At 43.7% G+C, this 144179-nt stretch overlaps 1 long non-coding RNA gene across 2 annotated transcripts; it reads left to right on the top strand.

The window, feature by feature from the left end:
- The first annotated feature begins 61908 nt into the window (after positions 1–61908).
- LOC122442098 lies at positions 61909–132972 on the top strand. Of its 2 annotated transcripts, none has more exons than XR_006269547.1 (3): positions 61909–62246; positions 96168–96380; positions 132856–132972. It is a non-coding gene; the product is annotated as an uncharacterized LOC122442098 (long non-coding RNA). The 2 variants fall into 2 exon arrangements; XR_006269548.1 differs by lacking the exon at positions 61909–62246 and adding an exon at positions 90916–91097.
- The last annotated feature ends 11207 nt before the right edge of the window (positions 132973–144179 follow it).

Genomic DNA, 144179 nt, shown 5'->3' with positions numbered 1-144179 from the left:
AATGAAACCTCATTTCTTTTTCTGTACAATGAGGACAAACACAGCACCTAACTCATGGGTTCACAGGGTCTAAGTGGGGATGAAACAGAGTAATACTTTGTCAACATTTAGTACAATGTCTACATGGTAAACAATCACTGAACGTGTGTTGTTGTTTATGTGCCTCATATTGCTGGAATTATTATCTCATTATAGCCAAATTGTTGTTCTTGTTAATCCTCAAATACTGGGGGAGCGATTTTTCTCTTGTCTACACTCCCTTGCACCTTTCCATAGGTGTCTTCTGCAGTTGTCTGTATGATGACATGGAATTCCATCATCTTCAGAATTTCTAAGCACTTTGGTAACACTTCTTCCATGAGTACTTATGCCTCACAGTTCCTTGTACAAATATATTTTTCTCTCTCGTTCCTGTGCTGCCTGAGAGAAAGACCAGAATACTAGTCATCTTTCTTTCTTTCCAGTATCCAGTTCCCAGGCCAAAACAAAATAGGTGCTCAAAAAGTGTTTGTTGAGCATTTCCTATTCTTCTTTTCTCTTCCTAAAACCCTTATTTAAAAAATTTATTTGTAACCTTATAAAACCATCACCCGCACTATCAATCTAATTGCTGCCCCTTCCAGTTCCCCCTCCACAATACACTCTCTGAACCCGTCTTTCCCCACATCTCCACTTCCCCAAACCACTCAAGGTACAGAGCCCTTGAGAGCTGGGTTTTTATTCTGTCTGATTGTTTCTCTAGAAGGAATGCTCCCAGCCATCGTGTTTTCTTCCTTTAAAATTCCAGTGAGAGAAGCGAGTGGGGCAGATAAGCCCTTGACTCTCAAGTCAGAGTTGGAGAAGGGGGGAGGGGAGAAGTAAAGCAGAGAATCCCACCGTATCAGTATTTTGAGTCAGTCAAAAAGTTCATTTGGGTTTTTTTTAGAACATTTTATGAAAAACCCTAATGAACTTTTTGATCAACCCAACATAGACCTTTACAGTGTTTTGCAGCATTATCATTCATCCAGATTATGCCCAGGGATAGACCCCATGCATAAATATAAACGATTCCACACATCTAACTTTAACGTCTTTAAGGATTACTTCTCCCATCACTCTTCTCCTGGTCTGAGACAAGTCGTGTAATGCAAAGTGTCATGTTCTGTCTTGTGTCACTCACAATCACCATCACTAGATTATTCTGATTAATTCCATAAGATGGCACAGTCAATTCAATGAGCAATGCTTAGAGTCAAGGTCCAGGGTACAACTCAGAACTGACATCCTTCTGCAGCGTCTGCTCAGATGTCATGGAGCTGAGATGCTTCAGCCGGGCTGAGAAGGGTGTTCCTCAGAATCTCAGCTACATGCTCTATTTACTCTCATATGCCAAATGATATGTGTCACAGGGGGGAAATCAGACATCATATATTATCTATTTTTAAAAATCTATTATGTTAAGGGTAAAAAGAAGAGACAAGATGATGTAAAAGAGGGTAACTCTATGCAAATGAGGTCACAATTATGTGCATAATTACTGGAGCTCATTACTCAGGAGTTTCAATCTGCCTCTGCTCTGTGACTGTGGGTGTCAGGATCCAGTGCAGGAAAGAGAAACTACTCCAGGTATTTGGAACAAAAACATTAATACAAGGAATTGGGTGCTTAGCATTGAGCAGACCAGAGAGGGATAGAAAGCCCTCTCAAATCTCACACCTGTGTTCAATATTTTATTATCATGTCATAACTTTCTGCATGGATCCTGTGCTAAGGTTAAGAACTGTATCTGTTTTCTTTTTATTATTTTTTCTCATCAGGCATATATACATATGTATATGAAAGCAAAAGTACAACAGCTCTAAAATATTATGAGGAAATGTTATTTTGCTCCTTATGGTAAACATGGTTTGTCACAGCACTGCAGTAAATAGGGGGCAAAATCTAATATCAGTGGTTCTTTCCTGGGACTACAGGCTCATCGTGTCTACCCTCTGCCAACACTCCCCACTCAGCAATAATAGGAATACCTAGGGATGTGGCAATAGCAAGCAAACATGCCATGCAAAGAGGTTAGCCAGCTAAGAGCCTTTCTTTCCTTTTGAAGAGGCAAGACTCACAGCAGGCAACGTTCATACAGTCAAGTTGAGGAAAGCTAGGAGACTCATCTCTGTGGTGGAAAATAAATGTAAGCCTTTCTGAACTCTCCCAGTACTTTAGTCAGGAGGAAGAAAATCTAGCATCCCGGCTCTTTCTGATACTGAGAAATCTTGTAGGCAGCTCAGCTGTCCCCCTGGGACAGAAGAGAAATGAGTTTCAGGTGCCACTCCCTTCTCACCTATGGGTAGTTGATCCTGAAAGCTCCCCAGGCTGGGTAGGTTTATCAGAGAAGGGTCTGTCTAGGGCCACTCTGCCCCAGACACAGACATCAATACTCCAGTCAACATCCCCCATGTGGACAAGGGTATGCCAACCCCTGCTGCTGATGTAGCCTTCTTAGATGTTATGTCCAAGTGTAAAATCCACCCCTTCAAAAGGGAATGAAAGCCTCTAGCATAACTCCTTCCATTCAGACTGCCTAAAACATATCATCTGGATTGTCCTGGAGAGGTTGTCTGCCTGGTGGGATTCGTGGACATTGGGGCTGGAGGAAGAAGCGTCACACCAAGACTCATGTGGACACTGAAAGAAAGGAGTGGGAGTGAGCAGAGCTGAGAACTGAGGTCCACAGGAGAAGCTTAGCCACAAAAGAGGAGGGTCTTAATTTGTTGTTCAAACTGAGAGACTAAAGGCAGTTATGAAGCCAGAGACTTCAGCTGGCAATAATTTGCAGCAATAAGACAATTTACAACAGAGGGGCTTGAACTCCACTAGGTCCCCTGGTCATAGGTCCCCATGCCTCTGTAGCAGCCTTGTTGTTGTTGTTTTTGAGTCATTAAGTCATGCCCCACGCTTTGTGACCCCGTGGACTAGCGCACACCAAGCTTCTTTGTCCTTCTCTATCTCTTGGAGTTTGCTCAAATTCATGTCCATTGAGTCAGTGATGTCATTCAACCATCTCATCCTCTGGTGCGCCTTTCTCCTTTTGCCTTCCATCTTTCCCAGCATCAGAGTCACAGCCTGCAGGGCCCCAAGTATTGCTGCAGCTTTGGAATGAGCACTATGGGCCTCTGTTATGTTCTATTTTAGCTTCCCTATCAATGCAAGAAATAAAAACCAGACATACACAAATGCAGAGGCAGTTAGTTTCTCTGGTGATGGTGGAGCCATTGTTCCTTATCCTCACCATCATCCATTGAGCTGAATAAGAAATTCAGGTTTTAGCATAACTTTTCTTTCATCCTTTCTTCTCCCTTAGCTCCTACAACACCAAATTGGCTCCCAAGTCTCTCAACTCTAACTCCTTAACTTCTCTCAAATTGCATTCCCCTTCCCCAGCACGACTATGACTGCCTGGGGTCAGACACTCCTCATTCTAACCAGATTTACTGTAAACACGTCTCCTACACTCTCAGCATGGATGCTCACTCCCCTCCATCTAAATTCCACATTGAGCCACTGGTCATGTAACCCACAGATCTGGTCATTCTCCCAGCTTAAAACTTCCCAGTGGCTCCCCACTGCTTCTAAGATTTGCTTAAACTACTGTTCTGGACCACAGTCTTCATCATGAACTCCTAGGATCATTTCTTATCTCAGCTCTTATTACATGCCAACAGCACCCTTTGGTTGAGTCACATTAGCCAACTTGGAATTTCTCAATGGACCATGTGTCTCATGCATCAGAACTTGGGGCAAACAGTTCCTATAGCCCCAAATACCCCTCCACCTCTTCACTCCCTTCTTGAGACTATTTATCCTGTCCTTCACATTGCCACTCAAGGGTTACCTCCTTCTGGAAGCATTCTCAGTGTAGGATAGGAACCTGGATCAAAATAATTCCTCAACAACATGAAAGTACTTATTACTTGAACAGTCATTATGAATCTTCTAGGTTAAACTAGACCCCTTTCCTTTTGGGGGCAGAAATGGTATCACATTAATTTGTGAGTCCTCAGAATTTAATTCAGTGCCTGGCTCAGCAAATGATTATTGAATGCATGAATGAACAGAGAAAGTAAAAGATGACTACATGAATGAATAAATAAGTAACTGGGAAAGGAATAAGTTAAAATGAGGAACAATGCAGCATAACCTTTTTGACCAAATCTGCAGTTGATTATCTGTTGCATATAAATGCTGTAACCATTTTCTTCTTTTAACTGTCTGCCTTTTCCCTGGGAAGCTTCATCTACTTCCTTGGTTTCCTTTCTTCTATATATGTTTTCCTCTAAAAGCTCCTGTATAAAGATGATAGAGATGCACCTGTTTTGACAAAAAAGGAAAATTAAGCTTGGAGAAGTTAAGTAAATTTCCCAAGAACTTACTAAAGTAGCAAGACTAGGACCACTTTTTTTTAATTGGGATATAGTACTTTACAGTGTCACATTAGTTTCTGCTGTATAACAAAGTAAATCAGCTACATGTATACAGATATCTTCTCCTTCTTGGACCTCCCTCCCAGCCTTGTACATATGTACCACAGCTTTCTTATCCATTCATCTGTCAATGGACATTTAGGCTGCTTCCATGACCTGGCTATTGTACATAGTGCTGCAATGAACACTGGGCCTAAAATCTTAATCCCAACTTGTTTGGCCCCAAACCTTTCCCTTTCCTACAGTGTGACAGGGTGAGTCTGGATGTGTGGGTGCCATGTGGAATAAGAGTGGGAATTAGCCTGGCGTAATCACTTTGGCTACCCACCGAGAGTCCCCAGTTCTCTATTATTTCCATTTTACCCTACCAGAATTTCATTTCTACTTTTATGGTTTGAAAACACATATGAGTCCTCTGAAAGGCAACAATTAAACCATTCATCACATTAAAGATCACAATAGTTAATTCCAAGAACCAGGCTTCTTAGATTACCATGCCTCTGTGGGATTTTTAGGAATTTGTCTATGTGAACTGGTTCCCAGGTAATACACATAAAGCATTAAACAGTTGTATTACACCTGACCTTCTCTGCTCTTAAAAGGAAGCTGTGAGAATGACTGGATTTGAATCACTGGATTCAAAAGCCAAAACTCCAAAGCAAAAGGTTTACATAATAGTCTCTGTATGTATTGTTGGTGTTCTTCACAGTCTTTGGGAAGCTTACTATATATCATGTCCAACAGATAAGGTATTTGCTGAACATTCTAAACTGTGTTCATGGAACTTGTCTTGAGATGTGCTTCAACTATGACAATACTTTCACCTCTCTTCTAATATAAAATACTATAGTTTTCCCCTTAAGATGTTGTAATTATGCTTTTCCTAAGACAAATCATGCCAATAAATATTTTCACATATTGCTGGTAGGCGTATAAGTGGATTCAGCTCTTATGGAAAACAATTTGGAAATATGTTTCCTGGTGGCTCAGCAGTAAAGAATCTACCGGCCAATGCAGGAGACGTGGGTTTGATCCCTGGGTTGGGAAGATCCTCTGGAGAAGAAAATGACAACCCACTCCAGCATTCTTGCCTGGAGAATCCCATTGTCAGAGGAGACTGGTGGGCTACAGTCTATGGGGTTGCAAAGAGTTGGACATGACTTTGGGACTAAACAACATCATTAGAGACCTTAAAAATGCCCTCTTGGTACAATGATAGCACTTCTTTGACTTTATCTTGAGAAAATTACCCAAGAGATATAGAGGGAAAACCTTGATATCAAAGACAATCCTCATGACTTTATTTATAAAAAATATCAACAATAATCAACAAAAGAGTCAACTACATGGTGATATTTATTTTGATGTTTATATAATGACATGAAACAGGGAACTAATAAGCTAAGTAAAAAGGGATACTAAATTATAGTTAAGAGGTGATGACAACTGTGAAAAATAAATGTGCACTGAGAAAGATTTAATTAAACTAAATCAAAATGTAGTAGTGTTTGGGTAGCATAATCAATTTTTCAGCATTTTTATGTTTAGTAGATTTTACACTATGGCCATACTTGTTTTCACAATTGAGAAAAAAAAATCTTTATTTTTTTAAAGAGCTTTTTCTTCTCAGTGTTAGAGTCAAAAAAAAAAAAAAGATGGTAGAAATGTAGGGAAACTAGGGATATTCTTATAAATAAGAATCAAGAAAAAGTCTTTGAGATACATTTGGTTGGCAAAAAAGTTCATTTGTGGTTTTTGTAATCTCTCATGGAAAATCCCTAATGAAAATTTTGTCTAGCTCAATATTTTGAAAGTGTTTCCCAGGTGGCAGAGTGGATAAAGAACCTGCCTGAAAGGCAGGAGACGCCAGAGACATGGGTTCAATTCCTGGGTTGGAAAGATCCCCTGGAGGAGGGCATGGCAACCCACTCCAGTATTCTTGCCTGGAGAATCCCCATGGACAGAGGAGCCTGGTGGGCTACAATCACAAAGAGTCGGACATGACTGAGGCAACTTGGCATGCACACAGGCAATATTTCAAAAGAGACATTAAGGTAAGAAAGTAGAGTAGCATGTGAACATGGAGAAGTAGCCAGATGTTGGAAAGTCCTAGAATGACTGCCAAGATACTTTTGACATGACCAGGAAAGGGAGGAATCTAGACAGTGATCCCTCCCTACAGAAATCTTAAAGAACAATTTACACTGACTTCTAAAATAGAGAGCCTGTGGAGTAGAATAAAGTTGCAGAGAACAGGGGTATGTCTAACAAATAGATAATTAGGCTCTTCTAAGGAGAAGGAAGGTGTGATAGTCACAACTAGCTTTAAAAATAGTGATCTTTATGTCCCTGGGACTGTCAGAGTCACAGGAGACTAGGTGGTACCTTGGCAGCCGTATTAGACGGGTAAATATAGAGCAAGCCTCTAAAAGCTGTGATCCAGTAAATGTGTGTTTCAAGATACAATTCCCGAGCATGTCTAGTCTACCCTGGTGTGAAGTCAGAGCTGCAGGGTGTGTGAAAAGACCTGCATGTCAGCCCCACAGAGCCTCAGGACTCCAGAGTCCAAGAGGCTAGAGATGCTGCTATTCAAGGGTGAGATCAGCCATTTCACACAGCCAGTGCAGACCAGGCATGCTCCCAAGACAACAGTGACTAAGGCAGCAGTAATGCTGAAATCATGCTGGCACCCCGGTAGAAGGCAAGATGCCCCTTGGCCAAGCTGAAGGCTGGATCATAGGGGGGATATAATAGATTTGGGATATTTTATAAGTGCACCAAAAACCTCTCTGGCATCACTCAACAACACATCACTTTAAATGCATTTGCTTGTAAAGAATGTCACAGCTCATTTCTTCTGCTATATAGTGGGTTCTTATTAGTTACCCATTTTAGACATAATAGTGTATATTATACATAGACCCTGATGTATACATATATGTGTGTATGTATGTACACATCATACATATATACATATGTATACAAATATACATGTATATACATGTATACATAATACATCGTACATATATACATATGATATATACATTTATGTATACATAGACCCTATACGTATACATAGACCCTGATGCTAGGAAAGATTGACGGCAGGAGGAGAAGGGGACGACAGAGGATGAGATGGTTGGATGGCATCACCAACTCAATGGACATGAGTTTGGGTAAGCTCCTGGAGTTGGTGATGGACAGGGAAGCCTGTCATGCTACAGTCCATGGGGTCACAAAGAGTCAGACACGACGTAGTGACTGAACTGAACTGAGTATATATTTGTTAATCCCAATTTCCCAATTCCTTAATAAAAACAAGGTTGCTGATTTTGTACGTAACCCAATTGTTATCAATGTTTTTTTAATCTATTGTTGGATGAAGACAGACTAGAATATTTCACGACTTTGAAATCTTCAGATGACACTAGGTGGAGGGAGATCACCAAGACATTGTTGGATAAGGATTTTAAAAGGCTCTGGCCTTCCCAGGAAATATGAGTCAAAGTTAACCAGATGAAAATAACTATGTGTACAGAACCAGTCTTGTTTTTGAGTCAGTAAGTAACATGCCCAAGGATGAAAGAATCTAGTTCAGTGGGGAAACAAGGCTCAGAGGTTAGAGATGAGCTCACCTGGGCAGACACAATCAGATGCCAATGCTTAGTGCTTGTGGCAGAGGGAATATTGGGCAAATATTCCCAAGACATCACATTGGGCAAACGACATCTGGAGCTGGATTCTGCGTTGGGACCCATGTTTTAGAAAGAAATTTAAAACTTGAAGCATATCCAGTAGAGAAAACTGTGATGGTAAAGATCTTGGAAACCATTCCATATGAAGAGAAAGTGAAGGAATAAGGAATGTTCCCTTTGGAAAACTCAAGATTTGGGATCGGTATTAGCACTATCGTCAAACCTACGAAAAGCTCTAATGGAAAGAATCATTCAGTTCATTCTTTGCCGTTCCAGAGAGTAAAACCAAGGTCAAGGGGAATAAAAAAACAAATAAGCTATATGAAAACTCTTAAGAATCCCTTGGACAGCAAGGAGATCAAACCAGTCAATCCTAAAAGAAATCCACCCTGAACGTTCATTGAAGGACTGATGTTGAAGCGGAGCCCCAGTACTTTGGCCACCTGATGCCAAGAGCTGACTCACTGGGAAAAAATCCTGGTGCTGGGAAAGATTGAAGGCAAAGGGCAAACAGAGTGGCAGAGACTGAGATGGTTAAATAGAATCACCAACTCAGTGGACACGAATCTGAGCACACTCCAGGAGGTAGAGTAGGACAGAGGAGCACAGCTTGCTGCAGTTCACGAGTTGCCAAGAGTCAGACAAGACTGAGTGACTGAACAGTAACATAGTGCCTCCAATAGGGCATTTATCTATTATTATCTCCAGCCCACCTCCACCATGGAGCCCGCCTACATATGCCCAGTTCTAGTCTTAAGGGCTAAGCCCTCTGCCACTCCTCTGGGCCTAGGTCATTATGGCCCTTCCCAGAATGACCTCTCTTGTCTACCTGATAACTTCTATTTATTATTGTGGACTCTGTTATCTCCTCCTCTGTGGAATCTTGGCTCTAACATCTCCTGGACTGCAAAGGCTTGGCCATCTGGGCCCCATGTACTTCTCAGTCTCTTGTGTTCTCCATCAGAGCAACCTCGCTGGTGGATTAACACTATATATCTCTGCTCATTCACTGGGCTATGAGTAGGTGTTACTGATCTTTTATCTCCAGCAACAGAGTCTTCTGCTCAATATTCTGTAATAACCTAAACGGGAAAAGAATTTGAAAAAGAATAGAGGCACTTTTAGGTATAACTGAATCACTTTACTGCACACCAGAAACTAACACAGCATTGTTAATCAACTATACTTCAACAAAAAAATAAAAATTAAAAGAAATGCAAGGAAAGACAGAGAAAAATAGTTAGTCTAGGATCCAAAACTAATTTACTTACACTTTCCAGGTGTGAACTAAATCAGGAATGAGACCCAAACTAGAAGCTTCACTCTTAGAAAAGGTTTTTAAGGCATGACTGATGGAATGCTTTTACAAGAAATAGATCTAGAGATGAGAAGTCAGTCTAATGCACTGCCGTGAACTCTGTCTATATGAAAACCACATGGTAAATTGGCAGTGAACTCTTGGTAGGCTATCCAAAGAGAAAAAATAAAAATTTGTTCCTTAGAGTTCAGCAGTGGCCCTTGTAGCAGAAGAAACATAATAGTGATCATTTTTTTTTCTTTAATTCTCTTATTTGATTGCTGGTATTTCTTAGATAAACTAGGAACTTTGTACTTAAAGTTGATTTGTCCTGGACCAGTAGTATTTCATCATATATAAAAACAATATTATGAAAGCTGAAATTATCCTAATCAGGTACATAAAATGAAGACATTAAAGTTGAGCGCTGAATTGTATCATGTTTCACTGGGAATGTGTAATGACAAATAATACTTTCTCATAAAAGTAGTTATGTAATACTTATTTTTTAAAAACGAGTCATGGAATAATAAAACTGAAGTGTCATTAAACATACTATGTTGTGGTTTTGCAAATCTTCAGACTTGAAGTTATTTGCCAATTGCCCTATCCTGCAAGGCCACCAGACAGCAGAAGACAAATGGAAATGTACTTGTATCCCAACAGAACATACTTAAAAAATAGTCATATTTCTCCAAAGAAGACACACAAAGGGCCAGTGATCACATGAAAATATACTCAACATCATTAGTCATTAGGATAATAAAAATCAAAATCTCAATTAAATATCACTTTGTACCCCACTAGGATGCCTATTATCAAAAAGATAGATTAACAATTGTTGGCAAGGATGCGGAGAAACTAGAACCCTCACACACTCCTGGGCTTCCCTGGTAGCTCAGTCAGTAAAGAATTGCCTGCAATGCAGGAGACCCCGGTTTGATTCCTAGGTCAGGAAGATCCACTGGAGAAGAGAAAGGCTACCCACTCCAGTATTCTTGGGCTTCCCTGGTGGATCAGACGGTAAAGAATCTGCCTGCAATGCAGGAGACCTGGGTTCGATTCCTGGGTTGGGAAGATCGCCTGGATAAGGGAACGGCTATCCACTGCAGTATTCTGGCCTGGAGAATTCCATGGACTGTATAGTCCATGGGGTCACAAAGAGTCGGACAGGACCACGCAACTTTCACTTTCAGACATCCCTGGTGGGAACGTCATGGTGCTGTATCCTGCTTTAGGAGGCCGTCCGGAAGTTCCCCAAATGATTACACAGAGAGCGACCGTTTGAGCCAGCAATTCCACCCCTAGGTATATACCCGAGAGAAATGAAAATGTAAACCACAAAATCCTCATATACCAATGTTCATAGCAACTTTATTTATGACAGCTCAAAGATGGAAAGAATCCAACTGACCATCAACTGATGAATGGATAAACAAAATGTGGTCTATCCATATGATGAAACATTATTCAATCATAAAAATAAATTAAGTATTGGTGCATCTGTAATACGAATGAACATTGAAAATATTATGCTCAGTGAAAGAAGACAGTCACAAAAGACCACATATTATATGATTCCGTTTATATGAAATTTCCAGAATAGGTGAATCAAAAAGGACAGAAAGTAGATCAGTGGTTGGCTTGAGTCGAACACAGGAATGGAATGACGTGGGGAGAGATAGCTAAAGGGAAAGAGTTTCTTTCAGGTTTAATGAAAATGTTCTAATATTGGTTTGGGTGATAGTTCCATAACTGTGAACATATTAGAGATCATTTAACTGTATTCTTTAAATGGGTGAATTATATGGTGTGTGAATATATCTCAATAAAAGTATAACAAAAAGATCTCCAGAAAGCTACAGCAAGAATAAACTTAAGAAGGTATTTTAAAGTATTACAACTTGTGGGTTTTTAGAAGATAAGATACAGGAGAGATCAGGCCTACAGTGAAGGCCCTAAACAACTTTTCTGAAAGTATAATCTTAATGTCTAAGAAATTGGGCAAGGGTTTCCACTGGAAAATGTCCAGCTCATCTATTTCCTTATATCTGTCTTTTAGGAAGAGAAATGCTTTCTTAGTTGAGAGAATAATGATTAGTCATCAACAATGTTTTGGTGGCAACTCCTGTGGTATAAAGAGGATGCACCGCCCTTAGTTTCAAAGTCCGAAGTAGATGAAAACTCCCCCAGACTACACTCCTGAATTTTTCCAATTTTGTCATTCGTCTTTGAAGAATACTTCTTTAAAGTAGCGGTGTAACTATAAAAGACTATGCTTTGATTGATACTGTTAAGGCAGACCAATAATTCACTTAAAGTATCAATTATCATTAATATCTAAGATTCTTGTGTCCCTGCTGTTTCCCCACCTAATCCTCCTGAGCTGAGAATATAAGACTATCAGAGCTGCCTCTCCAGTCCCTCAAGATGGCCTCTATTCTTGGCAGTGGCTACATGGGGTAGCTCTCAGTTCATTTCATGCATTTACTTGTTTAATCCCCCAAAGGACCCAACCTTTCGAAAGAAGAACACACACACACTTTAGTATGTTTCAGGGCATCGTTCTCTCCTCAGCTTCTCAGAATACACACCTGCACATAGCCTAGTGTATCCGACATCTGTCTGTCATCTTTCACCCTAAGAAAAATGTTTTCTGTGCACACCAGATTGTAGAATGAAACAAGTTTCAGATCTAACTCCCTTCTCATTACCAACAAGAAATCTTATCTAAGGTTCTTGATAAACAAGGAGGCATGAGAGATTTAGAGATGAATAAAGTTTGCAGAAAGTGAATAACTTCAAAGACCCAGATGGTAGCTTCCTCCACCCACACTCACATCCCTTGTTGACTGAGCTGACAGAGCCTACACATCTATAGGTGGGCTTCCCAGATGATTCAGTGGTAAAGAATCTACCTGCCAATGCAGGAGATGCAAGAGATGTGGGTCTGATCCCTAGGTCAGGAAGATCCCCTGGAGGAGGAAACGGCAACTCACTTAAGTATTCTTGCCTAGAAAATTCCATGAACAGAGAAGCCTGGCAGGCTACAGTCCATGGGGTTGCGAAGAGTTGGACACGACCGAGTACACACACATACACACAATCTGTACGTAAATAAAGAAAATTATGGTAGCAAATTCGGGATCATGGATTATGTTTATTCTTTTGACATAAAGATCGCTCATATGTGAATTTTAAATAGGATACTACATCTTGATGACAATACCACAATAAGAAAACACTAGGTTTTTTTCTGAATCTCGAGCCTAATTAAGAGAATGTGTGAATATCTAACAACCTTTACTAAAATTCAAACATATTTGCTTATGCATGACCACCAATCATTGAACTCAAAGAAAATCCTGCTTAAACATATTATTAAAATGGGCACTTAACCAGATACACAGGTTGTAAATGAATTCCTTATTCTCCCCTGTTGAGAACGTTAGCAAACATCCCATTGTTAGGCTGGTCTGGGTGGGTTAAAACACACCACAATCTGTTTGGCGTAACTAGCTAGTCTAATTATAGTCTAAATTTGCAAGAGGTCAGCCATTATTTAGAACTCTGACACACACAAGAGTATATAGTATAGATTTAAGCAGAGATCATTTCAACTGCAGAATTTGTTAGTTGGACTTTGCATAATTGGCCAAATACTGACAGAATTTGGCCAGTTATGCAAAATTCCTAAACTTTGTCTATTTCTATATCAGATTTCAGCTTTCCTGGGTACAACCGTTTGTACACTGACTTTTTTTTTTTATTACTGTTAATGATGCCAAAAGGATTTTGCTGTTTCAAACTTTGCACACAAACCTAGCAGGCAAAATCTTCCATAAATGTATTCTAAGCTCTTGGCAAACTTTCCCTAGGAGCAAATATTAACTCTAGATAGTGTTTATTAGCTTTTATAAAATAATCACTGTAATAGTGGCATATAATTGCTAGAGGTAAATGCTTATCTAGGTCACAGATTAATCAAGTTTGAGCTCTTTAATAGAACCCGGTCAGAAATAATTTATTTCTCGCACAGTTTACATTTTGAAATAACCACCTGATTTTCCTCTGATTTTGCTTTGCACTCCAACAGTGAATTCATGGATACACATTGCATCCTGCTTGTGCTGTCAACAGAGAAACATGGAGAAGTGGATTCTGTGTTGTATAACACAGATAAAGCTGTGGGAGATGGCTCCATCCAGCTTCTTACCCTACATCTCTGAGCATGCAAGTGAGCTACCCCATAGAGTAGCTCACCAGGTTCGTCTGTCCATGGGATTCTCCAGGCAGAAATTCTGGAGTGAGCTGCCATTTCCTCCTCCAAGAATCTTCCTGATCCAGGGATCAAACCCACGTCTCCTGCACTGGCAGGCGGATTCTTTACCATTGAACCACCTTGGGGAACCCACCCTACATCCCCAGGACTGATCTAAAACAAAGTTTCCCAATTTAAACAGTGCTACATCTCTGCATTATTGAAGTATTATTGCTACCTCCCTAAATATTAGGAAGTACATCCTGCTATGAGATAACTGCTGCCAACAAGGGAATCCTGCTAGAAATACCATGTGCGGGTTTATGTATGGATGTGTTTTCAGTTCTTTCAGGTAAATACCAAGGAGCATGACAGCTGGATCATATGGTAAGAGTACATTTTGCTTTGTAGAAAAGAACCAACCAAACTGTGCTTCAGAGTGGCTATACCATTTGCATTCCTGCCAATAATGATTAAGGGTTCCCACTGCTCTACGTCCTCACCAGTGTTTAGCGTTGTCAGTGTTCCAGATTGGGGCCATTTTAACAGTCGTGTGGTGGTATCTCACTGCTGTTTTAATTTGCATTTCCTGATGACCTTTGATGTGGAGTATCTTTCCACATGCTTATTTACCATCTGTGTATCTTCTTCGGTGAGGTGTTTGTTAAAAATCTTTGGCACACTTTAAAATCACATTGTTTGATATTTTACTGTTAAGTTTTAAGAATTCTTTGTATATTTTGGATAATGGTCCTCTATCAGATATGCCTTTTGCAAATATTTTCTCATCACCAGCCAGTTGTGGTTTGTCTTCTAATCCTCTTGATCTTGTCTTCCACAGAGGAGAGGTTTTTTATTTTAATGCAATCCAGCTTGTCTTCCATAGAGGAGAGGTTTTTTATTTTAATGCAATCCCATTATTTATTTCAAGGATTGTGCCTTTGGCATTGTGTCTAAAGAGGCATAACCATACCTGAAGATTATCTAGGTTTTCACCTATGTTATCTTGTAGGATGTTTCTAGTTTTGCATTTAATGTTTAGATTCATGATCCATTTTGAGTTAATATTTGTGCTGAGCATAAGGTCTTCATCTAGATCCATTTTTATCTTGCATGTGAGGAGTTCCATTTTTCCAGCACCACTTATCGAAAGAGACTATCTTGGCCCTGTTGTTTTCCTTTGCTTCGTTGTCAAAGACCATTTGATGGCTTGTATTTATGTAAGTCTCTTTCTGGACTCGCTCTTCTGTTGCGTTGATCTACTTTCTTCTTTGGCTATAACAACTTGTCCTGATTACTGTAGCTTCCTGGTAATTCTTGAAATTAGTGGTATTAGTCCTCCAGCTTCTTTCTTCTTCAACATCATGTTGACTATTCTGGGCCTTTTACCTCTACATATAATCTTTAGATTCATGTTGATCTCCATGAAATAACTTGCTGGGACTTTTACTGGAATTGCACTGAATTTATAGATCAAATTGGGAAATGCTGACATCTTGACCATATTGAGTCTTCTTCCTTGTGAACAAGGACTATGTCTTCATTTATTTAGCTCTTCATCAAAGTTTTTTAGTTTTATAGAGTTCTTGTACATATTTTTTAGATTTATACCTAATCACTTTAGTTCTGAGGGTGCTAATATAAATGGTATTATGTTTAACTTAATTTTAAATTTAATTTCAAATTCCATGTTCATTGTTAGTCAGGTCCAAGTCTGTAGCTTTAGCATAAACAGTGAATACATCTATATGTTGAGTTGCATGTTTAAGCATTCCAACTATCAATAATTAAATCAAGTGTGCTATAAGAAGACTGAGTTATTCTTCTCACCTCTTTATAGAAAATATTATAAATTATTGTCCAATGTAGAAACACTCCAGAGAATATGCAGCCAAAATGTAGGAATTAAAATATTGCAGAGATGTGTCAAGCAGGTAATTAATGAAAATATTATGCTTTTTAAGATTTTGTGATACTTTTCAGATTCCTAAAATTTGCTTTCTCATTCTAAATAAATACTCCCTTTCATTTTGCATCTATAATTTTTATTCTCTTTCTTAAAGACAGCCTGAAAAATTTGGACATGCTTCAGGCCCCAAAACCTGATCCTGCCCTTGGCCTCCATTATTCTACCTAAGAAAGTTTTACTGTCATCTAAATTGAAACTAATGAAGTTGAATGTACAAATGTGCAAGGAATTACTACCTTTTCTTCAGATTTTTCAGCAATTCATTTTCTAGATGGTTCTGCTATCATCTTTAATGTCAGGATTGAGTCAGAGAAAATAAAGTAATAAAATACTCTGCAGCCCCAGCCAATGCAAGCAGGGTCTGGGCGCCACCTTACTGCCTCTCATCAGCCTCATTAAGCCATTGGTGAGTCTAGGGGAGGGACAGGGTGGTGGCCAAGTCTCGAGATCTACCTGGTAATGCTAACACGCATACTCTGATCACTTATCATCTAAGCAGGAACAAAGATGCCCCTTGCATGGCTTCAGCTTATACACAAGGGGAGGCTGTGTTTTAACCCCATTCTATGACTGCTTGATCTTCTTCGCCTGTGATTTGAGATGCTGGCCTTCTCTGGAGCACTCTGGTCAGCTGGGCCAAGTAGGAGTTGGTGAAGAGCAAAAAGGGCTGTTCCCAGGCCTGCATCCCACTGCCCTAACTCTGCTGTCAAATAGACCCTGCATTCATTAGGATTCTCCTGAGACACAGAACCAACAGAATGTGTGTGCGTGCATGTGTGTTTATACATATACACATATAGAGAAAAAGAGAGAGAAGAGAAAGTGCTTTATATGAGGAATTATGGAGGCTGAGAAGCCCCAAATTTGCATTCGACAAGTTGAAGACCCAGGAGGGTGGTAATGTAATTCCATTCTGAGTCTGAAGGTCTGAGAACCAGAAGAGCGGATGGTATAGTCCCAATCTGAAAAGGCCAACAGGCTGGAGACCCAAGAAGGGCCAGTGCTTCCATTCAAGTCCAAAGGTCAGAGGAAACTAGGTGCAAGTTCAGTGCAGCCAGACAGGAGGAGTCCCCCTGACTCAGTCATTTTGTTCTCAGAGTCTTCAGCTGGTGAATGAGCCCCCCTTCCTCCATTCACCTGCAGGGCAATCTGCTTTTTCATTCTACTGATTAGAATACTAATCTCATCCAGAATCACCCCCACAGAACTCCTAGAATAATGTTTGAGCAAGTGCCTGGGCACTTCATAGCCCAGTCAAGTTGATATTAAATTAACCAAACCAAACACTGAAGCAGCATGAAATCTAACACTCCTTGTCTGATGCTCTGAATGAGTTCTCCCTTCTCCACCATCACTTCCACCTTTGGATTGACTTCTAGATAAATGGCACTGCTCTATTTATCCACACAATCAAAAACCATCCACAGAGTTCTGGAAAGATGCTCAAGCCCTGTTTTTCTCATGTCACTTTGAGGACCTTGCAATTCTTTCTTTGAGCAAAACAGAGCCTGTCCTAGTCAGCACAGGCTGCCATAAGATGATCACAGACGGAAGGTTTAAGGGGGTGCTTAAACTGCAGAACGTCTAATTCTCAAGGTTCTAGAGGTTGGAAGTCCAAGATCCAGGTACCAGCATGATCAGACTCTGGCCGCATCCTTCTTCTTTGCTTGAGAAAGACCACCTCATTGCTGTGTCTCCTTCACCTGTGGAGAGAGAAAGAGCAAGCTTGCTAGTAAGGGCACTAATCCTGTCATGGGGGCCCCATCTAAAGGCTCCATCTTCAAATCACATCACACTGGGGGTTAGGGCTTCATCATATTAATTTGGAAGAGGACAGTTCACTCCACATCAGAACCCATGGAGGATTTAAGCTGAGAAATGGGCATGAACAGGCTGTTTCATAAAAGTCACTGTGGTGTCACTGGGGATGAATTTTGAAGAGAAACTCTGGGGGAAAGGGGCTCAGGATGGGGAGTTGAGGAGTTGGAGGGGGATCACAGAGATATTTAGATATTTATAGTATTCCACAGAATTTAACAGGATGCAAATTAAGAGCTTGTTTCACTGGTTTGGGGGGTTTGTTTGGTTTTTCTTTTCAGTTTCACAGTAGTCAATTAACCCAAAGTACAGATCCTGATTCAGGAGAATGGGCTGGAGCCTGAGGGTCTTATGACAAACTCCTAGATGATGTCAGGATGCTGGTACACAGACTCACTACTTTGAGCAGCAGAGACAAGTGAGGTGGGGGAGAGGAGAACCAACCAGAATGTCTTCAGGGAGCCTGTGTGCTCCATGTGGCTGTAACATACCTAGTTGTTCTGTGTGTCATGAAACAAGATGTGAACCTTCTTTGAGCCTTGGTTCCTTAATTTGCATGGTTGCTTACCAGTCTATGATCGCACAACCCCAGATCTAATAGCACTTGTTCTGGGAAGAAAGCAATGAAAAGTTGGTTGTAGTCAGCTCTCAAGAGCATGTTATGCATTATCAAGCTTATTAAATGACTTCTTAAAGGGAGATTGGTATTTAAAAAACAGCTTTAAAATGGTCCAATGATAGCTTGTTACAATTAAGTTAATTTCAAAATCAAACTTTGCTTTGAAGTCTTTCTTCTTTGTACTTCCTTAATGCAGGCAGAAGAGAAGTGGGAACAGGGAAGTAGGTCATTAAGGGCTACATATAATCACTGCCTCTTTGGGGAAATGCTTTAGGGCTTTGCACTGGGGAGGCGAGACCTTGTACTGCTCATATTAGGTGAGTTTCTGAGTCTGAAAGGACCTCTAGGAATTACAAAACCCTTTGGTTCACAAAAGCTCTTTTGATTCTTCACTTCTTCAGAATAATTTGCCTCCAGAGTCTGTATCATGGGGTCCTCATCACCCACTAAATTAGTTGCCATTCTAATCAATTCTCTTAATGTTAATCAATGATCCACAGATGAGGTGGTGTAAATGTAGGCCAAGTTCACTGTGTATAATTTATCTGGTGTCAAGAAAATAAATCATCACATATAATTTATACAAAGTGCATGATTCATACCCTCAAACTTCTACTTTTAATTGGAAATGCACTTTTGGCTATGCAGAATACGGGAAGCTGGATTTCTGGATTTCTAGTGCTACTTTCCAACCTGGGCAGGAAGGCAGAGTTAACTTTAAGGGACACAAAACACCCACTCAAGTGACATCCCTGGGTCACAAGGCACCAGGTCTAGGTTATGCTCAAACCCCATGGCCAGGAGGAGTAAACAGGTGCAGTGCAATGTGTTGTAAGTTTACATGAATCCAGATAATCCCCTTCTATCCCATTCTTTTCTGATGTGGCTTCTTTCTCAGAGTAAGGTTACAAATTACTCTCATGAGCAATGTAGCTGCAGCGTTCCAGGAAGCATTCTCAGATTAAGTTGGTCCAGGTGAGCCTTTCAGAAGGCTGTGGAAGCCATTGGGAATGGAATCTTGAAGTTGACATTGCAGATGGTGCTGGCAAGTCTGTGGAAAACACCCTTCCAAGAGGCAGGGGGCAGCAGATGGGGTTGGATTCTTGCAAAACAGTGTCCCCCTCTCAGACAGGCTCTGGCCACTCCAGGTCACCAGATTCCCTCCCAGATAAAAATTATCACTGTAGTAGATGTCATGTGAGCACTACCAGGTCCTGTTGTCAGGAGGTTTTGTAGAAGTTTCCTCATCTAACTTAATCCTGACAACACTCTTCAGAGGTGACTTGCACTGTATTCTTGTCTAAATGAAGGACCCTCGATTCAAACGCATGAAATGGCTCATCCAAAGGTTAGAAAGAGGTAGAAAGGGAACTCAAAGCAGGTCTGTTGGACTCGAAACCCTGGGTTATTCCCGCCAGGTTGCACTGCCCCTTCCATCCTACCTGGCTCAGGCTCTTCTCTGTTAGGCTTGTCCCAGGTTGCACATCCCGTGGTCACCTTCCTTCTTAAGGCATGTCCATGCCCTGGCTCAGCTCTGTGGACTGATCTGACTGGTCAGGGAATGAGACCATGTAGACCTGGGCAGACTTCCCCTCACTTCTGGTTCAGCTTGTCCTCAAAGGGTAAGAAACAGTAACAAAAAAGGAATTCATGAAAAGCAATGAACTTAGCAGCCCCATGTGGCAGGTGTCTTGGGGTGTTTTATGTGAATCATGTGACATATCCTGGTATTCCCTCAGAGGCAAGCATCTCAAAACAACCCCTACTTGAAAAATACAATAGTTATGAACCGTGATTTGTAATAACACAAATCACACAAAATATCACAGGCCCAGGAGAACTGAAAAGAGCTAAGGAAATTGTACTGTGTTTTTGAAAAACAGCCTGAGAAGTAGTGTCTCTCTGATGTTACAGGCTGCAGCCCCAACTCTCATCAGAGGATAAATCAATTTGCTGCAGCTGTGGGCTGCTAGTGAGGTCCAGGGCACGTGGCCAGACTCACGCTAAGAAAAGACAAAGCTGGGGTGAAGAGTAGCTGAGGTTCTGTGATACCCTTACTGGCCGCCTGTGGGGAGTCTGCAGCCTGCCTCTCCTGACTCCAGTTCTTGTTTTCAAATTATTGGAAGACGATATCTGTGTAAAAGGAGGTCACCTCCAGCTCACCATGCCCCACAGGGAGAAGAGCGGCTTCAAGTATCTTCCACTCCAACCTGGAGGAGAACTCAGCAAGAAACAGAGTGGAGACCTGGACCCAGCAAATCTTTTCCTCCAGGGGGCCTTTGCTCCAGATTTATTTTGTAAGATTTGGTCAAAGCAGGGAACATTTTATGACACGTTTGAGATTTGCCTCCTTGCTTCCCTGGTAGCTCAGCTAGTAAAGAATCTGCCTGTGGGAGACGTGGGTTCAATCTCTGGATGGGAAAAATCCCTGAAGAAGAGACTGGCAACCCACTCCAGTATTCTGGCCTGGAGAATTTCATGGACAGAGGAGACTAGCAAGCTACACACTCTCCATGGGGTCACAATGAGTCAGACATGACTGAACGACTTTCACGTCACTGGATCAGTTCAGGCAAACCTTCAGGGTCTCTCTGAGGCTATCCTGCAGTGCTTTCTTGCCCTACAAGTGCAGGGCAGCTGGTCTCCTGCTCCAGGGCCTGGGGAAGCCCCGCCTCCATGAAGCCCCGCCTCTTATGAAGCCCCGCCTCCTATGAAGCCCCGCCTCCTGCCACCCATCCTCATCGCTTCCCCTGTACCCCCCCCACCCCCCACCCTAAAGAACATCTGTTGACTGCCCATCCTTCCCCAAGCCTGCCAGTCCTGGGAGCGACAGCAAACCACCTCTGACTTTCTTCCCCTGCAGGTTCAGGCAGAGGCACAAGGACGCCTTCCAGACAGGAGAGCTGGAGAGCTGGGACAGAGGGCCTGAAAGACTAACTCTGCTCAGGGCAGCCAGGGAGGGGCGGGGAGGGAGGGGTGCTTCACCCAGAGGGTGCTATCCCCACTGAGCCCAGAGTGACCCAGAAACAGCACAGCAGAGGAGACAGAGCCCAGGAGAAATGCTATGAAAGGACAGACCAGCAAGCAAGCAATACTCATGCCCTTGGGATCTGAGGTTCCATGGACGGCAGTGGGCGAGAAGCCAGGAGCCCAGGGAGAGAAGGGAGCCAGCTTCCACCACACCCCCACCCACCCCCATCATCTTCCTGCTCTGTGTCCATACACCAGACTTCATGCTCTTCATGCTGTGTGCCTATTACCTTATTTAACCCTCTGGATAACCCTCACCTGCACTTGCATGATGGCTCAGCAGTAAAGAATCTGCATGCAATGCAGGAGATGTTTGATCCCTGGGTTGGGAAGATCCCCTGGAGAAGGGAACGACTGACTACCCACTCCTTTACACTGAATTTCCTTGGGTATTTTCTTGCCTGGGAAATCCCATGAACAGAGGAGCCTGGCAAGCTACAGTTCATGGGGTTGCAAAAGAGTCACACACGACTTAGCGACTAAACCATCACCACCATAACCTTCATGTAACAAACCAGGAGGATGAGCATTATCCCTGATTCATAGATGAGGAAATCAGAATTCAGGAGGCTGAACAGTTGAGCCAAGGTTATAGAGTTACTATGGTTGTAGAGTCATTATGTGTCCACCGGGTGGAAGAGCCACCTGGTGACCCAACTATGTGTCAGGCCTCTGTGCCTCTTTTCTAGGCTTTTTTGGGTAGAATATCTTTCCTGCCCATGCACACCCAGTAGATCTTTCAAGCCCCACAGTATTTCCCTGTCTGCCTCCCACCAACCCAAGAAGGACTGCTCATACCCTCCAAGCCCCAGCAAACATCCATCACTGCTCTTCTTCAGACATTTTCAAGCTCTGGCTTGTGTGCAAGGCTGTCCCCCACTTCACCCTTGAGCTGTTGGAGGGCAGAGGCTCTGCGTGTGTTCACGTCTCCGCACCAGCAGAGTTTCTGGAAGCATGGATGAGTATCCTTTTCACTAGCCCATTTCTCTCCCTAACGTGAGACAACAGAAAATGACACCGTGCAAAACAGGGCCACATGAAAGGCTCCTTAGAAAGCAGGCCAAACAGGTTTTCAGATCTGCTGAAAGACAGTCGCCAAATGAGATTTTCCAACACCTCTTTCAGCAGCGGAGGGCTTGGTTTCTGTGCCCGGCTTCCTGCTTCTCAAACCTTTGTGAATTTCCTTGGGTGTGTTGAATGGGATGAAATCAAATTGAGTCCTTCCCTGATTCAGAGAAATTCGGAAATTTCTTTGATCAATAATGAGAATGACACTGTTTGGCTGGGTTTTTACTGGTTGAAAACATTTTGCCCAGATTAGCTGTAAAGATTTCAACACCAACAGCATCATCTCTCAGAGAAGGGAAATCTAAGGTCTGCAGATCAGCCAGCCTTTGCAAGTTGGAGAGAACTTTGATTAAACAAAGGGAATGTCGTGATGTTTCCTGAGCCGGAGACCAAAACGCCATTGTCTGGGTAAAAACCGAATTCAGCCCAGCCCTGATCTTCACCTTCAGACGTGGCTTTCCAGTGACGTTGTTCTGACCGTGAACTTAAAGAGAGCCCCACGACTGTGACTAATTGTTTTCAGTTCTCATTGATTGTCAAGACTCCTGACAAAATTCTCAGAAATAGAAACAGAATCTGCTGCATGGGCAAGACATCCACCATGTGTATGAGAACACCCCCGATACAAGCCCTCTCTCCATCTGCTTGGAGAGCTCCTTAGAGAGCAGGCGAGGCCCTTGAGAGTGCCAGCATAAGAGCAGGAATGATTTCCTCCAGGATTAAAGGTTTTCTTGGTTGAGGGGGAGCCGGGGGTGACGATGTGGCCAGTATGTATGTATGTAGGAAACCTGGAGTCAAGCAGGTAAAGCTGGGTTTTGAATGGATATCATTCACTGGTCCAGCTGCAAAATGCATCTAACAACATGAATACACCATTCCAAAACTATTAAAGTTCAAATTGGCAGACTTCAGCTTCTTATTGGGGGAAAAAAAGGGAGCCAAGTTTTAGACAATGACAGTTTATCACTTTAAAAGGCATGCAGGTTGCAGGGAAAGTACTGGTGTGCCTTCCGGTAGAAACATCCCCCTTGTGTGCCTTCCGAAGCTCTCCACGCTCTGTTTAGAAGCCAGCCACAGGCAGGCATGAATGAAGACTGAATAGAAATCAGCTTGCCCTTTCAGGAGTCAAATTCGCCTTCATTGATCAAGGGGCAATCCTACTCTATTACAGAAGCTAAGCAGAAGATTGAACCCCAGCCCTTACAAGAGCAACTGATTCAGACATTAAGATTCCCGAACATTGCATCACCTTTTGAATTCACAACCAGGCCCTGGTGTCAGTTCTGAAAACACCTGGGACCCCAGATTTCTCACTGTTGGTGGCCAGTAGTAAAAACAAAAAAAAGTACACATACCCATACGTATATGTACATAAACATATATGTATCTACCATATATACACACACACACACACACACACATACATATCCATATAGTCACAGAAACTCACAGATAATCTATTCATTCTTTTTTATGTAAACATATTCACGGAAAAAAGAAATAAATGAAAGTAAAACTGTTAGTCTCTCAGTTGTGTCTAACTCTGCGACCCCATGGACTGTAGCCCACCAGGCTCCTCTATCCATGGAATTCTCCAGGCAAGAATATTGGAGTGGGTAGTCATTCCCTTCTCCGGGGGATCTTCCTGACCCAGGGATCAAACCTGGGTCTCCTACATTGCAGGTCAATTCTTTACCATCTGACCAAACAGAGGAGGGAAATACTAGGAGACTGATCCTGACACTGTCTCTGTTGTACCAGGAGAGGAGAAGGTAAGTGAATTGGCAAGAAATAGACTTTAATTCCTGCTGATTGCTGGTTGGAGTTCAACTAGAGCATTTCACAATTATTTGGGAATTTTCATGTATGGGCCAGGGACTGGATTTGCAAAATGTGTGCTGAAAATGGATACTTGGAATTCTACAAAGATGTTTGTGGGTGATACGTTTCACTAAAACACACTTGATGCTATAAATCATTTCTTCAGGATGTTCATTCTCACCAGATGGGTAATGGGTGGGTGGTCCCTTTGGCTGTGGGATGTTCCTGGATGACAACACTCAAGGGGACCCTCAGCGGCCTCGAGGGAGGCCCGCCACTCACGCAGAGTCAAGGGCAGAAGCTGAGGAGTGGGTGTCTAAAAGGCTGACTCAAGAGAGGATAGTGGCTGGGAGTCCACTGCCTTCTACAATCCCTGGGGAAGACATACATTTATTGACTTAACATAACTGGCTTTCCAATGGCAAGTCTTTTTAAAAAAAGTTTCACAGTTTATCTAAGTGGGAGGAATTTTGAAATCCACTGGACTAGGTAGTTTTGTAAGCATTCAAGCTTAAATCTCTCTTACTGGTTCCATCTTAGTGTTTCTACTAGTTAGTCTGGCTTTCTAAAACCATCTTAATAATAACAATAATAATGTACGTGCTCAGTCATGTCCCACTCTTTGTAACCCCATGGACTGTAGACTGTCCTATGTCCATGGGATTTTTCAGGCAAGAAGACTGAAGAGGGCTGCCATTTCCTACTCAGAGGGATCTTCCCAACCCAGAGATCAAACCCAAGTCTCTTGTGTCTCCTGTATTGGCAGGCAGATTCTTTACCACTAGTGTCAGCTTGGAAAATAATAGTAACAATAATAATAAAAAGAGGCCCTTTTAACTATGAGAGTCACAAAGGCTGGAGTTTTAAAAAACATTTTAATGTCTTTTGAGAAGGAATGTCCTGGCTGGTGTTGAATGCTCTCATCCAGAAGAGCTGCTATCATGCTGATGAAATATTTTGGAACCTGTTGACCTGTATCAACACACAGGTAGAGGATATATCTGTCATTTGTAGGGTCCCCTTTCTGATCTTCACTTGTCAGAAATTCCTAGCATCATTTTTTTTTTTTTTTTGAATGCCAAGTTGCATTGTTTTCTCCCCAGACTACCCTATGTTTTTAATGGTCATTTTGACAAGTTGTACATTTCCACTGTTAACTTTACAGTTTATGAAATGTATTTAAAAGCATTGTCTCATTTAACCTGCCATCCTATGGTGGCACTAGTGGTAAAGAGTCTGCCTGGCAATGCAGGAGATGCAAAAGATGCAGGTTCAATCCCTGGGTAGGGAAGATCCCCTAGAGTAGGAAATGGCAACCTAAGTATTCTTGCCTGGAGAATCCCCTGGACAGAGAGGCCTGGTGGGTTACAGCCCATAGGGTCTCAAAGAGTTGGACATGACTGAGCAGAGTCGTCACAGCCCATCAAAAGAAGTATCAACCACACTTACCATTTCTTCTCCAAGATTATTTTCTTAAGTATGAAGACATTAAATCAAGAGAGAAGAAAATTTGCTGGAGCAGATATTAGACTTTTTTCCATTGCAAATTATCTTTATTAACCGGCTGTCTGGGAACTGCTCCAACCTGCCGTGAGGTTCTCATTGATAACGCCCTGTTTCTAAGCAACACCACTGGGCAAGCCCCCATGCCGGAGTGGTCAGCTGCCCCTCTGTGACTTCAGCCAACACAGTTCTTTAGCTGGATGTGCCTCTGTTTAGTTTGATATCCATTTTTACAGTAGACTTTTTTCAACTTACAGCTGAAAATGAGGCACCCTGAGCTCATGCCCCATCCAGAGCAAGCCTGGAGGGTCCGCAGTCCAAAGATTTTGTGTAATATCAATGCTACTACCTGTAATAATGCTGTTTTAAAACATGGTCAGCTACTCATCTCTCCTGCCAGCGCAGGACCCACACGGGGATGTCTGTGGGCAAGAGTGAGAGCGAGTACTCCCAGAACTGTCCACGTCTGCACCCTCTGCAGCCCAGCAAACACCCATCACTGCTCTTATTCAGACTTTTTCAAGCTCTGGCTTGTCTGCTAGGCCATACCCCCTCTCACCCTTGAGCTGTTAGCAGAGGATCTGCGTGTGTTCACGTCTCCGCACCAGCAGAGTTTCTGGAAGCATGTATGAGTACCCTTTTCACTACACCATTCCTCTCCCTGACGTGAGACAACAACAACAACAAAAATGACACCACACAAAACAAGGGCCACACGAAAGGCTCGCCGTGCCTGCCATTCTTCATCTTCGTCTCTAAAATCATGTCGTAATAGTACCTCATTGCCGGCTATTTGTGAGGATGGAAGGAGGTAACCCTGTACCTGCTCGGGGCTCACAGACAGAAACGGCTCAGGAAACATTGGCTCCTCTTGTGAATGTCGTTCTGACCCTGTGCCTTCGAAACAACACTTCTCGCAGGCAGGAGTCTGCAGGCACAATGAGAAGGAAGGGATAGAACTCTGGAGTCAGGACAACCTGCTCTGAAATGCTGCCATGACCACTTCCTTCTCGGTAAGCTTGGCCAGGTGGCTTCAGCTGTCTGCAGCTTACCACCTTATTCATTAATAAATTAGCAAAGTGAATGCCTAACCTTAGGTGGTTTTAGGGAGGGTTCTGTGAAATAAGTTCACATTAGAAAGCAATACACACATACACACCCCACTCAATAAATACTGATCTCCATCCTTCCTTTGAATAATGAGTATTTAACAAAGCATTGACACCTGGTAGGTGTTCAAGAAGTAAATATTCTTGCCTGAAACTTCTAAATTGCTCATCTATTATTCTTACCATAATGTGTAGGTTATTATTACAAGTGGAGCGTGAAGAGGCACCAAAAACGTAAAACATAGCAGACAAGAGTCATCCTATCCTGTGTGGTAAGATTTAGAACATCTGAACTTTGGAATTCCTCTTTCTGTTGTACTGATCGCCTTGGCAGCTCAGGCTCTACGGTTTCAAAGAAAACTTTGTCTTCTTCTCATAGAGCATGTAACCAAGCTGCATGATGCCTGACCTGCAGGAGCCACTGGCCCAGGCCCACTCTGAGGACACCCTCCCATCTCAAGGTAGCTGATCTGGAGATTTCAGCTGACCTGAGGAATCAGCAGGAGGCACAAGTGACCCATTCAGCAGTGCTGGTCATTGTTGATAGTTTAGCTCTCAGAAATGCCCCTAACACGCACAGAGTAAGAACAAAGCCCTTGCTGGGGTTCGGGCTCCCTCCCCCTCTCAAAGCTCTGGTGGCACCTTGGTCCTGGCCTCCTTGCCCTCTGTGTCCACACGACACACTCTTTCCTATCCTTCTGCTTCTCCAGGAGTGCCCATCCCACTTCTCAGCCTTGTGAACACCTTGGTGCCCTTCGGTAGACTAAACATTTCCTCATTTCATTTGCAAAATTAGCATCATGGCTCTTGTGAACCCAGAGCAGCCATTCTCATCCTTCTTATAAATGCCACACTGCCCTGCAACTCTTGCTGCCCGTGTCTGTCTTCTTCACTGAGCTGGGACCTCCGAGAGCAGAGGACCGTGTCGGCTTTGTTCAACACTCTGGTCCCAGTTCACTAAAGTTACTTTACTTTACTTTAGTTACTTGCCCATTGCCATCTCTGCTAGACTGTGAGCTCCATCAAAGCCAAAGTCAAATCTTCTGTGTTTCCCTGAAGGGCATACAGCCTAATAAGTATTAATCAACTCTATGACTAATGTGTGGTAAAGAACCTACTTGTCAATGCAGGAGACAAGAAACACTGGTTTGATCCCTGGGTTGGGAAGATGCCCTGGAGGAGGAAATGGCAACCCCCTCCAGTATTTTTTCCTGGAGAATCCCATGGATAGAGGAGCCTGGTGGGCTACTGACCATGGGGTCGCAAAGAGTCAGACACAACAGAAGTGACAGCAAGCAGGCATGAATAACATGAGTTTCTAGAGGGTGGAAGAAAGTCTCGATTGATGTGTATCCACCAGCACTCAGTACAGCGCCTAGCCTGTGATTGGTGTCTGTAACTGCCTGAAGCAGCACATTGAAGGAAGGTGGTAGCCCTCTGTTATAATCCCGGCTCAATCCTAGCTGAACTTTGTCTACCTTGGCCAGATCTGGCCTTTCAAGTACTCCTCACTAAATAAAGAATCCAGGCATATTGGCGGCCTTGGAGCACAACAAACAGCCCAGCTTGGCTTGACTCATGCTCTGGTCTGTCAAGAATCTCTTCTGTGCAAACATCCCAGGGTGAACCTCAGAGACTGATGGAGCCGGCAGCAGATCAACAGCCTGGTTTCTAGAACACATTCAAGGCACTTGCCGGGGACAAAACCATCTTCTCATCTTTATTTCGCTCCTATCATGCAAAGTAAAAATATTAACTCTTCCATGAAAACGAAAGTCATTTGGGGACATCTCACTTTCTCCAGCTTTCTCCCTTGAATGAACTCTACCAGAACTGACATCTTTAAAAGCAAACTGTCTCTCATTTGTGACTTTGCCTGCATTTTTTCTCTTTGACTTTAATGGATGGAGATCCCTTTGTACTAAGATTCTTCCATCAGCATTTCTTAAAATACTGCCTTGGTACGTGTCCTTAAAGCAATAAATAGAGGTGGACCTCCTAGGTCAAATGAATTTGTGGACTTACATGCTAATCCTGCAGCACAGTTCTCTGCTTGACTCTACTCAGCCCAGTGTTTCCCAGACTCCCTGTTCTAATACCCATGTCTGTAACTCTCACTTCCCTGGTGGCTCAGATGGTGAAAAAAAACCTGCCTGTGATGCAGAAGACCAGGGTTCAGTCCCTGGATTGGGAAGATCCACTGGAGAAGGGAATGGCAATCCACTCCAGTATTCTTGCCTGGAGAATCTCATGGACAGAGGAATCTGGCAGGTTACAGTCCATGGAGTCACATAGAGTTGGACAGGTCTGAGCAACTAACACTTTGGTTGGACATGTAGGATCTCTCTCATAGTCTTCTTTTGTATGGATTTTTTTTTTTCCACAATGCTTTAAAGATGTGGAAACCATTCTCAGCTCATGGTTTGTAGAAAAATAGGCAAGGGCTGTGTTTGGCCAAAGACAGCATTTTGCCAATCCCTACTCTAGAGTATTTTTCCCTGACAAACAGTTGGCAGGCTGAACAAGAGTCCAGTAATCTCCTAAGTTCAGAGATAGAGTTACCCTTGATGATCTTTCACATTCTGCCATTTGGACAACTACCGAAATTGTCAGTTCTTATAAAAGCATTTTCTTGGCCCTCTGAGGGCAGAAGGTAAATACCGCAAGTTTTATTATAAGACTATGAATGGCATTTGGATCACTCCTGGGTGACCAGCGCTGTCACAGGGACTCTGCCTGTGTCATCGCAACAACCGTGCTGGCAGAAGCTGATGAAGAAATGGTTCAGATCTGGCTCCCCAGCTGCACACCCTGCCGACTGCGCAGTTCGGGCCCATGACTACCAGGCTAACTAGCCATAGACCGTGACCAGCTCTACCCGATTTCAAAGGAACCCTGGAGCACAGGGCAGTGGGCCACATGCTGAGGTCACCTGGTCACAGCACCCTCCCTGGCGGCTCACCCACGGCTCCCACCCATCCTGACTGTGAGTTTTGTCCATGGAGTTCTGTCCAATCAAAGGTTCTGGGTTCAAAAAAACACCTGGATAGCTATTCTGAACGGCATGAGATGGTACCTCATTGTGGTTTTGATTTGCATTTCTCTGATAATGAGCGATGTTGAGCATCTTTTCATGTGTTTGTTAGCCATCTGTATGTCTTCTTTGGAGAAATGTCTGTTTAGTTCTTTGGCCCACTTTTTGATTGGGTCTTTTATTTTTCTGGAATTGAGCAGCAGGAGTTGCTTGTATATTTTTGAGATTAATTCTTTGTCCATTGCTTCGTTTGCTATGATTTTCTCCCATTCTGAAGACTGTCTTTTCACCTTGCTTATAGTTTCCTTTGTTGTGCAGAAGCTTTCAATTTTAATTAGGTCCCATTTGTTTATTTTTGCTTTTATTTCCAATATTTTGGGAGATGGGTCATAGAGGATCCTGCTGTGGTTTATGTCAGAGAGTATTTTGCCTATGTTTTCCTCTAGGAGTTTAATAGTTTCTGATCTTACGTTTAGATCTTTAATCCATTTTGAGTTTATTTTTGTGTATGGTGTTAGAAAGTGTTCTAATTTCATTCTTTTACAAGTGGCTGACCAGTTTTCCCAGCACCAGTTGTTAAAGAGATTGTCTTTTCTCCATTGTATATTCTTGCCTCCTTTTAATCAAACAAACAAACAAACAAACAAACCCCTGGGTTCAAATCTTACATTCATCATCGCACAATTTGTATGATCTCAAACATGTTCATGCACTTCTCAGGCAGCTCAGTGGTCAAGAATCTGCCTGCCAATGCAGGAGACTCGGGTTCCATCCCTGGGTGGAGAAGATCCCCTGGAGAAGGGAATGGCAACCCACTCCAGTATTCTTGTCTGAAGAATCCCATGGACAGAAGAGCCTGGCAGGCTACAGTTCATGGCATCACAAAGAGTTGGACACGACTGAGCCACTGAGCACATACACACAAACATGTTCATAAATCTCTTTAAATCTCAGTGTCTTGACCCCGAATGTGGCACCACCATTGCTGGGAAGGGCCAGTGAAGCCAGGAGGGAAAGGGACGTGCCTTCTGGACACAGAAAGGGCAATGGAGGGCCCTTTCCCTCCCCCGTGACAGCTGCTGGGATAACCTCGTTGCTGCCAAGGATGCAGAGCAGAATGAGGCTCTGCCCCATCTTCCAAGACAGCTGCATTTAAAAAGGACATTTTTTTAATGCATGTGTAGGGACTTCCCTGGTGGTTTGGGGGTTAAGATGTAAGAGACTCAAGTTCAAGCCCAGAGACCACGGGGCAAATATGCCCACACCACCCCAGCTCTGATCCCATACCCCACAGCTAGAGTCCACGATTGCACATGACGGAACAATGATCCAGCATACTGCAACTAAGACCCAATGCAGCCAAATATGTAAATAAGTAATTTTGAATTAAAAAAAAATAAAGTGTATGTGCAAGGCTAGGGCAGCCCAGGATAGGAGTGACTGGTTCAAGCCAAGAGGTTGGGGAAGACTTCACAGAAGACTTTGAGCCAGAACCCTGCAGGAAAAGTAAGATGGAGAAGGGAGGAAAATTGATTCTGACAGCAGGATCAGAGGTGTGGATGGCTGAGAGAGGCTGGGTTGGCAGTGGCTGGGATGGGAGGCAGGATTGTACTGGAACACGAGGCTGTGGTGATGAAGAGGCAGAAATGGAGGCCATGCATGTGCTGGGAAGGCACATTCCCTCCCAGGCTCCAGGGTGATTCTTTCTGAAAATTGTATCTGGAGGTTTCTTCTATGCTTCTTCCTAGGAAGACAGGGCTGATCCCTGACCAAGATGCCACCGAGAGCCAGGAATCCTGTCTTAACAGCCTCTTCAGATCCATGAGCCTATTCCTCACTCACCACTGGCACCACTGAAGGCCCTGAACAAAGCTCCTTCCACCAAGAAGTATATCACCAGTGACGGCCACATGCTGTCTCCTCTTTAGATTGTAACGCAGTGAGAACAGGTCTTGATTTTTTCATCTCGGGGCCCCATAATGTGTGCAACACTCACTTGCACACCTGCCAGGCATGCTAAGACTTCCAGCTTGTTTGACACGCGTGCATGTGTGCATGTCTGTGTTCTCAGTTGTGTTTGATACTTTGTGACCCCTATGGACTGTAGCATGCCAGGCTCCTTTGTCTATGGGATTCTCCAGGCAAGAATACTGGGGTGGGTTGCCATTTCCTCCCCCGGGGGATATTCCTGACCCAGGGATAGAACCCACATCTCCTGTGATGTTTGTTGAAAATAGATCTAATTACAAGAGGAATTCTTAGAGTATTTTGAATTGTCTCATCAAATACCTCTTGGATAGAGCCTTCTTCCATATTCTACATTTCTGAACTGTAGAAAGAATAATTTGCCTAGCACTCTGCTAGGCTCTTTCATAAAAATTATTTTATTTACAGCTCAAGGTAACCCTATTTTCCTCATTTTACAGGTGAAAGAAATCAACTTTGTGTTGATGAATATGCCCAAAGGTACACAGCTAGTTCGGGGAAGAATGAATGATACTGTAGCGACTTTCAATGAATCAATGTTTATACATAGACCTCAGTGAACACGTAAAGCTGAGACTGAATTTCAAAGCAACAAAACAAATAGAATTTGGACTTTTTTCTCCCTATTATATCATCCGTAGGTTGGTGTGTATCTGCCCTCTCTTCAGGCACACACACGAGTCAAAATAGTAAAAATGTATCCAATTAAAATGGGTTTTTTTGTTATGAGGAAGCAGAAGGGAAAGCAAGATAATCTCCAGTGTTTGTTTTCTGTCATTAACACAGAGGAATAGACCCATTTGTGCTAATAATGCCTCACACAGTTCATTTCCTACTTCTAAAGGCACTAGGGAGAAAACGGGCTCCCTCTAGACCCAGTCATTCCATTTCTGTCCCTAAACCTTCGGCTCATCTGTCGTTCCTAATCATTTCCTTGGAACTGTCCTGTCCAACCCTTTCTAATTACAAATCACTGTGCAGACCTGTGGCATCCAGGAATCCCTTGGTCGCCTCCACTCTTTAGTGCCTTGAATTGCCCTGTTGGGGAAACTGGAGGGCAGTTGGTGATTCTTGGTTTTGCCCAATAATCTTTCTCCTGAAAATCTTTGTGAGATTCACACTCGCCTGGATGAGACAAGTCTCAACTGAGAAGCAAGGTCGCAGACGGGCGGGCTCTCTCTCAAAGACAAGGGTACCGTCCGGGTGAGGGGACGTGGGGCACAGATTATTAATAGCCCCGTCCTGTGGGCCCATACATCGTAATAAATGCCCCTGTCATATGTTTACCCACGCTAGACAGTAACCAACGTTCAGATAAATGAAGTTGGCGCCTGTAAGATTTACGATACACTTCTGTGCTTAGCACTGTTTAATCAGGAAGTTAACATATTATGGTGTAAAATCCTTTACAAGCATGTACAAACAGAGAGCACCATTAGTGCTTTGCAGGCCCAGGGGTCAAATAGCCCAGCCTTTCATGAAACACAGCAATAAACGGGCACAGGGAGCCTCTCATGGGCTGGCAAAGAGCATTTGCAAACACAATCAGGGTTCACTTTTTTCCCCCTGTTTTATTTCCCTTCCCTTTCTGGGTGGGTTGTTTTTTTTTTTTTTTTTTTCTTTTCATGTATTTATTTTTCTGTTCTGGGGTCCTCATTTTCATGAAAAGCCAAGGTGATAAGCAAGAACACGTGACCCCGATTCTAGGATTCGCTTCTCCTGGCAGAAAGTTAGGCCTCAGGGAACGTAAATTAGGGTCTGGGGGTGGGGGTGGAGGCCAGTCCGGAGTCGGGAGTGTTTGGACAAGGCCAGAAGCATGTGGGGGACCAGCATGAGGCATCGCACCTGGAGGAGGAGACCCGCGCTCAGCCCCAGTGCCATAAGCCTGGCTCCAGAAAGTCTAGCCAGCATCTGGAATGGATATCAGGAGACACGGGCGGCCCTCGCTGGCTCGCAGCTCTACCTTTGTACTTCTCGTCGCAAATTGAAAAGCAAAACAGACATCAAGGATATATTTATATAACTGTCTTCAAGTTGCATTTTCTACTCCCATCTGCTTTACATGATAAGTTTCAAGTGTTTTCTAATAAAAAAAAAAAAAAGCGAGGAGGTGGGGGAGTGGAAGGGAGGGCTGGGCGTGCTTATGTGCGTGCCTGAATGCAGGCTCCTTATTTGGTACAGAGACAATCTTGATCAGGCTTCGTTCAAGAGAAGACGTTAAAACACGCTATCTCTGAAGGTATCGCTGTTTTAAGATGTGCTGATATTTTGCTTGTCACACATCTTTGAACATTTGCATGAATCACTTTAAAGGGAAAGGACATATATTTCTCTTCTTTCACTCATTGTTCGGGTGGAGAACATTTTGGGGGAGGGGGAGGCACATATTTTTGTTGTTAAGTCTTCAGAGAAAAGAGCAACGTGGAGGCGTGAGATGGTGGGGCGAGATATTTAGGGAAAGAAATACAGCATCAGATGGAAATACATCAGGCAGATCCGAGACAACTGGGGTTTGTCTACATTTAGGTAAATACGTGAATCCAGATGTGACTGCTGATCATTCATGAACAAAGCTGGAACCACCATCGGCCAAGCTCAGTGCAGAGTTGGACAGTTCGGTCACCAGCTAGAACTGAAACCAGCCTTTTCCATTTCTTTTTCCACTGTGGGGAACAGAAGAAAAGTATAGAATAGTGGGATTCTCCATTTTCTCTTCACCCCTGGACCATGCCTACACATGAAAAGCAGAGTGATGAATCACAAGTCAGCTACCCTGGTAATTCAGGATTTATTGAAACAAACCTGTAAAAATGGGCCCCTGGATATACATTCAGTAAAAGTAAGGTGTTTTCCATGTCCCCATGAACCCCAGTTTGTTACGCTAAAGAGGACTGTCCATGCCAAATATTGTCAGAGGGAAGGCAGAATGTCCAGTTCATCGAGTGTTCCTTTATCCACATTTCTCCTGGAGATTTTCTCTAGGTCCAAACTAAGACGAGCCTCTGCTGATGAGGAAACACCCCAGATCAGTACCTGGACAGAAAGCCGTCAGGAGCATGAGTGCCTGTCAGCAGGAATGACAGCTGATTGCCGAGGGCAGCCAGCAGGGAGAGGCGGGGAGAGACAGACAGACGTGAGGTCAAACCAGGCTCTGCCACTGAACCGCCCTATGACCTTGGATCAGTTACTTAATCAGTTTCCTACTCAGTGAGGTCATCTGGAAAAGAGCCTAATAACAAGTATCTCATTGGGCTGTTGTTGTTAAGTCGTGTCAGTTAAATCATGTCTGACGCTTTGAGACCCCATCAACTGCACCAGGCTTCCCTGTCCATCACCAGCTCCCAGAGACTGCTCAAACTCATGTCCATTGAGTCAGTGATGCCATCCAACCATCTCATCCTCTGTCGCCCCCTTCCCCTCTTGCCTTCAATCTTTCCCAGCATCAGAGTCTTTTCCAAGGAGTCAGCTCTTCAAGCACTGTGGCTTCAGCTTCAGCACCTGTCCTTCCAATGAATATACATGGTTTATTTCCTTTAGGATTGACAGATTTGATCTCCTTGCTGTCCAAGGGACTTACAAGAGTCTTCTCCAGCACCACAATTCAAAACTATCAATTCTTCTGTGCTCAGCCTTCTTTATGGGCCAACTCTCATATCTCATTGGGTGATTAGAAGAATTATGGGTTAGCATTTGTGTGAAATGTCTGGTGGGCACTTTTAGTAGGACTTAATAAATGATAAAATTTGTCCTGTCTTCCATTACCTGGCCACAGGTACAATGTGCACAAGCCCCTGCTGACCCACAGCCAGCATTCTGAACCATCCCTGCATGCTTCCCACTGGCATCTCAGCCTTAAAATCTTTTTCATCCAAGTTTTCCATACACCCACTATCAACAGGCGAGACGTGCATCAAGCTAAATCTATTTGTTACCTTGGTCTTACCTGGATCAAACTAGAACACTTTATATTCTACTGGCCTGCATGTCTCTTCTATTGACCATGTGGGAGGAACTGGATCCCTGGGCTCTTTCTTTTACTGTCCCTTCTCCCTGCATTTCTTCTATTTCACTTCCTTGTGTCAGAGCTCTAACATGGGCATAACACCTGCTTGCAGGGCTGAAGACGACAGACAGAAGTGTGGATGAGAATTTGCATGGTCAAGCTAGTCCGCACCCCCGAGGACACCAAGCCATGCATTTGTACAGGCTATTTACACTGAGAGACTCTTGCTGTTAGGCCACATATAACACTTACCTAAAAACCGTGCGCTCATACTAAAAATACATGCCTCCATTCCTTTGAGATAGTATAGAATTCTATTGCCCCTCTGTGAAAATAGTGAAACCCAGAGTGAAAAGAAAAACCCAAAGTCATAAAAATAGGATTAACCATGTCCCTTGCTCTGTAAGGTGAAAACCAACATCAACAAGAAGCTGATGGTTTTACAGGGTCATCTATAGCCCCGTGCCTCTCTGAGGCCCAGACCCCACTCTGTCTTCTATAGGTTCCAAGACCACCATGGGCAGAACAGGTACCCTGGGCAGATGGAAAAACAAAGGACCTCTCTCAGTTCTGTCTATGGGGACTAGACAGAACATTTAGCAGTAAAGAATGTATTTGTTTCCCTTGTTTCATTTGTCTAAACAGAAGGAAGCTGAGTGGGAAAGATGGAGAACACCCATGTTCCTGGTGGTGGCAATGAAACCAGAACATGCTTACCACGCCCCTGCCTGCACACTGGTCTTCAGCTTCCTCCTCTGTGATGCAGGGGTGACCACAGCACCCACTTCATGGCTTTGTTGTGAGGATTTAGGGAGATAAGACACGGTAGAGGCACTTAGGGATTACTCAAACCCTGCAAGCTCGCCCTCTGATGACCACTGATACCATTCCACGGGTCTTAAGTAGGAGTGTGGGCCAGAAACTCAAGGTCACCAGAGGTCCCACGTGCACATGTGGCAGGACACAGCCCCAGTGCTCACCCGCCGATCCCTCGTAAGCAAACTCCAGACAAAATCCCAACCCCACTCGTGACTGGGATGATCTGCACCAACTCTACAGGTCATTTTCAAAGCTACCTTTGCTTTCTGAGAACAAAAATTGTTCATATTGGAGAAATCACTAAAAATGGTAACTCCTGTAACTCTGAAAGTTGAGAGGAACCAGGTCTATGTATTTATCAGAAGCATGTATCTGTATTTACAATAAAATAAAAACATATTAACTAGATGTATATCTATATGCACACATATCGAATGTTTTCCCATCTTCAGCCCTGGGTCCTACACAGTTGCCTTTTTAGTTGGAGGAAAGTTTACAATGACATCAAATTCTATAACTGAAAAAAAAAAAACCTTTTTCCCCCACGGTTAAGCAAACACATTACTATTTGGCCAGGAACTTTGATTGTTTCTCACAAAATTTCCAGATTTGCTCAATTGCCAGAAGAATGTTGTAAAGTCTTTGGACTCTTACCTAAACCCTGTTTGTCCAAAGAGGTTAGTCTAAAGCCTGAAAGACGTCTTGATCTAGAAAATAGCAGTCGCATCTTTGGTCATCCTGAGATGGTCATGGAAAATTACAACACAGATGTTGACACTGGATCTTTCTTCTGTTGCCCAAAGCCATGAAGCCACAAAACAAAGTCAGAAGGAGGAGAATTGAAAGGCTCATGTGGTCAGTGAGAAAGGAAGGCAGCTCTGTGGGCAGCAGGAAGAGACGGGTCATCCAGGAGCCGACCACAAAGGACCACCAGCTAAGCGTGTAAGAGTGAGTGACGTACTCTCAGGCCCGGCATAGTCACTTACGAGCTGCATGACAGTTACCCAGTCACCACACTACTCTCTGCCTCTTTCTCCTCACCTGTCAAGTAGGAAGAAACATAATAATTGCTTTATAGTGTTGCGTCCAGGATTAAATGAGTGCATGTATATTAGACCTTCAGTGCAAGTCGTTGTTCAGTCACTCTTTGCGACCCCATGGACTGCAGCACACCAGCCTTCCCTGGCCTTCACTGTCTCCCAGAATTTGCTCAAGCTCAGGTCCATTGAGTCAGTGAAGCCATCCAACTACCTACCTCATCCTCTGTCACCCCCTTCTCCTCTGGCCTTCAATCTTTCCCAGCATCAGAGTCTTTTCCAACAAGTCAGCTCTTCACATCAGGTGGCCAAAGCATTGGAGCTTTCAGCTTCAACATCAGTCCTTCCAATGAATATTCAAGATTAATTTCCTTTAGGATTGACAGGTGTGATCTCCTTGCTGTCCAAGGGACTCTCAAGAGTCTTCTCCTTTTGCCTGGCACAAGATGTGTTAATGCATTTGTTTCAAGTAAAATAAAATAAAAGGGCTGAGAGGACTTCTTTCTAAAACACACCGTGTTAAGAGGCAAATGCTAACAGTAGAATGAGAACACTTGCCAAGGGGTGGGGGAGTGGGGGTAACTGATGACTGGGAACGAGTTTCCTTCTGGGGTCCTGAGAATGTTCTGGAACTTATAGAGGTGTGGTTGTACAGTGCTGTGAATGGACTGAGTGTTGCTGGATTGCACACTTTGAAATGGTTAATGGCTGATTTTATGTTTTATGAATTTCCCCTTAATTAAAAAAAAAGAAGAAAAACGCTAATGGTAGCCATGGATTTAAATGGACCAAGAAAAGCACCACTTACCAGAGGAGCCCAAGCACTTAAGGGTGACCCTAAACTGACTTCACGATCAAAGCCAGAAGCCTGGCTACTGCTGGGTTTCCCTGGCCCTTTCTCAGACTGGAGCTGGCATGGGGCCTGGCCGACCAGTTCAAGGCTTCTTCAGAGCAGCTCACGTGGGTCCCCTTGAGGCAGGAGGCAGATCCTCCCTCCACCGGAGTAAAGCAATTGGAGATTCTTTCTCTGCTGATAGAAACTCCAAGACAAGAATAGCAGGGCAGTTAAGGGAGGAGGCAGGGCCCTTTTCAGACCACATATTTCTCTTCCCTGAAGTCAGGAGACCTCCTGGACCACACTTGCACAGAAAGGCTCATTGGAGGCCAAAGGGAAGTGATGCTAACTAATGCCAGGCTACCTAGATGCCTGGTCAATAGAATCCACCTTGGCTAAGACAGATGCATGCGCACTCATAGGAGGATCCTGAGATATACCAAATAAACAGACTCTGAATCAAGCAAATGAGAATGATTGGCCAAAGGAAAACTGGAAGTACCCCACATGAGTGATTTAAACTGCCATGAGGACACAACTCAGTGACCCTCCATCGGAATCGGCCCATGAGCCTATCCACAAGTACTGTGCTCTTTTTCCTTTTAATAAACACTTAATAGTTTCAATACTTTCTGTCTTTGTGGGAATTCTTTACTGCAAAGCTGAAGGCCAGGCCCTTGTCACTGACCACTGGTCCAGTGGCCAGGATCTGGTGCTCTCACTTCCGCAACCCAGCCCAGCTTCTGGCTGAGAACCCAGGCCTTGCTCCAAGCTGTTGCAGACCAAGGCCACCTAAGATTGCCCTCAGAATTATAAAACCTTCAGTCTGGAGAAAAGATACTCAGGGGCCTCATGTCTCTGCCTCAGGGGAAGACTTAGGGCCCAGGACATGCAGGAGGACATGGGCGCCTCCTTCAGCTGGAGAACAGAACTCCTACAGGTCCCTTCCTACTGGGAAGGTCTCTTCATATTCAAGTGGAATAACCAAGGAGGGGACTGAAAGCTGCTCCTTCTAGTCCTGTTGTTTGAAGACAGGACAGCGGTCACCAACTCAGGTTCAGAAAAGGTGCGGCACCCCCGCCCCCTGACACACCTTGTCTCAAAAGGAGACCCAGGAGCAGCGCATCCTGGTGCATCTGGGGGGACAGGGAGGAGAGATCTTCAGGCAGCCAGCAAAGTTGGACTTTCAGCACAGAGCCTGCTGCTGAGCCTATAGCAACGCTCCCCAAGAGCAGCGCCTTCAGCTGACCTCCGAGAATCACACCCTCAAGGCACAGGGCCCACCATGCTCTAGGTCCCCAGCCAGGCAGGACTGAGGCAAGACTGATCTGGGGAGCTGGGCCAGGCAGCACGTGAGCAGGGGACATCTCCAAACCCAACATACTCACTAAAGCATTCTTGCCTCTTACAAACACTGTTCGAAGGCCCTCCCTTTATTTTGGTACTACTTCCCCAAATCTACACATTCATCCATTTGATTAAAAATGTGCGGAAAACCATCTCTGCATCAGTCACCAGCATGCTGGGACTTAGAATGTGAAAATGAAAATGGTCGCTAACTGGTCTGGAAGGGAGGAGTTATGTACAGATATGTATTGATAGTACAGCATGACAATGTCATGACAGAGCTGGTCCGGGCTGTGGAAGAGGGTCCCCCCGACTCTGGGTGAGAGGGGTTTACTCTGAGTCTTGAGTTTTTCTGGAAAGACAATACATAGGAAAGGCATTTCCTAAAGTCATTTCTAGTAGAGGTGGTCACCCAAATGTTGTGAATTGAAAAGGATCCACTTTAGAATATTTAAATTATTTCCTCACTGTCAAATTTCATTCATCTTTTATTTAAAGCAAGTTGGTGTGTCCAGCACAGTGAGGCCAAATAAACCGAAACCTCAGAGTTTGGAGCAGAGTACGGTTTATTGCAGGGCCCTCCCAGGACACAAAAAGCCCTGTGAAGCCCCAGCTCCCCAAAGGGTTTCAGGAAAGCATTTTTAAAAGCCAGGTTGGCGGGTGGAGGCATCACAGAGTATATGATGAGCTTCTGCACTGTTTTCTGATTGGCTGATGACAAGAAAACTAGGTAGTGTCATAGACGTTAATATTATCAGTCCTGGGGCTACAGGAGGCCCCGGGGCTATGCTAGCTCCTGGTCATCAAGTAGTTAACATCTTCCATTTGGAGTGGGGGTGGTTCATATCTGCAAAACAACTCAGGAAATTTGCATCAAATACTATTATCTAGGTACTTCAGTTCAGTTAAGTTCAGTCACTCAGTCGTGTCCGACTATTTTCGAACCCAAAGACTGCAGCACGCCAGGCCTCCCTGTCCATCACCAACTCCCGGAGCTTGCTCAAACTCATTACCATCAAGTCGGTGATGCCATCCAACCATCTCATCCTCTATTGTCCCCTTCTCCTCCTGCCTTTCATCTTTCCCAGCATCAGGGTTTTTCCAATGAGTCAGTTCTTCACATCAGATGGCCAGAGTATTGGAGCTTCAGCTTCATTCAGAGAGGAACTAAAGCAGAGGATATGGGGGAAGGTCTATCCTGGGAAAGCACCCCCTAAGGTCTTGCTTGGTTACATTTTAAATGGGCTTAAATCACTCCTGGAAAAAAAATAAGGAGAGTGTGAAAGAGTGAAGAAGAGGGGAGAGGGAAAGAGGAGGAAAAAGAGACTAAGTTACCACTCTGTTCAAATATCATCTACAGAGGGCTCAGCAAGCAAAAAAAATGTGGGAATGACTGATGATTGATATAAGTGAGTTAAACAGGGATAGAAAAATTATTAATAACTTGAAGAATTGAAGTTAATAGATTCAGGTCAGTTAATGGCTGAAACTTTTAGACTGTGAGTGTGTGAGTGTGTGTGTGTGAATAGAATTGACTATGACTCACATGATGATCTCTTTCCAAAATGTGTCTTCTCATCCCATTTTGCAGCCACATAGGGTTCTAGAAATTATTTTTCTGAAGCAGCAAAGAGTGTTAAGGAGTCTAAAACCAAAGCTATAACAAGATCATTGAAGAAATCAATGAGATTAGGATGGAGAAGGGAACACCCTACCCAAAAAAAGTGCCGAGGAAATAGTGAACTACAACAATGAGAGTGGATATTGTAAACGAATGCCTCTTGGAAGACTAGGCTCTATGTCCACTCAAAGGGGATCAAAAAGAGGTCAGGGATCATCTGCCTCAGAAGGGAATAATAATAGAAAATAGAAATCCAGCTCTAAGATTGCTTTTAATACTTCATGCTATAATTCTTTGATTATATTCCCATCTATATCTTTGAGTCATCTAAGCAGAAATCGCACAGCCTCCAACTTCCCCAGAAATAAAAGGCTACAATAACACAGTTTCATTGGGGCTGCCTGTCTTTGCAGGTGGGTGTCAGGACGCTGCAGATGGGGTTGGGGCCCTCGCTGTCGGAAGGGAGTCTATGATGAAAGGCAGTATCTTCAGGTGCTTTATAAAAATCCTGTTAAGGTTTGGAAACACTTACACTATGCTGATCAGGTGGAGAACCCACCTTCCCTCACCTCTTAATTTCAACAAACCTCATTCCAGCTGCCCAGAGATCCCTCTGCTAACATTTCCAGCCTCCATCAAGATGCCATACAGACCGTACCATGGAAAAAGTTCTCACTTCAGAACAACAATTGTCTGCTGCAGAAATAAAGTAATGCCATTCCTATGAAATCTATAAACTCAAAACAGGGACACAGAACTAGTGGTTGCCAATAACTTTAACTTCATTTATCTATATTTGGCAAAAATTGTGCTGCAGCTGGAGATGAAATGCTGAGCTCAATAACTGCAGAGACGTGAGCTCCAAAACAGCAATTACTAAGCTGTGCTGCCTTGTGTAAGATTTCACTTTTATTTATTATATTTAAAGCAACTCTCTAACTCTGTACAGTACCGACTGCATTGTCTATTCAAGCCAGAGCTGCTCAGAAGAGCGTCTCCACCTGGCTATTGTCCACGGAAGTGCTTCCCGGGAGGCAAAAGCCGCATTAACGCAGCCTCGACGGCAGCCCCCACTACCAAATGCACCTCTCTTTTGTCCATAATTGGAAGAAACTATTCTCGTTTTCGACTCAAACTTGGCTTACCGCGTACGGCGCGCAACTCAGATGATGCCTCTTTTTTTATCAGTGGAGATATTGATAATTATAATTGGCATGCTGCGGAAGAGGACTATAAATATCCCATCAGCTGCCACAGAGCAAAGAAGAGGGGGGAGAGGTGGCAACCTACGCCTCTGAGAGGGGCTGAGGGAGGAAGACGGAGCCTCACGGCCATTGTCACCAGCCAACATCTGTTTCTTATCCTGGGTGATGATTTTCATAGAATCATAGAAATTAGAGATAGAAAGGGCCTATTAGGTCATCCAGTACAGCTCTCTGCCAGTGTAGAATTATTCTGTACAAGAAAGACTCACTTCTTTGTTCTCATAAAAAGTGCTGATCTTCACATATGGTTTCCCAACACTGCTACATATAAAATAGACAACCCACAAGGACCTACTGTGTAGCCCATGCTCAACATTCTGTAACAGCTTAAATGGGAAAAGCACTTGAAAAAGAATAGGTACATGTATATGCATGTTGTTGTTTAGTTTCTAAGTGAGATCCAGCTCTTTTGCAACTCCATGGACTGCAGCACGCCAGGCTTCCCTGTCCTTCACTAACTCCCAGAGTTTGCTCAAACTCATGTCCGTTGAGTGGATGATGCCATCCCATCATCTCATCCTCTGCTGCCCCCTTCTCCTCCTGGCCTCAATCTTTCCCAACATCAGGGTCTTTACCAATGAGTCAGCTCTTCAAATCAGGTGGCCAAAGTATTGGAGCTTCAGCTTCAGCATCAGTCCTTCCAGTGAATATTCAGGATTGCATAACTGAATCATTTTCCTATCCACCTTAAACTAACACAACATTGTTAATCAACTATATTCCAATATAAAATAAATTTTAAAACATAAATGAGTATCTGGAAGAGTGTATACAAAAAGCAAAGAAACAAAATCAAGAGGGTAACTGAATGGATTCCTGAGGTAAAAGAGTTGAACAGTGATTAAAAACCTAAATGTGCAACAACAAAATAACTCTGTATATGTTTATAAGACATGACAAAATAGAACATCAGCAATCTTGGACAAATTCCCTTCCAGAAATGCTCAAAGTAGATTCAGAGGAAACTTGGATTTTTTCTTTTTTTCTTCAGAAACGAAAAGGAGGAATAAAGGATTGGCAAGACGGTGATTGAAGTTACTTTTAAATCCAGTTCTAAAAGTATTGCCAAAGTTGTGTTCCCTGGCATTAAACACATTTGTAGTGATCATCTTTCATTTTTTTATGTAGTGACAGCCTCCCTCATCTTTTGACTTACGGAACAAATTAATTTCTATTTTTAAAACAAATCTTCCATCTGATATGTCCAATGCTGCTTTTACTCTGAAACTTCATTTACAAATGAACATTTGCTTATCTTTCCTTTATTGGGCTTGGTTTATCAACACCAGCAAAAAATACATTTGTCTGTCTGTTGACTTGATTTCTCACTTTGATGCACACTCCTCTATCTGATGCCAGCTTTACCTTGAGAAAGTCTCCAGCGTTTAGCCTATAACCCATTCCAGTATTATTTTTCACTTTATTTTTAATTGAAGGATAATTACTTTACAATATTGTGAGGATTTCTGCCATACATCAACATGAATCAACATCAGCATACCCATTTTTCCTTCCTCTTAAACTTCCCTCCTGCCTCCTTCCCTACCCAACCCCTCTAGGTTATCACAGAGCACTGGCTTTGCATCATACAGAAAATTCCCACTGGCTGTCTAGGTTTGGTTTTTCCAAAGCTATGGTTTTTCCAGTAGTCAAGTATGGATGTGAGAGTTGGACTATAAGAAAGCTGAGCACTGAAATTGATGCTTTTGAACTGTGGTATTGGAGAAGACTCTTGAGAGTCCCTTGAACTGCAAGGAGATGCAACCAGTCCATCCTAAAGGAAATCAGTCTATTCATTGGAAGGACTGATGCTGAAGCTGAATCTCCAAAACTTTGGCCACCTGATGCGAAGAACTGACTCGTTGGAAAAGACCCTGATGCTGGGAAAGATTGAAAGCAGGAGGAGAAGGGGATGAGAGAGGATAAGATGGTTGGACACCACCAACTCAATGGACATGAGTTTGAGCAACTCAAGGAGTTGGTGATGGAATGGGAGCCTGGCATGCTGCAGTTCATGGAGCCACAAAGAGTTGGACACAACTGAGTGACAGAACTGAACTGAACTGATCTGTTTTACATATGGTAATATATATGTTTCAACACTAGTCTCTCAAGTCATCCCACCCTCTCCTTCCCCCACTGTGACCAAAAGGCTCTTCTTTATGTCTGTGTCTCCTTTGCTGTCCTGCAAATGGGTTCTTCAGTACCATCTTTCTAGATTCCATATATATGTATTAATATATGATATTTGTCTTTCTTTTTCTGACTTACTTCACTCTGTATAATAGGCTGTAGGTTCATCCACCTCATTAGAACTGACTCATATGCCTTCCTTTTTCTAGCTGAGAAATAGTCTATTGCACATATGTACCACAACTTCTTTATCCATTCATCCATTGATGGACATCTAGGTTTCTTCCATGTCCTAGCTATTGTAAATAGTGCTTCAGTGAACACTGGGGTACATGCATTTTCTTGTCTGGAAATTCCCACAAACAGAGGAGCCTGGCAGACTACAGTCCACAGGGTCACAAAGAGCCGGACACGACTGAGCATACGTACATACAAACTTGCTTTCTAAGCAACACCCTGAGCTTACTTTTCCTCTCATTGTCCCCTTTCTCTAATATTAGGCAGTAAATAATGCCACCAACTTCAGACACGTCCTGCTGACCAGCTAGGACTCAAGAACCACCAACCCAAAAAGTGGGGTTTAGTCTTTCAGAAGTGTGTAGTCCAAAACAGTGAGCAAAAGAACATGCTTTTGTGAGCAAAAGTCTGAATCCACATGGGAACACTTGTCAACTGGGATGTGAATTATTTTTTTTTTCCAACTTTAAACTTTTTCTTTTGTATTGGGGTATGTCTGATTAACAGCACTGTAATCGTTTCAGGTGAACATCAAAGGGACTCACGCCTACAAATACATGCAAGACATGTGAGTTATTAACCTCACTTATTCCATCCATCAAACCATACACTGTCATTGTCCTATTCTCAGTGATTAAGCCATACTAGGGTCCGAAATATTTTATGACAGAAGGGAAGACTTCTTTGTAGTTTCCGAAGGAACAGCTTCTTTCCTACAATTATGTAATCTTTTGTTTGAAAGCGTGGCAGTAACACAAGAATTTTTGGCATTATTATTTGTTGTTGTTACCACCAACAAAAGGCCTTTAATTGGAATCTATTTTCTATGGGACAGACAAAGGCAGTGCAATGGTCAGAGTTCCTCCACAGTAAGCAGTTTTTGAGCACCTATTATGCACAGAGCACAGAGCTGAGAGAGGGTGTAGAAAGTTGGTTCCAACACAGCCTCCGTCTTTGAGATCCTAATAACTACAAGAGATGCAGAGGATGCAGGAAGGAGAGAGGCAAGTTCAGAGCAAGAAGGGCGAACAGAGGAAGGGGAAGGTGACTTGCCTTACCTTCTAGACACGCATGTCCTCTGGGGGACAGTGACGTGTCCTTGTGGGGGAATGCCTGGGGAATGAGGATGAACAAGAGCACACGCACATTGCGTGATAGCCTTCATCTGCAGATTCCATAATCAGAGCCCAGAGAGGCAGCGTATTGATCACAGATGCATTCCTGTTTAGTCTTAAGTCAGGAGTGACCTTAAATCAGGGCACTAAATCTGGAGAAGGAAATGGCAACCCACTTCAGTACCCTTGCCTGGAAAACCCCAAGGACAGAGGGAGCCTGATAGGCTACAGTCCATGGGGTCACAAAGAGTTGGATATGACTGAGCGACTTCACTTTCACTTTCAAATCCAGAAAGCAAGTTTTGTCTGTCCTATCACATGCCAGACGAGTCACCTTGGGCAGGTCACTTATTCATTCATTCTAGGTATTTTTTCAAAATAAAGACTTTGCTTTTTCAGAGCAGTTTTAGTTTCATGGAAAAATTAAGAGGCGAGTACAGAGATTTCACATGAACATTCTGCCACCATACATGCATGGCCTCCCCCATTACCAACACCCCCACTAGTGGGCACATTTGTTACAATCCATGACCTGTATGTTTTTTCACAATCATACACGGCAGTCACTGGAATACTTGAATGTCACTAAGTACCTGCGAGGTGACCCTGCACAAATCCCATTGCCTTCCCACCATCTATCTGGTGGGTTATGAGCTGGTGAGCAGTGCCGTCCTTCACCAAGGACAGATGTGGCCAACTCACCTGTAGTGGAACTGCACGAACCATCTCTACTGGAGTGGGTTGTCATTCCCTTCTCCAGGGACCTTCCCAACCCAGGAATCAGACCCAGGTCTCCCGCATTGCATGCGGATTATTTACCACTGAGCCACCAGCGAAGCCCTGTGTTATTAGTGCCTCTCTCTTAATAACAGAAATGACTGGTCACAAATAAATGAACAAATGAGTAAACCATATCTGAAGATTTGTGCCATTTCAGGGGATTTGCATCATCACTCTGATTCTTAGGCTATAAAGCTTCTATCTGACAAGTCACGCTACTTGGTGCACTGGGGCAAATGACTTATCTTGAGCCCTCAACACCTCCATCTCTATAGTGAGATGAGTGAATAGCCGATATCAAAGGGTCCTTTTTGATCTGCAAATATTTTCTTATATTTCCGTCAACAATCACTAAACACTGAATTGATCAAATGAGCTGAAAAGCGAAGGTTTACCATTTGATTCCTTTCTGTAAACATGTTTTCAAGTACATTTTCTGTAAGTCACTGAGCTGGCTGCTAGAGGAGCTCTCAGACAGAGCATGACAATACTTCTGTCTCCAAGGACTTGGTGTTCCTTCTCTTGGCGGTGTCATAGAATTAGCTTCAAGTAAAAGAAGTGAGGAGGAAATGGCAACCCACTCCAGTACTCTTGACTGGAGAATCCCATGGACAGAGGAGCCTGGTGGGCTACAGTCCGTGGGGTCACAAAGAGTCACACATGACTTAAGAGACTCAGCATGTGGCACCCAACAGAAATAGACTAGAGTAAACACAGTTTTTAGCAACAAACCTCTTTCTCATAATTAACATGAATGATACACAATCGCAAGCAAGTTTGTCCCTGAGGCTGGTCGGGTCTCAGTCCCCTCCTCCTCTCCACCAAGGACACAGAGACCCCCCTGTGCTTCCTCCTCTGCTCAGGCTGCACCTTTTTTCTGAGGGACATCCTTCCCCTGCTTCTCACAGGACACTCTTTAACCATAGACTCTCCATTGCCTTCCTCACTCCCCACTGGCCCTGGTGCTCCAACCTTGGTGCTCCCAGCACCCTGGCCCTGACCTCCACTACTGCAAGGTCATGGCCAGGATTTGGTTTCAGGCGAGTATTTCCCTCCCAGGCTCTGGGTTTCCCCAAGGACAGGAGCTGCCTGTCTAGTTCACCTGTTCCTGGGCTCACCTTACCATAGATGAGCATACAGATGGCCCTGAAAACATGAGTTCTTTACCTGCCGCGTGGCCAAGGGTTGCAGATTCATTTGTAGCTTTGACCTTTGCAACCTTGTTCCTGAATGAGAAGCAGCATCCCTGTGCAAAACGCCAGTCTTGCATTTGGGTGGATGACATCACTTGAAACTCACCCCTTCTTGTGACAATGGAAGGACCCAGATCAAGGCAGAGACCTTGAGCGGCAGGACAAGCAGTCCAACAGAACTTGGGGTAGTCAGCCTGTTGTCAGGACCTCTGCTTTCCTCCGTCTTTCTCCACAGCGTGTTTTACCTGCCTGTCCTGGTCGCTTCCACCCCTCACCCCACCCGTCACCCCTCTACCTACACGTGTTTGTGCGCGGATCAAATTAGCACTGGATTCAGCTTAACTCTGACTTCCCTGGTGGCTCAGAGAGTAAAGCGTCTGCCGACAATGAGGGAGACCCGGGCTTGATCCCTGGATCGAGAAGGAAATGGCAACCCACTCCAGTATTCTTGCCTGGAAAATCCCATGGACGGAGGAGCTTGGTAGGCTACAGTCTCTGGGGTCGCAGAGAGACGAACACAACTGAGTGACTTCACTTTTTCCCTTTCAGCATAACTGCTCACACACTGGCCTCTTACTCCATGCCAGGCACTAGTCTCTGAGCTTCGTGTGTAATGACTCAGTTAATCCTCAGAATGACCCAGTGAGTAAGTGTAGCAGTGTGGTTATCAGGCTACTCCAGAGAAACAGAACCAATAGAATATTATACATCCTATTGAGGGAGACAGAGAGAAAGGAACTGGCCCCACAATGGTGGGGACTGGCAAGGCCAATTTCTGCAGGGTAAGCCCACAGGCTAGAGACCCAGGGAATATTTGACACTGCAGATTGAGCCTGAAGGCCCTCTGCTGGCAGAGGCCCCTCTTCCTGAAGGAAATTAGTCTGTCAAGGTCTTCCCCTGCTTAGAAGAGGCCCACCCACATTATGAAGCATATGATCTGTCTCATTCAAAGTCTACTGAGTTACTTGTTAATCTCACCTGGCAAAATACCTTCCCAGCAACATCCAGACTGATATTTGACCAAATATCCGGGTATTGTGATCTACTCAAGACAACACTGACAATTAACCATCATGGGAAGATGTTCTCATCACCCTCATTCCACAGAAGAGGATTGTTGAGATTGTTGAGATTATTGAGACAACTAGTCCAAGTCACATGGTGACAAGTAGCACAACTGGGATTTGAACAGGACAGTTGTCCCAAGAGCTTGGGTTCTTAAGTCCTGAGCCAATCCGCCTCCCTGTGAATCACAGCACTGTGTTCCATACTTTGTCATGACATTTATTACAAGGGGAGGAGTTGAAAAGGAACCACCCCCTTCTGATCATTGTCAAAGCGGTAATGCCATAAGTCCAGGGTAGCACTGAGCCGGAAATGCATCAGCCAAGAGGGTGATTGCATATTAAGTCTGCTCAATGGCAACCCACTCCAGTATTCTTGCCTGGAGAATCCCAGGGACAGAGGAGCCTAGTGGGCTGCCGTCTATGGGGTCGCACAGAGTCAGTCACAACCGAAGCGACTTAGCAGCAGCAGCGGCAGCACATGATTCCAAATCCACCATCAACCTGAACCAACTCACTCAATCCCACAGTAGGGCTGACAGGGAGGTGCTTACCCTTGGAGGCTCCTGGGCCGTCTGCTTGGCTTTGTTTTTTGTGTGTGTGGACCTGTGCATGAGTCTGGAGTTCCTTGGGGACACTGCTGATGAATTTCCCTATTTCATCACCTATAACTACTCCCTGCTGCGTAGGACTGAATCCTAAGTGGGTCCTGCCCTCGTCCCAAACCTCCAACATGATGTCAACTTGCTGTAAAATTTAAAAGTACTGGCTGTGAATTCAAAGTAAACTGGTCACAATGCCGCTTCAGCCCTTCTTAGCTAAATACTCTTGGAGACATTGTTTAATCAATCTCCCAAGTTCTTGTTCCTTAGGTACCACGGGCTAATCAGGACTCCCTCTTGGGAGGTCATTGTGGGGACTTAGCAATAATGATGCAAGTAAGGCACACAGCCCGGTGCCCGGCATGGAGGCATGTTTAAATGGGTGTGAGCCATCATTTTGAAGGGTAATTAATGCTTTATTGTCAATTTTTCCTCATTAAAAATCTTTTTAATAGAAAGAATGCCTAACCAAAGCAAACTCTTGATTAAGTCTTTCCATATGCCTCGTGGGCAGCGAAATACTCAGAATGATCCGAAGGTTGCTCTAGCCAAGAACCTGTCCAGCTGGCCCCCATCACCCTTCCCACCGCCAGCTTTCGGTGACCGATCACTCCAGGCCACTGGTCTGGGCACAGCCCTCCACAGCCTCTCCCGGCGTGCGGTCATCCACCTGCAGGGACTCATTCTTGCAATAGGAGAGGGCGTCCCAGCTGTTGCCACCACCTGCAGCCCTACAGGGACCCTGCAGAGTGTGGTCCCCATGGCTGTTTTCCTGGTTGAGGCACCTGTACCCCAGTTGCCCCCGATGTGTCCCAGGAGGAAAATGCTGTGAGTGATCTTTCATGGGCACTGGCTTTGCTCAGTCTCTGCAGGAGATTAAGTGACTGGGCCTCCAAGGCTCTGATGTCATGTCAAATGTATGAACGTCTGGCCCAAAGCTTAATGTATTTCAGCCATCCTACATTCTCAGCTTTGCTGGGGCTGCAGATCCTCTGCTTAACAGAAAACAGTCACGGACCAGATGAAAGCAATCTTCCCGGACAGCACTTTCCTCATCTTTTCCCAGTCTCGAGAAAAAGTCCGCACCTCTCACCTTCACATCTCCAGCAGAACCAGGGGAACCGGGCTGTCTACTCGGGCCTCACAGGGAATGATGCCCATTCCCTGAATTCTTCACCGGACAAAGAGGCCTCCCTGTTTCTGCCACAGGCTGTGCAAACACAGGAAGTGTGCAACAGCCGGGGGTGAGGGGAGCAGAGGCTGTTAAATGGGTTGGAGTTGCTGGGGGTCAGACACCCTGGACATTTGACAAATTAAAGCTGAGCTCTTACTCGGTGGCAGGAAACGTGCTATGTGCTGGATTTAGAGCTGTGCCCGAGACACCCAGTACCATACCTTGGGGGGTCTTAGCCCTCTCAGGGAGAGGCAGCTCACCACGGACATAGCAAGGGGGCTGCACGCTGCCAAGGAGAAGGGCAGAGTGTGAGAGAATACAAAATACGGGGCCGTTTGGGGGTGGCTGGATGCAGCCTGGCAGGTTGTTAGAAGCTGCCCTAGATAGTGAGATTTAGTCACACTCTGAAGGGTGATTAGGAGGGAGCTTGGTAAAGAAACGCGCGGGAGAGCTTTATAGGCTGAGCTGGAAAACCACGGGACCGAGGGGAGCGGGTAGAAGCCTGCTGGATTCCAGGAACTGGGAGAAGTGCTAGGTGGCCGGCATGCCAAGGCAGTGGGCAAACACCAGAGCACACGTCGGCCTGCAGGTCATATACACAGTCTTCAAGACTATCCTTCAAGGCAGGGAGGCCACCGAGGTTTACGAAAGGGGTGAGAAGGTCAGATTTATCTTCCAGAAGATTATTTTGGCCAAATGGAGAATGGAATAGGGGCAGGCACGATCAGACCAGATTTAAACAAAAAGCTTCATGGCCACAGCACTATACAAGACTGCCCAAAGGTAGGAAAAACCCATGTGTCCATCGACTGATGAACAGAGAGATGATATGTGGCAGTCACACCCACACGAAGGAATATTACTCAGACGTCAAAAAGGAGTGGCGTGGGGGTACATGCTGCAATGTGGATGAAGGTCAGGATCGCTACGCTCCGTGAAAGGCGCCAGACACAAAAGGCTACAGACGGTGGTGATTCCACCTGCAGGAAATATTCAGCATGGGCAAATCCATGGAGACAGTTGCCAGGACCAGGGGAGAGGGAGGCTTGCAGAGTATCTCCAAAGCAGGTATGAGTTTTCCACACTTAACAAGAGTGGTGATAGAAAATTCTGGAACCAGAAATGGCTATGGCTGTACAACATTTTGTATAGTGATACAACTAAACTCCACACTTCCCCACCTTCAGGACCAGTTTTCCCTGGGGCTTCACCAACAATGTTTCAGGCACACCGACTCTCAGTCCCCTAGTTCAGGCCTCGCCACTCACTGGGGGCAGAAATGGGGACACCGAGCAGATCTCCTCTTTCCTTGCCTGACATCACCCCCACGTGTGGACATTCACCCTAGTCACGTTGAGAGCCCTCTTAGCATCACAGCATCTGAATGAATACAGTGCCTTGGTGTTTACAGGACATGCTCCCTTCTATCACAGCATATCTTCTCCACTCAGCACTCCTTAAAGGAGACGTTGTTAACTGCATCTTACAGATCAGCAAATTGGGTTCAGAGAGGTTAATTAACTTGTTTAAAAATCCCACTGTGAGCAAATATCAGAACGAAAATTGGACTGCAATCTTTGGCCTCCAAGCCCAATGCTCTTCCCACGATATTACCACTTCCATTCTAGAAAAGCAGTCCTCCACATTTCCATCTCACCTGCTCCCCAATAAGGTGAAAATTTTGTCTCCCTCATGCAGCAAGATGAAGTGGCCCCAATTATTCACAAAAAGCAGCGCTTTTGCCTGACACACAGCGTTCAGCATTAAAGCAGCCTACACATTCCATTGGGTTCTTAATTGGAAAACATGCGAATATTTTCCAATTATTTTCTTTGTAAGGTCTCCAAGCTAGAGGCAAATCTCCCTAAGTTCATTGTAAGACATTGTGTGTGTGCGTGCACGTGGGTGAGTGTGTGTGTTCTGATGCTCTTAATCCTGAAAAGATCTGTCCTATTCCTGAGCACATCACAGGCCTATGATAAATGCTTGCTGACATGAAAATAAAATTCACATAAATTCACTTACATTTTACAAATAACACTTGTTTAGGTCATGTAACACTTTGGAGAGAACTAACTATCCAAATTTGAATCCAAAATGAATCAATAGGGACTTCCCTGGTGGTCCAGTGGTTAAGACTCCACGCTTCCACTGCAGGGGGCCCAGGTTTGATCCCTAGTCAGGGAACTAAGATCCCGTATGCCACGTGACACAGCCTAAAATAATAATAATAATGTGTGAGTGCTAAGTTGTTTCAGTCATGTCCAACTCTGTGTGACCCTATGGCCTGTAGCCTGCAAGGATCCTCTGTCCATGGGATTCTTCAGGCAAGAAAACTAGGGTGGGTTGCCATGCCCTCTTCCAGGGGATCTTCTGGACCCAGGGTTTCCTGGGTCTTTGGCATTGGCAGGCAGGTTCTTTGCCACTAGCTCCGCTTGGGAAGCCATAATAATACTAATAAATAGATATGAATTCTAAGAAAACCAAAATGAATGAATATCTGTAAGCTCACCACCAACCTCAGGAAAGGTTCTTATTTACCTAGGGAAATTACTGGTCTCCACCCTAGACAGTGCTCAGTTCATCTCAGACTGCCATATGGGACAGGGCTGCACACAGTACTGAAATCAGTGAAAGTGAAAGTCGTTCTGCCATGTGACCCCATGGACTATAGAGTCCATGGAATTCTCCAGGCCAGAAAACTGGAGTGGGTAGCCATTCCTTTCTCCAGGGGATCTTTCTAACTCAGGGATCGAACCCAGGTCTCCCACTTTGCAGGCGGATTCTTTACCAGCTGAGCCACAAGGGAAGCCCAAGAATACTGGAGTAGGTAGCCTATCCCTTCTCCAGAAGAGCTTCCTGACCCAGGAATAGAACCTGGGTCTCCTGTATTGCAGGTGGATTCTTTACCAACTGAGCTATGAGATCAAGCTGGACTCAGTTTTCTATTTTATATAAATGGCTCCTGCCCCAGCTTCAAAAATGATGAAGGGGGAAGTGAATGCTTCCAGGAGCAGGGGGTGCAAAATCATTTGCCTCTCTGACCTCAACACCCTCTCTCTGGAAACTTGGCTCTCAGGGACCAGCTACAGGGATGATGCTGAAACATCAAAGACAGACTGATCACCGGAGAAGCTGGACACGACAACTTGCTCAGAGTTATCACAAACAGGGTCACAGTCAGAGAGGGAAAAAAAGCAACATAAACACATAATTAAAAGAAAGATTTAAGGAAACCACAAAAATACTAAAGCTGCTGCTGCTAAGTAGCTTCAGTCATGTCCAACTCTGTGCAACCCCATAGACAGCAGCCCACCAGGCTCTGCCATCCCTGGGATTCTCCAGGCAAGAACACTGGAGTGGGTTGCCATTTCCTTCACCAAAGCTAAGTGAGCAGAAATGTATTGGGTTGCAAAGAAACTCCATGAAGTTCACATGTGCAAGTGATCTTGCCATGCATGCAAGGGGTCTTTCATTGCGAGAGCTGCACTGGCCATTTTGGAAAGAGGAACCAATGGGCATCTTTGGGGGTTTCTACTCTGCTCCACCAACAATGAACTACAAGCGTGGTTGCACTTGCCCTGAGCAAGCCATACTGGTTCTATGATTCCATCTTCTCACCCACACAGGGGGTATAAGTGTTGCATAAGATTTTTGTAAGGATTAAATAAGAAGATACCTGTGAAAGTGCCTAAAATATTAACTGGCTATAAATGTGAACAGACCAAAGTTCAAACCAAAGTGTTAGTCCCTCAGTAGTATCCGACTCTTTGTGACCCCATGGACTGTAGCCCGCCAGGAGCCTCTGTCCCTGGGATTCTCCAGGCAAGAATACTGGAGTGGGTAGTCATTCCTTCTCCAGGGAATCTTCCTGACCCAGGGATCGAACCTGGGTTTCTTGCATTACAGATAGATTCTTTACCATCTGAACCACCATGGAAGCCTTGGTGTGTATGGATAAAAGTGTGGATGTGGCTAAAAGAAGTGTTTTTATTTAATTAAATAATAATTAACATTTTTATACTTCTCTATGTACCCAGCTTGCACAAAAAGCTTTTATGTAATTCATCCTTCACAAAATAACTTTATGAGGAAGGAATGATTATTATGCCTCTTTTGGAAGAGGAAACTGACTTACAGAGAATTTCAGTAACTTGTCAGCTAAGGAGTCCTAAGGATGCAGCCTCAAGAGTCAGTGGGGTTTAATCCATGTTAATAACCACACAGTAATATAAATAATAAGGAAAAGGAGGAGGAGAAGCAGAAGGAAACTTCACATATCGTCTCTTTTGATCCCCATGAAAACCCTATGAGGTAGGTATTGTCAAAGCCCCATTTCACAGATGAGAACATTGAGGAGAGAAAGAAGATGGGGTCTTTGGATACCGCAAACGGTTTACCAGACCTGTTTGAAAAACAGCACAGGCAAGTGACCAGAAAAGTGGACTTTAGAGCCAGACTTTCTGGGTTCAAACCCCAACTCTGACACTTCCTTTCTGCATGACCTCAAGCAAGTCACTTTACATCCTGTGCCTCAGTTTTCCCATCTGAATAACAGGGACAACAATAGCACCAACATCACACGTGGTCGTGAGGATTAAACACATGAATATGTGCTAAGTGCCTGCTTCTTCAAGTGCAATCTGCCCACCATCACTGCTGCCCTCCCAGTGACACCTGAGAGCTTGTTAGAATTCTGGGGTCACCTTAGACCCCAGATTTGAGCCTGATCCTAGGGAATGTTTCTGCACATTGAAGAAAGCTCGGAGTGGTGCAGGGGTTTCCCAGGTGGTGCTAGTGGTAAAGAACCCACCTGTCAATGCAGAAGATGTAAGAGACATGGGTTGGTCCTTGGGTCCAGAAGATCCCCTGGAGGAGGGCGTGGCAACCCACTCCAGTACTCTTGCCTGGAGAATCCCATGGACAGAGGAGCCTGGTCGGCTATACCCCACAGGGCCACAGAGTTGGACACGACTGAAGGACTTAGTTCACATAGGAACAGAGTGAGGCGTGGTAGGGCACTGCTAGCTGATGTCTCTATTCTCGTTGGAGCTGATGACCTGGAACATGAGTGAGGTGGGAGGGGCCAGGGCAACGAGCCTGATGAAGTAAGTGGCGGTAAACTGTGACGGGCCCTACCCTGGGAAACTGGGTGCCATCCTAAAGGTCCCAGAGACACAGATGGAGCTCTGGAGGGCTAGGAGTGAAGCCATGGTCAAGATCAGATTTCAAGGATCTTTTACAAATAAAGACACCAAACTAATGATCAAGCATTACATGAGCAAGTGTTGCTAGATTCTCTGCAAACCAAACTTGTGTGATTGTCTGGATCCTCTGGAGGTCCTTGGGTCTCCCCCGGCACTGGGGAACACAGACTTGCTCAGGCCTCAGACCCATGCTGGCTCACCGAGGGGCCACCAAACAAGTGAAAGTGTCTCCTTTTTAGTCTTCCACATGGGTGGGTCGGGACCTACAATTACGCAGTGAACCAATTCATAAGTTGTGTTATAACTGGGAAACACAGTGCCAAAGTGGAGACTCCTTATTGGAAAATCAATTACTTTCTAAATAGAAAAATCACTAGGCCCTTCCCAGGAAAACCTGGCCCCTAAGATTCAGAACTTATTCCAAAAAATATCTGTGAGATTCTAATTCAATAACTGGGGTGTGTACATGGGGAAAACGGAATATGATAACTGCTAGGAAGAAAGGCCAAAAGTCTGGGGTTTTTTTGTTTGTTTTTGTTTGTTTGTTTGTTTTAAACATGCCTGGATTGTTTTTACTAAGAACTAAAATTGGCAGGGGTGGTTCTCAAACTTGAGTGTGCATCAAAATCTTCTGGTAACTTTCCCGACTTTCAAAGTTCCTGATTCCATGGATCTGGGTGGTACTCCATAACAGGCACCACAAGTGGAATGGCTTTCAGCAACAGAATTTATTCATCCCTCAGATGCCAGAAACCCGACATCAAGGGTTTGCAGTGTTGAGGGGCCCCGGAGAAACTGTTGCATGCCCCTCCCCCAGCTACTGGGCTTTGCTGACACCTCTGATGTTCTGTGTCTTAACGATACACCCACCCACTCTGTCTTCAAGTTCACATGGCATTCATCCTGTCTGCATTTTTGTGTCTAAACGTCCCCTTTTTATAAGGACACCAGCCATGTTGTATTCACCCAATTCACTGATCATCCAGGACGATCTCTTCTTAACCAGTTACACCTGCTGTGACCCTATTTCCAGAGAAGGTCACATCCTGGGACTTAGGGCCCCAACATATGAGTTTTAAACAGACACAGTTCAACCCACTTGTTTTTCAGTTGCTAAGTCATGTCAGACTCTTTGCCACACCATGGACTGCAGCACGCCAGGCTTCCCTGTCCTTCACTATCTCCCAGAGCTTGCTTAAACTCACGTCCATTGAGTCAGTCATGCCATCCAACCATCTCATCCCCTGTTGTCCCCTTCTCCCATAAGAACTACCTTATCCTGTACATAACTCACAGCCCCCAATTTCTAATGAATCCAGATCACTGTAACAAAGAATGACCCATTGCGCATAACTTCCTTTCTTCTCTCTCTATTCAGCTTCCTCTAAATACATATTTCTCCACCATTGTGCCTTCCCTCCTGGACTCCTGCAAGTTCTCTGGGAATAAAGCCCTGGGCCTCCTCAGCAGGACTTTTTGGAGCAGAAGTCCATGAATGCCCATCTTTGTGAAGCCGGCTTTCACAGGCTCAGTGGTGCTTTGTCGCTCAGAGCTCTTGGCCCTCCCAGGACCCCAGTGATCCGCAAAGAGCAACTGCCTCCCCGATGCCTCTATAAAGCTGGAAATCTGCGGTTACCATGGTTAATATTTCTGACTTGATTGGCACCACCAGTAATTGAACTGCAGTCTCTCAAGTGCAACACGCTCTATTCATTAGCTCCTATTGTGTTGGACCATTGCATCAAACCACATTATTTTTTCTGCTTACAGAAAAAAAATAAATAAATAAATATAAAGAAAAATGAGGGAAAAAAAAAAAAAGGAAAGAAAGGAAGGAAGAAAAGGCAGTCATGAATACAGCGCTGCGTTGCCATATGAGACGTTGCAGTTTTGCTTCGAGGGTGAAATCACTCTAGACGGAATTTCATGTTGTACCAGCTCTGGCCCCGTCAAGAATGGTGAGATGTAAAGTGAGAAATCTTAATTTTGGTGGCACTGTCGCAGAGACTCAGAGCTAGGAGTCGGAACTAGCCGAGTCCCAATGTTTGTGCCACGGAGGCAACTGCTCGCTTGTTTACCATCCTGTCAGCGTATAGAACCGTCTCTGAATCCATGTCTCCCGCACATCTATTTATACCCTGCCCCCATCCCCAGGATTCCAGAGAGCTTCTGTGAGCTTGCAGGAGTTTTTTCATGAGGAATTAATGAGAAGTGCATGGATTTGTAACGTTCTTGGATGTCAGGTTTCTATTTTTAATAATCAAGGCCGTGTTTTGTTTGTTTTTAAGTTGGAGACACTTCGGTTTTCTCTTTGGCGTTCCATGTTTTCCTTCTCTTTCTTTTTTTTTTTTTCTCATTTACTTCACCACAGTTCCTGAAGCTATATTGATATCAAACTGTGTGTGTGCGCATGCTTGGTCTCTCAGTCGTGTCCGACTCTTTGCGACCCCATGCACTGTAGCCCGCCAGGCTCCTCTGTGCATGGGATTCTCCAGGTAAGAATCCTGGAGTGGATTGCCATTTCCTCCTCCAGGGGAATCTTCCCAACCCAGGGATCGAACCTGAGTCTCCTGCATTGGTAGAAGCATTCTTACTGCTGAGACACCAGGAAGCCCTTGAGAGAGAGTTTACAACATTAAAATTATATCCCCTCATCTGCAAAATAAAAAGAAAGAAACTTTTAAAATCTCTTTTTAAAGATTTTTTATATGGACCATTTTTTTAAAGTCTTTATTGAATTTGTTACATTATTGCTTCTGTTTTTATGTTGCTTTTTTTGACCTTGAGGTCTCTGGGGTCCTAGTTCCCCAAGCAGGAATCAAAGGCACACCCCCCGCATCGTAAGGTAAAGTCTTAACCCTCCCGAGAGTTGACAGACTTAGCATCAATCGCAGCTACCAGTTTGGTTTGTCCTGCACCAGGTTAAAACCAGAGCTGATGTCAGGAGACCTCCCTGCATTCTCTGTTTGCTGCAGGCCCCACCGTTCCCTGTCGCCTGACAGCTTCTCGGGCTGCTTCTCAGCTGCTCCTCCTGAAGACAGTGCATTTTAACCCACCTACCTGGCCCTTCAGTCAGCTGAACACCAGCACCCTCCCCTCATCCCGCCTCCCTATCAGCCGTGCTACACTTGCTTGATTCCTTTCCACTGATCTCCAAGGCTGCTATTTCCTTTTCACAACCTCTGACACAAAAGCATGTTTCCAGGCTTCTGCTTGCAAGGGAGGCTTTTATTCCTGCCTCCATCCATCTAGACATGATCACTTTGCCATCCCAATCAAGTCTCTGTCCCTCTCTCGAACCCCTCTCTGTCATCTGGTCCATACCAGTTTGCCCAAATCAGCTCCCCGTAGCCTGGGACAGGCTTAGTTGATCTAATGCAAGAGGAAACTTCTGGCTGCCTCTGATCTCTTGGTGTATGTTGCTGCTCTTCACTCGCCCAGTCGTGCCCGACTTCTTTGCAACCCCATGGACTGCATCACGCCAGGCCTCCCTGTCCCTTGTCACCTCCTGGAGTTTGCCTATGTCCAAGTTCAGTGCACTGATAATGCTGTCCAGCCATCTCATCCTCCGTCACCCTCTTCTCCATCTATCCTCCATCTTCCCCAGCATCAGGGACTTTTCCAATGAGTCAGCTGTTCACACCAGATGACCAAAACACTGGTGCTTCAATATGTTAAATAGCACTAAGTAGGAAGTCATTAAGTGCTCAGTAAATGCTTTAAAATAATTCATCTGCATGATGAAGACTATAGATGGGACATAATCTGCTCTATAAAGCACCTCCCACCACGAAATGCAGCTGTCCCTCTCCTTGGCAACCTGGAACTCAGGGCTCTGCCGTGCACAAAGTCCAAGGATGCTTGTGGAGTCTTCCCTGAGTCCCTTTCTGAGCAAGTGTTGGGAACCGGGTAACTGACTGTCCAGGCCCTCCCAGCCAGCGGCATCTGTTGCATCACATCAGAGTGAAGTTACAGGAGGACCCAGGACACTTCTGAGCGCAGTTCACACCCCAGCCCCAGCTCTCACCCCAGCAGGCTTCATCCTGCAGCCCAGACACGCCGTGTCCTGGCCCTGCCTTCACCTGACCTTGACGCCCCCTTTCTCGTCTCTGGACAACCCTGCCTAACTCCTGTCACAGGACTCTCCCCGGTTGCCACATCTCTGAGATGCTTTCCCTCAAGCTCCCTCACCCCAGCTGACCATTGCCACCTCTGTGTGCCCCTCTCCCCTAGCCCCTTGGACTTGTTTCTGGTGGGCACCCTCTCTTTACAGTCAGGATAAGATTCATCACTTTGCCCTCCTCCTAAGAATTCCTCACACGTCACACCCGCTTATTCTTTTTCCTTGAATTCTGAATCACAAACACCCAACTGAGTCTTCAGTGGGAACCTGGGGATGGGTATGAGAACACTGGGGTTCCAGAAAACCCCTGAATCCCCCTGACATAAGCAGTCACCTATTTAAAGTTGCTGAGCCCAAGATCTAAAAAATAGGAGATGTCCACAAAATACTGATTGTAGGGGATATGAACGCTAACCCGATGACTTCCTAAGGATTCTAAATAATCATGAAATATTCCTTCCCAGTGAAGTCACGCAGTCGTGTCTGACTCTTTGCCACCCCATGGACTGTAGCCCACCAGGCTCCTCCATTCATGGGATTTTCCAGGCAAGAGTACTAGAGTGGGTTGCCATTTCCTTCTCCAGGGGATCTTCCTGACCCAGGGATTGAACCCAGGTCTCCTGCACATAGGCAGATGCTTTACCATCTGAATCACCAGGGAAGTCCATTCTTTCCTAGGTAGACATTTAATGAATTTCCCTTTTACTCAAAGTTAAAATTTAAAGCAATGTTCAGTTTGCAGTGAAGACTATAAATCACAATTTGTAATGCATTCTACAATGAATTATTCTTTAATAAGCTATTTCTTTGCTCACATTTGCACTCTGGGAAAGGAAATGAGGCTTGATGGATGGGGACGGAGGGCCGGCTTGGGGGCCAGACCCTGGCAAGGCGCGTCCCTACCCTTTCCACCTTGATCTTGCCATCATTCTGCAGGGCTGCGTGTCACTAGGAAGTCGCTCGGGACCTTGCAGTCTGGAGGCTGGGCTCACTCCTGAACCTTTTTGCAGACATTTCTGGGGCTCTGTGTTTGTCATGTGCTCGGCGAGCGGCCTGGGAGCAGCAAACATGCTGAGAAAACTTGAGCGGCTGGTATTTTCTATTTAAGGGAATCTCAAAGCACACGCCATAAATTATCCTCTCCTCGGTTTCTTACTCACACAAGGAGTCCTGAGCCAACCCTGGCCGTGGCCAGTGGCAGCGCTGATACACAGACGGGGGCGGGACGGCCACTCGCCCAGCCTGGGGCTTGCCAGCGCTCTGCAACCTCCTCCACTAGTGTGGTGGATGGCACGTGGATCCCAAACGCTTTTTTAAAAAGAAAAGCATATTTAGTTTCCAGGATATCACATTTTGCATTTCCCTCCAATCTCCCTGGGTCCAGTTCTCTACAAAGAGCTATTTACCTTTATATCTCTGCCTCTGGACAAGTGCCCACAAACAGTCCTTTAGAGGATTTTATTATTTTTTGAAAGAAAAGAATGCAAACAATTTTTAAGCAAACAGAGAATTCGTCTAGCTCCGACATCTCTCATCTGCACCCTGGAGTGCTGGGGGTTAATATCTCATGAAGCCACAAAACAGCCAGCCCCCTGGGGTGTGCTGACCCTTCCAGATCTCCCCCCTTCCCAGGAAAGACCCTTCCAGAACCCCACAGGGCGCGGGATCCCACAGAGTTCTTTTCCTGACCTTCGGCTTTCTTTCCCATTGGCCAAAGCTCCCCCCACACAAATAGCTGCATCTCAAGAATAGAACAAAATTCTCGTCCTCAGCTCGACACACTAAACTACTGGCAGGGATGTATTCTCGGGGCAGCTTTTTAAAGTCTGTCTGCAAACAGTACCAAGATTAAAGGCGGCTCCGGAGTGGGGATGGAGCGGTTCTGCAGCCTGTGAGGACCACAGCCCGGGCCGCTCACACGTCAGGAGGTCTAGACAGCGGCCCTTCTAATTCTGGAAGTGCAGGCGATCGGCTAAGCCAGCGAACAGGAAGATGGCAGACCCATCTATTGTGGACACAACTGAGTAAGTGAGATATATTTATGAATTCAAGACTGCTTAGTCATTCAGTAAAATCAGAATTAAAAAATCCCAGCCAGAAATAGTCCTATAATTTCTCCTTTTAAGTTACGGGGTTTTATATAATGTATACGAATGAAATCTATCTTACAAAGCGAGAAGAGATTCTATGCATTTAATTAGCAAGTGACAACATTTTGTCATGGAACAGACATGGAGAGAAAGGGGTCTACTTTTGGAGGTCGGTGTCCCGAGGTGCCCCACGCGTGATCCTGTTGCTGATTTCATTAGAACTTAGGAATACTTCTGTCTTGGCCTGACATCATTTCCAGATGCATCCTGGGTGTGATTTAAAAATGGTTAAGGAGAACGGCTTTCCTGCCCACACTTGTGCTTGACAGCACATATGTTAACTCTTTCCAGTTTTAGATGAGAGTAGGTGAACTTGTACTTACTGCTGGCCAGAGTCTGTGGATTCTTTTTAGCAGTTGATCTAAGAATTATCTTCTTAGAGTTGCACGATACTTCTGCAGGTAGGAAGAGTACCAATCTATGATTTTACACCCAAGGGGAATTTTTACCTTAAAAAAAAAATCACCATTGTGAATATACAACGGAATATTATGCAGCCAATAAAATGAGGTTTATAAAAAGAGGTATGTCAATTTATATTTTAAATGCTAAGAAAAAATTGTATATATAAAGCAGTAGGAAAATGCAAAATATTCTATAAATATACACACTTGAGATTATTTTATATATAAAGAACTGTATAATTTTTAAGTGAAATTATATGTGTGTATTTCTAACTGTCTAACTATACATATAAACAATGACTATGTCTATGAGGAAAATCAGGGTTACTTTTACTTTTAAATATGTTTAAAAGTAAAGTTATATGTATAAAAATATGTTCTTATAGTTTCTGAATTTTTATAAGGATATCTTAGTTTTTAAACAAAAATAATCACAGTTCAAATAAAATATATTTACCTCTGCTATCTCATTATCAGTAAAGAAACAAAGCAAAATTGCCCAGTCCTCTAATTCTGAGGATTTTTTTTTTCCAAATAACAATCCACAGGGAACAGAAGAGAGAGCTATTTCCCAAGAGGCTTGTGAAATGCTTTCTTCCCCATGACTTATGATTTTTAAAATTACAGTACAAGATATAGTGCCTGGAGGCAGGGGCAATGGAAGCTTCCATGGCTGTTAAAATTTTCCTTCTCCACATTCTACTATATTTTAGCATATTAAAAGCACCTACTATAAATTAATTGATGTTGAAAAGTGAAGGTTCAGCGAATTCAACATAAAACCAATACTGATAGGTGTCTCTCAGGAGCTCTACACCTGGGAGAGTGAAGGTGTAAGTGTGCAGAAGTGGGCACCCACTTCTAAGGGCCTGTTTGCTACAATACATCATTTTTGCTCTTGATTTTTTTAAAGTCATATTGAAGCTGGAGAAGACTCTTGAGAGTCCCTTGGACAGTAAGGAGATCAAACCAGTCAACCCTAAAGGAAATCAACCCTGACTATTGGGACTGATGCTGAAGCTGAAGCTCCAATACTTTGGCCACCTGACGCAAAGAGCCAACTCATTGGAAAAGATCCTGATGCTGACAAAGTGAAGGCAAAAGGAGAAGGGAACGACAGAGGATGAGATGGTTAGATAGCATCACTGACTGAATAGACATGAGTTTGCGCAAACTCTGGGAGATTGTGGACAGAGGAGCCTGGCATGCTGTAATCCATGCAGTCGTAGAGAGTTGGACATGACAACGACTGAATAGCAATGACATTACTTTACTTTAGAAGGTAGATGTTCCCTAAGGATCTGAACAAATTAACTAGTTGCATCAAATGTGCATATCTTGGCTTAACAACCCCAGCTCCTCTTGCTTGTTTTCCCTGGTTTCTGGATAACAGCCTCAAATCTTTGACCTGCGTGCTTTCTTTCATTTTGCTTTTCATTCTTAGGGAAGTGTCCCAGATACAAAGTGCAGCATAGCTGCACCTGTAGAATCTGACCCACTGTCCACTTGGTCCCCAGCTGTGATGACTTAGGTTGCCACTCTGGCCTCTTCTCTCTGCATCTGTTGTAATTCACCATCAACTGGAAGGAAGGAAATTGGGACAGGGAGAAGGAACAATGAGTACACACTGCAATTTTCACAATACACCAGCAGTAATATTGTAACATACAGCTCAACAGTGGAATTCAGTGGTTCTGAACGCTCAAGTACAGTGAAGAACAAGACCTGTACTTAGTGAAAAGTGAAGTGAAAGTGAAAGTCACTCAGTCGTGTCCATCTCTGTGCGATTCCATGGACTATACAATCCATAGAATTCTCTAGGCCAGAATACTGGAGTGGGTAGTCTTTCCCTTCTCCAGGGGATCTTAGCAACCCAGGGATCGAACCCAGGTCTCCTGCATTACAGGGGGATTCTTTACCAGCTGAGCCACAAGGGAAGCCCAAGAATACTGGAGTGGATAGCCTATCCTTTCTCCAGGAGATCTTCCCAACCCAGGAATCGAACCGGGGTCTCCTGCATTACAGGCTGAGTCTCTACCAACTGAGCTATCAGGAAAGCCCCTGACCTGTACTTAAAGAGCTGGCAAATAGTCAACTTAGTGCACCCATGACCTTGAGCAACCTGGGTTCTCAATACTGATGTGTTGAATGGACAAGCAAATAGAAGAAAAATGTGTGAATGAATGAGAGCAGATAGCATTTGAGAAAAATCCAGGGGATTTTTTTTTTCTCATACATTTTTTGACAAAGTTCTTTATATATCTGTTAGGAAGCTTTTTATTTTTTTTTTAATCAAATGTCTTTTATTTCAAACCATGGGCCATAAAGTAACCTCAAATGGACCACTGAAAACAAGACAGCCATAGAGTATTGAAATCATTATATATAAAGTTTTCCCTCTTTTTAAAAGTATGTTACTTTCATTATAAAAATAATACCCATCTATATAAAAAGTTACTGGAAATGTAAAAAGAGAAAGAAAGAAGAAGAATCATCTTTGGGTACTCTGGTCCTTTTTTCTTCTTTTTTTTTTAATTGGTGTATAATGTTGTGTTGGGCTTCCCAAGTGGCACTAATGGTAAGGAATCTGCCTGCCAATTCAGGAGACACAAGAGATGCCAATTTTGATCCCTGGGTTGGGAAGACCCCCTGGAGAAGGAAAATGGCAATCTATTCCAGTATTCTTGCCTGGAAAATTCCATGAACAGAGGAGCCTAGCAGGCTACAATCCTTGGGGTTGTGAAGAGACAGACATGACCCAGTGACTGAGCACACACACTTGATGTTGTGTTAGTTTGTACTGTGCTATAATGTGTCCATATATCCCCTTCCTCTTGAGCCTCCCTACCATGGTCCTTTCCTTTTAAAACCACACTGGGCGACACTGTCTATAATGTTGTAATTACTCCATCTTTTAATTTAACATTATATCTTTAACAAACCCAGTGACATTCAATGTTCTTCAAGGACACAAGTTGCAATATATTTAACTATTCTCCTGCTGGGCTTCCCTGGTGGCTCAGATGGCAAAACATCTGCCTGCAAAGAAAGAGACTCATGTTCCATCACTTGGTTGGGAAGATTCCCTGGAGAAGGAAATGGCAACTCACTCCAGTATTCTTATCCGGAGAATTCTATGGACAAAGGAGCCTGGCAAGATTTTCCTAGTCTTGGATAGCTCTCCTAGTCTTGGACAGGTGTTTACCAACCTTTTGAGAAAATAAATAACATTGCATTAAGTGATCATAGAAACTTTATATTATGCTATTAAATTAATATAACATATAACTGAACATAATTTAATTTGAATTTAATCTAGTTTATTTTGGATGTTTAGCAAGAATATAATAAATCCTGGTTCCAACCATTCCTTCTTTTATGGAGGGTACAGAGCAAAGAATGAAGGACTTCCCCAGTGGTTCAGTTGGTAAAGAACTTGCCTGCCAACCTAGGAGACATAAGAGATGCAGGTTCAATCCCTGGGTGGGAAAGATCCCTTGAAGAAGGAAATGGAAACCTGCTCCAGTATTCTTGCCTGGAAAATGCCATGGACAGAGGAGCCTGGTGGGCTATAGCCCATGGGGTCCTGAAGAGTTGTACACTACTAACTGACTGAATGCATACCCATAGTTCAAAGAATGAACCAACCCCATGATAGTTCACCAGAGGGTTTGCTCAGATTCATTTTAATACATTAATTAATGTGTTAAAATTCAATCTGACTCTTATAGCACTGAGCTCATACTTTTTCTTCTTGCTCAAGAGACTTTAATAAATATTTTTTCAAAAAGTGTAATGGAAACTAAGTAATGAAATGAGCATTATTGCCCCAGTTTGCTAGTCTAACAGCATAATAAAAACAAACAAACTACAATATATTCATCACATAATGGAATTGTGTATAGTTCCTCTTGTCTCTTTAGTTAGACCTATTCCTTTACAAACCATATAATATCAATCAAGGTAGACTATGCTTCCATACATTAGTAAAAAAGAAAGACGGATGATTATGCTTCAATTTAAAAAAGAAACAAATACAAAAAAAAAAAAAAAAGACCAAAATAACAGTGGATGACAAAGACAAGTTTAGTTCCTCTCCAAGATAGCTGTCCTCCTGGAGTTAGCTGAGAATACCAGAGTACTTTGCCCTCTAGGTAGTCTCATGCCAACATGTACTTCTGCCATGGGGAGCAGAGAGGAGCAGGCTCAGAGCCATGCCCCAGTAATAAGAACTGATCTGTATCACCTCTTTCTGCACACCCACCCTCAACTTCTGGGAAGCAGAGTTCAATCCTCTGACCAGCTGTTGGGAGAACCAGACATCACTGAAAGCTTCTCATGCCGAATTTGGGGACATTCTAGAACCTTGCAGGAATCAACATCACCTCTCAATGTCTATAGGGGATTTCCTTTTTCCTCTTGATACACAGGTCCTCTGCCTTGGCGTGTTCTCAGCTCTGTGTGTGTGTGTGTGTGTGTGTGTGTGCTTAGTCACTCAGAGAGTCTTGGTCTGACTCTTTGTGACTCAATGTATGTAGCTCACCAGGCTCCCCTGTCCATGAGATTCTCCAGGCAAGAATACTGGACTGAACCCAAGCCTCCTGTGTCTCCTGCATTGCAGGAGGATTCTATACCCACTGAGCCATCAGGGAAACCAAGCTCTCAGCTACGCAGCTGCCCAAATACTCCCAAATGTGGCCCAAATCAGACTTTACAGTATTATAGTGTGAACCTCAATTAATAAGTTAATAAATGAAGTCCTAGAAACAGGGAGCTTGTTAATCAGTTCAGTTCTGTGATATCTTGGTTGTGTGGCAATGGGGGTCTAGGAGGAGGTACCATAGTATGATAGGATCCAAATCCTAGTCCTGCATCACAATCAGGTCATAGGCTTGGAAAGTGTGTTCCTCTACCAAGTAGACATGGAACCAAGGTCATCTTACACCTCAAAGTGGAGACAACTATTGACTCCCTGAATATTCATTGGAAGGACTGATGCTGAAGCTGAAGCTCCAATACTTTGGCCACCTGATGCCAAGAGCCCACTCACTGGAAAGACTCTGATGCTGGGAAAGATTGAAGGCAGGTGGAGAAGAGGGTGACAGACGGTGAGATGGTTGGATGGCATCACCGACTCAGTTGGCATGAATTTGAGCAGACTCCTGGAGATGGTAATGGACAGGGAAGCCTGGCGTGCTGCAGTCCATGTGGTGGTAAAGAGTTGGACATGACTGAGGGATTAAACAACAATGACTGGTTCACTCTCAAGAATTCCTTTTTGGCTATGATTCCCAATATTCTCTGTGGACCACAGAGTTCCTCAAGGTGTGATAATAATATATAATATGCTTAATAACAATAATAATACTTACATGTAACATTCTTAAAGTCCAGGTGCTGTTTCACGTATATTACATGCATTATTCATTTACTCTTCACATCAACACTTGAGGTAAGTAATGCTGTTTGCCCCATTCTTTGGGTCATGCCAATGTCTTCCTGCCTTTGACCTCTCTTTGAAGATTTCTCAGTCTCCAGTGAAGTTTTAGCACTGCTCAGGAGGACTAGTTAATTCAGATCCTATCCACTAAAGAAACTTGAACCCCTGAAAGCTGACTCTCAGGTCTCCTGTCACTAACTGGAGTTCATGTTCTAGAAGGGCTAACTTGAACTTGAGGTTTCCTGGCAGACTTATGCGCTGGAGTCTTCCTTTTCCAGGTGGGATCCGCCTTTGGTTTCACCTGAAAATTGAGGAGAACCACATTTTCCCCTCTCTTGGGACTGCTGGACAGTAGGCTTGAATAGAAGGAGCAGCACAAAAGACTGCCTCCCTAGCACAGGGTCTCAGGGCATCCCCGTGTCAGTGGAGGGTGACCACAAAAGTTCCCAGCTGATGGAGGACTCCAATAAGCCTCTCATTCGCTGGTTGACTTTCAACCCAAATTTTGCCAAATGCATTCTTTTCCTCATAGAAATGTGGAGCTATTGCCATCAGTGGCAAATCAACTTTTGATGAAATATGCAGGATAGCTAGAAGCCAAGCAGTGTAATTGAATTCACAACTACTTGCCACAGGACTATAATTTAATGGAAGCATTATAATTTACTAAATACCATTACTGTGGCATCGGAGCCTATTCATCAAAAACGGAAAAGCTGTGTATAGCAATTTTTCTTCACTATTCATAGGGGCTTATTATTGGGTGCTTACCTCTAGAGTAGAATGCATGCTACCTTTTTAGTTTCCACATTAAAGTATACTAAAAATAAGTCAAATCTGAGTCCCTCCAGATTTAGGACTTCCACATCCAGTTGGTTCCTCCACTTTAAAGTCCAGTTTCTAAATGTCTCCTTTAGCGCGTCACCGTCACCATATAGATGGCAGCTCTAAAAGAGCTTCTATTTGTATAAACCAGTAGACAATAAGAATTGGGCTTCCCTTGTGGCTCCATGGTAAAGAATCTTCCTGGAGACCCTGGGTGGATCCCTGGGTGGGGAAGATGCCCTGGAGGAGGGCGTGGCAACCCATTCCAGTATTCTTGCCTGGAGCATCCTATGGACAGAGGAGCCAGGTGGGCTACAGTCCTTGGGGTCTCAAAGAGTCAGACATAACTGAAGCAACTTAACATGCATGCACGCAGACAATAAGAATAGTATATTGAGGTGCAACCATGTACCAAGTGTATAGGGCCGGATGCATTATATACACATAGAGGGGGAAGCAGGAGTCAAGGGTTGGATGTGTGTGTTCTAGACGGAACAGTAGTCCTAAAAGGAAGACATTATCTCTGTTTTAGAAGTACTGAGTTCATTTTTTTTTTCCTTTATTTATTTATTTTTTTTTCAGTGGGTTTTGTCATACATTGATATGAATCAGCCATAGATTTACACGTATTCCCCATCCCGATCCCCCCTCCCACCTCCCTCTCCACCCGATTCCTCTGGGTCTTCCCAGTGCACCAGGCCCGAGCACTTGTCTCATGCATCCCACCTGGGCTGGTGATCTGTTTCACTATAGAAAATATACATGCTGTTCTCTTGAAACATCCCACCCTCGCCTTCTCCCACAGAGTTCAAAAGTCTGTTCTGTACTTCTGTGTCTCTTTTTCTGTTTTGCATATAGGGTTGTCGTTACCATCTTTCTAAATTCCATATATATGTGTTAGTATGCTGTAATGTTCTTTATCTTTCTGGCTTACTTCACTCTGTATAAGGGGCTCCAGTTTCATCCATCTCATTAGGACTGGTTCAAATGAATTCTTTTTAATGGCTGAGTAATATTCCATGGTGTATATGTACCACAGCTTCCTTATCCATTCATCTGCTGATGGGCATCTAGGTTGCTTCCATGTCCTGGCTATTATAAACAGTGCTGCGATGAACACTGGGGTGCACGTGTCTCTTTCAGATCTGGTTTCCTCAGTGTGTATGCCCAGAAGTGGGATTGTTGGGTCACTGAGTTCAGAGCCGTGCAAGGTCATTCAGTTACAGGGACGGTGGAGGTGAGTCTGGGGCCCGGCCATCTCTGACATGGAACTGCCTATTTCGCCTTAGTCTACTCGGGCTGGCAGAGTGAAATGCCCCAACCTGGGGGACTTACAGCTGAGGTCTTCCTAGAAATTCTGCAGATGGAGGAGCCCAGGACCAGGTGCTGGCAGATCCAGGGTCTGCCGAGGGCCTTCTTCTTGGCACCAGATACTAGTGGAGAAGTTTTGGTGCTTTCCCTGTCCTCCTACAGGTACTGATCCCAACACAGTGCTCTACCTCATGGCCTCATTTAAACATACGCATCTCCTAATACCCTCACATTGCTCTTCCCAGGTGACCCAGTGGTAAAGAACCTGCCTGCCAATGCAGGAAACACAAGAGGCCTGGGTTCAATCCCTGGCTCAGGAAGATGCCCTGGAGAAGGGCCTGGCAACCCCCTCCAGTATTCTTGCCTGGAGAATCCCATGCACAGAGGAGTCTGGTGGGCTACAGTCCATAGGGTCACAAAGAGTCGGACACGACTGAGCAACTACACAATGACAACACAATACCCTCACATTAGGTGTCAGGGCTTCAACACACGAATTTTGGGGGAAACAGCCATTCAGTCCACAACAACCTGTTCCTGTGGGGCCTCCCCAACCCCAGGGTAGACAAACATCTAGTGCTTCCCCCAAAACACTGCATGAGAACCTACCCTAATGGGTGACTTCCTGCCTGCCTCCCTGATTGATGGTGCACATGGTGGAAATCCACGAAGAAAACTGGCAACTAGTGAGAGCAGCCGAGCATCTCATCCCTCTAACCGCCTGGGGAGGCACAAGCTTCTGCTTCCTCCGTCCCCAGGGAAGATGCTAAGGTTCCTCCAGGGGAGCCACTTACTATGAGGAGTAACTATTCTGAGTCAGTATCCCCATCTGTTAATATTTACATAGTGATGTACTCTTAAAACAGAACTGCCGAGATTTTGTATTTTAGAATTCGTTTTAGAATTATGAGCATTCTAAGTACCTGCTCCTTGTTTTTGTTACCAGCTGAGCCTGACTTCCCCAGGAATCTTGCTTCCGAGGCCTGTTGAGAAGAATACTCTCCTCTTGCCCACGTTATTATCAAGCTTTCCCACAACTCGCTTCTGCTTCCTCTTCTGACAGGTCTCAGCCTTGAAAAACTGCAGGCCTCATGCTTGGGGGCAAAGGTAGCATATTTTGAATAGTGCTAATCTCGGAACAGTCAGAGCTCCACCAACATACTGGGTGTCCAAGGCAACGTGGGAAAACACACGTAACCCCAGGGTTCCTGGGCCACCTCCACTCGGTATGAAAAAATGAGGTCAAAAAGAAGAAAAATGGGGGGACTTTTGGGCTGCAAAATTTGTGTTGCTCCTCCTCCGTGAAGCAGAAATTATACCCCTTGGAAAAATGTTCTCTGTTATTTCTGGAAGGCCTGAGAATGCCCTCTATGACATTTGAAATAAATCCCATGGGCCACGGCCATTATTTATCCTCATCTTCCTCTCTGGCACTAAGCGGCCTTGGTGATAAACCTGCTGAGGGCTGCCCAGGAAACTGCCCTGGGGTCACCAGGTCCCACAGTCCCTCCCAGCCAAGGCCCAGGTGTCGGGTACCACATGAGAGCCTCAGAAGGGGGTGGGTTCAGAAACCCCTCAAGTGCTGTGTCTGGATCCAGCATTGACCCAGGAGAAGCAGGCATCACTCCCGCTACAGCCAGGAGAAGGTCCACATTTTCCATCCCATATTTTCCTCTTTAAACACCATCCTCCCAGCATTCACAGACACCCGCTTCTTGCCACCTGGTTCACATCGCTGATCTCAGTCACAGACCCCCAGAACACACACACTCTCCCAGCCTCACACTCGTGCCCTGGTTGTGTTCAACTCACAGAGAAGCCAGGTGCTTGTCTTTCAGAAACCTCCCTGCTGTGGGTCTGTTGGGCTTCTGCTGCATTTCCATCACACTCATCACTGGGCACCTGGCCTAGGGCTGCCCCCGCTGCCTCTAGGCTCCGGGCCAGCTGGCATCCCTGATGTCCCACACCAGGGGTGGTAGGACAGCCATGTCCACCTCAAGTCCCACATGATCAGAGAGCTTCCAGAGTCAAGCAGCCCTGACTTCAGGGTCTTCTTACTTCACAGATAGCTCAGGACAAGCCCCACAGGGTATAACATGATAGCATTTTCCACACAGAGAACACACCAACCTCGCTTCTCTCCTCCCCAGCTTCTGCTTTTCCAAGATCACATTAGGAGGTCTGGGTAGCATGCACTGGGGTGGGGAGAAGGGGACCAGCACAGTGAGCAGAGGTAGATTACAAGGACGTGCGACGTGGTAGGAACAAAGGTGAAGGGTAGAAGCAAAGTGTGTAAACATGACTTAAATCCTGGGCCTGGTGATGACTCTCTATCCATCAACAGTCACATTGCTCTGTTTTTATGTCTTTGGTTTCCCCATCCATGCCTTGCTGGGGCTGGCCTCAGATGACTTTGATCCCACCCACATAACTCTGACAGTCTAGGACCTTGAACCCCAATATAATATCTTTAGAATCACCGAGATAAAGTCATGATTGGGAGTGGAGAGTAGAGATAATCTCATTTTTTAACAATGATGCTATGAAGGACACAACTAGCAACATATAAAACACCAAGGTCAGGGAAGAGGAGAGACCCAGATAAGAATTTAATCTTCTTTGTTTAGAAATTTCCTTTTATTTAAAAAAAATTATTGAAGTATAGTTGTGCACAATATTGTGTCAGTTTCTTCTGCACTGCAAAGTGAACCAGTTATCCAAATACATATATCCACTCTTATTTAGATTCTTTTCAAATGTACGTCAGTACAGAGAACTGAGAAGAGTTCCCTGTGCTGTTCAGTAGGTCCTTCTTCACTATATTATATACAGTAGTGTGTATGCTTGAATCCAGAGAAAGACTCAAGCATAAATAGAGACTGAGTATGTGAAAGAAAGATGCCATCTCAATTCAGCAGAGAATAATTCTTTAACATGTAAATGATGTCAGACAAATTCTTTGGCAAGTGGGAGAAGAAGGCAGGGTCTTCAGCTCCTTTCTTTTTTTTTTTTTTTTATTTTTTTTTTTATTTTATTTATTTATTTTTTTTTATTATTTTTTTTTTCCAGTGGGTTTTGTCATACATTGATATGAATCAGCCATGGATTTACATGTATTGTTTCCAATAGAATCAAATATTAAAAAAAAAAAACACACACACAGAAATAAGGCAATACAGTAAGTCCCTTACAGCCAAACCTTCAGGTTTCAGACTTTCAGAGATGGGGTCGTGAGTCCCCTCAGCGTCAGGCGTGAGTGAACCTGCAGCTCGTCCTCCGTCTCCTGTTGCTGACGGCCCTTCAGCTCTACCATCTCCCCCTCCTCTCCCTCCTCCAGTCTGTAACCCCTCCAGTCGAGAGGAGTCAGTAACCCTTCTTGCCTTTTCGCTTGATGCCAGCCTCTGTGTGCCAGCTGGTGCACTGTACTTACTACTGTACTTTTCAAGGAACTGGATCAAAAGATTAAAAACTGTTTTCTTTATTTTTTGTGTTTGTTTTTATGTATTATTTGTGTGAAAAGTATTATAAACCTATTATAGTACAGTTCTATATACTGATTGTGTTAGTTGAACACCTGGGCTGACTTTGTGGGACTTAAGAACAAATTGGACTTATGAACATGCTCCTGGAATGGAACTCACTCAGATGTAAAGAAAATGAAAGGAATTTCTTACTGTGAAAGAAATGCACACACAACAAATGTGAATAATATTTTGTAACTTTTAGGCAGAGAAGGATTTTTTACATAAGCCTGAAAAGTAAATACACCTAAAGGGAAAGCTGTATATTCAACTTCAAATACAGGTTTTATGCAAATAAATATGTTTATACAGCAGGATAAAACAACAAACATTGTAAGACAAATGGCAGATGAGAAAGAGTGTGTTGAAGACATATGTTACCAGTCAAAGAGCTGAAGTCTGTACCACACCCAGGCCTAAGTTCCAGGCAGACAGATCCAGGACTTGTTCACAGCATATTCTATGTGAGACGTACCCCCTGCAGTGTTTCAATGAATAACTCTGAAAACAAAACAAATAAAAGTTCAGAGAGAAAAATGAGACTGTTCTTTAGACAAGGTCTGAACAGGCTGTCATGAGGGGATGGAGCCAGTGTGCTGTGCATGAGAAGTGACTAGGAATTTCAGAGACAGGATTGAAGGAAGGAGGGATGATGAGGTTGAGGAGAGAGGGGTGAGTAACATGGGAGAATGGCTACATGACCATATAACAGCATTCAAAATTCATGGCATCATTAAAAAATTGACCAAAGACCTAACAGATACTTCACCAAAGAAGATGCACAGATGGTATATAAATCTATGAAAAGATGCTCCACATCATATGGCATGAAGAATATAAATCATACAACAATGAGCTATCCCCACCTACCTGTTAGCATGGCCAAAATCCAGAGCACTGACAACACAGAATGCTGGGAAGAATGCGAAGCAAACTGTCTTCCAAATGGGCTGCACAAAATTAGATGTCCTCTTACCATCTGATCCAGCCATTGTGCTCCTTAATGTTTACTCAAAGGAGCTAAAAACATATTCACCAAAAAAACCTGCACACAGATGTTTATAGAAGCTCTATTCATAATTGCCAAAACTTTCCAGTAGTCATGTATGGATGTGAGAGTTGGACTATAAAGAAAGCTGAGCACCAAAGAATTGATGCTTTAGAACCATGGTATTGGAAAAGACTCTTGAGAGTCCCTTGGACTGCAAGGAGATCCAACCAGTCCATCCTAAAGGAAATCAGCCTGAACATTCATTGGAATGACTGATGCTGAAGCTGAAACGCCAATACTTTGGCCACCTGATGCAAAGAATTTACTCATTTGAAAAGACCCTGATGCTAGAAAAGATTGAAGGCAGGAGGAGAAGGGGATGACAGAGGATGAGATGGTTGAATGACATCACTGACCCAATGGACATGAGTTTGAGTAAACTCCAGGAGTTAGTGATGGACAGGGAAGCCTGGCGTGCTGCAGTCCATGGGGTCACAAAGGGTTGGACAGGACTGAGTGACTGAATTGAACTGAACTGAAGCAACCAGAGACATTACTTTGCCAACAAAGGTCTATCTGGTCAAGACTATGGTTTTTCCAGTGGTCATGTATGGATGTGAAAGTTGGACTGTGAAGAAAGCTGAACCCCGAAAAATTGATGCTTTTGAACTATGGTGTTGGAGAAGACTCTTGAGAGTCCCTTGGACTGCAAGGAGATCCAACCTGTCCATCCTGAAGGAGATCAGTCCTGGGTGTTCATTGGAAGGACTGATGCTGCTGAAACTCCAATACTTTGGCCACCTCATGCAAAGAGTTGACTCATTGGAAAAGACCCTGATGCTGGGAGGGATTGGGGGCAGGAGGAGAAGGGGACGACAGAGGATGAGATGGCTGGATGGCATCACTGACTCGATGGACATGAGTTTGAGTAAACTGCGGGAGTTGGTGATGGACAGGGAGGCCTGGCATGCTGAGATTCATGGGGTCGCAAAGAGTCGGACATGACTGAACAACTGAACTGAACTGAACTGAACTGAACTGAACTGAACTAAAGCAACCAGAATGACTTGGTAAGAAGATACACCAACTCTGGCACGTGACAATGGAATGTCATTAATCACTAAAGTGAAACGAGCTATCAAGCCATGAAAACATAAAGAGGAAACTTAATGCATATTACCAGTGGAAAAGGCCTATCTGACAAGGTATATACGATATGATTCCAACTATAATGCAATTGACCCTTGAACAATGTGGGTGGTAGGGATACTGATCCTGCTGGCAATCCATGGATAACCTTATAGTCATCCCTTTTTATCTGAGTCTCTGTATCTGCTGATTCAACCAACTTTGGAGTGTGTAGTACTGTCATGAAAGTGAGTGTTAGTCGCTCACTTGTGTCCAACTCTTTGCAATCCCGTGGACTATAGCCTGCCAGGATCCTTTGTCCCTGGGATTCTCCAGAATTCCGAAGTGAGTTGCCATTCCCTTCTCCAGGGGATCTTCCCAAACCAGAAATTGAGCTCTGTCTCCTGCATTGTAGGTGACAGAGGCCTTTTCCACTGGTAATATGCATTCTTTACCATCTGAGCCATGTATTGTTGTAGTATTTATTGAAAAAGCCAGCCTGTATGTGGATCTATACAGTTCAAATCCACGTTGTTCAAGGGTCAGCTGTATATGACATTCTGGAAAAGGCAAAACTGTGTAGACAAGAAGACTGGTAGCTGTTGGTAAGGGTATGGGAGAGGGCATAGGCACAGCTCAGGATATTTTTAGGGAAGTGAAAATACTCTGTATGATACCAAAATGATCTATAGATTTCATTGTGCATTTGTCTAACCATAGAACGCACAACATCAAAAAGGAATGCTCAAGTAAACTAGGGACTTTGGGTAATCATGATGTATCAATGTAGATTCATCCTTGGTAAAAAACGCACTAGTCTGGTGAGTGTTGTTGATAACAGGGGGGCTATACATGTGTGGGGAGAAGGCAATGGCAGCCCACTCCAGTATTCTTGCCTGGAAAATCCCATGGACGGAGGAGCCTGGTAGGCTGCAGTCCGTGGGGTCGAGAAGAGTTGGACTCGACTAAGTGACTTCACTTGCATGCATTGGAGAAGGAAATGGCAACCCACTCCAGTGTTCTTGCCTGGAGAATCTCAGGGGTGGTGGAGCCTGGTGGCTGCCGTCTATGGGGTCGCACAGAGTCGGACACACCTGAAAAAATGACTTAGCAGCAGCAGCAGCAGCATACATGTGTGGGGACAGTGACTATATGGGCAATTTCTGCACCTTCCTCTCAACTTTGTTATGAATCTAAAACTACTCCCAAAACAGTCTTTTAAGCAAATGAAATGAGAGGTGTCAGTCTACTTAACTTCAAGATTTTCTGTAGCTACAGTGATCAAGACTGTGTGGTATTTGTGGAGAGATAGAGACTCATAGGCAAAAGAAACATAATATAGACTCCAAAAACAACCACACAACTGGTTTTTGAGAAAGATGCAAAAGCAAGTCAATGAAGGAGGGATAGTATTTTCAGCAAATGGTACCAAAAAATTTAACAAACATATATCAAAAGAAAAAAGAACTGAGAACTTAACTTCACATCTTGGAGGCTGTGTTTGTGCTCAATCGTGTCTGACTCTTTGCAACCCCCATGGACAGTAGTGCACCAGGCTCCTCTGTCCATGGGATTTTCCAGGTGAGAATACTGAAGTGGTTGCCATTTCCTATTCTAGGGGATCTTTCCAACCCAGGGATTGAACCCGCATCTCCTGTGTCTCCTGCATTGGTAGGTAAATTCTTTACCACTAACACCACCTGGGAAACCTCAAAGATAACTCAAAGCAGATAATAGAATTAAATGTAAAACACTAAAATTTTAAGAAAAAATAGGGGAGATATTTAGACTCTCAAGATAGGTAAAGAGTTCTTAGACTTGTCTCCAAAAATAAAATCCATAAAAGAAGAAACTGATGATTTTGACTTGATCATAATTAAAAACTTTTGCCCTGCAAAAGACTCTGTTAAAAAGTGAAAAGACAGGCTACAGATAGGGATAAAATATTTGAAAATCACATAGTCACCAAAGGACTGCTTTCTAGAATGTATAAACAACTCTCAAAATTCAACAGTAAAGAAATAAACAGTCTAATTAGAAGATGTATAAGAGACATAAAAAGACATCTCACTGTAGAAGATATACAGATGGCAAATAAAGACATGCAAAGCTATTCAATGTTATTATCTGCTCATGAAATGCAGGATAAAAGCATTCATCAGAATGACTAGATCTTTTTTAAAATGACAGCATCAATATTGGCACAGATGTGGACAAACTGGATTATTCATATGTCACTGGTGGCAATGGAAAATGGTATAGCCACTTTAGAAAAGTCTGGAAGTTTCTCAAAAAACTAAACATTCAACTACCATATAACCAGCAGTTGCATTCCCAGGCATTAATCCCAGAAAAATACGAAAATTTAAGTTCACTTGAAACCCGTACACAAATGTTCATAGCAGTTTTATTCATAGAGCCCAAATCTGGAAACAACCCAGATGCTCTTCAATGGGTTAAATAAACTGTGAAACATCCATACCAGGAAATACTACTCAACAGTAAAAAAGGACAAATTATTGATAGATGTCTCAACCTAGATACATCACTAGAAAATTATGTTGAGTGAAAGGAGAAAATTCCAAGAAGGTATTTACTGTATGATTCCATTTACATAACATTTTGAAATGCTGACATTATACAAATGAAGGGCAGATTCCTATTGTATGGGGTAAGAAAGGGGCATGGTTGGGAGCGAAATGGGTGTCCTGTGAAGGGTCACACAGCTTGGTGGTGCAACCATCTATATCCTGCTGTACCAGTATTAATATTATGATTGTGATACTGTCTTGTGGTTTTGCAAAGTGTTGTCTTTGGGAGAAACTGGGTAGAGACCACATGAAATCCCTTTGCGCTGTTTCTTGTTGCAAGTCAAGCTACAATTATTTCAAAATGAAACAGTTTAATTAGAAAACAAACTGGAAATACAATTTAAGGAACATTTGAGATAAATTTAAATGAAAGATTAAAGAAAATATAGAACTAGTTGCAGTATACATCCGAATACACAAAAAAATATACATGAACTTATAATAAGTCACAAAATAAAATATAGCAGGTTTTCAGGTGGCTTGGTGGTTAAGAATACACCTGCAGTGCAGGAGACACTGGAGACTTGGGTTCAATCCCTGGGTCAGGAAGATCCCTTGAAGGAGGAAATGGCAACCCACTACTGTATTCTTGCCTGAAAAAAAATCCCATGGACAGAGGAGCCTGGTGTGCTGCAGTTCATGGAATCTCAAGAGTCAGATATGTATGAGTGACTGAATATTCCAATATATATAATTGGGGTATATATAAAATATATAACCCCAAAAATATAATATATGATTCCAGTAGAAAAGAGAAACAGCAAGTCTCAAAATGATACCACCTGATACCAACTAACTTCTATGTGTGTTTAGTCACTCCGTCATGTCTGACTCTTCGTGACACCATGGACTGTTGGTAGCCTGCCAGACTCCTCTGTCCATGGGGATTCTCTAGGCAAGAATACTGGAGTGGGTTGCCATGCCCTCCTCTAGGGGATCTTCCTAACCCAGGGGCTGAACCCAGGTCTCCCACATTGCAGGTGGATTCTTTACTGTCTGAGCTACCAGGGAAACCCAAAAATACTGGAGTGGAACCTATCCCTTCTCCAGGGAATCTTCCTGATGCAGGAATGGAAGCAGGGTCTCCTGCATTGCAGGCAGATTCTTTACCAGCTGAACTACTAAGGAAGTCCACCAACTAAATTAATGGCACACAAAAGCAAAAACAGATCACTATAAGCACACATTCAAACACCAAAATACAGCAAACAACAAGACATTCACAATATATGGTATCTATTAAAAATTTACCAGTCTTGTAAAAGAGTATAGTTTTTCTATAACCAGAAGAAAAAAATAGACAGATTCAGACATGACAGATATGAAGGAACTAACAGACTCACAAGTTAAAAAGCTAATATAATTTTATTCCAAGGGCTTACAAAGGTGGAGGAAAGCATGACCATGATGAGAAGGGAAATTATCTAAGATGCAAAAAAATGGACCTAAATAAGACTTTTAGAAATAAAAATTGTAAATTAAAAATAAAAGCACAATATTAAAAGCAGATCAGATGCTACATAAGAAAAGATAACTGAATTTTTAAAAATAGCAGTGGAAACTATCCACAATAAAGGACAATGTAAGTGAGCTATTGAAGGAGAGGAAAGAAAAAGAACAAAAAATATTTTTGTAGAAATATAAAGACTTCTTTTCATCAAATTGCATGGGAATTATAAATTTACAGATCCTAAAAATCTTAACAAACTCAAGCAAAATAAATGAAAAGGGATAACATTCAAAGTCAAAAATTTCTGGAAATAAGCCATGAGAGATATCTTAAAAAAAAAAAAAAAAAGGTAAAAAAGATACAGTAAATAAAAAGGTGCAAAGATACTAAATATAGCAGACTATGCAAGCCAGAAGGCTACAGAGAAACCCATTTAAAATATTGAAAAGTTGTCACCTTAAAATTCTTTATCCAGTATAAAGCCAGGTTTTTTCATTTCAAAAATGAAGACATTTTGAGACAGAATATGAGAAATTAACTACCATCATAACTACTCTATAGGATATTTTTAAAGTTTTTTTTCAAAAAAGGTGGTGTTTCTTTAAAAAGAAGGAGATAACAGCAGAGAATAACAAGGGGAGATAAGAAGTCTTTTTTAAGGGAACAATGCAAAAAAATAGAAGAAAACAACAGAATGGAAAAGACTAGAGATTTCTTCAAGAAAATTGGAGATAACATAGGAACATTTCATGCAAAGATGGGCACAAAAAAGGACAGAAACAGGAAAGACATAACAGAAGCAGAAGAAATTAAGAGGTCGCAAGAACACATAGAAGAACTTTGTAAGAAAGGTCTTAATGACCTGGGTAACCACAATGGTGTGGTCACTTGTGGTCACTCACCTATCCTGAAGTGTGAAGTCAAGTAGGCCTCAGGAAGCATTACTACAAACAAAACTAGTGGAGGTGATGGAATTCCAGCTGAGCTACTCCAAATCTTAAAAGATGATGATGTTAGAGTTCTGCCCTCAATATGCCAGTAAATTTGGAAATCTCAGCAGTGGCCACAGGGCTGAAAAAGGTCAGTTTTCATCCCAATTCCAAAGAAAGGCAATGCCAAAGAGTGTTCAGACTACCATATAGTTGTGTTCATTTCACATGCTAGCAAGGTAATGCTCAAAATCCTTCAAGCTAGGCTTCAACAATACATGAACCAAGAGTTTTCAGATGTTCAAGTTCGGTTTAGAAAAGGCAGAGGAACCAGATATCAAATTACCAACATCCACTGGGTCTTAGAAAAATCATGGGAATTGAAAAAACTTCTTCCATTTCATTGACTACGCTAAAGCCTTTGATTGTGTGGATCACAGCAAACTGGAAAATTCTTAAAGAGATGGGAATACCAGATCACCTTCCCTGCCTCCTGAGAAACCTGTACTCGGGTCAAGAAATAACAGTTAGAACTGGACATGGAACAATGGACTGGTTCAAATTTGGGAAAGAAGTATGTCAAGTATTGTCACCCTGTTTATTTAACTAATATGCAGAGTACATCATGAGAAATGCCCGACTGAATGAATCACAAGCTGGAATCAAGATTGCTAGGAGAAATATCAACAATCTCCGTTATGCAGATGATACCACTTTAATGGCAGAAAGTAAAGAGGAACTAAAGAGCTTCTTGATGAGGGTAAGAGAGTGAAAAACCTGGCTTAAAATTAAACATTCAAAAAACTAAGATCATGGCATCCAGTCCTATCACTTCATGGCAAATAGATGGGGAAACAGTGGAAACAGTGGCAGATTTTATTTTCTTGGGCTCTAAAATCACTGTAGACAGTGTCTGAGGCTATGAAATTAAAAGATACTCTTTGGAAGAAAAGCTATGACCAACCTAGAGAGCTTATTAAAAAACAGAGATACCACTTTGTGCACAAAGGTCTGTATAGTCAAAGCTATGATTTTTCCAGTAGTTATGTACAGATATGAGTTGGACCATAAAGAAGGCTGAGCACTGAAGAGTTGATACTTTTGAACTGTGGTGCTAAGAAGACTCTTCTTAGCTGAGAGTCCCTTGGACTGCAAGGAGATCCAACCAGTTCATCCTGAAGGAGATCAGTCCTGGGTGTTCATTGGAAGGACTGATGCTGAAGCTGAAGCTCGAATACTTTGGCCACCTGTTGAGAAGGGCCAACTCACTGGAAAAAAACCCTGATGCTGGGAAAGATTGAAGGCAGGAGGAGAAGGGGGTGACAGAAGATGAGATGACTGGGTGGCATCATCGACTCAATGGACATGAGTTTGAGCAGGCTCCAGGAATTTTTGAAGGACTGGGAAGGCTGGCATGCTGCAGTCCATAGGGTCCCAAAGAGTTGGACATAACTGAGTGACAACAACAAAAACAACATGCATATAAACATCTTGAGTCATACTTTCATCTCTAAGAACTTAGCATATTCTGCTGACTTTCACATTTAAATGCTGTGAGAAAGCCCGAGGGTCACCTTACCCTTTTCCCCTTAGAAATAACTTGATTTTTCCTCTATGCCACAGAATCATCTCCATTCACTTCATTAAATCATACTAGAATAGTTTTATTCTGAACTTGTTTTTCCTGGGACATACTGTAGTCTCTCAGTCTCTGCATTTCAACCTCTTTTTTTTTTAATTTTTGGAAATCTTAAAACTCACTTAAAATATTTGTCTTATATTCTCCCTTCTTTTTTTTTCCCCCCAGGGGCTATTACATGACCTATCTTCACTACCAATTTCTTCTAGAAAATTTTGTAATGTGTTTCTTTTCCATTTCATCTTGCTTATTTTCTCAGCCTTACTTTTTACATCCCTGAGTGAGCTTTTAGCCACATACAGGTTTTTTTTTTCTTGTAATAAGAGTCTCATTTCCATAATGGCTTTGATTTTCTCACTTTTCTACTCAGAGGCGCTATAGGTCTCCTTGGAGTTTTACTCTCAGAAAGGTCACCCTTTCATTAACATCTTTGCCTTCATGAAGAAATAGTTGCTTATAATTTTTTTAAGCTCCGTGACATTGTTTTTTTCTGGTAAATATTCTATATGAACCTTTTACTTTTCATGTTTTAACTCTGCATTTCTGCTTGGAGTCAATCTGCAAAGATTGTACCTTATTTCAGGACAGTTTTTCAATGAGTCACCTATTTGCAGGATAGTGTTGGAGGCAGCAGAGAATTAAGTTTCAGTAGCTGAGGGTCTGAACTGTAAGGCGATTTCAGCTTTATTCTTCCAAGCCCTCCCAGACCAGAGGGCAGCATTTCCTATCTACCTTTCTACACCAGTCACCTGTTTCTGTCCAAGGTGCGATCACTGTGAAGTTCCCCGCTCACTTCTAATTCTGCTCCGCTTTCATCAAACAGGGAGATAGAAGTCTCCCAAAGGCCAAGGCATGTAAATCTTGTCCTTGAGCATTTTCTACCTGCTTTGGAGAATTCAGGGCTTCCTTGACAGCTCAGATGGTAAAGGAGCTACTGTTCCTCATTTGGTTCTCTTTCTATTCACCTCAGTAAACTATTCATCTCCAGTAAAGGTAGCCCTAAGCTGTTCTTCCGGGGCTTCCCAAGTGGCTCAAATGGAAAAGACTCTGCTTGAAATGCAGGAGACCTGGGTTTGATCTCTGGGTCAGGAAGATCCCATGGAGAAGGGAAGGGCAACCCACAAGACAAGAGCCTGGTGGGCTACAGCCCAGGGAATCCCAAAGATCAGACATGATTGAGCAACTAAACAACCTGAATGGCATTCCAGACAATCCCTGCCTTTCCTTCTGTTCTACTTCCTGGGACATCAGTCTTAAGCCGTCAAGGGCACCTGAGAAACCCGAGAAACTTGCAGGAAGACTTCATTCCTCTGCCCCCAGAGCTCCAGGTAGGTGGAGATGGACCACCCCCACCCCCCGGGTCCTCCCTTGTCCTGAATATGACTCTGTCATTGGTACTTACCTCCCTAAAGAGTTTTTAATGCTGTGGGGGAATGTTTGGGGGCAAAACAGCAAATTATTTAAAAGGATGCAAAAAAAAAAAATCTCTTAATTATAAATGGACAGAAATTATCAAAATAGTAATGACAGTTATTATTTCTGAATAGCAGAATCAAGAATGATTGTCATTTTTTGTAGTTTTGAATTTCCTACAGAAGCTACATAATTACTTGCATAACCAGAAAAATATAATGCATTGAAAAGAAGTGCAGCCTCTTGGCTGAAGCCAGTTCTACATATTTTTACCAAATTCACATGTATATTTTTACCAAATCCAGGCGTATGTTCCTCTCCAGCTCCTGAGCAGACATGCCCCTCACCCTCCATCCCTAATCTACTGAATAGGCATGAGGCTAAACAAGGTTAGCAAGGAGCTCTCCCACAAGCCATGAAAGAGAGAAGAGGAAATGCCTTGAGCTTGCTGAAGGGTCAAGATGCTATCATCATTATGAGAGCCATTTCCAACCATCTTAGATAAACTGCTCATCCCCAGCTTATCCTCTGCTTTTTGCTTAGCTAAACCTCTGAGATGAATTTTCTTTGTTGACAGAAGCAGTGCAAATGGATGTAGAAATCTCCTTCTAGGGAGTGGACCTCACAACAGCCTTTGCTCAAGGCTTTGAGCCTAGATCCTTCCTTGTCTATGTTACCTTTCTCAGGGGAAATGCAAGCCAAAGAGTACGACCCTCACTACTCAGAAACAGGAACAAGAGGCTGAGACTGGAATAGCTGACAGAGACAGAGGCTGAGATAAGAGGCACTTCAAAAGTAAGGGGTCAGCTCAGCTTAGTCACTCAGCTGTGTCCAACTCTTTGTGACCCCTTGGACAGTAGCCTACCTGACTCCTCTGTCCATGGAATTTTTCAAGCAAGAATAATGGAGGGGTTGTTGTTTCCTCCTCCAGAGGATCTTCCTAACCCAGGGATCAAACCCGCATGTCTTGTGTCTCCTGCATTGGCAGGCAGATTCTTTATCACTGTGCCACCTGGGAAGCCCGCTTGCTACGCCTGATCTTAGCCCAAAGGCCAAGAGAAAATAAAAACACAGCAGCTGGCAGAAACTGGGCAATTCGAACTAAATTGAATGTTGAAATATTTTAAATGCCCGAACATGCCACAGTCTTGATACCAGATATATACTTACATGCATGTGCATGCCATTTACAGAAATCCAGGTTTTTTCTTAATACAAGGAATACTTTAACACATAGAGATTCTACTGGTGAACAGTGTGGCTGGCTGATGATGGAGAATGTCAAATGAGTGCACCTACAGGTAAATTTACTGCTCAGAGTTGAGTCAGTGCTGTGTAAATCTTCACAGTAAATTCTGCCTTGACTCATCTGTGTGATAAGATCTCTTTACAAGTTATATTCAGTAATTTTTAACTCCAACAAACCCAACCCCATCACATATTGCCCTTCAACTCAGCCACCAAATCACAGAGCATAGCCAAAGGCAAGGATTATCTCTACATTATCTCTAGAGATTTTTCAGAATCCCTCACTGGAAACAACGAGGAGTCTGAAAATGTTTAGAGGACCATGGATGGCCAAGATTTCCACTGTTGGATCACTTCCTGGAACTTCTGTGCAAAACATTAAGTTTTAAAACGAGAACTACTGTTTATGGATAGCAAGAAAAAAAAAAGACTTTCAACAGGCACCTCATGTCATTGGATTAATTTACCATGCACCTCAGGCAATTCTATTCGTGGCAGAGCTATTCCTCGAGACCTGTCCCCTAGCTGGCACTATAATTAAGGAAGCCTTCCGTCCCCACAGACGCTACCTCTGCAGACTGGAAGGCAGAGCCCATTACGTCTGCCCCGGGCACCTCTGTCTCTCTATCTCTGTGCCACGAACAAGGCAAGCGTGCGCGCTGAACATTAACACAGCCAGGGAGAAAGCATCCCACAGGGCGCATCAATACCCAGCAAAGGATAATGGGATTCCTGTTCAGGCAGCTGTGTCCTGCCCCCTCCCATTAACACCTGTCAGCAGAGCGGTCCACGGGCAGCTCATGTTACAGCTCCACCTCGGACGATCATTAGTGCCAGCCAATGCCGAGGCACCCCACACGGCCAAATAGTGTCCTTTTCTCCTTAAATGCAGACAAACAATGCCTTCTCCTCCAATAGCTGGCACAGACCTTGTTAATCTTTCTTGTTTCACTCCTGTTTTGCCCTGTGTGCAGTGTGTAAGGAGAGATTCTGGGAAGGTAGAAATTAGGTTATTCAAGTTAATTTTAGGACGGGGTCTACTCAGGGGCTTAGAGCCCATCTGAGCTGGCTTGAGTCCCTTAGAGGTAATCGCAGGATGAAAAGAGTGCTCCACTGACTGTGTCAGCTGGTAAACGATCAACATCTACCCTTTGGAGCTTTTTTATAACCATTTGCTAAAAATACAACTGAATGAAGATCCCACGTAGCTAAATATCTCTCTGTCTCTCTTCCCTCTCTTATTTCCCTTCTTCTCTTTCTTCCTTTCCTCCTCCCTCCCCTCTTTCTCCCTTTCTTCCTCATCCTCCTTTTATTCCAAAGTAGAAATGGATAGCCACTGAAAGGAACATTTCTGATCACACACAGAATTAAATGAACTCTGTGACCTAGAACAGAGACCAGAGCCAGGCTGGGCACTGCTCATCTGTCCTTACAAGTGAAACTGCTTTAGAAATATCTGTATGGTAAAAAGTCCAGAAATTCTAACATCTTCCAGATAATGAACTGAGATTTTTACCCAGACATTATTTTTTATTCTATCCAGGAGAATTGGGAAGATACTTCTAGACTCATTCAGCAGAATCCATTCAAAATTTTCCTTGTTATCTTTTTTGACAAACTAGATTTTCCTCTTAGTGCTATGTGTATATGTATGGACTTACAATTCTGCCACATTCTCTCTTAAGGCAATTCAAGTCATTTAGTAATCAGGAGGAAAAAAGCAAAATTTCAGAATGCATTACACATTTATTATTTAATCACTGTCTCCCTCATGTATTTGTGTATTCACTCATTCAGCCACTCACAAAGATTTATTTGGCATCTACTAAATGCCAGAGGTTTGCACATAAAGGATCTAGTTGTGGGTATCTATTTGGGGAAGGGAAGAAAAGGGTAAGTATTTTTACCAAATCTGGTCACTTATAAAGAATTCTGGAAACCAGAGACGCAGAATTTTCAAATCTACTGGCAAACCATGTAGATCAGTTCCAGACCCAGTACCTCTTCACAATGAAGGAGCCTGGAGCAGCTAGAGAAACTTTCTATCTCTCTTTCTCATTCACATTCTTCATAGAAAGTATGAATAAGAAAAAAAAAAATCAAATGCTGATGCTAACCATCCAGAACTTTTGGCAATTATCTTTCATGTGCATGTGTATATGTGTGTTTTCACTTATACCCCAAGTTGTTTGAAATTGCTGATGTCAAACAATTTGACATGCAAAATGGCAATGTGATATGGCTCAACCTAGTACTGAGGATAAGGCTTCCTGAGTGGCTCAGCAGTTAAGAATTCACCTGTAATGCAGGAAATGCGGGTTCGCTCCCTGGTTGGGAAAGATTCCCTGGAGAAGGAAATGGCTACCCATTCCAATATTTTTGCCTGGGAAATCCCATTGACAGAGGATCCTGGTGGGTTACGGTCCACGGGGTCGCAAAGAGTCAGACCCGACTTAGTGACTAAACAACAACTACAGTACTAAGGATAGATTTAAGGAATGGGAGTGTAGCATTCATGCTATTTATATCCTGATTTTTAAAATTTAATTGTGAAGCACACTCTCCTTTTTCTGACATTCAACATTTTAACAGTTTAAAAGTAAACGAACTGAGCATAATAATTTCCAGTAGCTCAACACTTTCCATTTTATAGATAGAAGATGAATGGATAGTCGTAGCAAACTATTAACTTTTTCTGCATTTTAATATTGTTTTGAAAAGCATCCATAGCTCAAGTTTCTTCCAGTCACATCATTGAAACTTTAAGGTTAACTTCAAGATGTACTCATCAGCCTCCAATGAAATAGCACACATGTTCACTTAGAATTTTTATATTCAGCTCAATTTTTGAATAATGCTGATAAATCAAGGACTGTTAGTATGTACACTTCACCCTGATCTCCCACAAAATTAGTTTTTGTAATCAACAGCTTGTCCTGCCTAAACATCTACCTGCCATCATTGCTAATATACACGTTGCCATCTATTTGTTGAAATAGTCTTCCTGATTCATAATAGTGTCTTCCCCTGGGGACACCCCACTGCTACAGGCTTACTGGCTGTGTTCTCTGACCCCTGCCAGCACCACTAAACAGGTAAGTTCAAATACCCATACCTCAGTTACCTGGAAACAGTGGGACCCTTGTGAATAAGACTGGAAAAAGGAGGTGGGACCACACAAAGAGAAAAAAAAAAGATGAAAGCATTCATTTACATTACATTTCTGGGATCATTAAGTTGAAAATCTGAAAGAGAGAAAACGCGTCTATTTCATTTAGGCAAAAGCTTTAGTGGGGTACAGTGGGGGGAATTCTGCATACCCACTGCCTCTCAACCTTCCCTAGGAAATCTTCTTATGGACATGAATCACCCGCTTTCCATCTGCCTTACCATATTTCACCAAGCATGTGATGGAAAACAACTTAGAAAACCCCCAGTGGTGGCACATCAAGCCCTCAATGAGCCCTACCCATTTTGCACATGGTGGAAATGGGAATTCCAATGGTCGATTACACAGCCTTACTATGATACGTTCTTAAATGGTCACAAATAAAACATAAAATTCTTTTAAGCAATTTCAGTTCCCCAAAATTGTAGAGAATGAAGATACTGGAAAATGGTTTTTGTCTCAGATAGTTCTTTAGGTTTAAATTTGAATTAAGTGTCTATTTGCTGAGTTATATTCACCCTGTACAGGCTTCCCTTGTAACTCAGTCGGTAAAGAATCTGCCTGAAATGCAGGAGACCTGGGTTTGATCCCTGGGTTGGGAAGATCCCTTGGAGAAGGAAACGGCAACCCACTCCAGGATCCTTGCCTGGAAAATCTCAAGGACAGAGGAGCCTGGTGGGCTGCAGTCCATGGGGTCACAAAGGGTCAGGTATGACTGAGCGACTAACACTTACTTATTCACCCTATACATCCCTACACATGGAGGAATTTTAGCCAAATAGCCTGACACTTCAGGAGCAGATGTAGCTCACATTTTCTTAGCCTCTGAAAGTAGCACTACCAATGCTTCATGTCTCGACAACATCCATTTCCTTTAGGACCTTTGAGGATGGTTTCGGTGCCCTTCCAATGTCTCATCCAGAAGTGAGAGAAAGAGCCTCAGCTGTTTGTAAAGAAAAGGCAGCAACTGAGACACAGTGACAATGACAGTCATTTGCAAAATGGTTTGAAAATATTTGCATTTGAAATTGTAAACTTACAAGTATTGTTTCCCTTATCTTTCTTAGGAGCAAAACAGAGACAATCCCCCAAGGTAGTAAGCTAGCTGCAAAGTCGCTAGCAGAAGCAATCAGCCCTAAGTCCTCTTTTTCATCTCCCCTGAGTCATGGAGCACAGAGAATGCATCGTTGGGGCCGGTCAGCTGGCAGGACAGCACATACATAAACCTCCTGTGAGCACATGGAAATCATTGCTGGTCTGGGAAAAAGTCTTTTGTTGTCCACGAGATGATTGATCACATGTTCACAGCTGGAGATTAAACAGACCCCAAGATGTAGCAGTCACCACCTTTTGCCATTATTCCAAAAGTGTAATAAATAGGAATGACCAGAAACCACTCCTCCTCCACAAGCCCAGCTGCTTCTCCTACCCACCCCCTACTGAATGCTCAACACTAATTGTGTTTTAAAATGTCAAATGTTATTTATTTCGACATTTTTTTAAAAATGTCTTCTGAGAGTCAAAACAGTATCTTTAAAGATGAAAATCCTGATAGCAAAATTTACAGCTTTAAAGTCAACATATATTTCTCCCTCTGCTCTGCTGGTGGGTTTGGAAGTCTCCTGCAGAAATAAGAAGACATTGGTCTTCTGAGATGATGTTTCAGTACACTAACCAAAAGTTTAACTAACGATCCCATAGAAACCCTGTTTACTCTAGGTATTCATACAAATACAATATAGGGCTTCCTCAGTGGCTCAGAGGATAAAGAATCTACCCGTGATGCAGGAGACCTGGGCTCGATCCCTGGGCCAGGAAGATCCCCTGGAGAAGGGCATGGCAACCCATTCCAATATTCTTGCCTGGAGAATCCCACAGACAGAGAAGCCTCCCTGGCTATAGTTGGTGGGGTCAAAAAGAGCCGGACACAACTGAGCGACTACCACTTCCACTTTCATTCAAACAAATACTCGTGATCACATAAACATCATAGAAAATCAATACATGCTGAATGCATTTTCTGTTTTTCATCAGTGTTTCAAATTAAACACAAAGTGTTTGCACTGTGAGACTATCTAATTTATTGGGACAAACTGGGATTTCTGTGTTTTTGTAAGTAAAGTTTTATTGGCACCCAGCCACATCCATTTATGTATAGACTGTCTATGGACAGCCTTCATGCTACAACAGCAGAGTTAAGTAGTCAGGACAGAGACCCTACACCCCACGAAGCTGAAAATTTATTATCTGACTCACTGCAGAAACATTTTGACAATCCTTGGTTTACTCTACGAAATAAGTTGGCCATAGAACACCCTAGAAAATTATAAGAAGAGAACAAATAGTCACCCATTCAAAATAGATGCACATGTGACTTGATGAAAAGTCAGAGGTGGCTCAGACAGTAAAGCGTCTGCATACAACAAAGGAGACTGAGGTTCAGTCTCTGGGTTGGGAAGATCTCCTGGAGAAGGAAATGGCAACCCACTCCAGTACTCTTGCCTGCAAAATCCTATGGACAGAGGAGCCTGATAGGCTACAGTCCATGGAGTCGCAAAGAATCGGACACAACTGAGTGACTTCACTTTCACTTTTTGCCTTTTCTGACTGGCTGTCATCCATGGCATCTACTTACCTATCTCTGGGACCATCAAATTGTTCACAAGGTGAGCATCTATCACTCAGTCTTTCTCGCTAAAGCATGTACAATCTTGGACCTGGGGGTAAAGACAGCAGCAGAAGTCGTCTGATCTAAACTTGCATGTATAAAGGAGTCGCATCCACAGAAGCCATGTGATGTCATCATGGAATTTCTGCTAGAGCAACACCTGCCACACCGCAGTGCGTCCCATCCCATCCCTGGACAATTCTACCTATTTACAAGGCTTCCCCTAAAGCCCACTTCCACCCTCATAGTAACTTGGCAGATATTGGAAAACCGACAGCTCGACTTCCTGGAAAGGCCCCCCAGCCCCACGGCCTCCCTCCTCCAGGCTGAGGAACCAAGCTCCTCCCTCTGTGGCTCACTGATCACCATCTTGACATGACACACCTCTTGACACTGCTCACTTTTTCCAGCCACAGTCCGAGTCCCCTTTCCTGCATTGCCAGAGCGTCTCTCTTTCTTCTGTTTATTTTCCATTGTCATATAAGTATAGTCGAGCCTTCCCCCAGTGTGGGCTCAACAAAGGAGGAGGAACTCAAGACTTGGAAAGAAACTAAAGCAAGTTGCTTTGCTGTTGTGACCTGAAGTTATGACACTTCCACATCTCATTTTGACCTCAATCTCACTCACTAATGAAGGGCAATGTTAATTGCTCTATGAAATCAGCGCTGGGCTAGGACCCCAAGGACTGAAGGTCTAGTGCAGTATCTGCAACTCCCTGGGCTTGATGAGCTCAGAGAAATTTCCCCATCCATGTGGGTCCCTGTTTCTCGATCTATATAACATTTCCCTCATTAAGAAAGGACAGTAGGTATTCCCCTTTCTTCAGCTAAAGACTAGTTTGAGAATCCAACAGAGTCTTCATTTCCTTCCCCTGAAAAAAAGAAATATAAATCTCCTATGGATTGAGAGATCAGGGAATAAGAGGCAGGTGGTTTTCTGATCACTAAAATCATCCTATAGATTTTACCGAGAAGCTTGCGTTTTGCCCAGAAAGCAGTGAGAGCCTAATTAAAACTTTTTAAATGGGGAAGTGGCATTATCATATTTTTACTTTAAGAGATTAGAAGGTCATCCACATTGAAGAGAATGACCTGCAAAGGCTGGTGGAGGTGTTATGCAGGGCAGAGATCAGGAAGTGTAAGAGGAAGGTGGAGGATGTGAGACAACGAGTTGCTTGTTGGGATCATTGCTCCTTGAGACGTGGGCCTGGAACCCACTGCAGCAGCACCAAGGAGCAGGCTAGCAATGCAGAGTCTCAAACGCCATCACGGAATTTCAAAATCAGGGTCCAAACTTTAACGAGATTGCACCTTAAGGGGAAAAATATCTCATTGGCTACCTCTTAGTTAACAGGTCTTAGAGATGCTAAGGGCAGAACCAAACTTAAGGCAATGCAAATTAAAACAACAACAACAACAAGTTTGAGAGTTATATACAAGGCAAGACTAAACAAAGTTGATAACACTGGATGTGAGAAATGTAACAAAGAAAGAACAAGGAAATACCCATGATTCTAGCTTAGAGGAGGAGGTGGGTGGTCCTGCCATTTGCTGAAATAGGGAACACAACAATAGGGAACAAAACTACTGTTTTGAAGACATTATCAAATTCCCCTTGTGGCATCTCAACTTGAAGTTCCTAGACAATTTGCTGGGTCGTGTCCAACGAGCACTTGGAAGATAAGTTTAGAGCTCAGTACTCAGGTCCTTGGTAAAAGTGAAGCTTTGGGAGTCAAGGCATAGAGACAGCACTTGAAGCTGGGGAAGATGATGTCACACCAACAGTCAAGTGAGATAAGGACTGAAAGTCTCCCAATTTGGGGAATATTTAGACACCTTAATAAAAGCAGGGAGGGTGAAGTAGCCACAGAGTGAGCTGAGGTGAGTGGAAGATGAAAAAGGGAAGATGTTCAGTTTAGAAAGATTCTCCAGGTTTTTGAAAAAAAAAAAAAAAGAAAGAAATGAGAGTGGAGGGTTCCACCTTGAGGAGGAAGCTCATTAATAGGATTTTGTTTTATTCCATTTCATTGAAATATGGTATATACTTAATATGCACATAGGCTGAGAGGAAGGAGTTACAGAGAAGCAGGCGGGAAGAGTCAGGGGAGACAGAGAAGATGTCAGAGTAAGAACTTAAGAGGAGGAAGGAGGAGTGGGGTGAACAGGGCAGGTGGGGAACTCACCTGGAACAAGGGTTACCTGTGGCTGCACGGAGCCCAGGCACCAAGGCTCATTATGAACCATAAAGCAAGTCACGGGCTGGCAAGGCCATCCCCAGGGGAGCCAAGGTACTCACATCCCTTTGGCAAACAATGCATTGATCCAAAGTGGCAATTAGTGCCAAGGTACCTGAATGGCGGGGCTTCCCTGGTGGCTCAGTGGTAAAGAATCCACTTGCCAATGCAGGAGACACAGCTTTGATCCCTGGTCTGGGAAGATCCCCTGGAGTAGGAAATAGCAACCCACTCCAGTATTCTTGCCTGGAAAATCCTATGCTGCAGTCCATGGGGTCTCAAAGAGTCAGACATAAGTGAGCAGCTGAACAACCTGAGTGGCATTCCAGACAATCCCTGCCTTTCCTTCTGTTCTGCTTCCTGGGACATCAGTCTCAAGCCGTCAAGGGCACCTGAGAAACCCAAGTGATCTTTCAAGACACTCTGTACATATTTGCAAAAAAAATCCCATTTGTCTTCTAATTAGACTTTAGCTGTTTAGCTTATAAACATGTGCAGTGCTTTCATATCTGTATTTAGACAAGATATAGAGAAAACATCATGTTTCATAAAAGGTGAAAAGCCTGGAGACCAAGAAAACAATTGAATTGTCAGAGGAGAAAGTACTTTTGGGAGTTGACACCTACTCCCTGTTTACAATGGAGCTTGTTCAGGAAATCTTCCATGACTCGCACAGAAAACAAAATCAAGAAATGACTTTGTCAGAATGTGCAAATTTAATCTCCAGGGATGTGGGGAGGGGGGCAACAGGAGCAGTCCTGTAATTACAAGTCACAGGGAGGATTTCATTCTTGGCAGTGATGAGATTGTGCAAATTGGAAAGTATGTAGTGACAGTTGGTGGCAGAAATCCTAGAGAAAACGCAGCCTGCCAGGTACCAATCCGTGCATGGCAACATCATCACGAATGCATGGATGAGTCACATGTCCCCTCACAATGTAAAGCTAGCTCTGCGGTGTGTGATTTTCAAGATTTCATGCTTATTGCTGGCATCACACAGGGTCTCAGGTGACACCAGCCACTCTCTTGTGCTGTTCCTTCTTCCTCTCTAGTCCAAGATCCGGGACATGAAGAATAATAAAGAATTGAGGAAGTTAAACCATCATTTTTCTTGAGAGTAATGGAAAGAGTTAAACTCATCTGGCTTTGAAATTAACAATGAAAAATTAAATTCAAATATGCAAACAACAAACAAAAGGTGACACGTTAAACATCCTTTTAGCAATAGACAGTGACTGAGCCCTTATTCCACGTGAGGGAAAGGACTGCGTCAATCTCTGCGTGACTTCTTCTTTTTCATATTTAACAGATATTCATTGGGCACTGTAGGCTTCCTAGGTGGCTAAAATGGTGAAGAATCTGCCTGCAATGCAGGAGACCTGGGTTCAATCCCTGGGTCAGGAAGACCCTCTAGAAGGCAGCGGCTGCTCACTCCAGTATTCTTACCTGGAGAATCCCATGGACGGAGGAGCCTGGTGGGACTGTAGCCTGCCAGTCTCCTCCGTCCATGGGGTCACAAGAGTCAGACACAACTTTCTGAGTGACTAACACTTTCACTGTTGGGTACTGTGTTAGCTATCTGCTAAGCTTATAGATCACTGCCTTCATTTTCACATTGTGTTTGTGTGTGTGTGTGTATCCGAAATCCCTCCTTTGACAAGGACAGTAAAAAGGACCACAAACTGGGTGACTTGAACGAGCAACTTATTCCTCTGCAGGCTGGAAGCCTAAGATTGAGGTGTCTGTCATCGGGGTTGACTCCTCCCGAAAATGTTAGGGAGTCTTTTCAGGCCTCTCCACCAGCTCCTGGTGGTTTGCTGACAATTTGAGGGGTTCCTTGACTCACACATTTCTGCCTTCATCTTCACTGAGTGTCCTCACTGTGTGAGTGTCTGTAATCCAATTTCCCCTTTGTATAAGGACACCAGTCATATTGGATCTGGGCCCACCCCTACGACCTCATCTTAACTTGATTCCCTCTGTAAAGACTCATCTCCCAATAAAGTCACGTTCTAAGGCACCGGGGTTTAGTACTCCAGCATATCTTTTTTGGGGGGTAGAGGGGAACACAATTCAACCCATAGCAGGCACTGGTGCTGACCTGGGCACTACATTGGGTACATGTGTGTGTGCTCAGTATCAAAGTCGTGTCCAATACTTTGGGACCCCAAGGACTGCCACCTGATCTGTGGGATTATTCAGGCAAGAATACTGGAGCGGGTTTGCCATTTCCTCCTCCAGGAGAACTTCCCGACCCAAGGATCGAACCTGAGTCCCCTGCATCTCTTGCATTGACAGGTGGATTCTTTACCTCTGAGCCACTTGGAAAGCCCACACTATTGGGTACCAGGTGGATAATAATGAACAAAAGAGAGACTGTTTTTGTCCATGAGGAGCTTAGTATTAGGGCAAAAAGATGGATGTAGAACCAGCGCTTAAATAATTACCCAAATAATTCCAGTTGTGATGAGGTCTCTGAAGGGTTCTGTGAAAACGTATAATGGTGGCAGGAAGACCATCCAGGGGGCTGGCCAGCCACCCCAGGAAGTGACGGTGAGGGTGAGAGCGGCGTGGCCACGGTGGGGCGGGTGTCTCAGGCGGAGGCTGGTGGGTAGAGGAGGTGGATCTTGGCAAGTTCCAAGACCAGGAGGCGGGAGCATATGTCTCAGTGATACAGTCATGAAACGAGAAAAAGAACTCACCATTTCTCACCGACTGCTCCCTTATCTCCCCACACCTACTTACTGTTCCCCGGGTTACTCACTCCCACTCCCTTCCTCCCTCCTTTCCTAATGTTTCATAGTGTTCAGTTTTGTGTTTTCTCTTCTTTTTCAGGAGTACATTCATGAGCTATCCAAAGCTGGTGACCTGTCTCTACAGATGGTGAGTCCCTGGGTACCTATTTATAGGAAGCAAGCCTCAACCATTCCCAGTCTCCAGGCTGGACCAGGGCTTCTTCTGCATGTTCCAGCATCTTCTATGGCACCATCATTAAGAGCCCAGACTCCGGATCAGACTGCCTGGGTTGGAGTCCTCCCTTTGTTTTCTGTGAGTAGTAGATTGCATGCGTCCTGGGCTGTTAGGCCTGAGTGCTGAGAGTTCAGACTCTGAGTGTTATGTCACAATGACTTGTAAGGATCAAATGTCATCCATGGACAACACTCAGAACAACTCCTGGCATATACAAAGTACACAGTATATATTGCATATTTAACCTACACTTGACCGACTGCTTTGCAAGTTTCTTCCACTGGATTTTAAATGTCTTAAGAACCATTTTACCCAGTGCCTAACAAATGTAGTATATACACAGTAAATGCTTGTTGAATGAATGAATGAATGGTGTATAGAAGCTATGCCTGAAATACCATCAATTTCCTTTCTGCCTCAAGTGAGAGATGGTTTCAAGGAAAAGACAAAGACCCTTTCTAGCTTTAAGAATCTGTTCTTTAGAGATTTTGTTATTGTCCTTCAGTCACTAAGTCATGTCCGGCTCTTTTCAACCCCTTAAGCTGCAGCATGCCAGGCTTCCTTGTCCTTCACTATCTCCTGGAGTTTACTCAAACTCATCTCCATTGAGTTGGTGATGCCATCCAACCATCTCATCCTCCGTTGCCCTCTTCTCCCACCCTCTGTATTTCAGGGTCCTTTCCAGTGAATCTTCTCTTCTCATCAGGTGGCCAAGTATCGGAGCTTCACCTTCAGAATCAGTCCTTCCAATGAGTAGTCAGGGTTGATTTCCTTTAAGATTGACTGGTTTGATCTCCTTGTTGTCCAAGGGACTCTCAAGAGTCTTCTCCAGCACCACAGTTTGAAAGCATCAATTCTTCAGCACTCAACCTTCTTTATGGTCCAACTTTCACATCTGTACATGACTACTGGTACAGTTATACCAAAAAAAAAAGCATGCCTCCTTTATTTAAAGTGTCTTAAGATAATAATTATAGGTTTATCTTTTTTAAAGAGCCATTTTTATTATATTTTAATATTTATTAGGCTGGTTTGGGTCTTAGCTGCAGCATGCAGGATCTCTCTTGTGATACATGGGCTTCTGTATCTGTGGCATGCAAACTTAGGACATGTGAGATCTTAGTTCCATGACCAAGGATTGAACCCAAGACCCCTGTGTTGGAAGCTCAGTTCAGTTCAGCTCAGTCGCTCAGGCGTGTCCAACTCTTTTCTACCCCACGGACTACAGCATGACAGGCCTCCCTGTCCATCACCAACTCCCAGAGTTTACTCAAACTCACGTCCATCAAGTCGGTGATACCATCCAACCATTTCATTCTCTGTCATCCCCTTCTCCTCCTGCCTTCAGTCTTTCCCAGCATCAGGGTCTTTTCAAATGAGTCAGTTCTTCGCATCAGGTGGCCAAAGGACTGGAGTTTCAGCTTCAGCATCAGTTCTTCCAATGAACACCTAGGACTTATCTCCTTTAGGATGGACTGGTTTGGTTTCCTTGCAGTCCAAGGGACTCTCAAGAGCCTTCTTAACACCACAGTTCAAAAGCATCAATTCTTCAGTGCTCAGCTTTCTTTATAATCCAACTCTCACATCCATACATGACTACTGGAAAAACCATAGCTTTGACTAGAGGTCCTTTGTTGGCAAAGTAATGTCTCTGCTTTTTAATATGCTGTCTAGGTTGATCATAACTCTTCTTCCAAGGAGCAAGCGTCTTTTAATTTCATGGCTGCAGTCACCATCTGCAGTGATTTTGGAACCCCAAAAATAAAGTCTGCCACTGTTTCCACTATTTCCCCATCTACTTGCCATGAAGTGATGGGACCAGATGCCATGATCTTAGTTTTCTGAATGTTGAGTTTTAAGCCAACTTTTTCATTCTCCTCTTTCACTTTCATCAAGAGGCTCTTTATTTCTTATTTGTTTTCTGCCGTAAGTGTGGTATCATCTGCATATCTGAGGTTATTGGTATTTCTCTGGCAATCTTGATTCCAGTTTGTGCTTCATGCAGCCCAGTGTTTCTCATGATGTACTCTGCATATAAGTTAAATAAGCACAGTGACAACATACAGCCTTGACATACTCCTTTCCTGATTTGGAACCAGTCTGTTGAGAGCCCCATGAACAGTATGTTGGAAGATGGATTCTAAATGACTGGATCACTGGGGAAGTCCCATAGGTTTATATATTAAAAAAAAAAAGAAAATAGCATGACTACTAAAAGTTAAGAGACATTCTGAAAGTTCCCTGACAAGGGCCCTGCGTCAATCAGCTGGGCTCTAGGTTTTTTTCAACCAAGTGCTTTTTCAACTAGTGCTTTACTACTAAGCACTAGTAATTCCCATACAGTGGGTTAGGTGCTATGAAGGATAAAGATCTTCAGGAGGTAACAGGTAACATGCATTGAGTATCAGACCTTGCACTATCTCATTTAATTGTCATATAGTCACCAGAAGTATATTTTATCATCACACTACAAAACCCTGAGTCTGACTTTTGAGCCCTTTAAACCAGTGGATATACGTATATTTAGGGCTTCCCAGATGGCACTAGATGTAAAGAACCTGCCTGTCAATTCAGGAGCTGTAAGAGAGACACAGGTTTGATCCCTGGGTCAGAAAGATGCCCTGGAGGAGGGCATGGCAACCCACTCCAGTATTCTTGCCTGGAGAATCGCATGGACAGAGAAGCCTGGCAGGCTACAGTCCACAGGATCACAAAGAGTTGGACGCAACTGAAACAACCTAGCAGGCATGCACCCATCAGTTAATAGTCAATTGTTAATTCAGAGCATACAAAAATGCCAATACCAATTCAGTAAACCACCAGAAGAAACTAGAAAAAGAATGTCCAGGCCAAAAAAGTAAAGACAGTCATAAACCCTTCCCTACTTTATGTTTGTAAGTAAAATGTTTTTAAAACTGCGATACAAATCAAAATGTTTTTATCCTATAGAATTTTATATGCTATGACATTTGGTACAACTGGCTAATCAGTGCTGGCAGCCAGAAATGTCAATGAGTCATTTTATTGTCATGGGAATTTTCAAAAATTTCCCTTCATTTAGAATACCCACCTGAGAATAAAGACAGTGGGTTCTTAGGAAGCTCCTTTGTTTTCTGAGGAGGGAATAAAAGGGAGAGGACCTGGAGGAAATAAACTGGAGAAGAAAAGACAGAGCTTAATTGTTACCAGGAAATGACCTGGAAGTAGGTGGCTGGAACTCAGGAGATAGAGAAGCTGCCTGAGAGGTGGACAAGAACAGATTTGGAAACAAAAAGGATGGCTCCACTTTAGAGAGAACAGCAGGAAAAATAACAGGGACTTTCAGGGAGGATGCCCAAGGTGTCGTCATGTGGCTACAAGGATGACCGTTTCCTGGGTCTTCCACAGAACCCTTAGTAAAAGCCCCACTTTCTAAGAGTTGCCAAGAAAAGTCAGAAGCTTGCTGCAATCTGGTAATATTACAGAGATTTCAAATTGTAAGCCACAGGCAAATATGTCTATTAATGAGTGAATTAAAGGAGTAAATTTGATACACATCTTAAGAAAACTGGTTCTATTTATTTATAGTGACAAAAAGATTTAAGTTAAAATATTGTGTCACTATTGCAGTTCATTTAGCTTTCTTCTAAAGCTTTTAAATGAAAGACCACCTTGCTACTTCACTAAGATCTACTTTGATATAGTGATTAATAAGAAGGACATCATAGAAGCCATGGAGTTGTCTGGCCCAGCGATGTAATTCCCTCGGGGCCTGTTCCCCAGAGTTCTGCCCAACAGAATAGGTACCAGGAGATCCAGGGGACCACATGTGCTGAACAGCCTCCTTGCAGAAGCCTAGGTACTTCAAATATCAATATAATAGCTAGTTAGAATTTCATCAGATCTTCCCAGGACTGCCCTCCACTACCCCCACCACCTCATGCTGATTAAGAAAGAGACCCACAACCTCACCTTTGGTAAACTGACCCTGGAAATCAAACCTAGGTCAGACTTTCCTGATATATCCCATTTACTTCCTGGATGACTCAGAAAGGGGTGGGGGATCCCCCTGCATGTCACAGTTTCAGAGTGTCTTGATTGAGGAGCAAGAAGCCAGCTGTCCAGGACACACTCTCCCCTGGAATGAATGCAGACATCACTGGGTTACCTGCACAAAGTTATCCCCAAAGGGATTAGATTTGAATCCTTCAACCTACCTTTCTGCCAATGGGAAGTGCATAGTCACTGACACTCCAGTCACTTAGGCAATCACTGGCAATTGATAACCTCCCCAAATATAGTGAAGGACAAGGAAGCCTGGTGTGCTACAGTCCGTGGGGTCACACAGAGTTGGACACGATTGAGTGACTTTCACTTTCACTTTTCATAGACTTTTGAATGGCAAGTCCTTTGCATTTGAATATTCATTTCTTTTCAATTACTCCTGGTGGGGAAGGGGGTGCTACTTTTTTTAGATGATAGTAATAGATAATGCTATTCTGTATTCACAGTGGATAAAAAAGAGGAAAAATAAGACAAAAAAAAAACCTCTGTATAATCTATTTAACTTTCCAAGGACACATTTAAAGAGTTTGGGTACCAAAGCACTTTTTTCCAGATGATCAACCCTGTCACCTCAAAATATTCTCCTAAGGAGCTTCTGTTCCTCATCTCCACTAAAAGCAACCGCTAATGTGTTCTTCCAAAATTGGAACTACTGGGATCCATTAGTCGTGATTCTATGTTGATATGCAGATATCATTTCCCACGATTTTCCCAGTAGATTCCTGCCTTTGGGGCCCCTATCTTTTGAATGTGTTCCAGTCTGTTTCCACTCCTTTCCCTCCAGAATCAATAGGGGTGGCGCCCACCCCGAGAGGGAAATGGACTGGCATCTCCTCCATCACTGTTAACACTACCTCCTGTCACCAGGCCACTCAAAGCCATAGAAGTACTCAGGATTCTACACATATGGGAGGTCTCTAAAAAACTGCTTGCCCTACAAATGTAATATATCCTGACCATAGCCGTGAAGACAACTTAATTCTTCCACACTCCATTCTATATGATCTTCTGAAATCCTCAGTCACTCCAGTGTCACTGTAGATCTGGGCTGGTGATATAAGCAAGTGGAATTTTATCTTGTCATTTCAACCCTACATTTCAAAAACCTTGAAGGAAACCAACGTCTTTACTAATTATTTTCCATTTCACAAATATTTGAGTTTTGCTGTTACAGTTCAGTTCAGCTCAGTCGCTCTTTGCCACCCCAGGGACTGCAGCACGCCAGGCCTCCCTGTCCATCGCCAGCTCCCATAATTTACTCAAACTCATGTCCATTGAGTCGGTGATGCCATCCAACCATCTCACCCTCTGTCGTTCCCTTCTCCTCCTGCCTTCAATCCCTCCCAGCATCAGGGTCTTTTCAAATGAGTCAGTTCTTCACATCAAGTGGCCAAAGGATTGAAGTTTCAGCTTCAGCATCAGTCCTTCCAATGAATATTCAGGACTGGTTTCCTTCAGGATGGACTGGTTGGATCTTCTTGCAAGAGACCATATAACTTAATGTCCAAACTGCTGCAAGTTTGAGGAAGAACTGCGACACTGTGAATGAGAGGATTTGAATGTGAGAGGATTAGAGGCAAGAGCAGAGACTGTCCTGAGCAAACCAGGCTGTATGGCCGTGCTGACTCAAGCTTCCTGTTGCCAAAACTCTGTTTCAGTGCATGCAGTATTTTATAAGAGATAAAAGAGATAAAAGCTGATGACTTCTGCAGCTTATTCCATTTTCTCCCTCATTCCTTGGCATTCCTTGTGCATGTGTTTTTAAGGAAGAGAAAATTTTTCTCTGGTCCACTATTTTCATTTTTGGTCAATTTTTTTTTTCTATATGAGCTAGCTTCTGCCTAAATCACACCCTTCTTTTTCTCTTTGCCTATATCTCTTTAATTGTATCTCTATTTTTTGACTCATGTAGAAATGTTACACTGTAGGTGTTTTTGAAATCATGTCATCTCCATTGGGGATGGTATCTTTTATTTTAAAAACTCTAGAGTTGCTATTTTGAGATCTAATTGTACAGCACTGAATATGTTCATTGCTCATTTGTTTTCACAAAAGCATCCTTAAACCCAGGCTTCTGGGTTAGGACACACCTGCTTGGAAACATTCTGTTCCAGCCAAAGTGTGTGAGGGAGAGAAGAGAGGAGAGGACTGCCAAGCAACATGTGAAGTATAAAGAAGCAGGTGGACCTTCCCTCGGGGGTTGTGCAACGGGCCTGACCTGGGTTTCAGAGTTTTTATATGACGAACGGAATTTATGGTCCACGAAAATAATTTTAAAAACTAGTTTGGTGAAGAATACCAAATACAGTGGGGAGAATTTCATTGAAAAATCTCAATGGAGATTAAATTTGGGGCAGAGCAATGCCTTTGCTGGAAAGGATATAGACAACCAGATTTTATCCATGAGTGTTGGCCAATGAAACAACTGACGTCACTTCCCAATCTTGCCCCTACTCCTACCAAAAGTCACAAATGAATGACACATTTTGTAACTTGTGAATGGAATAAATGGAATATCTCTCCTTAGGGTAGAAAAGCTGCTTTAAGACACCTGGACTTGGACTACCCTGGTGGCTCAGTGGTGAAGGGTCTGCCTGCCAATGCAGGAGACACTGGTTCGATCCCTGGTTTGGGAAGAGTCCACATGCCTCGGAGCAGCTAAGCCCATGTGCCATAACTATTGCGCCTGTGCTCTGGAACCTTGGAGCTAAAACTACTGAAGCCTCTGCACTAGAGCCTGTGATACACAACAAGAAAAGGCATTGCTGTGAGAAGCACACGCACCACAACCAGACAGTAGCCTCTACTCGCCACAACCAGAGAAAAGCCAGAGCAGCAATGAAGACCCAGCATGGCCAAAATAAATAAATAAATACTCAAACTAAAGCCCCATCAAGGGGGTTTGCTTTTTAATCTCAAAAAACATGTGGTACTGAAAGCAATTTTTAAGCCAGAAAAAAAAAAAAAATATGTTGGCAAAGATTTTAACAACATAGGAAGGACTTACTCTGTAATACTGAGTTCAAAGGACAAGATTCAAGTTAAATAGACAGTACAGTTTTAGCAAAAATGTTTTATACACACACACAAACACACACACACACACACCCCTTAGTAATCTCCCTCTGAAAAGAGGAAAGATGAATAAGCCAAAATATTGATGGTTGCCCCTTGGTGGCAAAAACACAGACCATCTTTTTCTTAGATTCTTTATACTTTTTAGAACTTTTCACACTTCCTGTCATGAGCATATACTACTTTTAAAATACTTTTATTACAAAAAAATAAATAAAAGGAAAAGTAGCAGCAACCAGAAGACTAATAGCTTCCTGAACACATTTTAAACAAAAGGTTTGAGTCTCAGCATCTGTCCATTTTCTCCTCAACACCTCCATCTCCCCAACTGAGAAATCTTTAATATTTTTAAATGATAAGAACATCATACATGATGGCTAAGAAAAATGTCTATATTAGCTTGGCAAATGCTATCAGAACTACAAAAGTGGGATCAATGGCCTTGGCTAGACACCCTCTAACAATGCCAAATAGATGGAAGTGTCACGTCCCGGCCTCACAGAAGACAAAAACCACCAGTCCTAACTTGAGAAGCTCAGCTTGTTTTCAATGGCTTACATTCTTTGCAACATGTTAAAGGTGCTAAATTCTCATGCTAAGCCAGCAAGTACACCACCCCAATCACAGGCCCCCATCCATCACCTTCATCCTAATGAAGGAGCACGTAGGAAGTCACGCTTAAAGGAAGAACATCTATAAAAGAGTGTATTTCAGAGCCACCTCCTCACACCAGCTATAGGGACCATGCACTATACTTTTCAAAGACCCACATGCAGTCTTTCTACTAAGAAAGCACATGCTGTCAAGACAGACGCCACCATCCTGAATCTAGAAGGATTCAGAAACTGACTGGATCAGCAGTTTCTCCCAGAGGCGAAGAATATGCATCCAGCTATATGCCATGTGCCAAATTCATTTCTGTGCATGCAACAGCTGAGCCTCTTCGAGTTCCAGGAAGCAGTTAGTGGAAGGGTTCCTCTCCCCAGTCCTGCCCCCACTCTATTTTATTGATAGACACAGGCAGAAGGAAGGCCTAGTGACAATGGAGGCTCATTTGTCAAAGAAAAGAAGAGCCACCATGATGTTCCTTTGCAAACCTCACTGGTTTCCTGCTGATTATGACTCTCACTAGCCTGTGCAGATGTATGACCTCCAACTTCCAAGGTTTGTTGTATGGCAGTCTTCAGTTCAGTCGCTCAGTCGTGTCCGACTCTTTGCGACCCCATGAACCGCAGCACGCCTGGCCTCCCTGCCCGTCACCAACTCATGGAGTCCACCCAAACCCATGTCCATCTAGTTGGTGATGCCATCCAACCATCTCATCCTCTGCCGTCCCCTTCTTCTCCTGCCCTCAGTCTTTCCCAGCATCAGGGTCTTTTCCAATGAGTCAGCTCTTCACATAAGGTGGCCAAAGTATTGGAGTTGCAGCTTCAAAATCAGTCCTTCCAATGAACACCCAGGACTGATCTCCCTTAGGAAGGACTGGTTGGATCTCCTTGCAGTCCAAGGGACTCTCAAGAGTCTTCTCCAACACCACAGTTCAAAAGCATCAATTCTTCAGCGCTCAACCTTCTTTATAGTCCAACTCTCACATCCATACATGACCACTGGAAAAACCATAGCCTTGACTAGATGTGGAGGTCTTAGAGGAAGGTATTTCATCTACTAAAAGGGGTGCCTTAATCATTAATCTTCTCCTGCCTTTCTATTAAAGTTAAGGAAAAACTGAAAATCAAATGGAATCCTGTCTTTCCAACACCCCCAATCAGCTTTACCCTGACGATACCTAAAGCTTCAACATCTTTCCACTCTCAAAGCAGGAGCCATTTGGATGAGCTCCTGCAAGAACAGCTGGTTCTATTAGCTAACATTCAAATAATCAGACCAAGTTGGGGTGGGCAAGTTACAATGTTCATATTTCAGAGATAAATGACTAGGATTGAGGTCAAAATTGCCAATAAGACAGGGGGGACTAAAATCTGGTTCTCAAAATATTTTCTGGCCCGTTTTTATCTGTGCCACTAGCTTTATAAAGAAACACAAGTGTTCAACAAAACTACTTGAGATAGCTCACACACATCCTCTGTGCCTCTTTCACGTCCTCCATAAGGACATATCCTACCTGTGAGAATAAGATCTATCTAAGCTCTCTTGGGCTTCTTTATGTCCTCTCAAAGCAGGAGCCATGTCTACGGTGACCTTTTACATTAAATCTGACCTATAGATGAACACAGTGAATGAGAGTAAGGAGCACAACTTCACAGCAAGATCTCAGCTCCAGAGTCTAAAAGACCTGCAGCTCTCAGTGTAACTCACACCATCATTTACCACATTTGTTATTATGAGCAGGATTCAGGTTCCTCATCTTTATTTATTTTATTTATTTATTTATTTTTTTGGCATAGATGATTTTGTAAAGTCTTTATTGAATTTGTTACAATATTGCTTCTGTTCTATGTTTTGTTTTTATGGCTGCAAGGCATGGAATCCTAGCTCCCCAAACGCACCCACCCAGCATTGGAAGGCAAAATCCTAAAGTCCTTGGTGCCTCATCTTTAAAATGGGAGCATAATTTTGATCTAGAAGGTAACTGTTTAGATCATCAGAGATAATGACCGGGTGACCCAGACAACAGCAGCTGTAGCTAGCTGTCTTTCACCCACTAGAAATAAAGTTTACAGGTCCTTGGGTAAGATTTCTCATCACTTCTACATCACTACTGTTTTGTTTTGTTTTTTTTTTTAAGTTCAGCACTTGTTGCATTGCTATTGTTTCAAACACTAAAATAAATCTTTAACAAAACCCCTAGTGGCTGGTTCTTTGGGATATGGACACAGAGGAAAGTGCTTGCCCTCAGGGAACCTGACTCTCGCAGCAGAATCAAGTCTAGGGTGACTCAGTGACACAGGTGATCCACATCAAAAGCCAGGGTGCGGAGTAAGCGCCTTGCCTGTGAGAAATGATTGCTAAACGCTTGTGTATTGAGTTGAGTGAAGGCAGAGACAATGTACAAGAGGACAGTGAGGACATGGTGCATGGCCAGGACCAGAAGAAAGCATTTGGGGTTCATTTCATCAACCTCCTCACCCAGCACAGGGCACTTGGATACTCGGGCTTTGCAACATATGAGCAAATGAGTAAATGACGGGGGCAGGGGTGTCCAGCGGGTCCTGAGTGTTGAGCAAGTGGCTGCATGAAAAGCAATAAGCAGAAGCATCCTTTTCAGAAAAAAAAAAAAAAGTTTGGGATTCAGAAAGAAAGCACACTTAACCTGTTTTTCCCGGGTCTGGTGGCGAGTATCATTTCACTGATGTTGGCTCTGAATACCATACAGGAGCCTCTTCCTGTCACCTGAGCTTGACCAAAACTGTGTCCCCAAGGACTTCCCTGGTGGTCCAGTGGTTAGGACTTGGCCTTCAAATGCAGGGGATGCGGATTCGATCCATAGTCAGGGCACTAAGCTCCCACATGCCTCGAGGACAAAAAACATCAAACAGAAGCAATATTGCAACAGATTCAATAAAGACTTTAAAATGGTCCACGTTAAAAAAAAAAAAAGCTATGTCTGTCACAGGGAGGTAAGCTGTCGCTGGGTAAGCCTGCCCTGTACCCCTCCCAGAATCCAGATCTGGAGTTGGGGGCCCTGCGTGTGCTGGCTCGGCCCATGGATGTGTTGAGACAGGGGCCAGCAGCGTGGGGGAGTGCCTGGGATGAGCACCAGACAGGAGACTGGGGACCTGGTCTGCTTCTCGCTCAGCCACCAACGCCATCTCCAGGCCATGGGGCTACCCTGAACCTGACAGCTGTCACCCTCACCCTGGTCAAGGCCACACAGCCACCCGGAGCCACCACGTGCGTGCTTCAACAAGGCATCCAAGAGGAGATGGCAGAAGGTGTGGCCGGCGGAGACTGGATCACTGCCCTCCTGCTAGTGTGCGAGGGAATCACAGCATTCTGGAGCCAGAAACCCCCTTGGAGGCCCCCCTCCCCAGCCCCTTGCTTCCCAGGGGCGAAGACTCCGGCCAACTGGCCGTCTGGCCACAGCGGCAGGGCAGACGAGACATTGGGCAGACGAGGCGCCAGTGGCTGCGATGCTGGCAGACGCCCTCCTCACCGGGCTCTGACAACATCATCAGCTGTTATATTTAACATTGTCACACTTGGCCAACAGCCGGCACCCCAGCCACAGAGGCTCCAAGACCTTCTCACAGAGCTTCAAGCCCGGTACCCATGCTGACTGAGGTCACAGTCTGGAAGCACCCAAAAATAAGACGTCATGATGCTGCAGGCGCAGTCTGACACGAGCCCGTCCGAGTGGGAAGAGACCTGTTCATGGAGCTATTGGCCGGCGCTTTGCAGCCAGGAATTCCCTGAGGCAGGAAATTCGGAGAAATTAGTAAATTCCCCACAGACTCAGCTTTCATCAGTTAAAGGGCCAGACTTTGCACTCTGTTCTGTATAATGCCAGTGTCAGAGGTGCTCTGCTTCCTTTTGTTCACTCACCCAAACTGCTTCTTCCTCTCCTGCTGCCTTGAAACTCATCTTGAATCCAGAATGGGTAAGATGCCAAAATCAAAGTTTACACTGGAACTTCCGACTATCTCCAGCTACTCACTCCTGGAGGGGAAGGAGTCCTGTGCGGTTTCATTGGGAAAAGACCCATCCATTCTTTGTGCTTTCATTCCATTTGTCCAGTAAAGGCCTGGCTCTGACAGTATCCAGGACCATTGTCAGGCTAAGAACTCACTGATATGAGCTCAAACATCTCTTGGATGAGGGCACTGGGGTCCCTGGGCAGCCCTGCTGCATGTGGTCCTGTGACATCATGGCTCCTTTTCCCCTTGTTTCTCCTCTGTGGTTTTACAAGTCCCATGCAACTTTCCCAGAACCCTCAGTTAGGGACTGTCCCCTGCATGTCATTTTCTCATATGCCCTGCCATCGATATACACCATTCAACCCTTCCTCCCCAAGCTACTTCCTAAGTTACATAGCAATAACCTTGATTTTGCCCTTTTCTACAGTTACTGCAAAAGAAATTCAGGGGAATCTTTAAACAGCCTGGACAGAGAGAGGTGTTCCCTGCGGGGTTGACTTGAAAAGTGCCCAAATTAAAGGAGGTGTAATAAAACTAGCTCTGAACTCTCCCCAGGAAATGCTCCCTGGTGAGGAACTGAATTGAGGAAATTGCTTGTGTTCAAGCTGTACCTCTGAATCACTGGGTCATTATTACACCCATTAAAACTCCTATTGTGCTTTAGACAAGAATTCCAGGACTTCACAGCAGGGGCCTGGAGGGGTTCCCAGGGGAGGTTCCCTAGCCCCGGAAGGGCTTTCTGACCAGCCTCCCTTTGTAGCATTCTGAGCTGACTGGGTCATTTCCAAATGTGATTGACCTGCATTTTCAATTATATTAAATCACATCAAATCAACAAACACAAACTCTGTGCCTCCCACGTGCCAGGCTCTGGGCATGACCAGGGCGTGAAAAACCTGGAGAGGTTTCCTGGAGAGAGAAGGGACTCCCAACACCTGAGGTTTTGAATGAATCAAAGCACATGAGGACTGTGCCAATGGTTAATTATCGAATGGGACACGTGGCCAAGAAATTCTGATGCAGAAAGAAAGAAAAGACAGAGGAGCTGTCTAGGAAGATTCTGGAAGGATGGATTTAAGCTCAACCCACAAACCAAGGGAAACAAAACAGTGCAGGTGGAGAGAAGAAATGAGACTCTCCAAAAAGGACACCTGGCAGGTACAACCTCAGAGGACACGAAGAACAGGAAGACTTTTAAAAGTATGTCCACTCCATTGGCTGCAATTTTACCTCCTTAACACAGCCCCAGGGCCTGAAGAGTCTGAGTTGCTGAGAAAATTACCCATTTGCCAACCTCAGGGTAAACAGCCAGCCTTGGAGGGAAAGACACAGGGCAGTTAAAAATGGCACCATCTTCATTAGGAGACAAAGGAACTGCAGTGACCATTGGCCCCAAGACTAAGACACAGGCTATACAAATTCTCTGACTTTCCCTCTCTTCACTCGTGAGCTGGGGAATGAACCAGCAGGCCTTCCTACCACATGGGACCCTTGCAGGAATCACACGAGGACAGGGATGTGACAGGGATAGGACCTGAGGGGCTGCATGAGTTAGCAGGATGAGCAGGAGAGGGGGACATGATACACTGATCCAGGCACCAGCTCTGCAGCAGAAGACACTGCCTGCGTTTTAACCCCACACAGACACCAGCTACCAGCAGAGGCTACTTCATCCCTTGATACCTCAGTTTTCTTCATCCATTAAAAGGTGATGAATACAATCCCTACACTTCATAGAATTGCATGAACCAATACCTGTGAAGCTCCCAAGGCATGCTTGGTAGAGCATAAGTCTTCAATTAACATGAGTTGTTTATTATGACTGCTATTTTTCTTATTATTGAGGAGGACCAGTTACTGATATCACTCAGAAGCTTCAGGCTGATATAGACATCCTGGCTAGAGACCCTGGAGATGACATTGCAGTCTGGAGGCAGAATTCCCTCTTCTTCCTTGGAGATCATGCTTTTTCTCTTAAGACCTTCAACTGATTGGGTGAGGCCCTCGCATATAATGGAGGGTAACCTGCCATCTGCTTTCTCCAAAGTTTACCGATTTAAATGCTAACCTCATCTAAAGAAACCTTCTCAGCCACCTCTAGACTCATCTTTGCCCAATATCTAGGCCAGATGGTCCACTCATGATGACATACAAAATCATGTACCACCGCAAGGCCAGACTTCTCTTGTGAACCTCTTTTTCCATCTCTCTACAGAGACTCTGGTACTTAGCAGGTGCTCAGTGAACACTTAGCATGTGAATGGTTGGATAGGTTAGTGATTCTGTATAATCCCTTAGAAGCTATTGTATTTGACATAAGCTTCTTTTTTTCATTTTTTCTTTTCAAAAGAAAAAATCATCCATGTCTGGTTTTGGCATGAAACAAATGGACTTATGGGGAAGAGGGGGGAAAAAAAAAAAGCATTTGCTGTTCTATTTTGAGTCTTCCCCTGTGGACCCCAGAGGCTGACAGCATCCACGGTCCAGCAGACCAGCCCTCCCTGCCCTGGCTCACACCCCATTACAAAGAACATCACTGTCTGGAGGGCAGAATGGGAAAGGGCGGGAGGGTTAACTCCTGCCAAGAAACTAGCCACAGCCCCTCTGCCTCAGGAAACAGCCGAGGCAGAGAGGAAGCTGCTGCAGGTGTCTGTTCCAGGGGCTCCCACGTTTATGCGAATCCCCAGGATTTAGGAAAACAAGGCACTGATGGCCTAGCCAGTGTTTACAAGTTGCTTAGCAAACATATTTGTATTGAACTTGGACAAAAAAGTTCATTCAGCATTTTCTACAAGATGTTACGGAAAAAAAAAAAACTTGAACAAATTTTTGGACAGCCCAGGAAATGTCTGATCAATAATTCAACCAATGTGCTTCAAATTAAATGTGACCCCAAGCCAACCTGATCCAGCACTGGTGTAGTCTGTCTCTGTCTTCCTCTTGTAACATCTAACCCATCATATGGGATAAGGCTTGGGATTACCAAAGTTTGCGGTACAGAGAACTGTATATAGGATATAATTCAGATCAGAAAATTACAAGATTTCTGAACTGGAATGAAGTAAGACATCCAAACCCCGGAAGCAGGCCCCGGGTGCTAGATGACGTGCTCAGAGTCACAAAGCTGAGTAATTCTGGGACCCAAATCAAGTGGGTCGGCTCCTCTTGGTCCAGAGACTATGGACCACTGTGGTTTGCCATCACTGAGAGAGGTTATAGGTGGGGAGGACTAGTAAAAGGCAACCAGTTATGCTATAGTTTGCAACTGTACAAAAATGCCTGCTGGTCTAAAATTTGACTCACAGTTTAGCTCAGAGATAAATTCCATGATTTCCCTCTGGCCAAAACCAGTATTTATGGCATTTGAGTGAGCAGTAAATTACCAGTTTCAAGCAAAAAAAAAAATGTCCTTTCTACATGTTCACAAACATATCATCACCTCCAAATACTACATCACTATAATAAAATACATGGCAAATCAGCTTATTATATTGGGGGTAATTTAATCAACTGACATATATATTCTACCAACTCATGTATGTGACATAATTACAGCATATTTACAAAAATGACTTCATATTAATGAGCGAACAAAATGCTTTAAATACTAACCTCATCTCCTCTATATATGTTTATCAATTTATGAGAGTGAGATGCTATCTAGATGTGTAAAATTACACTTATCTATCATAAATTTCCATAACATTCAGCTTGAGAATGATGATTAAAAAAGATCAGGACCCAAAGTATGTAAAAATATATCTGAACAAGAATTTCACACTTAGGTGCTTAGGCATCCCTAACATAGTTTTAATTGTGATTGCCATGAAGAACATTATATGTGTTCATAAATATCTCCAGTGTTCACCATACCTCCGTCCCTGAACCAGAGAAGATCCCAGAGGGAGAAAACTTCAGTCTTCCTCTAGTGAAATACCCAACAAATTCCATTGTTTAACCAGAGATGATAACCAGTGTTTTTACGTGAGAATTTCTTCCCTGCTTTTCTCAGGAAATTTATGTTGTTCTAAATCTGAAATTCTAAGAAAAATCAATTGTGAACTCAGGAAAACTGGAATAATTCTGATTTTCCTGCAAGGAATAGAGTTAACAGGTAAGACACTATTAGTTCAATTGAAGTCTCTAATTCAAGTAAAAAGCAATAGCAGGAAGTGTTACGTGGGGAGTCCAAGGTTAAGATCTATTAATAAGTTTCGGGAAACTGGGATCAGAGCAAGGAGCAGAAGAGTGTTGTGATTTAATCAGTCCCTGTTGCCTGTGACCATTGCCATGTTATAAGACTGTATTCTGGTCCTATGTGCTCCTAATAGTACAGTTATTGCAAAGAAAATAAATATTAATATATAAATAGAACAGGATATACTTTATACAAATCTTATGAGTGTTCCCAGAAATAGCAAGTTTGAAATGAAAAATAAATACTTAAATTGGCAATATTGACATGTGTTTCTTTGGTGCTGTGAACCACACCAGGAGAGCTAAATGTTACATTATTCAAATATACTCAACATTCTCTAGTGTTCTCTAGTGTTTGAGTATTTGCTATAGACTACAGTTCTTTCTAAACATTTAAACAGAAGAAATGCAAAGAGAAAATGTCAGTGCAGTGCTGTGGATGACTACATGTGAAATTTGAATTAGCAAAACAAAAAATTTAATTAGCATAACTGATAGTGATTTCAACAGCAACACCAAAATCAGGGCAAGTAGACAAAACATTTTAATTGTTAAAAAAGAAAACCAGTGACGTATGCCTTCGTGCTCAAATGAAGGTGCTTTTGAACAAATAATGATTAGATCAACTCAAGACAAAATGCAAGAAAAGTGTCTACATCTGGAATATTTGTTGCAAAACAAAGATCAAGAGTGTCACATGGGGAAATTGACACTTTAGGTGTGATTTTTTACATGGAATCTTTTAAATATCAGATATTTGGGATAGTGGGGCTTCCCCGGTGGCTCAGATGGTAAAGAGTCTGTCTGCAATGCAGGAGATCTGGGTTCGATCCCTGGGTTGGGAAGATCCCCTGGAGAGGGAATGGCTACCCGCTTCGGTACTCTTGCCTAGAAAATCCCATGGACAAAGGAGCCTGGAAGGCTATAGTGTATGGGGTCACAAAGAGTTGGACATGACTGAGAGACTAAACACATTTGGGATATCTTTCCATTCTGAAATGATTTTTGTTAGGTAAGTATTTTGTCTTAATGTTACCTTCTTTGAATCTTTTCTATTATCAAATATTTCTATCAGGAAAATATCCCTTTTACATGTTATCAAAAGATGTAATCCTATCATAATGCATCAGTTTATAAAAACAATAAACCACACATTTATTATGATAAATTTTGCTTGCAGAAAGCCACTCAAAGTTTTAGTATAATCCTATTGCAATAAAAGTTATTCATTGCTTATTGAGTATAACCCTGTTATAATAATCATTCATTATTTATCCAGTTATTATTGCAACCCTATTATAATAAAAATAATTCATAATTAAAAATACTTATACAAAGCAGGAAAAATAAGCCTCTCTCAGACTTTCAGAGATTCCTTAGAATTCCCAAGAATTCTGATTTCTCATTCTCAGATCCCAAATATTAATATTCATTAAAGATTTGTTGGGAGTTTGAAAACACTATACCCAATGGTTAAGGTAGTAAGAAGACACACTTTATAATGTAGATTTTGTAAGGCAGGGAGTAGACTTCTGTCAAATAATGCTATCCACTGTAATAAAAGTTAACATGAAAAGGTATACCAAAGTTTACTGGAAGATGAATAAATTGTGTAAAATAAAAGCCATGTTGCTTTGGTAACGTGATCCAAAGGTAAAACATCTCTTCTAATTTTTAGTACCTGTTTAGAGTTAATGTGTATTTCACTTAGAAACATTTGACAGAGTTGGTTTCCTTAAATAATATTATTATTAATAATCAATTAGTAAATATTTATAATTATTATTTAAATAAAAATCAATCTTTTAAAATGTGGGTTCTAAACTTACAAAAGGCATTCTATTCTTTTGTCCTTATATACCTAATGTCTTGATACTGGTGGAGAGTAGAAAGAAAAGAAAGAAATAGAAAAGAAGAAATTCTTATACAACCACACAGAAAGATAGATTTCCTTCAAAACTGGAGCAAAACCTTGGGTCCCATAAAATAAACATCCTCTGAGCTATTCCTAATTCATCTTTACTTAATGGTGGTTGTGACTGGACTCTCCAGGAAGCAGGTTCTGGGATGGAGTTGAAAGCTCAAGAGGTTTATGGGGAGTGAAATATCTATCAAGAAAGAAATGGGAGGAAGCAGGATTGGGCAGAGGAGCTGGCAGGCTGCAGTGACAAAGGGCAAGGCCACGTCTTCCCAGGGAGCTACAGGGCAAAGATCACCTTCAGGAAGTCCCAGTGGAGCAAACATGAACAGACCCTTCCTCCACCCCTTCACATGGGCATCAGCAGACCCATGGTTGGAAAACTGAGGCATATCTCCAGGAAAACTAACGGTCAGCCAGCTACACTCACTGCAGTGGGAAGCATTCTTGTTCTCAAAAGAGCATTTGGCAGCACATCTCTGTATCAACTACATAGCAAATATGACCCCAAACTCAAAAAACTCAGTAAGTATAAGCAAGATCTCCTTAAAGTCCCATTGAATTTTAACATAGTGCCCTTGTTAAAACACTTACTCCTTGAAAGGAAAGTTATGACCAACCTAGATAGCATATTAAAAAGCAGAGACATTACTTTGTCCACAAAGGTCCGCCTAGTCAAGGCTGTGGTTTATCCAGTGGTCATGTATGGGTGTGAGAGTTGGACTATAAAGAAAGCAGAGTGCAGAAGAATTGATGCTTTTGAACTGTGGTGTTGGAGAAGACTCTTGAGAGTCCCTTGGACTGCAAGGTAATCCAACCAGTCCATCCTAAAGGAGATCAGTCCTGGGTGTTCATTGGTAGGACTGATTTTGAAGCTACAACTCCAATATTTTGGTCACCTGATGCAAAGAGCTGACTCATTTGAAAAAATCCTGATGATGGGAAAGATTGCGGGCAGGAGGAGAAGGGGATGACAGAGGATGAGATGGTTGGATGGCATCACCGACACAATGAACATGGGTTTGGGTGGACCCTGGGAGTTGGTGATGGACAGGGAGCCCTGGCGTGCTGCGGTTCACGGGATCACAAAGAGTCAGACACGACTAAGCAACTGAACTGAACTGAACTTGTTAAAAGGAGTAATCTACATAATAGATGGAGTTGTGCTGTTGCTGTTCAGTCGCTAAGTGGTGTCTGACTGTCTGACCTCATAGCCTGTAACACACCAGGCTCCTCCGTCCTCCACTATGTTCTGGAGTGTGCTCAAATTTAGGTCCATTGAGTCAATGATGCTATCTAACTATCTCATCCTCTGCCATCCCCTTCTCCTTTTGCCTTCAATCTCTCCCAGCATCAAGGTCTTTTCCAATGAGTTGGCTTTTCACATCAGGTGGCCAACGTTTTGCAGCTTCAGCTTTAGCAACAGTTCTTTGAATGAATATTCAGAGTTGATTTCCTTTAGGACTGACTGGTTTGATCTCCTTGCATAGATGGATCTCAGAGTCAGGACCAATAACCAGTATGTAGTCAGTTACTGAAAGGGCCAGATCTTAGTGGCTTCTTATATCCCTCTCCAAAAGCAACAGAATGACAGTAATCACTTTCAGAAGACTCTCTTAACAAGTACAGTACAAATGTGCAAATGTTTTTAAGAATTATAACCATTATGGATATATATGTTTTAATAAAATAGCAAAACTAGATGTTGAAGTGCTAAATTACATCACGGATTATTGACTGATTCAATAAAGTTAAATGTCTTACTGGAAGAAAAAGTGCAGGAATGTTGGCTACACTACTGGCATTAATTGGTGTGCAGGAAATAAAACTATATATTTTCTCCATCTGTTTCTGGGGTCATCTTATATTTGCAAAGGCTCCCGATGAGATAATAGGCCTGATTTGTAAAGGGGACTCCCCACTGTCGTCCGGGCAATTAAATGGAAAGAGAAAAACTGCCCCCAAAATTGCCTAATTGCAGGTGCAATCAGTAGCTTGCAGGTGCAATTAGCCAGGACCCCCTCTTTCAAAAGCTGTGAGTCACAGGTCAGTCAATTATTCAATAGCAGACACAATCATTTTCACATGCAATTTGGTATTCAAAGCTATTCATAGACCCTAAAATTGATAAATAGTGGGAAAGTCTCCTGAAAAATTTCTTTCCCAAATGAGCTGTCATCTCATAAAAAGAGACTGATTTAATTCTTAGGTCTTCCCAGGTGGCACTAGTAGTAAAAAAAATCCACATGCCATTGCAGAAGACATAAAAGACTAGGGTTCAATCCCTGGATCAGGAAGATCCCCTGGAGGAAGGCATGGCAATGCACTCCAGTATTCTTGCCTGGAGAATACCATAGACAGAGGAGCCTGGTGAGCTATAGTCCAAGGGATTGCAAAGAGCTGGACACGACAGAAGTAACTTAGCATGCACACAAAATTTGATTCTAGGCCCTATTTGTGAGCTTGAGTCAACCAAAGGGAGCAGCCCCACCCTTGGCTTCACTCAGATTCCTGTAGAACCCTTGGCAGAAGGGAATATCAGGACCATCTTGGACCCTGTGTGGCCACTCCTGGCCTTAGCAGACCTCTTCTCATACCTAAACTCATGCCCTTGGGGCTAATCTAAAACCTACCATTCATGCATCATTTATTCAGCAAAAAAAAATTTTAAGAGTTGTTTATGCGATTTAAGAGTTCATAGGACATGATCCCTGCCAGGAAACTGATATTCTCCCAACATATGTAAATGAGCAGATTCAATACAATGTAATAATTGGAGAGCGATGAAGATGGGAATGGAAGATGAGATATCCTCCCCCTGCCTGGAGGAGATTGGAAGGAACTCAGGAATGATGGGAGCACTGACCGGTCTTCAAAGCAAAGGATGAAAGCTCACTGGCAAAAATAATCAGCCATCAATCAACAAGAATAAAATGCCAACCTAATAATAGTGTATCTCTTTTCACAAGTTGCCTTTAGAAAGTAACTACTTTTTTCCCCTCCTTTTAAGATTATTCTCCTATATTAGTTAGGCTAAACTAAATGATTTAATACATAAATCTAAACATAAATGCTGGCTCAAATGCCCTCATGTGCAATTAGGTATGACCATGTGATTGAGTTCTGGCCAAGGAAATACAAACACCAACTCAATGACAAGGAGGATGGAATGGAGGTATAATCAGGAAACATCCTTTATCATTGAAAGAGCAGGTGGGAGTCAGTGAGCAGCAAGACCAGCCAGTCTGCCTGGACATGAAGAAACCCCCTTAGTGCATTAAGCCACTGAGACACAGGGGGTTTACCTGTAACAGCAGCTGGTGATGCCTTAACGGATGCTGAAGCAGAAGTCTATGCTCAGGAAGAGGAAATGAGTTCATCAGTTCAATATTTTTTCATACAGAAGTCATTTCCATATTGGTTCTGTAGAAAGTACCAGGTGCCTCATGGGCTACTGAATCACTTTCAGTACTTGCAATAGTATCTTTAAAGTAGCTGTTCATTTTTTGTCCAGTATAAGCCCCTAGAGTATGATGAAGGTGAAAAGCTCCGTGCAGTTTTCCCAGCACTCTAAAATAGCATTCAGTTCAGTTCAGTCACTCAGTCATGTCCAACTCTATGGGACCCCAAGGACTGCAGCACTCCAGGCTTCCCTGTCCATCACCAACCCCTGGAGTTTACTCAAACTCATGTCCATCGAGTCAGTGATGCCATCCAACCATATCATCCTCTGTCACCCCCTTCTCCTGCCTTCAGTCTTTCCCAGCATCAGGGTTTTTTCCAAGGAGTCAGTTCTTCACATCAGGTAGCCAAAGCATTGGAGTTTCAGCTTCAACATCAGTCCTTCCAATGAATATTCAGGATTGATTTCCTTTAGGATGGACTGGTTGGATCTCCTTGCAGTCCAAGGGACTCTCAAGAGTCTTCTCCAACACCACAGTTCAAAAGCATCAATTCTTTGGTGCTCAGTTTTCTTTACAGTCCAACTCTCACATCCATACATGACTACTGGAAAAACCGTAGCTTTGACTAGATGGACCTTTGCTGACAAAGTAAAATAGCACTGGCAAACAGTAAATATCCCATTGCCTCTGTCCTGAGCAGGTCTGGCCCCGCACGTGAAAAGGAAAGAGACCTTCAACAGAAAAACTGAAAGGGATTAGATTTGTGACTTCTTTACTATCAGCTATCTGCCAAATAATTTTATAAAGAAGAGTAAATGACGAGGCTAAGAGAATAATCAAGCATGTTTTCATTTAAAAATTTAAGTAACCACAGAGGATACTTGAAAACAAGCCATTGGAATTAGACCCCTGAAAGAAAAACACCATAAAAATTGTTCCAAGGACTCTAGCTTTTATCTAAAGTCTCTACTCTTGACTATTCTAGGCAAAAAGAACATCAACAATTCTCATAACCAGTGGTTGGGCTTCCTTGGTGACTTAGATGGTAAAGAACCTGCTTATAATGCAGGAGACCTGGGTTCGATTCCTGGGGTGGGAAGATCCCCTGGAGAACGGAATGGCAACCTACTCCAGTATTCTTGCCTGGAGAATCCCATGGACAGAGGAGCCTGGAGGGCTACAGTCCCTGGGGTCGCAGAGTGTTGGACAAGACTGAGAAACTAACACACTTTCTTCCAGCCAGCCTACTGGGCACTGCTTCTGGTGTCATGTACCACTTGAAGACCTTGACCATGCAACTTCGCCTCAGTGCCAGTTATGAGTGTATTGCCTTCAGCTCCAGATCCACCTTTCACTGACCTGCTTTCTGAGGCTCTAAGATTCAGTGCTCCCATCTGAATGTTAGGAGATTGATTGATACTTGCTTCCTTGGGTTTCAAAGGATCGCATGCGTGCCTGCTAAGCCACCTCTATCATGTCTGACTCTGTGCGACCCTATGAACCGTAGCCCACCAGTTTCCTCTGTCCATGGGATTCTCTAAGCAAGAATACTAAAGTGGGTTGGCATGCCCTCCTCAAAATCAGAATATAAATAGTATGAATGCTATCTCCCATTCCCTAAATCTATCCACAATACTGTTGTTGTTTAGTCACTTTGTGTCCAAATCTTTGGACCGTAGCCTGCTAGGCTCCTCTGTTCATAGGGTTTTCCAGGCATGAATACTGTAGTAAGTTGCCACTTCCTTCTCCAGGGTTATTCCCAACCCAGGAATCAAATCCGCATCTCCTGTATTACATGGGGATTCTTAACGCTGAGCTACCCAGGTAGCCCTTTCAAAGGATCACTTAAGACTGAACTCAGTTAAGTCCTAGAATTCCTTCTACGGTGAACAGACCACATCTGCGTGAGCCAGAACTGTCACCCTGATGATGTGGAACAACTTAGTGCCAAGCCTGTGTCACAAGAGGGGGATTTTGTCCTGAAAAATGTCAGTGCCTGATGACATACAGTCATATGGAAATAGGAAGCAAGCGAGAATCTCTCCTCTCTGCAGCCAAATCAGCTGTTTTCTTGTGCTTCTGCTTCTGCACCTGCTCCCAACGCTGACAGGCACATGGAAAGTCCACCCGCCACCTGGTTCCAGTGGGAAGAATGAAAGGAAGGAAGGAAGCGCTTCTTCGTGCCCATCTGACAGGTGTGGGGACCCAGGGAGCAGAGGGTGACTTTCACTCCCTCCTCTTCCATGGAAATGAACTCCCCAGTCCTACCGTGAAGAGGTGAAGCCAGCCTTGCAGTGTCATTTCTGGGGTTATTTATACACCCACGGCGCTCAAGGCTTGGGTGCGGCCTTGAATATGAGGTTCATCCATTGAACTCTGACGAGGCCGGCTGAAAACTTCCCCCCATGAGTTATTTTCACCGCAAAGAAGCGCAGGTGCCTGACTTCCTGTGTCGAGATGACTGGCCTGGTGGCGATGACTCAGTGGCATGTGTCGTGGTGAGGTGTGGGCAGGGACACTGGGGGAGATCTCTAACCACAAGCAGATCAGCCCAGGTCCACATGTCCCTGGGACTGCCAGCACACCAGTCTCAGGCTCCCCTTTGCAGAGCTGAGACTCACAGCTCCTTAGAGGGAGGGGTGGTAACGAGGTCTCTATTGTTTTTACAGCAGTCCTCTCATTTTCTATACTGCAGCCTTCAGTCCATTAAATGCAGTTTCCTGGCCTCACCCAAGCTTGAAAGGCCAAACCAAAAGTACCAAATGTCCCGGCTGAGTGGCCTTGCTCAGACTGAATAGGTACCATGGCCCTTGCAAATGATTTCTTCTATTGGAGAACTGGAAGCACCCTGGATGCTTCCTCTCTGTGGGACTGTCTAGATTGATCTCCATGCACTGCACGTGTGAAAACATTTCCATAATGCACGCGTCTCCCCTTCAACCAAACAAGCCTACCCTTGCTTGGTACCATGCCTATGCGGTACATGAACGGGGTGGGGCCTTCCGGAACTGGAAGAAGAACCCAGAGCTCTCAGACCAACAGTAGGCTACAGGTCCCTTTCACAGGCCATGGCGGGAGATCACATGGAATCATGGGTTTGAAGTCACATTTGGGGAAATACAGTGGCCCGGTGACTGTATCCTGTGCCTAAGATCTCATTTCAAGATTGCATTTAAGGAACCTGAAAGGAGGGGCCTGAGTGCTGGGAGCACAGCAGATGATGAGCAGAAAGCAGCAGCAGCTGCAGCAGGGGGCAGGCAGCAGAGGGGAGGGGGGAGAGGCTCACTGAACCACGGACCGCCAAACCGAGGACCATCAGGACTCCTGCAGCACTGGGCGGAGACACTGAGCAAAGATGAACCACGATGGCCACCAGCCTCTTTAGTCTTCCTGATGGTGCTGACGACACTCACCATCAAATTTGCTCAAGCCTGTAAAAATGTAGCAGAGGCAAAGGGCACTGAACCAAGAGCCAGAAGCCTGGCTTCTATTCCTTCTCTTCCCTCCACTGCTCAAGGCATCTCTTCCTGTTTGGCCTCAGTATCCTCATCACTTAAAGCCAAGATTCGGAATTCTGACTTCCTACCTCCAAGGGTTGGGCTTCTCTGTCGGTTCAGTTGGTAAAAAATCTGCCTGCCAAATGCAGGAGACCCAAGAGACTCGGGTTCGATCCCTGGGTCGGGAAGATCCCCTGAAGAAGGAAATGGCAACCCAGTCTAGTATTCTTGCCTGGAAAATCCCATGGACAGAGGGCATGGCAGGCTACAGTCCATGGGGTCGCAAGGGTCAGACACAACTTAGCAACTAAAGCATCACTTCTGAGGGTTATAGGGAGAACCAAATGAGATTAGGCAAAAAAAAAAGGAAAAAAGAATTTTAAAAACTTTCAGAAAGGTAAAACACTAAGGCAGATGGAAGAACTTGTTTTTACCAATTAAACAAAATGACCAAAAACTGAAATAGATTATCTTGACAAAATCTGAAATAGCCCAAGAATCGGAGCTCTCCCTCGACTAGGACCTTGGTGATAGTTTTCCAGAGCATCTTAGGAAGAGCCAGCCAGTCCCAGGAAGTCACTCCATCAGCAACATGTGCCTCCAACTTCAGCTTCCATCTCGCTATCTTCTGTCTCCAGGAACGGGAAAAACCTCATCCTCTTCCTCCAGTCTGACTCTTCAGTAACAATTAAGTTTGACCAAAACAAGTCTGTTAAGAAATACCTACATTTCCACAGGAGTTTCTAGAAGCCCATACTGTCTACAGAACCCAAAGGAATGAGATTGTGACATAGAATGACATACAGGAGGGTTGATATTTTGTACAGATAAATGTCCTGTGTCCATCTGTATCATCCGTACCACTCCTCCATAATAAAGCCCTGAATGTAACCTCACTTCACGAGAAATATACGGTCTTGTTGCTGCAACAAAAATTACTGTCTTTTGAAATTCTTTCATAAATAGACTCATCTGAAAGCAAAGAGTCTAAAATAAATGGCAAGACCACCAACACCAAAAGAAGAGAAGATAGCAATTTTTTTTCCTGAAACTCAGAAAACCAAAGCTTTGGAAAATCCAAGTCAGAAATGAGTGTGTGATAACAGGCAAAAGTGGGATCTAATTCTTTAACTTTCCTCATTCCTGGTGTCCTTAATGTCCCAGTAGTTTTACACAGGGTCCTGCGCCAAAAGAAATAGCTAATGTTTCCACTCGTTAAGTAGTTAATTTATAAGCATACTTGTCCTAGGAAGTTAGTAGCCACTTAAAAACACACACACACACACACACACACTAACTGAAAGAAAAAAATAACATTTGTTTTTCATTTAAAAATAGCCACTTACTAGTGGGTGTGGGCCCCATTTGGGCTCAGCACAAGTTCTCAATCCTTGGACTCTGAGTAGACATGGCCTACCCTCTTGTCCTGCTTCCTACTGATTTTCATGCAAAAGCTACTTTCATTCTCAGCAGCCTTCAAAATCCCAGTTCTAGAAAGATATGTCATTAAAAGGAATGCAGCCTGGCTCAACATGGAAACCGAGCTTTCTCAAGCTACTAGTCTAGACGTTGTCTGATGGATCAGAGCATCATTGTGCTCTGTCTGATGGATCAGAGCATCATTGTGCTCCCGTGCGTGTTAGTCACTCCATCGTATCCAACTCTTTGTGACCCCCACGGACTGCAGCCCTACAAAGCTTGACAATTGCAAACACCCTGAAGGGCCCGTGTGAGTTCACCGCAGCAGCCTGGGGTTACTTCAGGGCTCAGAGATGGAATCACAGGTCTAGTGAAAGATCCCTGGGCCTGGCAACCTGAGTTCAGGTCTTGATTCAACCCCCAACAAGCTGTGCAACCTTAGGGCAAGTAGGAAACCTCTCTGAGCTTCCAGTCTCTATTTGTAAAAGGGGAGGAGAGTGAGGCCCTAAAATCACACATTACTTAGAATTCATTCCTATCAAGACACTAGCCCAAGGGCATTCACACACATTTTCAAAAGGCTGTAGACAAAGCATGACCCTCAAACTACGCTCTCATTCCCCTAAATCCATCCACAGATCTCGGTAAAAAAAAAGAGGGATGGTGCTGCCGCTGCAGCAATCAGATCTGAGATGGGATCTTGAACGGGTATTTTTTTGTTTTATTAAAGTTCCTCCAGATGATTCTGTTGCCTGGATTAATTTAAGAATCATTTCCTACTGACAACACAGCAAAAATGAGAGCCTCGTGCTCCAAGGCCCAAAGTCAGCACAAAACGTTTGAGCATATTAACATCCATCTCATTATTTGCTTTTAATGATACTTCATCACATTCCCTTATCCCTTTTAATTTGGTCACATCATTTGAGTGAGTTTAATTCCAAGTTTCTCGTTCGGATGGTCTTGAGGCCTCGCCCTGTTATTACAAAGCTCGATTCACCCGGTTGTGGTGGGCACCCAGCCCCCAGCTGTTCCCTTGACAGAAGATAGACATAAGCTTTCATTTTCATAATATTTTCCTTTAAAAGAAAAAAAAAAGACTTCTGATGTTAATATCATCTTTAACATTTTGACATCTGCGACACACAAGTTCAGAGTCAAGACTGAAAAAGATAATGAAGATCAGGCCACCAGCTGCCCTGTGTTGGCCTTGCTTTTCCTACTGATCTGTGCAAAAAGGGACATGAAATTCTGATGCAGAAAAATTGTTCCTTTCTCACCAAACTCAGTTAGAAGTCAGTAAGGGACACTTGGAAGGAGGGTCATCAACGACAGCAATTTTTTTTGAATGTGAAAAAGAAGAGAATTTTAAAACAACATCCAGGGAGTCAAAGTTTAGCTCCATTTTAAGGCAGCCCCTCTTCATTGAAGGAGGGATGCTGGTTACAAAGTTTAATGTTTAGGTTTGAGTTTGAGAGATTTTTGTTTGTTTGTTTACTGGTTATACAAGAGCCCTAATCTATGAAATAGAGCAGATACATCCTGGGCCTAGTTCTCCATGCTTGCAAACATTTAAAATTATACTTGTGTTGCATAAAAGATTTATAATGATCTCACCCACAGATATAAATTTGATCCCACACAGGATAGAAAGACCTAGAAGCAGAAGCAGGGAACAGCTGAATGTGAGCACAGAGTCATAAATTCATAACACTTACAGCTTTTTAACAACCCCATCATAAACATGACTGATTTCAATTGAATTTATGGGATTTTGCAGGCAGGTCCAGGAATGTTCTTTGAAAACTAAAAATTTAGGAACAACAACATATAGCTTGGATTTCCATGATAATGCCTATGGTGTCGGGTAGCCGACAGGATGACGCATGAACAGTCCTCTGAGGGTGGCAAAACCCCCGATATCATTGCGGCAAACTACAGGAGTCCATAAGACTCAAAACGCCAATGTTGAAGGTACACAGAACAGGGGGTTTATAGGGAAACCATCCAGGAGAGCAGGAAAAGTCCTATTTTATGTAAGACAAATCAGGATACAAAATCCTCCCTAGCTAAGTGATTAGCTGGCTAAGTCACTCTTCCCTAGCTAAGGGACTGCACCCTCCAAACTTTTGTTTTATTTTATGTATTTATTTTTAAAAGTAATTAATTTTTTTGGCTGTGTCAGGTCCTAGTTACAATATGTGGGATCTTCGTCACTTTATGCGGGCACTTCTGTTGGAGTACATGAACTCTAGTTGTGGCGCACAGGTTCCAGAGCGCTGGGGCCTCAGTAGTTGTGGCTTGTGGGCTGAGCTGCTCCTCAGCACGTGGGATCTATTTCCCTGGCCGGGATCAAACCTATGTCCCCTGCATTGCAAAGTGGAGTCTTAACCACTGGACCACCAAGGAAGTCCCCTCTGTTTTGCATAAGGTACAAAATATTGTCTTATTCATTATCACTACAATTTCATGATACTTCTTAATCCCATCTTGTACATGAGAAAACTGAGATACACAGAAATTGGCCCCTTTCCTAGATTTTCCAGCTAATATAATGAGATTGATACATAGGCTGGATGGCTCCAAAATTCTTGACTTGGCTATTATCCTAAAGCCCTTCACTAGACAATTCAAGGAACTGGATCCCCTTCAGAAAAGGATGTTCGAATATATAAGGGATCCAGGACAATTCTTCTTACTTCCCTTTTCTGAGATAAAATTTATCTCATCCACAACCACTTCCAGCAATTCATTGCATTAGGTGACAGAGTCTGCCAAGCTACTGGCCACTTATCCACCTAAAACTTCTTCTTCTCTTAATCAGGCATAGCCCTGTTCCAACCTGAGAATCAGAGTGTGATGAACCTTTGTCCCAAGCAAACTGAGAATGGCCTCATCAGTCCTGAATTTATTGGATCATATGTTTTAGGTTTTCAGTGAAGGTGCGTCTTATCTTCCAAGAAGAGCCTGTGTCTGTTCTGGACACTCTGGACAATTATCACTCACACGAGGAGCAAACAAGCATTGGTCAAGCTCCCAGGACGTGTCAGTTACCACACTACTGGCCAGAATATCAGGTGGACATGACCCAGATGCTGCCCTTAGACCTTGTGATCCAGGGGAAGATGGAGCAGGAGCGAGCAACAGGACATTGTATTAATACAAGAAGCTCATCAGAGGAGCCTGGGGACAGGGAGAGGTTCCTGGAAGATGCAATCCCTGAGCTGCACAAAGCCTGGGAAGATGCCCAGGAGAAAGTTCAAGAGAGGCACACAGGAAGGCAGGACCATGACACTCGGCCAGCCACGAGGCTGAGCTCTCGTGGGAAAGAGGGTGTCACTGGGGAGCTGAGAGGCAGGAAGGGGTTTTAGTGGTTGCTGGTAGCACAGGCACTGGCAAAAACTGGACAATGAGGACAGGAATGAGGAGACAGACGTAACAGCGTGACTGATATCAAACATCTTACCAAGACGAGGGTTCCTCCCTACACTCGATGAACAAACTCCACCAAGTGCCGTAAAGTGTGTGTTTGCACTTCTGTGCCTTTACCATGAGCACCAGAAATAGAAAACACTCAGCACAAAGTGAACGCACGTCTCTTTGTTCTGGATACAGCCCAGTAAGAGCTGAATTAAAAGACTTGAGAATGAATCAGGAAAAAAAAATAAAATGATGCACTCACAAAACTTTGGGTATCAAATTTGATTTGCAGGAAAAGTTCCGAAGATTTCTCCTTCCCTCTCCCCAAAAGCCAGGGCCCATAAGCAGTAAACATTCTGTGTCCCTAAAAATGTATTGCAGATAATGTATTGTGTAGGTCTGATTAACAAGCTTGACGTGTATTTCCGTACGCACAAAGCAAAACTCCATGGAGTACGAAGTGTTCAGTATCTCAGGGGAAGGCGGCAAAGAGTAATAACTTTTCTTTCCTCTGAGGCTAGCAGTTAATTTCCATGCTGGACAATTTTTAATAACTTGGGATGCACTATGGGATTTTATGAAGTTCTCATTTAGTTCTGAACCCTCTCAAGTTATCATTTTCCTTCTGTCTCAGATGGAGCTTTTATCTGTTGCACCCTTAATACCCCTGCTAACCTTAGTATAGGAAAGCTTCATAATTTGAAAAGGAGACGTTTAACAAGACATGAAGCTGATTGTTTGCACAATCAGAACATCTAATTGAGCTATAGTATTCCAAAACATGCTTGCATGCAGGGAGGTAATTTTTCCTTCATTTCCTATTTTATCAGAAAATTAACCTTCATTTAAAACACTGTAGTCTGAAACACTTTTATAGCTATGCTCGCTCTGCTGTTCATGAGCATTTGAATTTCAAATTTGCCATCCCAGCCTCTAAAAATGACACACACTGCGGAAGCTTCCAGGCCAGGTGTTTATGATCAGAAACAGACATCAGAATGTGACCCGTGTCAAAGCACAACACTGCTATCCAAGGGACCATGTAACCAAGCCCCTGCTTACTTTTCCAGCCTTTAGTAAAGGAGTGAGGCTCTGACTTTGCATAGCAATCTTCTTGTCAGAAAACCTGAGCCCCACAGATATTTCATTTAATTGTCTGAACACTGAAAGTATTTAGTAAGTGTCTCTCCGCATGGAGAGCTCAGCTTGGCCCGACACAAGCCAGACTCGGATCCTGTGATGGTGATGCAGAATTGGCTGTAGGACAAGTGGAGTTAGGTAATGCATTTGACAAACAGCGCTGAGCCCTAACCACTCATGACACATATGTAACCAGAGCGAGCCCAAGTTCGTCTGGGGTCACTTGTCTCATAGTAGCCCAATAAAGTAATGAGTACGAACTCCAGCCTCACAAATTGCTAATGCTTCTTCCAATAATTCATTCTCCCTCCAGAATATTGCTCAAGATTCTGAGAGAAGATTGTGATAGAAAGGGACCCAGTATTACATCTGGGCTTCCCAGCTGACACAGTGGTAAAAAAAAAAAAGAAAAAGAAAAATCCACCTGCCAATGCAGGAGATGCAAGAGACATGGGTTCGATCCCTGGGTCGGGAAGATCCCTTGGAGAAGGAAGTGGCAATCTGCTACAGTATTCTTGCCTGGGAAATCCCATGTTGGTGGCAAAGAGTCCAATAAGAGTGAGTCACTGAACACGCATGCACACTCTCGCGTGTCACAGGCTGTTTCGTGTCCCTAAAAAGAGATATATTCCAGTTCTATCCCCCAGTACTTGTAAATGTGACCTTGCTTGGAAACAGAGATTTTGCAGATTATTCAAGTTAAAATGAGGTCGTCTGGGACTTACCTGGTGGTCCAGTGGTTAAGTACCTACCTCACAATGCAAAAGATGCAGGTTCAATCCCTCATCCAGAAGGAGATCCCACATGCCCTGGAGCAACTAAACCCACAGGCCACAACTACTGAAGCCCACATACTCCGAAGGTCAAAGGTCACAACGAGAGGCTCCTTGTACCACATGAAAGATCCCTCATGAGGCAACTAAGACCCTGTGCTGTGCTTGGTCGCTTAGTCGTTTCTGATTCTTTTCCACCCCATGGATTGTAGCCAGCCAGGCTCCTCTGTCCATGAAGATTCTCCAGGCAAGGATACTGGAGACGGTTGCCAAGCCCTCTTCCAACAGAACTTCCCAACCCAAGGATCGAACCCAGGTCTCCCGCATTGCAGGCAGATTCTTTACCATCTGAGCCACCAGGGAAGCCCAACGCAGATCCAATGAGGTCAAATAAATAAAAAATACTTTTTTAAAACTTTAAAAATAATAAGATGAGGTCCTCAGGGTGCATCCTGATCCAGTATGACAGGTGTCCTTATAACAACAGGGGGATTTAGACACACACAGGGCTGACACCACAGGATGACTGGGTGTCATCCTAAGACTGGGGCTGTCAGCCACGGATGTCACGCCAGAAGCTGGAAAAGACAAGGCAGGATCTTCCGATGGGTTTCAGGAGGACCAAGGCTCTGCCACCACATTTTAAACTTGCTTCTCCAGAACCATGAGGGGAAAATTTCTGTTGTTTTAAGGCACCCAGTTTGAGATTTCATGTAACCACAGCCTTCCATCTCAGCCATATCTTTATACTCTGCTCTGAAATTTAAATGTGAGTGCAGGTCTTTAATTCCCCAGAACACTCCTAACCCAGTGCTACTTTGTGGAACAGACTTTTACTGAAGGTTTGAGCATAAAAGGAGATCCAACCAGTCAATCCTAAAGGCAATCAGTCTGGACTATTCTTTGGAAGGACTGACACTGAAGCTCCAATACTTTGGCCACCTGATGCAAAGAACTGACTCATTGGAAAAGATCCTGATCCTGGGAAAGATTGAAGGCAGGAGGAGAAGGGGAGGACAGAGGATGAGATGGTTGGATGGCATCACTGACTCAATGGATGTGAGTTTGAGTAAGCTCTGGGAGTTGGTGATGGACAGGGAAGCCTGGCGTGCTGCAGTCCATGGGGTCACAAAGGGTCGGGCACAACTGAGCGACTGAACTGAACTGGGCATAAAAGAGGAAAATAACTGCACAGAACCAGGAATAATATCCATGTGCCTGATGCCAAAGCTTACAACCAGCACAGCATTTGGAAACCCTGGTGCAGGTCCCAGGCTGCCACCTTGCTTCAGGGCCAGTGTGTCCCCGGGAAGCTTCTCCCACTGCCCACTGCCAGTCCCAGCTGAAACTCCCATCTCTAGGATTTGCCTAGAAGCCTCTGATTATTTTATAACAGACCCCAGAGAGGCATCGTGCATTCTTAACCACTACAATATTGTAAAGTAATTAGCCTCCAACTAATAAAAATTAAAAAAAAAAAAAATCCAAAAAAAAAAAAAGAATTGAACCCCCATGGTCTCTGCTTCCCGATCCTAAACTCTCCCCACAGCCACCATCCTATTAGTAAACCAAAAGCTTCTTCCCCACAGTCTCCTAAATCAACAGAGAGTGTCCTCATCACAGAGACTCTGGGAAATGGTTTACAAATCAGGTGGAAAGGACCCATTGCATAAGAATCACCTGTGGAGCTTGATAAAAGTGCAGGTTCCTGGGTTCTGCCCTGGTGAATTACAATTATATAGGACAAGTTGAGGAACCTACACTTTAAAAGGATCCTGGTGACCTGGTGAATTACAATTCTATAGGACAAGTTGAGGAACCTACACTTAAAAGGATCCTGGTGACCTAGCGTCACAGTTTGAAAGCCACCAGCACAAACTGCAACCAGCCTTGACAGCAGTAGCATTTCCTTCCTTCTACATGGAATCAGCATGCAAAAGGAGAGAAACTGACAAAATCTTCTGCTGCCCTTAGCAAAGTCAGCCTTTCCAATGACAGCCATCCTCACCTACCCTCCCCTTCTCTGCTCCCCCAGCATACATGACCTCTCTCCATGCATCCTCCCAGGGCCTCTGTTTGTGGGGCCTTCAGCCCCTTTGCTCTTGAACTTGACCCCTGCCACTTCTTGAGGAAGACCAACCCTCCTACTTCTGTTCTTCTCCACTCCAGGGGCCCTGCCAGACACTCTTTGACACTGACCTACACACACATGTGTGCAGATCATGGACCTCCCTGCTTGCCGCCCCCCAAGTCCAGAGATCCCCCTCACTCTGGTCTTCCTGTGCTCCAGTATCTATTGAGATTTGGTAAAATCACCAACATGTATTTCCTGAATTAATTTAACGAAATGATTCAAATCAAGTTATTTGATCTTAATAGAATTTCGTTCTCAAAACAGCTCTTGGTCCTCAGTTGACGTACCTGCCCCCAGAGTATGTGGAAACATACAAATTGTGGCCTGAGCTGTCGTCACCTGCTCTTACCTTTCTCTTTCTGTCCTGTCCATCTGTCCAGGTAAGAGGGAGTCAGGCATCCACCCAACAAATACCGAATTCCTACTTTGCTCTCATGATGGACATCCATAACCTAAGACTCTACTGCTCATGAAGTCATAGACTTTGAGAGAGAAGTAAACCAGCCAATGATGTGAGATAGAGATGAGCTGGTCCTATTGGGATCAAGAGGAGGGAATCATCCAATCAGTCAAGAAGGACATCACAGGGTAGAATGAACCTAGTCTGACATCAGGAGCTCCAGAAACTGACAACATGATTGAAATTACTCAAGGGACTATGTGGCATCAGCATTAAAACCCTGACAATCTATTTGCTTAAAGGAATCATGCAAAATTTCTGAGCCCCAGTTTCCTCATCTGTGGGATATGGGTATAATATAAGCTTTTGAAACAAAATGCTGTATGTGAAGTCCTTAGCACACAGGGTGTAATAAGCTCTGAAAAACTTCACATTATTATTAAAGAAAAGGGGCACTTTACAAAGACAGGTCCAAGAGCAGAAGGAAGATTGATAATCCAGTGCTAGGAGTCAGAGAGCCAGGGCAGCTGTCCACCCGGTCCGGCCCTTGGACGGCTCAGCTCCAGACACCTGCAAGCTCGGCTCCGTCAAGTTTTGCAATTCCCAGGAGAGATTCTGATTGGCCAGCTTGGGATGGGGGGTCATCACAGGGATGAGGCTCCAGGGGGACCAAGGCTCGGCTGAGACACTCTGCCAGGACGTCCCGGACAAGGGCACAGACAGATCATGGTTTTGGAAGCACCTAGGATGCGTGGTAGCACTGGGGCTTGGGGTTTGTGTGGAGGGGGCAGGGGAAAAGATGTTGGATGTTCTCCTAAAGGCAGTGTTGATAAGATGGGAACACAGAGTCCTGTTTCTGAGACACGGATGTGGGGTGGCTCCTTGAAGGCACCAGGAGGCATTGAGGCTGGAAACACCTCACTGTCCCCAGGGCCCAACCCCTGCCAGAGGGCTCAAGCCAAGAGACACTCGGGCTTCCTCCAGGAGTGGCCTTCTCTGGCCCAGGGATGGCCAGCTACACTGATAGATATGTGTCCAGGCTCAGATAGCCTCCATGCAGGACACGGGTCATTGCGAAATGGCTCTCTGCTCTCCTGTGCTCACATATACACTGCATTAGCTCCTGGGATACAGGATACAATTTTCAGTCTACTTGGCCCCCAAATTCAACAGAATTTGGATCTTTTCAAGTGTTTTAAAAACAATCTGTGCTAATGGCACAATGTTCTCGCTAATGCCCTTTAAGGGCCAAGTTTTCAAAAAACGGCAAATAAATTTGTTTGTGGTTTCCATGTGTGGTTTTATGGGTGGATATAAATACTGTAGCTGAAATGACAAGCTGATTTTTCCTTGTAAACATTGACACAGGAGATCAGATGAGGTGTGTGTTGGAAAGGTTATCATCCACGTCTAAGGAAAGGGGCGGCACTGTGCTCAGCCCAACAGGGCCAGAAAGAATGTTCCCTTTATATTAGTCCTTAAGAGAAACTGGCTGGCCTGTCTACACAGCTGACCACAGGACACCAAATGTGGCTTGTCGCCCCTTCTCTGTTATCCTGCGTTGTCTCGGGTATCACCCCAGACCACCAGCACTTGACCCTGCACCTACCAGGCTCTCTGTTGTTCAGTCTCTCAGTCATGTCCGACTCTTTGCGACCCCATGGACTGCAGCGTGCCAGGCTTCCCCGTCCATCACTCTCTCCCAAAGTTTGCTCAAACTCATGGCCATTGAGTCAATGATGCCATCCAACCATTTTCATTCTCTGTCCTCCCCTTCTCCTCCTGCCTTCAATCTTTCCCAGCATCCGGGTCTTTTCCAATGAGTTGGCTCTTCTAATCAGGCAGCCAAAGTATTGGAGTTTCAGCTTCAGCATCAGTCCTTCCAATGAATATTCAGGACTGATTTCCTTTAGGATGGGCTGCTTGGATCTCCTGGCTGTCCAAGGAACTCTCAAGAGTCTTCTCCAACACCACAGTTCAAAAGCACCAATTCTTCAGTGCTCAGACTTCTTCATGGTCCAACTCTCATATCCTTACATGACTACTAGAAAAACCATAGCTTTGACTTTGTCGGCAAAGTGACGTTTCAACTTTTTAATACAGGCTCTCTAAGCTCATAATTACTTAAATTTGTTCCAGGACATCCTTGTTTGGGATCAGACTTCCAGCCTCAATGCACTTCTACCCACACTGAGGAAGGTTGTTCCCTCCCTCAACCTCTGAGATACCCAGGAATCCAGATGGGGCCCTGACTGCCAGCCTGAGCCCATCAGAATCCCACCTGCCCTCATGCAAACCCATAGCGTCTTAAGATCCACATGAGCGTGTGACTTCCGATCCCCTAGTCCGGTCACTCTTCCTGACTAGGAGAGTCAACGCAAAAGCAAATGACAAGACTGAAGGCTGGGGCGGGGTCTCTGTGGTCCTCTGTTCCCAAATATATGAGATGAGGCTACAGTCAGGGCACGCCTCCTGGGGTGCTCCAGGACTGTGGGCCCAGAATCTCGGAGCTGCCTGGCATCTTTTTCTGACAGCAGGTTCTTCCCTGGACTCCGACAGCTGTTCCAGCATCGCCCACCCTGGCTGCAGCCAGTTAAGAGGGAGAAGCAAGTGAGATGAGCATCGCCAGCATCACACACGGAGGGGATGATGGAAGTGCTTCAAATATAAAGAAGTCACAGCAGTGGCCCAAGGGGGCTTGCGTGTGCTGTGTCTTCCCTGGGGAGGGGGGTGGGGGGCGGGGAGAGGGAGCACTGGCCTGAGGGGAGAGCTTGAGAGCTCGTTTATCCGCTGTTGTCATGCAGGTGAGCAGGGCAGGGCCTGGGGAAGGGGGCTCTGCGGGCACAGACACAGGGGGAGGAGGTGGCCGCTGGAATCCAGGCCACACCACCCACAGGAATGTGCCCAAGGAAACCAGGGGGCTCCTGGAAGACAGAGGGTCAGGTCTTCCCTTCCCTGCCCCCCTTTCTTCCAGCCTCACCCAAGTGTCTGTTCTCTACATCAGCAACTTGCAAGCCAGGTCTTCATCCTCAGCAGTCCTCCCTGTAAACGCCTCCTGCATCCGTCTGCCTTGCATCCCCGCACCCTGCCGGCTGCCTTCCCTCCACATCACACAGCAGAGACAGCCAAAGCTCGCTGAATACACTGCACGTTTTCTTTCTCAATCCAGTCTACATTCCTATCAAAGAACCTAAGCATGAGGGCAGACACTGTTGCTTCACTCTTATTCAGCGTTTATTTGGATCATGAGGCTTTCCTGCCAGACACACACAAAAAAAAATTTCTTCCATGCAGAGAATATCAGATTCTTAGATAAACTTCCTTTTATTGTCACCCATAAAAGCACAGCTTATTTGCATGGCAGAGGTGAGATCTTATTGGACCCCTACACTTAAATCCGTTCATGAAGAATTACTCAGCAGAGGTCTGGATTTGTAGGTATGTTTCGTTTGGCAGTTCCCAGCTTCACAAAAGTTTGTTTCAGGGACTCGGAATTTTCTGGTACATTTTCTCGAGCCTTAAATACATATCTGATCTGATCATTATTTCTCTCTCTCTCCAGAGTTTCTTCATTTAGCTTCAGGATTTATCAATGACGTTTTCTCTAAGGAAAAGGGACTCGTCAGCCAACAGTGTGTCTGGTCTAGAAACGGAAAGTTGACGCCTGTTCCTTGCTTGAAGCCATCGGTGAGTGTCAGCTCCTTGCTGGGAAAGTGCTAGATTTCCTGGGATGGTTTTGAGGGAAACAGTGAACTTGGAGCCTCTCTGGCCTTTCAGGTCCTTGTCCAGGCACCACAGTTCTGAGTGGAGCAGTGCCAACGACCATTAATCAAATACAATCTAACTGTCCTAGTTAACACGCCCTTGACTGTGTCCATATGTCGAATTCGGACTTGGGGGGGTGAGCCGCCCCTGGGAATTCAGGTCCATGCATCCAGCGGGCTGTGTCATAGAAGATCCAGCAGATGACTCTTCTAAAGGTCGAGGGCGATGTGCTGGAGGGCACGTCTCTGCCAGCCACCCGTCCCTCTGGCCAGAAGGGTGCTGGGTCACCGGCCAAGCCAGGCTGAGCGGTGATGTCACATGTTCCTGTCTTGAGCTGCCTTCTGACTAAACGGAACTCTCGGGTAATGATGGAGCAGCTTCCCTGCTAAGCTCGACTCTGAATCCCATTAAGGACTCACATCCTTAAGAAAACACTTCACTAGGTTTTGCCAGAGACAGAAAGGTCTTACCCCACTAATTGGTCCTTAAATAAAAACCAACACTACCAAGTCTGCCCTACAGCGCGCCCAGCCTTCACCCTCTGTGACGTTACTATGACCAGTGCAAAGGCTTATTTTATAAACAAATATCCCTGAATACCAGCCTGTGATAGATTTCTGCCTATCGGAATTGTAAAGAAAAGAACTATATGACCCCTGTTTGTAGAAAACTATATTTTATAGCTGAACTTCCTTTGCTACTGAAATAGTGGATGCAGAGTCCAAAAATAAATTCATCCAAAGACAAAATTTTCATCCAGTCTGAAATTTTGGATCCCTATGTGAAATAAATTTTGACACCCAGAAAAGCTAGAAACCAGACAGGACCAAGAACATTGATTCAACATTATAAGCCTCCCCGTGAGTCTGTGACCTTGGCCCACTGCTGCCTGCCTAAGGCTCAGCCTCCCTACACCCTCGTCGTTCCCTTTCCAACAAGGCCTCTACCAGCCCAGGGCTGGCAGCCTACCACAGTGGTCCCTAGGGGCCTCATGATGCCAAGCGTTCAGTGGGGGAGACAAACCAGGAAAGCAAAGAGATAAACGAAAAAGTATCATATGCTTTTACATATTCAAATATCGATGTAAAAGTTACAGCTATCAGATTCTCCTCTGGTTATTCTGGAGAGAGAATCTAACCTTGAAACCTTCATCTTCTCTTTCCCACCTGAGTCTCCGCAAGAAAAACACTAAAGCCCTTGATCCTTCCTATAATCTCCAGCATCACCCATACCCTGGATGATGAGTACTTCCATACTGCTCAGAAAATGATATGGGTTGTTTTCACTCAGAGCATTTTTAATTGGAAATTAAAAAAAAAAATCCTAAAAGCTAAGGAAAGCCACAGAGAATGACTTTTGCCCATGGACTTGGGACCATTTCCATCTATGTGACCATGGGGCCCAATAACTCTATGCAAAGGATCCTTCTCCTGGGAAAAACCAAGTACTTGATTCTTCTTAATGAAGCATCTCAGAGAGTCAACTTGCCACTAGTGCTAGAGAAACTCACCTCTCTCTTGAAAACAAGCCTGTCCATGGCTTCCAAGGAGCCAACAGCTGTTGGGAAAACAATCCCACTTTCCTCAGTTTCTTTGTTCCATGTTTGGTCCCTCTTAGCAATTGAGGTGTCAGTGGCCTTGTCTAAACAACAGTGCTCGAGAGACAACATGGATCACTGAATTCTGTAATTCTTACCAAATAATAGGACTGCGTGACTCTTACAGCCTGAAGCTCCTCCAAAAAGCAGCAGGTACTGTGGGTTATGGGAAATTCAGACACAGTAAGTCTGGTCTCCAGTTCAGCTCCAACATTTGCTCCCTACCTGTGAGTTTTGCCACGAACACCTACAAGACTTTCTTGAACTAACATCAGAAAAAAGATGTTGTTTTCATCATAGGTGACTGTAAGCAAAGTAGGAAGTCAACAGATACCTGGAGTAACAAACGAGATTGGCCTTAGAGTACAAAATGAGGCATGGCAAAAAGAGAGATTTACTAAGAGAATGCACTGGTCATAGAAAACACCCTCTTCCAACAACACAAGAGAAGACTCTACACATGGACATACCAGATGGTCAATACAGAAATCAGATTGATTATATTCTTGGCAACCAAAGATGGAGAAGCTATATACAGTCAGCAAAAACAAGACCAGGAGCTGACTGTGGCTCAGATCATGAACTCCTTACTGCCAAATTCAGACTTCAATTGAAGAAAGTGGGGGAAACAATTAGACAATTCAGGTATGACCTAAATCAAATCCCTTATGATTATACAGTGGAAATGACAAATAGACTGAAGGGATTAGATCTGATAGAGTGCCTGAAGAACTATGGATGGAGATTTGTGACATTGTACAGGAAGCTCAAACTACCACACAATTGCACTCATCTCACACACTAGTAAAGTAATGCTTAAAATTCTCCAAGCCAGGCTTCAGCAATATGTGAACCGTGAACTTCCAGATACTCAAGCTGGTTTTAGAAAAGGCAGAGGAACCAGAGATAAAATTGCCAACATCCACTGGATCATCGAAAAAGCAAGAGAGTTCCAGAAAAACATCTATTTCTGCTCTATTGACTAGGCCAAAGCCTTCGACTGTGTGGATCACAATAAATTGTGGAAAATTCTGAAAGAGATCGGAATACCAGACCACCTGAGCTGCCTCTTGAGAAACCTGTATGCAGGTCAGGAAGCAACAGTTAGAACTGGACATGGAATAACAGACTGGTTCCAAATAGGAAAAGGAGTACATCAAGGCTGTATATTGTCACCCTGCTTATTTAACTTATATGCAGAATATATCATGAGAAACGCTGGGCTGGAAGAAGCACAAGCTGGAATTAAGATTGCCGGGAGAAATATCAATAACCTCAGATATGCAGATGACACCACCCTTATGGCAGAAAGCAAAGAACTAAAGAGCCTCTTGATGAAAGTCAAAGAAGAGAGTGAAAAAGTTGGCTTAAAATTCAACATTTAGAAAACTAAGATCATGGCATCTGGTCCCATCACTTCATGGCAAATAGATGGAGAAACAGTGGAAAGAGTGGCAGACTTTATTTTTGGGGCTCTAAAATCACTGCCTGTGGTGACTGCAGCCGTGAAATAAAAAGATGCTTACTCCTTGGAAGGAAAGTTATGACCAACCTAGACAGCATGTTAAAAAGCAGAAACATTACTTTGCCAGCAAAGGTCCATCTAGTCAAGGCTATGGTTTTTCCAGTAGTCATGTATGGATGTGAGAGTTGGACTATAAAGAAAGCTGAGGGCTAGAGAATTGATGCTTTTGAACTGTGGTGTTGGAGAAGACTCTTGAGAGTCCCTTGGACTGCAAGGAGATCCAACCAGTCCATCCTAAGGGAAATCAGTCTTGAATATTCATTGGGAGGACTGATGTTGAAGCTGAAACTCCAACACCCTGGCCACCTGATGCGAAGAATTGGCTCATTTGAAAAGACCCTGATCCTGGGAAAGATTGAAAGCAGGAGGAGAAGGGGACAAGAGAGAGTGAGATGGTTGGATGGCATCACTGACTCGATGGACATGAGTCTGAGCAACCTCCAGGAGCTGGTGATAGACAGGAAGGCCTGGTATGCTGCAATCCATGGGGTCACAAAGAGTAAGCCAGGACTGAGAGACTGAACTGAACTGAATCTCGTTCTCCTGAACTGAACTGAATCTCTTTCTCCTGAACTGAACTGGGACTTTTGCCAGCAAACTAAAAATGATGAACACAGAGGAGGATTAAATATGATACCATGTGTGTCCAGATTATAGGTGGCACTCACCAAACATCAAATATATCACTGCTAATAGAATTCCTGAGGCTGGTTAAATCTCTTGTTTATCTTTATTTTGATCGCTTAAAGATGCCTAGTTGTTGAAATGATTTGGTATAGCTGGAGGAACATGCTCTCTTGGCATGTAACAGAAGAATCTCAGCGTCTAGTTAATCTGCCAGAAGTCAGGCCATGTCTAATGCGTACGGATGGTGGAGGTACCAGTGGCTTCAAATTCCTCCAGTGTTGTCATTTGCGTTTTCTCTGTTGGCTCTGGGGCTTCTCTTTGCACTGACTCTCAGAGAGAGTCTATGTACAAATCTTTCACTTCAGTCCATTCTTGTGATGGATGCTGTTGGGACAGGGGTAGAATATGGTGGAGGGGCATATTCTATAAACTTTTTTTTCAGCGCTTAAGTTCTGCTCTCTTAGCAAATGTCAATTACCGATAATGTTATTATCTAGAGTTACCATGTCTTCAATTAGATCCTCAGATCTTAATCACCGTAGAGATGAAAGTAGGTACTCTTTGACCAATCTCTCTCTATTTCCTACACATCAACCCTGGCAACCACATTTCTACTCTCTGTTTCTATGAATTTCCATTTTTTTTTTTTAGATTCCACATATAAGTGATAACACGCAGTACTTGTCTATCTCTGCCTGGCTTACTTCACTTAGCATGACACCATTCAGGTTCATCCATGCTGGCAGACATGGCAGAACTTCCTTCTTCCTCATGGCTGAGTAATATTCCGTTGTTAGATACACCACATCTTCTCCAACCATTCATCTGTTGATGGACACTTGAGCTGTTTCCATATCTTGGCTTTGTGAATAATGTTGCAAAGAATGTGGAGTGTAGTTATCTCTTTGAGGTCCTATTTTCATTTCTTTTGAATGTACATCCAGAAGTGAGATTGCTTGATGATATGGTAATTTTATTTTTAATTTCTTGAGGAGCCTCCATACTATTTTTTAACAAGCAGCTGCCAGTACACTCTCGTGAAAACTCGTTGGCATCACAGGAGCTGGGAAAACAACAACTGTGGCCTGAGAAAGGCAAGAGGCACCTGCTCCCCAAGCCCCATGCAGGTGCAGCTGGAGCACACATCTGCTGGACATGGCCACCTCCTCCCAAAGACTGGAGTGGTTTACAGGCTGGTTCCCTTTGTAAGTCATGGGCACAGGGACAGTGGTTTTCTATGGCAAATCACCCTGAAATTTTTCAGTGAAGAAGCCTAGTTTGGTTCATATTTCAACCTCAAACCCAAATCAGTTCCTTTGATTACCTGCAGCTTCTCCCTTGCAGACAAACACACATAGTGGACCAACAGATATGACTCTTGTTTATTTCTAACAATGGGTGCATTTTCTAAAAGTAAGAGTAACAAAAAAAAAAAAGTTAGAGTAACAGGGGAAGAAAAGTTTAAAGGCAAAGCTGAAGTTAGTGTTGAATGGGTAAACAGCCAACAGGTGGCTGGGTGTAGTGAGGGCAGAAAAACATGGAGGTGGGGCCAAGATAACTAAATCATTGTCTGGCCATGATGCTTTCAGCTGAGGGTGCCTTGTCTACTGTAAGTTTGTTTTGAGGTGTACAGGTTTTCTCCAACCTCCCTTTCTTCCCCAAAGATAAAACATACCCAACACAAAGATATGTTTTCACTTTCCCCTGAGAATTGGTTATTCATCTTTCACAGTGTTCTCAGAAAAGAAGGCTGAGTATGCTATGTGATTTTATACATGCTCCATGCATAGCATGCAGAGAGTAATTTTTCTTGACCTTGGTAATTTCTAAGACAGGGCTCTCCTTCCAGACCCATTTTTCTATGTCTTTTCTCCTTCCTGCCCCTCCTTTTCCCAGCTGATATTACATGATGTGCCCGGGTTCAATCCCTGGGTCAGGAAGATCCCCTGGAGAAGGAAATGGTAACCCACTCCAGTATTCTTGCCTGGGAAATCCCATAGACAGAGGAGCCTGGTGGGCTACAGTCCAGGGGGTCATAAAGGGTCAGATACAACCAAGTGACTAATGCTTTTCACTCTGCTTTTAAGATCTGAAAATATGTACAAAGCTTGAGCTAAGAGAAGCCAGTGACACTTATGAATGCTTGCAGAAATCTATCCACTAATGTCACCAAAGAGAACATGCATTTGGAGGAGAAAAGAGAAATGGGCAATATGTGAACATAAACTCATTTGCAGCTAAAAAAAATTAGATTTACTCATTGATTTATTATAAACTTAGAAAATTTTCTCCCAATTCATCTTTGTCATAAAGAGAGTTATTTTAGGGGTCATTGTAAAGAAGAATATTGCTTTTTTTCCCTATATTCAAAGATGTTACAAATATATCTTCTGCTCAGGGAGAAATAAAGCAATAATGCTCCCTCTTTTCTATGGGGAAAAGGCAGCTTCTTATTTTTATGTTAAAGGGTTGTCAAGACACTTATATTTTTCATAGCATTAAAAGTTATTTTTTTTATTCTGCTTAACTGTTCATTGAGATTTGAAAACCAAATCTGCCTCCTTGCCAAATATCTTTGTAATATGTACATTTCACACTGGCTTATTATAATAGGTTTTCTCATGGGATCTAGCATTCTGGCATCTGCTTTGTTATGATATTATAACAATAATTAACATTTAGCACTTACTGTATAGCCAGCCTTTGATCCATATTTTAACAAAATGTAATAACAATGCTCTTTCATGCAGTATCTTTCATCCCAGGCCCCAAAGTAGTTGGCAGCATCATATTATAACCCAAAATGGTTGTATTCACTCTTGAAACCCTCCCAACGCCCCCGTGGGGTCTGTACTCAGCAGGCATCTTCCTTAAGGGAAGGGAAGGGAAGAAGGTCAAGTGAACTGCCTGCTGCAGTTCAAGGGCAGCAGAGGCAGAAATAGAATCTGGTTCATTTGCCTTCTTGGTCGGAGAGTCCAAAGCCTCAAGGCACCTATTTTTAAATAAAGGAGGCCAATGAGGAGAAAGAAGCAACAGTTTCCAAGCTTATTATGACAAGGATTTGAATTTATCCTGAAAGTCATGCTATGTCTTCTGAAATGAATCTCTAGAAACAAAACTGATTAGATTAAGAGATGTCTGTCCAGCAAACACTCAAGAGCACCACTCTGTACCCCAAGCTATGTTTCTTCTAAGTCTCTCTCCTTTAGCTATGGGCTTTTGCTGTTCGGTTCAGTCACTAAGTCATGTAGACTCTTTGCAACCCCATGGACTGAGGCATACCAGGTCTCCCTGTCCCCCACTATCTTGCCTAAGCTCATGTCCATTGAATCGGTGATGCCATGCAACCGTCTCATCCTCTGTCACCCTCTTCTCCTCCTGCCTTCAATCTTTCCCAGCATCAGGATCTTTTCCAATGAGTTGGCTATTCGTGATGGGCTAGGAGGAGGCATATGAATGAGCCCAAGAATTTTAATTTTCTGTCTTTTTAATCAAGGCCGTCTATAGACACCAAGGGGCATTGCTCACTTACCACTCAGTGGAGAAGATGGCCTATATGGGTCGATTTCAACCAAGGCTGCCCTGGGAATAGCCTTCTTATCTCTTCTTCTTTTCTCCTATAATCCCAACTCTTAACTCCAGGCATGTTCACAGAAAAAGAAGCATACCACCATGTTAAATTTGGGGAGATAATCAGTCATGACGACAAACCAAAAGAAGCCAGTTGTCGCTCTTAAATTCAGAAAAATAAACAAGACTATCATAAGAAAATTCATCATCCATTAATTAATGCCTCATAGATATGATAATTTTTCATCCTACCTTAGCTTTATGCCGATTTATAAAATCTCAGGTGAACATTAAGACGTGTCTTCCTAGTGATTCAGACGGTACAATGGTAGTGGTCTCCGCCTACAATGAAAGAGACCTGGGTTCCATTCCTGGATCAAGAAGATCCCCTGGAGAAGGGAATGGCCACTCATTCTAGTATTCTTGTCTGGAGAATTCCTTGGACAGAGGAGACTGGCAGGCTATAGTCCATGGGGTCACAAAGAGTTGGACATGACTGAGCCACTAACACTCTAACTCTGAATGTCAAGATGTAGATCCAAATCAGAAACTGGCAGGATACAAGACAGGTAAAGAGTCTGCCAAAGATGAGACCCTGAGTTCCCTCCGGAATGACTCGCAGTAGGAGCTACAGAATGGCGGGGAATGACAGTGGTCCTGATGTGAACAGAAGAGCACCCAGAACCATCATAGCTAATCCACGTGGACATGACATTTGATGTGTTCAATCAGGTGAGAGTCCAACAGTCCCACGAAGTGGGAGCTCTTGTCCTTATCTCTACCTATGGCTGAAGAAACTGAGCTTGACAGAGTTTAAGTTGCTCCAAACCACAGAGCCAATAAGGAGTGGAAACTGACTAAGCACACTTGGAGTCATGAATTTCTGCAGCTTCTGTTGAAATTGCCTCTAGCTGCCAGAAAGGGGTCTAAGTCTGATCAATAATAATGACAAGCAGTCATCCTAATAGCATGCTGTTAGCTCGCACTTCGGAGAAGGCAATGGCACCCCACTCCAGTACTCTTCCCTGGAAAATCCCATGGATGGAGGAGCCTGGTGGGCTGCAGTCCATGGGTTCTCGAAGAGTCGGACACGACTGAGCGACTTCACTTTCACTTTTCACTTTCATGCATTGGAGAAGGAAATGTCAACCCACTCCATTGTTCTTGCCTGGAGAATCCCAGGGATGGGGGAGCCTGGTGGGCTGCCGTCTATGGGGTCACACAGGGTCGGACACGACTGAAGCGACTTAGCAGCAGCAGCTCTCACTTATGCTAACCACGTGCCAGGGATTGTTCTCAAGTCTTTATGTTCATCGACTAACCTTACAACAACCCTTGTTGCTGTTCTGTTACTCGGTCATGTCCGACTCTTTGTGACCCCATGGACTGTAGCCTGCCAGGCTTCCCTGTCCATGGGATTTCCCAGGTAAAAATACTAGAATGAGTATCCATGCCCTCCTCCAGGGCATCTTCCCCACCCAGAGATCAAACCTGTATCTACTGCATTGGCAGGCAGATTATTTACTGCTGAGCCACCTAGGAAGCCCTTACAACAACCCTATGAACTCTAATTATTATCTTATGCCCATTTAATGGTTGAATTGTTGAACCCTGAACTGAGTCCAGGCTAATGAAGCTAGTGAAATGTTTTCACTAATGGATCTATTTGCACAAAACTTTCTGCCTTGCCCCTCTTCCCTTTTATCAAGAGAGAGGAAGCGAAGACAATGCCAGTTTGTCTGATCTGATTCTGCAGCGCTGGCAACACCAAAGAAGAAAGTTCTGTGTCCATTCTTGCCAATTTTTGTTTGCCCCTTCCAAGTGCACAAAACACTACAAAATGCACCATCCTCTGATCCTGTGTGGTGCCCCTGCCTCCATCTCCACTAAAATAAGAACAAACATTTTTAGAAAACAAGTGATTCAATCAAGTGCATTCCAGGCCAGTCCATAAAGAAAACATTCAATTCAATTTTAAAACGAATTTAGTCCAGATCTCCATTTTTACCAATCCCATATGCATCTTGCTGGACCTTCATTTGAGTTGATTCTCATTCCACATGTAAATAAAAATAATAGCACCCATCAGAGCAGATCTCTGAAAAGGAGACTTCTTCATAACAAAGCACATAGTGGAAAAATATGTCTGGCTTTGCTCCAGTGCCCCAGAGTTGATGTGGGCAGGAGAAGCATGCATCAGTATAAACTCCTCAGCAAAGTGATTATCCCCACTCAGCCCAACAGCCATTCTACACTGAAAAGGAGAGACCACAGAGCTGAGAAACCCAAGTGGAATTTAATTTCTTATAACTGGGGGCAGTAAGCTCAGAAAAGTTATAAATACTTTCATTTACAAAGAATTATCACATGGAACCTCAGCATGTTGGCGCCAACTTGGGTTGTTGAGTTGATCCTGTTTCATCTTGAAAAGAATTTGTTGCCATTTAGAGAAATTTGAAGTTGATTCAGAGTAGACTGATGTAAGTCTTTATAACTTGTCCCCATGGGATGGCAAGCCCATGGTTCCCAACAATGTTCCCTGGAATACATTTCATGGAAAGGGTTTTCATACTCATTGCTTTTCTAGAAAGTGAACTTGTGAAAAGTGCTTGATTTGAAAAGGTTTGTTATAAAAGCAATGGAGAAAATCATGGACTGACGAAATAAGAAACATGGATTCTGAAACCAAGGCAATGTTGAGAGGCCTGGGAGCACATGGATGATTCAATTCTGTAACTCATATGCTGAAATGTAGGTGGTGTCCCAGAACGAGAAGT

Source organism: Cervus canadensis, chromosome 5, assembly GCF_019320065.1.
Source record: "Cervus canadensis isolate Bull #8, Minnesota chromosome 5, ASM1932006v1, whole genome shotgun sequence".
NCBI classification, from domain to species: domain Eukaryota; kingdom Metazoa; phylum Chordata; class Mammalia; order Artiodactyla; family Cervidae; genus Cervus; species Cervus canadensis.
Note: the sequence above shows the minus strand (reverse complement) of the source record. Positions and strands in the feature narration are given on the sequence as shown.